The following is a 144,179-nucleotide window of genomic DNA, read 5'->3' as shown; positions in this document are numbered from 1 at the left end:
GTATACTTCCTCATTCTCTTTAGCCACACATTTTTTCATGTCCTTAATTAACACTATATAACTAAATTCATTAGGGTCTACATTCCTAATCTCACAGTCAATTCCAAATAATCGAAATTTAAAATTAAACATTTGTGGCTTTATCTTACAGAACACAAATATATCATGAATTAGATAACATCTCACTATTTAATACAATACAAAACTTTATCGTGAGTACAATACCAACAACCTTATAAATACTAAATTATCAATACAATACAAAACATCATCATCAATATAGTACATACTACCTAAAACATATACATCATCATCAATGAATACATTTTTCTTTTCAACAAAAACCTTAACATGACATAAACCAACTAAGTTAGAACCTTAATTTTCTTTCTATTTTCACTCCAATAGAACCTGGTTTGTCCTAAGTTACCCATTACACTTAGTCATAACCTAAGTTTCGACCAACCCCATGTCAATTTTTTTTTCCCAAATATTTAAAATATACCCACTAGTTCATACAAAAATAAAAGCAAAAAACATGAACACTAAATCCCATTTCATCAAAAACAATATAAATCGAATAATAGGAACTTAACGAATAATAGTTCAATTAAAAAAAAAAAAAAAAAAAAAAAGATAAAGAACATATTGAAGAGCATTTAGCCAGAAAGGACTTGAAAGACACTTTATAAACCAAGACACATATACATAACTCAAATTTTTTGCAAACCCTAATTAACATATAAGGCATCAAAGCAATTCATATACTATTCTACTATAATGACATACTTGCATGCAAGTTTGTAACCCAACATTAACCAAAAAATACCCTAGCTGTGCATAACCTGAGATCAATAAAACCCTAACAAAAATGGTGAGATGCTTCAAAACCAAATATTTTACATATCCCAATCCACCCCTTCGTGAACTTTCAAGATAGCCACATTATTCGTTGGTTTTTTTTTTTTTTTTTTTTTTTTTGTGTGTGTGTGTCTTTAAGTCAAATCTAGAGTTTCTTTTTTAAACTAGAGGGACCTTTGTGTGTGTGTGTCTTTAAGTCAAATCTAGAGTTTCTTTTTTAAACTAGAGGGACCTAAACAAGTTAATTGGATTTCGCATAATGTAACTGACAAGGTTTGAAAAACCACCGTGAAGTTTTCTGGTGGTGCACGTCTCATTTATAGAATATACAGAGCAATATTACAGCAAGATGATTTACGTACAAAGTCAACATTTCTATCTATAGTTATTGTCTATAATCAAGNTTTTTTTGTGTCTTTAAGTCAAATCTAGAGTTTCTTTTTTAAACTACGGGGACCTAAACAAGTTAATTGGATTTTGCATAACGTAACTGACAAGGTTTGAAAAACCATCGTGAAGTTGTTTGGTGGTGCACGTCTCATTTATAGAATATACAGAGCAATATTACAGCAAGATGATTTATGTACAAAGTCAACATTTCCATCTATACCTATTGTCTATAATCAAGGGATATCCTAGAATAATGAGATTAGGTTTTGATAAAAGATACAACATGATTTAAGGAGGATCTGCGGATCCTTCTATATCCGTAATACCCCCCCGCAAGCCTAGTGTCTCGAAATCAAAGATGCGAAGCTTGGAACGTAAAAAAATGAAGGTAGGTCGGCCGAGACTTTTGGTTAACATGTCGGCAATTTGTAAGTGAGTGGGGACATAACGAATCTTCAGTTCTCCGGAGGCCACTAGTTCTCTCACAAAATGATAATCCAAATCAATGTACTTAGAACACTTATGCAAGACTAGAGTGACAGCGAGAAAAATAGAGCTTTGATTATCACAAAGCATGATCGGAGGTGATGGAAAAGACACATGAAGATCCTGAAGAAGATGCCGCAACCACTAACCTCAACGGTAGTGAGGGACAATGCCCGATATTCAGATTCACAACTGGACCAGGAAACCGTTGGTTGCTTCTTGGAACTCCATGACACTAGATTACCACCAAAATAAACGGCATAACCAAAAATTGAGCGACGCGTATCGGGACACCCAGCCCAATCGGCATCTGTATAAGCAATGAGTTCTCTAGAAGAAGATGGAGTGAAGGATAAACCAAATCGAAGAGTCCCTTTAACGTAGCGTAGTATCCTTTTAACAGCCTGAAAATGAAAAATAGATGGCTTATGCATGAACTGACTAACAACACTTACAGTGTGAGCAATATCTGGACAAGTGATTGTGAGATATTGAAGGGCACCTGTGAGCGACCAGTAGAGGAATGGATCATCAAAATATGGGCTAGCCGTGGAAAGGTGCTGAGCGACCACCATGGAAGTACCCACTGGTTTGGAGTCAACTAACTATGCACGCTGTAAGATCTCATGGTTATACTTGGCTTGGCTAAGAAAAAGACTAGTAGACGTGCAATGAGCTTCCTAGCCCAAAAAATAGTTCAAAGATCCAAGGTCCTTGGTGGCAAATTCACGAGTTAGCTTGCCAATAAATCCATCGAGGAGTGTCGAATTGCTGCCAGTCACGACAATGTCGTCAACATAGAGTAATAAATAGATTAAGTCAGCACCCTTGGAGAGAACAAATAAAGATGAGTCAGCATGACTACAATTGAAGCCAACAGCCAAGAGAAAAGAGCTAAAGCGATAGAACCAAGCATGTGGAGCTTGCTTGAGACCATAGAGAGCCGGTGAAGCCGACAAACATGTGTGGGATATTTAGGATTAGCATATCCAGATGGTTGATATATATAAACCTCTTCTTGCAAAAGACCATTAAGAAATGCATTTTTGATGTCAAGTTGTTGAAGAGGCCAATTATTAGAGACGGCCAGGGATAAAACAACTCTGACTGTGGAAGTCTTGACAATAGGACTAAAAGTATCAGTGAAGTCAAGGCCCTATTATTGTGTGTAGCCCTTTGCAACAAGACAAGCCTTAAGACAATCCACAGTGCCATCAGATAGATATTTGATGCAAAAAACCCATTTAGAGCCCACTACATTTTTGTTGGGCGGTTTAGGTACCATATCCCATATATGATTCTTATGAAGGGCCTGAATTTCTTCATCCATGGCAGCAATCCAACTGGGATGTTTGGCAACGGACTTGAAGTCTTTAGGCTCATGCATGGTGAGAAGAGAGTGGAACAGGCTGGAGTGAGGAACTGGGCACACATGGGATCGATAGGCAGGCTTGAAAATTCCCGATTTAGCCCGAGTCTGCATCGGATGAGTGCCAATTAGAGGAGGACGACCCGAGGCTATAGGGGAGGATACGTTGGTGACATGATCTGGGTCAGTAGGCATGAGAGTTGAGGCATGCGAAGGCTCATGCACCGAAGGGATAGTGGGCTCAACATCGGGTGCCTACAAAACAAAAAGAGGCACAAAACTAGCAGATGTGTCAGTTAAGTAAGAACCACACAGACGTGGTATGGGATCGGGCTGAGTCGATAATTCGACCACTGTGATAGTAGCAGGCTCAAGAAATGCACTAACAAGAGAGTTAGGCAAAGGCCTAAAGCAAGGAGTTCCCTTAAAAGGGTAATTAAGTTAATAAAAAATAGCATGTCTGAAAATAAAGACATGATTAGTGGAACGATCAAGACAACGAAAGCCATTGTGAGGCATACTGTAGCCAAGAAAAACACATGGACGACTGTGAGGAGTTGATTTGTGAGAAGCATAATCGTGTAAGTATGAAAATACAAGGCAACCAAAAGGATGAAAATTGGAATAAATGGTAGACTTATTCCACTGGGATGGTAGGAGGCTCAAGAAATGCACTAATAGGAGAGTTAGGCAACCACCTAGAGCAAGGAGTTCCTTTAAAAGGGTAATTAAGTTCATTAAAAATAGCATGCCTGGAAATAAAGACATGATTAGTGGAACTATCAAGACAACAAAAGCTATTGTGAGACATACTGTAGCCAAGAAAAACACATGGACGGTTGTGAGGAGCTAATTTGTGAGAAGCATAATCGTGTAAGTATGGAAATACAAGGCAACCAAAAGGATGAAATTTGGAATAAATGGGAGACTTACCATACAGAAGCTCAAAAGGAGACAAGCCATCAAGAGTAGGCGTGGGCAACCGATTAATGGTGAAAGCAGTCGTGCTAAAGGCATCAACCCAAAATTTTAGAGGGACATGTGAGTGAAAGAGCATCGCTAAACTAGTTTAAGTTATATGACGATGTTTGTGCTCAGCACAGCCGTTTTGGGTCGGTGTATAAGGACATGACATTTGATGATGAATGCCACAATTTAGTAAATGATCTCGAAAATTATGATTAGTAAATTCAATGCTTCCATCACTTTGAAATACTTTGATTTTAACTGAAAACTGATTTTCCACAAATTTCTGAAATTGAAGAAAAATGCGGTAAAAATCGGATTTAAATTTCAAAGGATAGAGCCACGTAAATCAAGAATGATCATCAACAAAAATGACATAATATTTATAACCCATATTGGACGGAATGGGAGATGGGCCCCATAAATCACAATGAATAAGATCTAAAACATGAGATGCATGTTTGTCATTATGTTCAAATGGAAGTCTATGACTTTTTGCAAGTTGACAACTAGAACAAATAGTAGGAGTAGGAAGTAAAGAAGTCACACATAATTGATGATTTTTATTCAAAAGAGAAATAATAGAGTGAGACACATGACCCAAACGAGCATGCCAAACATCGAATGAAGCTCGAGGACTATTATTAGAGAAAACAGAAATTAAAGATTGATGTCCACGCTCAAGCACATAAAGACTGTCTTCAGGTCGTCCGGTTGCCACCACGTTTCTTATGACTTGATTATGTATAATAAAGCGATCATTAGTAAAGGTGATAGAAAAAGGGAAATTAGAGGTAAGTTTATTGATGGAAATTAGATTTTTGGATAAGCCAGACACAACTAAGACATCCTTTAAAGTAAGGGAAGAGGTTGGAGAGAGGGTACCGATGTGAGAAATGGGAAGAAAGGCACCATTACCGACAATAACATGATCCTTACCAGTGTACGTATCAGACTTGTCCAACTAAGTAGCATTATTAGTCATGTGCACAGTGGCTCCAGTGTTCGTATACCAATCAAAAGCCTAATTATCATTGAGTGTGCATGAGGTAAAAGCCTCCACAAGGTTGGCAACATTTGAGGAATGAGAGTGGCGGTCACGACAAGAAATGGCGTAATGCCCTTCCCCATGATAAATCTGACAACGAATAGGACGGTTGTGTTGATGACGACCACCACCATGACTACGACCCCCACGAGAAGCATGACCACCCCCACGAGAAGAGGCAAATTTGTTACTGTGAGAGGCAGTGAAGGTGGCTGAAGTGGATCTCGTGGAAGACAGCTCCAATGATTTAACAACATTTTCATAACTCTCCGCCATGGGAACAATCTTAGTAATAATTGTGTAGTAGAAAAGGTGGAGAAAGTATAGCCAAGTCCACGTAAATACCAGTGTATTTTGTCGAGGTCATCTACGGAGTGGCCTATGGCAGTAAGTTGGTCACAAACGGATTTGAACTCATGGGAATATTCAATAACAGACCGAGCATCTTTCTTCATTTGCTGCAATTCATCTTTTAAACGTAGCTCCTGGGATTTGGAACAATGACTGAAGGTGGTCTCTAGAGTGGACCAGATTGCATGCGAAGAGGTCAGGCCAACAACAATAGACAGGGCTTCTTTCGTCAATGAAGCAAGGAGGAGATTTAGTACAAGTTGATCGGTCTACTGCCATTGAGCAAATGCTGGATTGATAGTGGTAGAGGCACCAAAACCGATAGTTGTAGAAGGAGGTTCGATGGAGCCATCAACGTATCCAAGGAGATGTTGACACTGCAGCAATGGCAAAACTTGACTACGCCAGAGGAGAAAGTTGGAAGAAGATAACTTGATGGTCAAGAGGTGGACCATGGTGTTGAAAGACAGGGTAGGGGACGGAGTTTCAGAGGCCATTTGTATTGACGGAGGTGAATCCTTAGAGGACTACTGATACCATGACAAGGTTTGAAAAACCACCGTGAAGTTGTCTGGTGGTGCACGTCTCATTTATAGAATATACAGAGCAATATTACAGTAGAATGATTTACGTACAAAGTCAACATTTCCATTTATAGCTATTGTCTATAATCAAGAGATTGCCGAGAATTATGGGATTGGGTTTTGATAAAAAATACAACATGATTCGAGGAGGATCTTGCGGATCCTTCTATACCTATAATAGTGACCATAGTTAGCCTTTGTCCCTATGATTCGATGTTCGATGAGTCATCATTTTCAATTTCCAATCACTGTTTGTCCACTACGGTCACTTCCTACCAATTTTTTTTTTTTTTTTTTTTTTTACTTGTTAATGTTTAGTTTAGAGCAATGGAAAAATGTTCTCTGACTTGCGTCTTCTCTTTTTGTCTCATTAAGTCAATAGTAATAGGACACGTGTCAAGCAATGAGGTGAAACATCCTTGGGAAACTTTGCTACATAGACCAAGACGATTTTTTTTTTTAATTTATTGATTTTTTCAGTTTTTAGTTAATTTACCATCATGTTCTTATGCAATTAAAGTTAATAGACGAATCTTAATGGGGAATTTTTTTTCTCAAAGTTTATGGGTAGAAAAATGTAATTATGACAAACCTTGGGTGGAAAAATGTCATTCGCTCTATTAATGATTAATGAGATTATGGTTAGAATGGAAAATTCTGATCAAATTACTTTAGCAAAGGACCAAAACGTGTAAAATCTATAAATGATTTTCTTTCGATTCATTTTTATATCTTCGTTGAACTTGTGTCAACTGCCGTGTTCTAATACATTGAATGCCTCAAAAGTTAAACATAAGTGATGAGTCCAAAGTTTGATTTGACTCTCCCTTCCCCTAATTATGGACAACTTGACATATTTGTTTCAGCTGCCATTTACATTGGCAAGAAATCAATAATTAAAACCTTTTTCTCCCTCTCACTTAATTAAAGTCTTGACCAATACATGTTCATGGAAAAGTTTGAAAATAAATAAAAATCCAAGCAAATGATCTTCTGGTTTTACATTGTAAGTTGTCCAAGAAACTTCGTCCTACAATGTTGCTGGGTTTGGTTAGTAAAAACACAGGTTAATTCACTTGACGTTAAGTTGTGGAGCCGAATTCAAGTGCAATGAAATTAAGCATAATTTCAAGATTCGCTATAACGAATGTCTCGGTACAAGTTCGTTGAAGCAAAGATAGTTTGTTATTGAATTCCAGTAGCTAATTTATTGTAGCAAAGAAATCGTGATTTTTAGTCTACGATGAAATTTTTTAAACCTTGAAATCTTTGTATTATATTAAGAGAGTTTTGAGAAAGGGTGTTAAATCCTAGAGAGAAAGAGAGAGGTAATGAGCAAATTTGTGAGGCTTAAGGCAAAATGGACGTAATTCCCATCTAATCTAATCTGGTCGTTTCTTTTTTCTTTTCAGGGTGAGGTCCAGAATTTCATTTTCCCGATGAGTTGGTAAGACCAGAAAATTCAGACTCGTCCAAAAGTTGAAGAAACATGGCATGGGATTCCTGAATTTAACGCGTTCATTCTGACAACATCCGCGAAACTGCCAAAAGATTAAAAGGTAGTGTCACGATCAGGTTAAGAAAGTAGAGCCGAGGCAAAAGGGGTCCATGGATGGAAAGCCTGTTCGTTAAATTATTGAAGAAAAAGAATTAGCTGCGAAAATCTAGGGTCTTAACATGTCAATGAAAACTCTTTTTGTTTATCAACGACCAAATGCAGATTGTTCACATTACAGAAAACAAAGTAATATTTAACTCTTTATTCCCACTCAATATTTAATTAATATTCTTATTCTTTCGTCTTTCTCAAATTCATACATGAACTGTTAATTTAAGAGAGAAAGGTAACGCGTGCAACAGAGGAGAATTGTCACACCAATATTTTATTATTACAAGCTTTTCTCGTGATACATGTGGTTACTAAAGCAGCTATAGTTTTGTTGTGATTTATGCCAGACATATTTTAATCATTGTAAATCCGATCTTAATTGTGTCTATTTTCAATTCACTTTTAATTATCTTCTGATGCCTTACCTTGGATTGTTTTAACATTCTCATGATGGTTTCTTCAGACATCAAGCCATCTTGAAAACAACAAACGAGTTGATCTCTTGATGGACCTAATGAAGGGTTTGGTGAAGACAATGTCTTGTAGCTTCATGTAAGCATATAGCATTTTTTTTTTACATGCACTTTTATGGTTTTGTCTGCCTAGAGTTTTCAAATTATAAGTGGTAGTTGGAGATGCCGGTGGAGGGGTGACAAGAACAGACACTCATTGTTTTAATCCATAATTTGTCAAGGGCTTTGGCATTAAACACACATGCACCTGATCCTGAGACACCTGTATTCTTTTCATGTGTTCTAAAATCATTACAACATTCTTTGTTGTACTCTACAAACTGTTGTGTTTTTCTGTAAATCCATATAAAAAATGCATGATTTTTTATCGCTGCAAATCATGTATTGATCTTGACTTGTTTCCAGCAAATTTCATTAAGGTTCATGTCTTAATTCTTATTGAGTATTTCTGAGGCAGAGACTATACATTTTGCAGCTATGTCAAATCACAGCTAATAGATAATGGAAACCGGATGATGGACGAGACTGATGAAGTTATTGAGAGTCAAAAATTAGTTTATGTTCAAGGAGATATAATATTCACCACATGGTAGATTTGTCACATATTCACATGGTTTGGAGAAGTAACTGCTTTCCATGATTATCTTATATCTCTTTAAGAACCCGATGGGCTGTAGGCTCACGTTTTGAAATGCCTTACACAGTTCGGTTTGGTTTATTTTTCCTATACATATGTCAAATATACAATTATGACTTTAAACATGATGGACCCACAGTTTGAAATGTTACCTCATCTCTGGTAATCTCAATTCATTGAGAAAACTTTGGTTCTATTTAGGGGTGCAAAAAAAACATCGAAAACCGAACTGAACCGAACCAACCAAAATAGGTTTTTTGAAAACCGATTGGTTGCGGCTGTAAAATTGCTGAACCGTTTTTGGTTTTGTTATCGGTTAACCATTTGGAAACTGTTTTTAAAACCGGTTTTTTATAATTATTATTGATGTGTGGGCTATGATGCGGATGTACAATCCAACAACTTGCGTCACACCAAATCAAATCCTCCTTTTCCAAGATGTGAGCTGAGATCTTCCCTCAAAACTCCCCAGATTTATTTTAAAGCGCCGGTTTTCAAGTTCTCTTTAGCCTCCTCCTCTGTTTGTTACTTTCCTTCCATTCTCTGTGTCTCTGTGTTTAGTTATGGCTTTGAGTCTGTTTTGTGTTAGTTAAGATAATCTGCTTAGGGCCTCTAGCATTTACTTTAATTTATATATTCTTCTTTTTTTTTGGTTGTATTCTGTTGAGTTGGTGTTGTGTTTAAACTTTAATGAGAAGGGAGTATCGAAGGAAATGGCATAGGATTTTAGCCTTTTTAACAGATCCTTTTCTACATAAACTTCGTTTACGAACTGGGTCCCTTCCGGGCAAACTTGTTTGTTTCTCAGCAGGTGGCATCATCGGTGCCTACCTTTTTTGTTTTGGTTTTCAAGATTGTATCTTTGTTGTTTAGATTCAGATTGGTCTTTTTGTTTTTGATACCAGAATTGAATGACAAAGAACTCAAACCAACCATAACATTGGATGAAACTTGAAGAAAGGATTTTGATTACTTGTGATTGAGTTCAACTTGAAGAAGGGAAAAATTAGAAATTTTTTTTTTTTAAAATTGGTTAAACCGGTTAACCGTTTTCAACCATATTCGGTTCGGTTTAAACAGTAATTCTTCTGGTTTTGGTTTGGTTTGGATTCTTACTTGAACCGTTTTCCGTTCGGTTTGAAAAATACCCAAACCGTTCGTTACCGGTTTTTTCAGCCCCTACATATTGGGGATATAATTTATGTCTTTGTGTAAAGTATCTACCCCTCAGGGTTTTTTGTTCCCTATGTTTCTTGATCAACTTTTGTAGCTTTATTTCAATTTCTGTAGTTTCTTACTAAAAGGAAAAAATCATTCACTGATCAACCACTGGCACAATGCATTTATTTCTTTCTTATTTTCAAGTTTTATATAAAGTTAGGAGTGTTGAATCTAAAACTTTCTACACCAACAATTTGCTGAGGATTTGGCCCATGCCTATATCAGTTGATGGTCCATGATGTTTAAGATTATTATGTTATTGGATAGGCCTATTGAAGATTCATAGGGGGCATCTTCTTTAATCATTCCTGACAGTTGAATGACTTCACCATAAAGTTGTTGCTTTAGATACATGACGCGCAAATCTGAACTGATTGCTGACCTAGCAGTGTTCTAGTATTGTTTAATCCTCTTTATTTTTTCTTCTTTCCTTTTTAAATTTACTTTTTGGGGGTAAACCATAAGCTGTGATATTTTGCCCTTTGCTTACAATAAGTTTTCTCCATTGTTTTAATGCACATTATTAATTCCATTATATGTTTATCTCCTATAGCGCTGCTTTTTTTTGAACTTATTTGAAATGGGGATCAGCAGGCCCTTAACCAGTTTTTATTTTTAATTTTTGGGAAGAAGGGGATACGGTGGAAGGAGAGAAAGCATAAAATTGAGTTCTCTTATTTTATGTTTGGTTTTTAGCTTTTGTGGTTCACAAAAAAAAAAAAAGTAATTTTTTTTCCGTTTCTAATAGGTTGTTCATGACACGTCAATGTTGGAACAGAGACAGCTGCAGCTCTAAGGCTCGTATCAATTTGACAGCATAAATAGAGTTTGATACTAATTGACTTTGTTACATCTTGGGTTGGTATACCTATTCTCTGTTTTTCATTTTATAAGGATCTACAGTAGATTGGAACTGACATGTTATTAATTTTGTTTTCAGACGAACAAATGATAGGATTGTTAATGAACTAGACTCTATCCATTTCTCAATCAAGAAGGCTTCTCAACTCGTCAAGGAAATTGGTAGGCAGGTCAATCTCTAAATTTATCAGCTTCCTTTTCTTTTATATATGTATAGCTTTGTTTTCATTCATGTACTTACTGAAACTCATATCATTAGGTTGCTACTGACAAGTGCATAATGCATTGCTGTTCCTTATTGTCATTGGAGTCATCGCCATCATTATTGTCAAGGTATTTCAATTAATTGTTATTTTTTCACCTTGACATGGAGATTTTAGCACTCTTTGTGTTGTTTATATGCTTGGTAATTGCAATATTTTCCGTGATTTTCAGCTTGTAACCCAAACAACAAGACATCCGAGATATTTCCAGGATTACTCCACCTGCCTGGTCGAAGATTACTTTGGAATCCTAGTTAAGAGTTAGATATTGACCTCCCTGAGATTGCTGAGGTGATCTGAAACCTGATTGGAACCATTATTAGAGTAGCTTGTGCGGCTATTAGGGGTACCCAGCATTGCAGATTAACAGGAGTGGTGTCTTTGTTGGTAGGTTTTCTGTAGAGAACGCCAGGCTTTCCCATTTGCTTGATCCCTGAATGTATGGCGCTTATTGAGAGATTTAATCATATGAGGTGTGGATGGTAATTTATTTCTTTGTTGATGGATAACCTCCCCTTTTGAATTGAAGGAACCCTTGAAATTGTGATTTGAGATTCTATTGGTTCACATATTGTATATCATCTGTATCATTGATAATTTGTTTTTATTTGTGAAATTTTGTGTTCTTGTATAATCAGTTGTTGTATCTCTTCATAATCTGTTTTCCTTTCGGATATTGTCTTCCGTTTTACCAATTAATTACTCGTTTTGTTGCTTGTTTTGAGGGAATAACGATGCTTTGCCTCGGCAGTAGAGTAGAGATGGGCAGAAAATGTTATTTTTGTTTAAAACAATGAATAACCAACACGGGTTGAAACCGACAAAGTTGTTGGGTCCCGGTTGACTAGTTACCCAGTTTGATTGCCGGTCAACCGGTGTCAAAAAGTTTAAATTCAGCAAATTCCCCCATAAAAATTATAGTTAAGTTTTACTGGTTTGAAATTAGTAAACATACATCAAAATAAAATTGGTGGTTGATTGGTTGGTGTGGCGATACACTAAATGTAATCTTAATTATTCATGAGACCAATCTCTTAGAAAATCTACCTAAGATTCGATCGAAATTGATCGATTTCGGTCAGATTTTACCAATGTCGGCGTTGACAACTCAGATTAGATCTCACCACTACCGTCGACAACCCTCTCCATCACTAGAAAATACTCATTTTAGCCTTCTAACCAAATCCACTCTCACTCCACCCGTTCGCCTCGTCAATTGTTGACAAAAGCTGTCAGTTTTTTACATTTTCAGTCGATTCCACTCCTAGAATCACTCCATCACCATCATTGCACTCACTAGCCCTTCCACTTCAAAAGCTCCAATATCCCCACCTTCAATTGTTCGCCGATCATTATCTCAATTTCAAGGGTTTTGATAACATGAAATTGGTAACCGGTCCGGTGAAAGCCTCGGGCCCCGGATACTAGCTCAATCAATCGGGTGGGCCAGGCTGGGTTTTAAAAGACTGGTTTAACTTGCTTGTGCAGTAGCGTTGCAGCTTCCATATCAAGTAAATGACCTTAAGAAAGGTAGAAATTAACAGGCACATCCACATGGACCATCAATTTCTAGAAGAGCACTATTTGTTGTCAAATGATAGATGTCTTGACCAGGAGGACCATGGCCTTCATTGTCTCTGCTTTTGTTAACCATTTTAGAACTGTGGAATGTGTCCAAAAATTCATGGAAATATCATATTAATTTTTATAAATACTTAAAATTCTTCTTTCCCATTCCTCTTTTATTGAAATTGGTGAATACGACTTCAGTTGCCATTGCTTTTAATCAAAATCAAACACGGTTTATAAGTAAGACTTGAAAAGATATGATTTGATTGACTTGTTAGATAGGTGTAGTTGGGTCAAGAGTCTAATTACTATTGGTTGGCATTGGTAATAGACGTTAGATTTATGATTTATCATCATTTTGTTTTACAAATTTAACCTATTGACCCTAGATAACAATTGTTTGGTTGTTTGTGGGAAAATTATAAATAATTAGACCAAAGTTACATTATATGAACGGATGAAACTATATCCACGTTTCTAATCTAGTTGAAAATTCCAATTTAATTTGGAAAGAGAGTAGGGATTTGCATGTTGATGGAGTAAGTACAAAGTTTACTTTCTAGGTGGGATAATTATCACACGACGACCTTTTCATGATATTCAAAATGAAGGCAATCAGGAAAATTTCTTGGAAATTCAGATTCCGTCGCACGAAAATTAAAATCGATATTAATGATGAGTGAGTCACATTTTCCCACCGAAGGTTTGCCTAATTACATTTTCCCAACCGTGAATTTTGAAAAAAAAAAAAAAAAAAAGCAATTTCTCACCCTTTGTTGAGATACATTGATGAGATGTATTAATGGCATGGTCACTCGTGTAAAAAAGAAAATACTTTTTATTATTAACTTATAACTTTTTTAATGATTTATTGTTGTGTCAAGATATGTCAATTACCTATATATCTACTCTTTAAATATGCAATTTTGTATTGTCCTCAACCGTGTATAGGGACATAAATTACCAATTCATCCCTCAGTTTTTATTAAAGTAATGTTTTAAAATAATGAAGTTACCGTTGAGCTTTTAATGTGTAATAGTAACAAAACTTTTAAAATTTGAAACCTTTAAAAATTCACTCCCTTTTGCACACAATTTGAATATATGTGGATATTATCGATTTTGGGTGCCTTATCATGAAGAAATAGCTACATTTTTAGAACCAGACTTGTGAACAACAAGAGAAGATGAGCAACTAGCATTAATCTTGAAATTCTATCAAGGCAAGAGTATTCGCAAGACATAGAAGTTGCTAAACAAGAAATTGTAAAAACTGAACTATAACGTTGGAAGCATTTGAGTGTCTGGAAGGGAGGGTTAAGGACTGGAAAAAAAAAACCCTTGGGATTACTGGTTTGCTTGACCTATTAACATGATTAAGAATAATTTTAGGAAACCTTAAATGAATTTGACATGAACACTAGATTGTTATAAAATGAAGCTTGTGAAGCACGACCTCTGACTTGAAGAAGGCATTAAACCCTTACGGAACAGTCATTTGTGTTGTGAGGTTGTTGAACATTGTTTGGACTCGAAGAATTGCTTCCTGAAGAAGTTGCAAACCAAGCCCTTGAAGATGTTTGTAGTCATTATTGTACAATGTTCTCTACAAAATAAAAAAATTGGAACGAATTAGTTAGATAATAACAAAATTAAAATTGTAAAATGAAGAAATTAATAATACCTTATGTTTTTTTCTTTTTATTTGCATTAGCTGATTATCCTTACAAATCTCTTGTTATTATGCCCTATGACATTGCAAATACCACACCTAAGCGTAAAAACCTTTATTATTGGGTTCTTCAGTTGGATCTTTTTCATTTTTTTTTAACCTTTGCTGGTCTGCCAGACTTGCTATGCTTGTAATGTTGAGTGGGTCCGGTTACTGCCCTTTTGAAGGAATCAAATCGGCCGTTCCTTTATTTGGAACCGGAATCGGAAGACGGTTCCAATTCCTAAAAACTTGGAACCAGAACTTGTGTTACAAGTTCTGGTTTCGGTTCCGAGTATCGGGGCAAATATCAATTACCCCCTATTTAAAAAAAATGACAAATACCATTATAAAATTACAATTACACCCCTATCAGTTTTCTGAAATGTCAAATATATTATATCTTTAAATTAAATCATTCATGCAATCAATTTGCTTTACTACTAGCTAGCATACTATTATTCATAATAAATGATTTGTTGTAATCAAACATTCATATAACTTACACATATTTGTTCTCATCATTTCTTTAATGATATTTTCATTGTACCGTCGATATTTAAAAAAAAAAAAAAAGAGAAATACCCATGAAACTTTTTCCAAGTCTAGCAAATGAGGAAAAGAAAACACAGCATTTATGAAAACCCAACTACAAAACTTAGTCAAAAAGCAAATTCAAGTAGGTTAGCTGCTGCAAGCTTCAGCCGATTCTCACGCATGATCTGTAACTCAGTGAGCAATTTGCTTATAGCATAAGTTCTACTTTTACACTGCAAACAGTCAAGCAGATAATATATAAAAAATTGTCACATCATATTTCCTCTACTGTACATTAATATCAAATTGTTGTAAAAATGTTGTGATAACACTTCTAACAAACCAAAAAGTAACCCCAAATCAATTTTTCTTATATATTTATAGGACATGGAAAATATCAAAAAACCCCCATAATTTATTTTATCTTAATTTAGTCTTGGTTCTCGGTTTCAGTTCCTTTGATTTGGAACAAGAATCAGAACCACCAGTATTTGTTCCAATTTTTGGAACTGGAACCGACCTTGTTACGGTCGGTTTCTAGGTAGGACCAGAATCGAAACTTAGGTACCCATTGGTTCTGTTTCTACCCAAAAAATTTGCCACCCTTAGCTTGTATGGTGGCCTATTTATTAATCAGTCACCTTTTGCTAATTGACATTGTCTAGCATGATGATCATATGTCTATGTTTGCATGTACATTGGAAGTCTGATAATCCTATTTTTTCCCTATGATTTTGTATTGAATTTCGATAAGATTTAGATACTTCTCTATAATTTGGGCCATAATTGCTACCTATTCTATTATTTGTCTTTGTAGGCCTAAACTGATTTTTAGCATAAATGATAGTTTTGAGCGTAAATTATGTAACTTGAGCTTGGAAACTCGGAATGACCTGAATTAGAAGCTTGGAAAGCTAAGAAAAAGAGCTACAACTTTCATGTTTTGGGTTTTTCCTAATTGTCTGGACAAGGGTGAAAACTTAGCTTGAAGTCGTGAAAAGTACGCTGGGAACTAAAAAAATGTCTTGGACATGCTTCCGTATTTCTACCATAACTTGAGCTGTAGACCTCAGATTGTGCTGATTCTTAAATGACCAGAAAGATAATTGAAAGGGATACAATTCATATGTTTAACACTTTTCAGATTAAGACTCTATAATGCTCAATATGGCCCGAAAGTCCTCGCCGTGGTGAAACCTGTATCAGATGTAAAAATAAGACGACGTTTTGGCTTGCTAGGCTTCATCCTAAGTGAGAGAGGTATAAATTAGAGCGAAAAGGAAGAGAAAAGAGGCTTGGTTCATCATTTGGAAGGCAGCTCTTTGAAGGAGAATTATTGGAGATTTAGGCTTCAAATTAGAGAAGATTTCTCAATCTTTTGCTTGTTTTTCAATGATGAATCTTGATTCAGTTTGTTTTTTGTTATTTTATTTCGTTTTTGAGTATGAACTGGTTGTTTAGCTAGGGTTTGATTAACCTTGATACAATGATTCAAATTTATATGATTGATTTACTTTGAGTTTTAATTTCATGATTGAGTGTTTATCTCTTTGCTTAATGACTTTTGGATGCTTGATCATCATTCAAATTGTGTGTTGTTCACAATGGGACTGGAAAGTGATTTGTGATTATGCCTCTCGGGATAATGCCGTAGATTAAGCAAACGCTAGAGATAGGTTTAGCGATCTATGAAATCTAGATAGAATTCCATAAACTTAAAAGACTTCGAACTATTAATCTTCATTTGTTGGGTGCGGAAGCTTAATAGGGATAAGTAGGGAAATGTAGCCTGAGAAGGTAGTTTTACAACTTAGGAATTCGATTTTCAATCAAGGAATTAGAACTTGGGTAATATATTCTATGATTGGGTTAGCATCTAGGTGAAATCAACACCTTAGCATTTTTTAGCATCGTTTAATTAGTTAGTGTTGGGTTTTGCTTTAATTTCATTATCATTCTTCTATTTTGTTAATTGTATTTAAGTTGTTAATTTTCTATCAATCCATTTATTGTTTCTTCAATTAGGACTTAACTAGAAATCGGTACTTAGTAACACTATCCTCGTGGAAACGATACTCTACTTATCACTTTATTCTTTTTGCGACTAGTGCACTTGCTATTTTGCATGTTGTAGTAAACACGCATCAAGTCTCAACTTCTCATCCCATGTTCTTCAAAGTTGGTAATTTCTGTGTTAAAACAACTAACAACATATACACACGGAACACCAGAGATCTACCACATGTGACAATCACACACTTGGTTCCCCAAAAGCAGTGTATGTTTTCTTTGGCATTGTATTTTATCAATTACTTTAAACTCATCAGATCCAGGATAAATAAAAAATCATTTCTAGCTAACTCAATCAACTTGTTAGCCTTTCTATGCAACACTGGTGGAACAGTAGTTACTCTCGTACGAGCTTCAAACCTACACTGCACCTTTTCATTACCTTCCTTTGATAAAGCTCCAGAGACTCCAATGAGATTTTCTTGTCCTCACCCAACATGCATTGAAACACTCACTCATGTTGTTAGTAATATGGTCTGACTTAACTATAGGTAAAAGGCATGTCTGGACCATTGGTCAAGTTCATTATCAAGTATCCACTTGCTGCATCTTAATTAACATCCTTTCCTTACCTATGACCTCAACAAAATCTACTCTGTTTGAAGCTTTATTCATTGCCCAAAACAAGTTTTCTTAAGTGTATCCCTGAATTTTTTTTTTTTTTTTTTAAAATTAGCATACACATGCCTAGTGCGATACCTACTCCTTGCATTTGGCCAATGAACTTCTAACCCATTTAAAATACCTTTTTGTCTATCACTCATGAAAGTGATATGCTACATCCCTAAGAAAATCATGCAATAGCTAAGGAAAAACGCCTAAAGCCCATATTATCTACCTCAACAGTACACATGGTTAAAGGGGAAATCCCACTTTGTATCCATTAAGACAACAGAAAGAAAAACCGCACCATATTGACTTTGAGGTGACACCCATCAATCCTTATACATGTCTACACCTATCTAATTTTTTTTTTTCTGCGTTGCAAACTTAAAAATATCTTTTGAACTTAGGAGTTTATGGTACTTTTTCTCTAATCATCCTAACTTTTGTCATTGAGCTAGGATTGGTACCTAAATAATGTGGTTGTACAAGTACAACCATGCAAATGATTTAGTGTAGACGATAAAATTACAGTTCATTCAGAGAGTGGATCTTATGAGGAATGAGTCATTAACAATCGGTGGACTTGCAAAGAGGGAAAGAACGAACATGAAGGCTTGGGGGACATTGTGGGGCGTCTGCTATAGGCACTCCGACATTCAAGTCAACATGATTAAAGGTATTTTAGTGGGGTTAGAGCGGGAAAGGTTTTACCGTTAATGTGGCTAGGGCAAGACTAACATAAAGTGGTCGAGTATAACTTTACAGCGGCTAAGGGAGGTAAAGTTAGTCGGAACTAAACTTTTTGCGAGAGAGGCAACAGTTCTTGGGAGCAAGAACTTTTGAGAACTAAGCTATAAGCTATTTCTGATGAATAATGAGAGGCTTGACCCCATGTTTATATATGAACCGAGGAGCCTTGAATCCTATTAGACCTCTGAGTCATAGTTTAGGATTTTGAGTGAATAGGAAGTCATAATGCTTACCATTTGAATAGTATTCCTAGTTCATGTAAGATTAGGAATCTTGAAAGAACTGGGAAGTAGGACTCCTAGTCCTATTTTAGGACGCGTATGGGCTAATAGGTTGGAGCCGAATTTGGCTTAATCTTGTAGAAAGGCTCACCTCATGATGGCCAAAACATAAGTTGGCCTAGTTCGTAGGGTGGCACTGATTGGAAGAGGGCCCATCGTAAAGCAGCCCAACTTGTGGAGAGGGTTGACTCATGTTGTGGTGCAGCTTGTAGAATGGATCGACCCTAGAATGATTCTTCTTACAAAGTGGGCCCTCCCATTGGATGGTCAATCCATAAGATAATTTAAGCATAGGCCCAACTGAAATTAGGCTAAGGCACTAAGCGTGGATTGTTCATTTCATTATTGTGCTTGATAGATCCAATGCGATTTTTGGCCCATACAGTCAGTATGTTCTTTTAAGGTTACCAATGACAATTCTCTTAGCCTTATACAACTTATGATTAGACATCTCCAAATAATTTACCCTTCCTAGTTTAGCATCTAAGGGCTTTACACAACTTGCCTTATGACTTAATAAAGTCACCTATTTATTAGCAACCATGGGTATGACCAAATTATTATAGACTCTCAAGCGAGTGTGTGTGTGTGTTCATATTTTTAAGTTGATATGATTTCTTATCTATCATTAAAGCTGCATAAATAGGAATGGACAACTCTTTTTTTTCACAAACTTCTTTAATCCTCATTTTCTTATTAACACCTTCATATTAGCAAAACCTCTTTGAATTATATTATCCTTCAATACATTTCTAAAATGCTCAACACCCTTACACACCTACCCTACCTCAAAATAAATCTCCTTTTAGCTCTATTCTTAAACTCATTACCCTTCATATGCCTACTCTTCAACTTACTAAATCATCATCCTCACTAGACCTTGATCCTATGTTATCCTCACTATTATATTCATAATCAGACAATATGCCCCTACTTTCAACCTCTTCTCATCTTTATTATCACCAAACTCACCCTTAGTATCTACATTACCCTCAATACCTACTCCCCCTTACCATTTCCATCACTGATCCCATTGACATTCTGATTTTTATTCTCTTCATCACCATCATATGCATCACTCCAATGGAACTCATCCTCACAACACTCTTTTAGGGGAATTTTGATTGCTCATGAGTTGGTTCCTAGGATTAGGTTCTGGCAAAGCTTGTAAGGGTTTACTTTTCTACAGGTATTGCTTCACAAACAACTTAATGTCTACTAACACTTTTAACCTATATTCTAGAAAATAAAGCTAAATCTTGACCACTGTCTAATAAATATCTCTCCCAGACAAAGGTAACCTAGCTTCAACCTTAAACTTCTCATAAGGTAAATGTATACTTTCCCATTCTCTTTAGCCACACATTTTTTCATGTCCTTAATTAACACATATAACTAATCATTAGGGTCTACATTCCTATCTCACAGTCAATTCCACATAATCGAAATTTAAAATTAAACATTTGTGGCTTTATCTTACAGAACACAAATATATCATGAATTAGATAACATCTCACTATTAATACAATACAACTTATCGTGAGTACAATACCAACAACCTTATAATACTAATTATATCAATACAATACAAAACTCATCATCAATATAGTACATACTACCTAAAACATATACATCCATCATGAATACATTTTTCTTTTCAACAAAAACCTTAACATACATAAACCAACTAAGTTAGAACCTTAATTTTCTTTCTATTTTCACTCCATGAACCTGGTTTGTCCTAAGTTACCCATTACACTTAGTCATAACCTAAGTTTCGACCAACCCATGTCAATTTTTTTTTCCCAAATATTTAAAATTACCCACTAGTTCATACAAAAATAAAAAAAAAAACATGAACACTAAATCCCATTTCATCAAAAACAATAAATCGAATAATAGGAACTTAACGAATAATAGTTCAATAAAAAAAAAAAAAAAAAAGATCACTATTGAAGAGCATTTAGCCAGAAAGGACTTGAAAGCACTTTATAAACCAGACACATATACATAACTCAAATTTTTTGCAAACCCTAATTAACATATAGGCATCAAAGCAATTCATATCCTATTCTACTATAATGACTACTTGCATGCAAGTTTGTAACCCAACATTACCAAAAAATACCCTAGCTTGCATAACTGAGATCAATAAAACCCTAACAAAAATGGTGAGATGTTCAAAACCAAATATTTTACATATCCATCCACCCCTTCGTGAACTTTCAAGATAGCCACATTATTCGTTGTTTTTTTTTTTTTTTTTTTTTTTTGTGTCTTTAAGTCAAATCAGAGTTCTTTTTAAAACTACGGGGCCCTAACAAGTTAATTGGATTTGCATAACGAACTGACAAGGTTTGAAAAACCATCGTGAAGTTGTTTGGTGGTGCACTTCTCATTTATAGAATATACAGAGCAATATTACAGCAAGATGATTTATGTACAAAGTCAACATTTCCATCTATACCTATTGTCTATAATCAAGGGATATCCTAGAATATGGATTAGGTTTTGATAAAAGATACACATGATTTAGAGGATCTGCGGATCCTTCTATTACCGTAATCCCCCCCCCCGCAAGCCTAGTGTCTCGAAATCAAAGATGCGAAGCTTGGAACGTAAAAAATGAAGGTAGGTCGGCCGAGACTTTTGGTTAACTGTCGGCAATTTGTAAGTGAGTGGGACATAACGAACTTCAGTTCTCCGAGGCCACTAGTTCTCTCACAAAATGATAATCCAATCAATGTACTTAGAACACTTATGCAAGACTAGAGTGACCGGAAAATAGAGCTTTGATTATCACAAAGCATGATCGGAGGTGATGGAAAAGACACATGAAGATCCTGAAGAAGATGCCGCAACCACTAACCTCAACGGTAGTGAGGACAATGCCCGATATTCAGATTCACAACTGGACCGGAAACGTTGGTTGCTTCTTGAACTCCATGACACTAGATTACACCAAATAAACGGCATAACCAAATTAGCACGCGTATCGGGACACCCAGCCCAATCGGCATCTGTATAAGCATGAGTTCTCTAGAAGAAGATGGAGTGAAGGATAAACCAAATCGAAGAGTCCCTTTAACGTAGCGTAGTATCCTTTTAACAGCCTGAAATGAAAAATAGATGGCTTAGGCATGAACTGACTAACAACACTTACAGTTGTGAGCAATATCTGGACAAGTGATTGTGAGATATTGAAGGGCACCTGTGAGCGACCGAGAGAGATGGATCATCAAAATATGGGCTAGCCGTGGAAAGTGCTGAGCGACCCCATGAAGACACCACTGGTTTGGAGTCACTAACATGCACGCTGTAAGATCTCATGGTTATACTTGGCTTGGCTAAGAAAAAGACAGTAGACGTGCAATGAGCTTCCTAGCCCAAAAAATGTTCAAAGATCCAGGTCCTTGGTGGCAAATTCACGAGTTAGCTTGCCAATAAATCCATCGAGGAGTGTCTTGCTGCCAGTCACGACAATGTCGTCAACATAGAGTAATAATAGATTAAGTCAGCACCCTTGGAGAGAACAAATAAAGATGGTCAGCATGACTACAATTGAAGCCAACAGCCAAGAGAAAAGAGCTAAAGCGATGAACCAAGCATGTGGAGCTTGCTGAGACCATAGAGAGCCGGTGAAGCCGACAAACATGTTGGGATATTTAGGATTAGCATATCCAGATGGTTGATATATATAACCTCTTCTTGCAAAAGACCATTAAGAAATGCATTTTTGATGTCATTGTTGAAGAGGCCAATTATAGAGACGGCCAGGGATAAACAACTCTGACTGTGGAAGTCTTGCACATAGGACTAAAAGTATCAGTGAAGTCAAGCCCTATTATTGTGTGTAGCCCTTTGCAACAAGACAAGCCTTAAACACCACAGTGCCATCAGATAGATATTGATGCAAAAAACCCATTTAGAGCCCACACATTTTGTTGGCGGTTTAGGTACCATATCCCATATATGATTCTTATGAAGGGCCTGAATTTCTTCATCCATGGCAGCAATCCAACTGGATGTTTGGCAACGACTTGAAGTCTTTAGGCTCATGCATGGTGGAAGAGAGTGGAACAGGCTGGAGTGAGGAACTGGGCACACATGGGATCGATAGGCAGCTTGAAAATTCCCGATTTAGCCCGAGTCTGCATCGGATGAGTGCCAATTAGAGGAGGACGACCCGAGGCTATAGGGAGGATACGTTTGGTGACATATCTGGGTCAGTAGGCATGAGAGTTGAGCATGCGAGAGGCTCATGCACCGAAGGGATAGTGGGCTCAACATCGGGTGCCTACAAAACAAAAAGGAGCACAAAACTAGCAATGTGTCAGTTAAGTAAGAACCACACAGACGTGGTATGGGATCGGGCTGAGTCGATAATTCGACCACTGTGAAGTAGCAGGCTCAAGAAATGCACTAACAAGAGAGTTGGCAAAGGCCTAAAGCAAGGAGTTCCCTTAAAAGGGTATTAAGTTATAAAAAATAGCATGTCTGAAAATAAAGACATGTTAGTGAACGATCAAGACAACGAAAGCCATTGTGAGGCATACTGTAGCCAAGAAAACACATGGCGACCTGTGGAGAGTTGATTTGTGAAGCATAATCGTGTAAGTATGAAACAAGGCAACCAAAAGGATGAAAATTGGAATAAATGGTAGACTTATCCACTGGGATGGTAGGAGGCTCAAGAATGCACTAATAGGAGAGTTAGGCAACCACCTAGAGCAAGGAGTTCCTTTAAAAGGGTAATTAAGTTCATTAAAATAGCATGCCTGGAAATAAGACATGATTAGTGGAACTATCAAGACAACAAGCTATTTTGAGCATACTGTAGCCAAGAAAACACATGGACGGTTGTGAGGAGCTAATTGTGAGAAGCATAATCGTGTAAGTATGGAAATACAAGGCAACCAAAAGGATGAAATTTGGAATAAATGGGAGACTTACCATACAAAGCTCAAAAGGAGACAAGCCATCAAGAGTAGGCGTGGGCAACCGATTAATGGTGAAAGCATCTTGCTAAGGCATCAACCCAAAATTTTAGAGACATGTGAGTGAAAGAGCATCGCTAAACTAGTTTAAGTTATATGACGATGTTTGTGCTCAGCACAGCCGTTTTGGGTCGGTTATAGGACATGACATTTGATGATAATGCCACAATTTAGTATGATCTCGAAATTTGATTAGTAAATTCAATGCTTCCATCACTTTGAAATACTTTGATTTTAACTGAAAACTGATTTTCCACAAATTTCTGAAATTGAAGAAAATGCGGTAAAAATCGGATTTAAATTTCAAAGGATAGAGCCACGTAAATCAAGAATGATCATCAACAAAAAATGCATAATATTTATACCCATATTGGACAATGGGAGATGGGCCCCAAAATCACAATGAATAGATCTAAAACATGAGATGCATGTTTGTCTTATGTTCAAATGGAAGTCTATGACATTTTGCAAGTTGACAACTAGAACAATGTAGGAGTAGGTAAGAAGAAGTCACACATATTGAGATTTATTCAAAAGAGAAATAATAGAGTGAGACACATGACCCAAACGAGCATGCCAAACATCGAATGAAGCTCGAGGACTATTATTAGAGAAAACAGAAATTAAGATTGATGTCCACGCTCAAGCACATAAAGACTGTCTTCAGGTCGTCCGTGCCACCACGTTTCTTATGACTTGATTATGTGATAATAAAGCGATCATTAGTAAAGGTGATAGAAAAAGGGAAATTAGAGGTAAGTTTATTGATGGAAATTAGATTTTTGGATAAGCCAGCACACAACTAAGACATTTTAAGTAAGGGAAGGTTGGAGAGAGGGTACCGATGTGAGAAATGGGAAGAAAGGCCCATTAACCGACATAACATGATCCTTACCAGTTACGTATCAGACTTGTCCAACTAAGTCATTATTAGTCATGTGCCAGTGGCTCCATGTTCGTAACCAATCAAAGCCTAATTATCATTGAGTGTGCATGAGGTAAAGCCTCCACAAGGTTGGCAACATTTGAGGAATGAGAGTGGCGGTCCCGACAGAAATGCGTATGCCCTTCCCCTGTAAATCTGACACGAATAGGACGGTTGTGTTGATGACGACCACCACCATGACTACGACCCCCACGAGAAGCATGACCACCCCCACGAGAAGAGGCAAATTTGTTACTGTGAGAGGCAGTGAAGGTGGCTGAAGTGGATCTCGTGGAAGACAGCTCCAATGATTTAACAACATTTTCATAACTCTCCGCCATGGGAACAATCTTAGTATAATTGTGTAGAAAAGGTGGAGAAGAGTAGCCAAGTCCACGTCGTGCTTTGTGGGCCCTACTCGTATATGAAATTAGCCGATTAAATTGCCAAAATTGTCGCGCATCTTTTCAAACCTTGCACTCTCGGAGCCAAAACTTCCAAAACAGATTAATAAACTTAAAAAACTAAAATAGTAAAAATAAAAAAATAAAAAATAAACAATAAAATCACTCTGGGCTCTGGCAATCACGAGATCTGTTTGTTTTACATTGTTTAGAATAGATCGGCAGACATTGTAAACCCTCGTTTTCGGTTTCCTTCTTCCATTCAACAACCTGCATTGTTCGGATCCGATCCAAATTTGAATTTGAATTTTAAATCTTCTGGAGGTTGTCAATTTGCGAACGTTGTGATTCTGTGTTGGAAACTCCACGGATCTGATCCTGAACGTTCCTGTATTTGAGATCGGCATTTTTGAAATATAATTTTCTTTTCTCTGAGAAGAATCTTAAAGTTTTGTTGATAATTATTTCTGAGAATTTGATGTTTTGAACAACTGTTTTAAACTTTAGAGCCATTTCGAGGGTTGAATAATTTGTTTGAGATGGATCTATCTTCTATCAGCGAAGAATTAGCCGAGATCGACGGACAAGTCACCGACATTTTCCGTGCTTTATCGTAAGAAATCAAACAAGACAATTTATGTCGCCATTATTATTTTTGTATTACTGAATGTAGTGTTAATGTGTTTTATATTTATTTCAGGAATGGTTTCCAGAAATTGGAGAAGATCAAGGATGCCAATAGACAGAGTAGGCAGTTGGAGGAACTTACAGAGAAGATGCGTGAATGTAAAAGGTATTTCAAATCAATATTTAGTTTACTTAATAATCTACTTCATGTTGCATTGAATAGTTATAACTTGATTATAGGTTTTATTTAAAGACTTGGCAAGGAAATGAAGTAGAAATTAATACTAGATTAGAATGAAGATTGTGACTTCGTTCCCGCACTTTTTATCCTGATTTCAATAATGATACGGATCCAAAATACAATGAGATAGCTGTTTGAATTATGACTTTGGAACGGTTCAAGCTACCGAAGCATTCAGGATACTTTGTAGAAGTATGAGATGCCAGATTAGATCCTAGCCATCTTACAATTGCTTTTTTTCTGAATTATTTCTTCGTAAATTCTGTTTAGTGCATCCAGATAACCACTATCAATTGCTTAAAAAGTTAGCTAGACTTGGTCAGTGCATCGGCTCATGTTTGTTAAACATGCATGATCAAGTCATATCAGTTCGAGGAAGTGATAGGGCAGGGTCAGAGCCAATTTGGTGCTAAAAACTGATGGGCCTGAAACCCCTCACAAGCATTTTTTTTTTTTTTTAATAATTTTTTCAAGGGTTGTGATAATTAATTTAAATTTAAATTTTATTTTCCAGTTCTCTGTTATCTTAGGTGCTTTTCCTATCTTATTCAATTTCTTGAATTCTTGTTTTCTATTATGAGCACATGATAGACAGTAAACATTATAATTATTTTTCCAATATGTTGGTTCTTTTCTAAGTTTAAAGTTCCAAAGAATTTATAGACAAGGGGTACTTCCATGAAATGCCAGTAAATAATATGGTAAAGGGCTTATCTACTGCTGGAACTGAACAATGCCTTGCTGTCATTTCAGGCTTATCAAAGAGTTTGACAGGGAAGTTAAAGAGATGGAGAGTGGAAATGATCCAAACACCAACAAGATGTTGAGTGAGAAAAAACAGTCAATGGTGTGGCCTTTATTTTAAACTTTATTGAGAATTTGATACTTTAAAGTTTTTGTTGACTTACATGTCTAAAGTTTGCTTAATGTTGTTTGTATTTTCCATGTAGGTGAAAGAGTTAAATTCATACGTGGCTCTTAAAAAGCAGTAAGTTGACATATCTTTAATTACAGCAATTTGTTTCATGCACCAAGAGATGGTGTTATGCATGTACAGTCCATAGGTTTTGAATATCATTTAATGCTTTTTTCTCCTATTCTTGTTAATTAGTTTTACAGGTCTCTGTTTCCTATTTGTGATTGTGTGATGGATGGAGAGAGGAAGACTAATTAAAGTTTTAGTTGATTCTATTTTATATCTTTTGGGTGAAATGAACAGGGCTATATTATCTATTGATTGGGGATTATAGTTCTGTTTAAAACCCTATATTATTGCCTTGAGTGCTTTTTTTTTCTTTTCTGCTTTTCCTAAATTTCGTTATTTTCTTTCTGTTGCTGTAATTTTATGGAAGTTTATGGCATTTTTATAATGCTCAAATTTTTATCTAGGAGTTATTTTATTTCGTCAATTTTTTATATAGGTCTTTTTATAATGCTCAAATTTCATTTAGTTGTTTATGAATGGACTTGTTCCTTTTGTCTGCAATTTCTGGTTGGTTGTCATCTCTGCTTCTCTAAATTAGATGATAGAAATTGTCATTGGCTGAAAACTACTGTTATGTTATTAACAATTGTTTGATGAATTAAGAATCTTCTTTTCCTTAATATAAAGAATTTTTTTAATTGAGAAATGTTGATTACTAAAGCAGCTATAGTTTTGTTGTGATTTATGCCAGACATATTTTAATCATTTGTAAATCCGATCTTAATTGTGTCTATTTTCAATTCACTGTTTAATTATCTTCTGATGCCTTACCTTGGACTTGTTTTAACATTCTCATGATGGTTTCCTTCAGACATCAAGCCAATCTTGAAAACAACAAACGAGTTGATCTCTTTGATGGACCTAATGAAGGGTTTGGTGAAGACAATGTCTTGTTAGCTTCATGTAAGCATATAGCATTTTTTTTTTTACATGCACTTTTAATGGTTTTGTCTGCCTAGAGTTTTCAAAATTATTAATGTGAGTTGGAGATGCCGGTGGTAGGGGTGACAAGAACAGACACTCATTGTTTTAATCCATAATTTGTCAAGGGCTTTGGCATTAAACACACATGCACCTGATTGCTGAGACACCTGTATTCTTTTCATGTGTTCTAAAATCATTACAACATTCTGCATTGTTGTTACTCTACAAACTGTTGCGTTTTTCTGTAAATCCATATAAAAAAATGCATGATTTTGTAGTCGCTGCAAATCATGTAATTGATCTTTGACTTGTTTGCAGCAAATTTCATTATAGGTTTCATGTCTTAATTCTTATTGAAGTGTTTCTGAGGCAGAGACTATACATTTTGCAGCTATGTCAAATCAACAGCTAATAGATAATGGAAACCGGATGATGGACGAGACTGATGAAGTTATTGAGAGGTCAAAAAAGGTTAGTTTATGTTCAAGGAAGATAATATTCACCACATGGTAGAATTTGTCACATATTCAGCATGGTTTGGGAGAAGTGACTGCTTTCCATGATTATTCATTATTATCTCTTTTAAGAAACCGATGGGCTCTTTAGGCTCAGCGTTTTTGAAATGCCTTAACACAGTTCGGTTTGGTTTATTTTTCCTATAACATATGTCAAATATGAATCAATTATGACTATAAACATTGATGGACTCCACTAGTTTGAAATGTTACCTCATCTCTAAAGGTAATCTCAATTCATTGAGAAAACTTTGGTTCGTATTGGTAGGGGTGCCCAAAAAAAAACATCGAAAACCGAACTGAACCGAACCAAAAAATAGGTTTTTTTGAAAACCGATTCAGTTGCGGCTTGTAAAATTGACTGAACCGGTTTTCTGGTTCGTTTATCGGTTTAACCAATTGTGGAAACCGGTTTTTAATTAATATATTATATATGATGTGTGGCTATGATGCAGATGTACAATCCAAGACAAACTTGCGTCACACCAAATCAAATCCTCCTTTTCCAAGATGTGCAGCTGAGATCTTCCCTCTTCCCTCAAAACTCCCCTAGATTTATTTTTAAAGCCGCCAGGATTTTCAAGTTCTCTTTAGCCTCCTGCCTCTGTTTGGTTACTTTCCTTCCATTTCTCTGTGTTCTGTGTTTAGTTATGGCTTTGAGTCTGTTTTGTGTTATGTTAAGATAATCTGCTTAGGGCCTCTAGCATTTACCTTTAATTTATATATTCTTCCTTTTTTTTGGTTGTATGTCTGTTGAGTTTGTGTAGTGTTTAAACTTTAATGAGAAGGGGAGTATCGAAGGAAATGGCATAGGATTTTAGCCTTATTAACAGATCCTTTTCTTACATAAACTTCAGTTTACGAACTGGGTCACCTTCCGGGCTAACTTGTTTGGTCTCTCAGCAGGTGGCGTCAATCGGTGCCTACACTTTTTTGCTTTGGTTTTCAAGATTGTATCTTTGTTTAGATTCAGATTGGGTCTTTTTGTTTTTTGATACCAGAATATGAATGACAAAGAACTCAAACCAACCATAAACATTGGATGAAACTTGAAGAAAGGATTTTGATTACTTGTGATTGAGTTTCAACTTGAAGAAGGGAAAAATTAGAAATTTTTTGTTTTTTTAAAATTGGTTGAAACCGGTTAACCAGTTTTCTGAACCAGATATTCGGTTCGGTTTAAACAGTAATTCGGTCTGGTTTCGGTTTTGGTTTGGATTCTTACTTGAACCAGTTTTCCAGTTCGGTTTGAAAAATGCCCAAACCTGTTCAGTTAACCGGTTTTTCATGCCCCTACATATTGGGGATATAGACATTTATGTCTTTGTGTAAAGTAGCTACTACCCCCCTCAGGGTTTTTGTTCCCTATGGTTTCTTGATCGACTTTTGTAGCTTTATTTCAAATTCATTATTAATACAAATTCTGTAGTTTCTTACTAAAAGGAAAAAATCAATTCACTGATCAACTACTTGGCACAATGCATTTATTTCTTTCTTATTTTCAAGTTTTATGATAAAGTTAGGAGTGTTGAATCTAAAACTTTCTACACCAACAATTTGGCTGAGGATTTGGCCCATGCCTATATCAGTTGAATGGTCCATGATGTTTAAGATTATTATGTTATTGGATAGGCCTATTGAAAGATTCATTTAGGGGGCATCTTCTTTAATTCATTCCCTGACAGTTAGAATGACTTCACCATAAAGTTGTTTGCTTTAGAGACATGGACGGCAAATCTGAACTGATTGCTGACCTAGCAGTGTTCTAGTATTGTTTTAATCCTCTTTATTTTTTCTTCTTTCCTTTTTTAAATTTACTTTTTGGGGGTAAACCATAAGCTGTGATATTTTTGCCCTTTGCTTACACATAAGTTTTCTCCATTGTTTTAATGCACATTATTAATTCTCTATTATATGTTATTATCCTATAGCTGCTGGCTTTTTCTTTGAACTTATTTGAAATGGGGAATCAGTACAGGCCCTTTAACCAGTTTTTATTTTTAATTTTTTGGGAAGAAGGGGATGACGGTGGAAGGAGAGAAAGCATTAAAATTGAATTCTCATTATTTTATGTTTGATTGTTAGCTTTTGTGGTTCACAAAAAAAAAAAAAAAAAAGTAATTATTTTATTTTCCTGTTTCTAATAGGTTGTTCATGACACTGTCAATGTTGGAACAGAGACAGCTGCAGCTCTGAAGGCTCAGGTATCAATTTGACAGCATTAAATAGAGTTTGATACTAATTGACTTTGTTACATCTTGGGTTTGGTATACCTATTCTCTTGTTTTTCATTTTATAAGGATCTACAGTAGGATTGGGAACTGACATGTTATTAATTTTGTGTTCAGACTGAACAAATGAGTAGGATTGTTAATGAACTAGACTCTATCCATTTCTCAATCAAGAAGGCTTCTCAACTCGTCAAGGAAATTGGTAGGCAGGTCAATCTCTAAATTTATCAGCTTCCTTTTCTTTTATATATGTATAGCTTTGTTTTCATTCATGTGACTTACTGAAACTCATATCATTAGGTTGCTACTGACAAGTGCATAATGGCATTGCTGTTCCTTATTGTCATTGGAGTCATCGCCATCATTATTGTCAAGGTATTTCAATTAATTGTTATATTTTCACCTTGACATGGAGATTTTGTGATAGCCATTCTTTGTGTTGTTTATATGCTTGGTAATTGCAATATTTTCCCGTGATTTTCAGCTTGTTAACCCAAACAACAAGGACATCCGAGATATTCCAGGATTAGCTCCACCTGCCATGAGTCGAAGATTACTTTGGAATCCTAGTTAAAGAGTTAGATATTGACCTCTCATGAGATTGCTGAGGTGATCTGAAACCTGATTGGAACCATTATTAGAGTAGCTTGTGCTGCTATTAGGGGTACCCAGCATTGCAGATTAACAGGAGTGGTGTCTTTGTTGGTAGGTTTTCTGTAGAGAACGGCAGGCTTTCCCATTTGCTTGATCCCTGAATTGTATGGCGGCTTATTGAGAGATTTAATCATATGAGGTGTGGATGGTTAATTTATTTCTTTGTTGGATGGATAACCTCCCCTTTTGAATTGAGGGAACCCTTGAAATTGTGCATTTGAGATTCTATTGGTTCACATATTGTATAATCATCTGTATCATTTGATAATTTGTTTTTGTTTGTTGTAACTTGTATAATAGCAGTTGTTGCATCTCTTCACTCCATAATCTGTTTTGCTTTCGGATATTTGTCTTCCGTTTTACCAATTAATTACTCGTTTTTGTTGCTGTGTTGGAGGGAATAACGATGCTTTGCTTCGCAGTAGAGTAGAGATGGGCAGAAAATGTTATGTTTGTTTAAACCAATGAATAACCAACTCGGGGTGAAACCGGCAAAGTTGTTGGGTCCTGAGTTGACTGGTTTAACCGGTTTGATTGGCTGGTTAAATTGGGTGTTAAAAAGTTTAAAATTCAGCAAATACATCCTTAAAAATTACAGTTAAGTTTTGGTTTGAAATTTAGTAAACACACACTGTTTTAAAACCCGAATCGGAGGGTGACTTGTTCAGATGATCGGGTCACGAGTTAACCGGTTCAATCGGTTAAACCGGCGGTTGAACCAATGGTTTGATAGGTTTAAAATCTAACAAAAACACCCCTAATAAATACATCAGACTCTATAGGTTAGAAATCTAGTAAACACAACCTTGGCCAAATGCAAATCGGTGATCGACTGGGAGAGCAGCGACAACACACGAGGGAGGGTAGATCGGATGATGGGGAGGGCGAATCGGCAGCTAGCAAGTAGAGGCATCGCCAGAAATGACAGATCGGTGGTGGAAGTCAATGGTCGCGGTGGCTTTTTTTGGTGAGAGGACTAGATCTTCGTGAACGACGGCAAGAGAGCTTGGGAGAAGGTAGATCGGTGGCTAAGGAAGTCTATCGATGCCGGAGAAGGCCGATCGACACCTGAAAATGGAAGAAAAATCGCGCGGCGAAGGTGGACGACGAAACATCACGTGGCAGAGAGAGATGAAGCGTGACGACACTGGAGAAAGTCAGAAGGTGGTTTCCGACAGCAAGAGAAGAAGGAAGGTCGTCGAAAAAGTGGAGGTCATTGCCGATTTGCATTTGGTCAGAGGGTGTGTTTGCTAGATTTGAAACCTTTAGGGATTGATAGTATTAATCAGGGGTGTGTTTGTTATATTTTAAACTTAAAACAGTTAAAAAGAGTGACCTAACCCGGAGAAGGTCTCGGGTCTCGGTCCAACCGGTTAAACCGGCCGGGTCGGTCCGGGTTTTAAAACAGGGAACACATATCAAATACAAATTGGTGGTTGATTGGTTGGTGGTGGCGACACACTAAATGTAATCTTAATCATTCATTGAGCCAATTTCTTAGAAAATCTACCTAAGATTTGGTCGAAATCAATCGATTTCGGTCAGATTTCACCAATGTCGGCGTTGACAACTCAGATTAGATCTCACCACTACCGATCGACAACCCTCTCCATCACTACGAAAATACTCTCTTTAGCCTCCTAACCAAAATCCATCTCACTCCACCTCTTCGCCTCGTCAATTGTCGATAAAAGCTGCCAGTTTTTTCCAATTTTCAGTCGATTCACTCACTAGAAATCACTTTCATCGCCATTATTGCACTCACTAGCCTTCCACTTCAAAAGCTCCAACATCCCCACCTTCAATTGTTTGCCGATCATTATCCTAATTTCTAGGGTTTTGGATGAACAGGAAAATTGGTAACCCGGTCCAATGAAAGCCTCGGGTCCTAGTTGAACCAGCTCAATCGATCGGGTGAGCCAGGCTGGGTTTTAAAAGACTGGTTTAAACTTGCTTGTGCAGTAGCGTTGGCAGCTTCCATAGTCAAGTAAATGACCTTAAGAAAAGGGTAGAAATTAACAGGCACATCCACATGGACCATTAATTTCTAAAAGAGCACTATTTGTTGTCAAATGATAGATGTCTTCACCAGGAGGACCATGGCCTTCATTGTCTCTGCTTTTGTTAACCATTTTAGAACTGTGGAATGTGTCAAAAAATTCATGGAAATATCACAATTAATTTATTAATAAATACTTAAACAATTCTTCTTTCCCGTTCCTCTTTTATTTGAAATTGGTGAATACCACTTTCAGTTGCCAATTGCTTTTAATCAAAATCAAACACGGCTTTATAAGTAAGACTTGAAAAGATACGATTTGATTGACTTGTTAGATGATGTGTAGTTGGGTCAAAGAGTCTAATTACTATTGGTTTGGCATTGGTAACGAACGTTAGATTTATGATTTATCATCATTTTGTTTTACAAATTTAACCCATTGACCCTAGATAACAAGTGTTGATTGTTTGTGGGAAAATTATAAGAGTAATACTATGTTTACATTACTCTTTTACATTATATTCATTACATTCATATAAATTTTTAATTATTTTTAATTTTTAATATTATAATAGAATTTATGTGGTTGTGATATATGCCATATCATGATGTAATGAAAATGGTATAAAAAAGTGGTGTAAATATAACATTACTCAAACTATAAATAATTAGACCAAAATTACATTATGTGAACGGATGAAAATCTATTATTCACGTTTCTAAGTCTAGTTGAAAATTTCCAATTTAATTTTGAAAAAGTAGGGATTTGCACGTGATGGAGGTAAGTACAAAGTTTACTTTTCTAGGTGGGATAATTATCACAGACTTTTTATGATATTCATAATGAAGGCAATCGGGAAAATTTCTTGGAAATTCAGATTCCGTAGCATAGAAAATTAGAAATCGATATTAATGATGAGTGAGTGACGTTTTCCCACCAAAGGATTGCCGTAATTACATTTTCTCACCCATGAATTTTGAAAAAAAAAAAAAAACCAATTTCTCACCCTTTGTTGAGATACATTGATGAGATCTATTAATGACAATTTTTTTACTATTTGACTTATAAATTTTTTAATGATTTATTGTTATGTCAAGATAGTGGGTTACCTATATACCCACTCTTTAAATGTGAAATTACTGAAATGCCCTCAACTATGTATGGGGATGTAAAATACCAATTTGTCCCTCTAGTTATTTATTAAAGTAATGTTTAAAAATAATGAAGTTACCGTTGAGAAATACCCATGAAACTTTTATTCCAAGTTCTAGTAAATGAGGAAAAGAAAACACAACATTTATGAAAACCCAACTACAAAACTTAGTCAAAAAGCAAATTCAAGTAGGTTGAGCTGCTGCAAGCTTCAGCTGATTCTCACGCATGATCTGTAACTTAGTGAGCAATTTGCTTATAGCTAATAAGTTCTACTTTTACACTGCAAACAATCAAGCAGATAATATATAAAAATTTGTCATCATCATTATTTCCTCCACTGTACATTAATATCAAATTGTTGTAAAAAATGTTGTGAGATAACACTTCTAACAAACCAAAAAGTAACCCAAATCTAATTTTTCTTATATATTTATAGGACATGAAAAATATCAAAAACCCCCCATAATTTAATGTTATCTCAATTTAGTCTAGGTTCCCGGTTTCGGTTCCTTTGATTTGGAACCAGAATCGGAACCACACAGTGTTTGTTTCAATTTTTTGGAATCGGAATCGACCCTATTATGGCCGGTTCTGGGTAGGAACCAGAACACTTAGGTACCCATTGGTTCTGGTTCTACCCAAAAAATTTGCCCACCCCTAACTTGTATGGTGGCCATATTTATTAATCAGTCACCTTTGGCTAATTGACCTTGTCTAGAGCATGATGATCATATGTGCATATGTTTGCATGTACATTGGAAGTCTCAGCTTCTCATCCCCATGTTCTTCAAAGTTGGTAATATTCTTGTGTAATAAACAACTAACAACATATACACATGGGACACCAGAGATTTGCCACATGCGTCAATCACACACTTGGTTCCCCAAAACCAGTGTATGTTTTCTACTTGGCATTGCATTTTATCAATTACTTTAAAGTCATCAGATCTAGGATAAAATACAAAATCATTTCTAGCTAACTCAATCAACTTGTTAGCCTTTCTATGCACCACTGGTGGAACAGTAGTTATCTACTCAGTACGAGCTTTAAACCTACACTGCAACCTTTTCATTACTTTCCTTTGATAAAGCGCCAAGAGACTCAAAATGAGAAGTTCTTTGTCGTCACCCAACCATGCATTGAAACACTCACTCATGTTGTTAGTAATATGGTCTGACTTAACTATAGGTAAAAGGCATGTCTTGACCACTGGTCAAGTTCATTATCAAGTATCCACCTGCATGCATCATAATTAACATCCTTTACCTTACCTATGACCTCAACAAAATCTACTCTGTTTGAAGCTTTATTCATTGCCCAAAACAAGTTTCTTAAGTGTATCCCTGAATTTTTTTTTTTTTTTTTTTAAAATTAGCATACACATGCCTAGTGCGATACCTACTCCTTGCATTTGGCCAATGAACTTCTAACCCATTTAAAATACCTTTTTGTCTATCACTCATGAAAGTGATAGGATCTACATCCCTAAGAAAATCATGCAATAAGCTAAGGAAAAACGCCTAAAGAGCCCATATTATCTACCTCACAAGTACACATGGTTAAAGGGGAAATCCCACTATTAGTATCCATTAAGACAACAGAAAGAAAAACCGCACCATATTGACTTTGAGGTGACACCCATCAATCCTTATACATGTCTACACCTATCTAATTTTTTTTTTTTTTTTTTTTTTTTCTGAGCTACAAAACTTAGAAAATATCTTTTGAACGTAGGAGTTTCTAGTACTTGTTCTCTAATCACCCTAACTTTTGTCATTGAGCTAGGATTAATAACCTGAATAATGTGGTTGTACAAGTACAACCATGCAAATGATTCAGTGTAAACGATAAAATGTACGGTTCATTCAGGAGAGATGAATCTTATGAGGAATGAGTCATTAACAATCGCATGGACTTGCAAAGAGGGCAAGAACGAACATAAAGGCTTAGGGGATGTAATAACTACTTCCTACTCAAATACTCATAAAAATATACATAATAAAATACATGTATAATAACGTAAGTAGTTGGGCCCAAATTTTTCTTTTATTAAACATATACATTCTTTATACAAAATTAGTATCATAAACAAAACTATCAAAAACTATGTAGACAGTGTAGCCATTCCTCCTTGCGTGCCGACGTCCACCGACCGTGTCCTCACCTAAATCCTGCAAAAAACATAGAAAGACAACAGGGTGAGCACAAATAATGCTCAGTAAGTAAACCCTCTAGTCATCTGTCCCCGTAACTCTCTCTCTCTAAGTCTTTCCTTACAATTCTCATTTACTTTCTCTTTTATACTTCTCTTTGTTTTCTCTTTCTGTTTCTCTCTCTCTGTTTCTCTTTCTTAGAACTCTTTTCTACTAACTCTCTTTAGTAAGTCACGACCCCATCTTACCGGGGGCACGGCCGGGACTTGCTCCTGCTTTCCATGACTTTTACTCGTTCTTAGCCGATCGAACTCGGTTATGCATGGATTCGGAACCCTTGGCCATGTGAGTATATAATCTCTCTCTCGGGTATAACCCTCATCCGCATGCACTCTCACGGGCTACACCACTTCTCTCTCTCATACTCATGCCGCTCTCTCAATGCGGCGTACATGCGGGAATACTCTACCCATTACTCACGGGTTCCCCATCGCACAACCTACTCTATTATCTTTTTCTCTCTTTTCTCTTAATAAAGCTCACACTCAAAGTTCTGTACTCTTTTTTTACTCTTTCTCTAATGCATAATTAATGCATATGGATGATTCATGCTCATTAATACACTCATGAAAAGCACAAATGCAATGTTGCATCAAAGACAACCACTCTGCGCAGGTCACACTCAAGAGGGCATAACTTGAGTTATACACATCGGATTGCTACGATTTTTGTCTCGTTTTAAAGCTTAGAGACAGGGTTATAACTTTTATGTTTAAGTATTAACCCAATTCAATCTCTAAGATACCCAAAAATCACTCAGACGGTCACGGACGTGACAGGGCAGTTTTCACTTAGGCTCTTCACTTAGGCATTTCATCAAACATATTGCAGGCATACTCAATTCGAATTTGGCTACCATTCTATCTCTTTATCAAGTCACCAATATTTGGAGTAAAACTCCAACAAAACAACTACTAAACCTGCCAAAAATAATACACTCCCAAAAATTCTACTCAACTCTTTCTAACTTCAACCAAACTTCAATGAATCATCATACAACCAAAACCACTTCTCATGACTAAATTCTACTCATTAATAATCATCAAACTCCTCAATAATTCATCAATTTCATCAACAATTCTCAAAATCATAAACATATACACATATGTAAAATCTCTACACCCTTGATTTCTCAAATCATAACTTGGGTTGAATTTACTTACCTTGAATTTGAGCAACTCCAACACTATAATCTCTCTTTGATAGAATTCACTTTCCTCTTAAACCCTAAGCATATAAAACCATAAGAATTCAAAACTTTAAAATTTAATCTCACATCTTGATGCAAGAATCTTACCTTTGGATGCTTAGGATTGAAAATCCACTCAAAAAATACCCAAAATCTATGAATTTCCTTGGAAATCTAGTGAAAAAATTTGAGAGAATTTGAGTAGAGAATGGCATGAATGGAGGGATAGAGTGGCTAGGGTTTCTACTCTTGAACTCTTATTACATAATAATATATATATATTAGTTTCCCATTTTGCCCTTACACTTTCTATGAAATTCCATCTATATCCCTTAGTCAATTACAATAATGCCCTCATTTTTATTACATTCTCCATGAAATTCTATCTCTTTTCACTCCCCAATTTTTCAACTAATTTTGAGTGAAAAGACAATTTTACCCCTAATGAAAGTTTAAGGGATTTTCTTCACATTTTTCTCAAAATAACTTTAACAAAGGGCCAACCAACCAAAAATAAACATTCAAGCAATGCAACAATAATTTAACTACATACCTTAAGTGGGGTGTTACAGGGGACATCGGTGTGGTGTCTGCTATAAGCACTCCAACGCTCAAGTTAGTATGATTAAAGGTATTTTAGTGGGGGTTGAGGGTGGGAAAGCGTTTACCGTTAATGTGGCTAGGGCAAGACTAACATAAAGTGGTCAGAGTATAGCTTTACAACGGCTAAGAGAGGTAAAGTTAATCGGAACTAAACTTTATTGCAAGAGAGGCAGCAGTTCTTGGGAGCAAGAACTTTTGAGAACTAAAGCTATAAGCTATTTGTGAATGAATAATGAGAGGCTTGACCCCTGTTTATATAGTGAGCCAAGGAGGCTTGAATCCTACTAGAACTCTGAGTCATAGTTTAGGAGTTTGAGTGAATAGGAAAATCATAATGCTTATCCATGTGGAAATAGTATTACTAATTCATGTAAGATTAGGAATCTTGAAAGAACTAGGAAGTAAGTAGAACTCCGAGTCCTATTCTGGGACGCGTATGGGCTAATAAGTTGGAGCCCAAATTGGCTTAATCTTGTTGAAAGGCTCACCTCATGGAATTGCCAAAAACATAAGTTGGCCTAGTTCGTAGGGTGGCACTGATTGGAAAGAGACCCAACTCGTAAAGCAACCCAACTTGTGGAGAGGGTTGACTCATGGTGTGGTGCAGCTCGTAGAATGGACCGACCCATAGAATGATTCTTTTTACAAAGTGGGCCCTCCCATTGGATGGTCAATCCATAAGATAAATTTAAGCATTGGCCCAACTGAAATTAGGCTAAGGCACTAGGTCGTGGATTGTTCATTTCATTATTGGGCTTGATAAATCCAATGCGATTTTTGGCCCATACAATCAGTATCTTCTTTTAAGGTTATACCAATGACAATTCTCTTAGCCTTATACAACTTATGATTAGACATCTCCAAATAATTTACCCTTCCTAGTTCAACATCTAAAGGCTTTACACAACTTGCCTTATGTGACTTAATAAAGTCACCTATTTACTAGCAATCCATGGGTATGACATCAGAATTATTATAGACTCTCAGGCGAGTGTGTGTGTGTTCATATTTTCTAAGTTGATACGATTTCTTATTTATCATTAAAGCTGCATAAATATGGAATGGACAACCCTTTTTTTTTTTTTTTTTTAACAAACTTATTTAATCCTCATTTTCTTATTATACACCTTCATATTAGCAAAACCTCTTTGAATTATATAATCCTTCAATACATTTCTAAAATGCTCAACACCCTTAAACACCTACCCTACCTCAAAATAAATCTTCCCATTAGCTCTATTCTTAAACTCATTACTCTTCATATACCTACTCATTCAACTTACTAAATCATCATCCTCACTAGACCTTGATCCTATGATATCCTCATTATTAGACTCATAATCAGACAACATGCCCCTACTTTCAACCTCTCTCTTATCTTTATTACCACCAAAAACATCACCTTTAGTACCTACATTACCCTCAATACCTACATTCCCCTCACCATTTCCATCACTGATCCCATTGACATTCTGATTTTCATTCTCATCATCATCGTCATATGCATCACTCCAATGGAACTCATCCTCACAACACTCTTCTAGGGGAAATTTTGATTGCTCATGAGTTGGTTCCCTAGGATTAGGTTCTGGCAAAGCTTGTAAGGGTTTAATACTTTCTACAAGTATTGCTTCAACAAACAACTTAATGTCTACTAACGCTTTTAACATATATTATTGGAAAATAAAGGCTAAATCTTGATCACTGTCTAATAAATATCTCTGCCCAGACAAAGGTAACCTAGCTTCTACCTTAAACTTCTTATTAGGATAAAGGTATACTTCCTCATTCTCTTTAGCCACACATTTTTTCATGTCCTTAATGAACACTATATAACTAAATTCATCAGGGTCTACATTCCTAATCTCACAGTCAATACCAAATAATCGAAATTTAAAATTAAACATTTGTGGCTTCATCTTACAGAACACAAATATATCATATACATCTCACTATTTAATACAATACAAAACTTTATTGTGAGTACAATACCAACAACCCTATAGATACTAAATTATCAATATAGTACATACAACCTAAAACATATACATCATCATTAATGAATACATTTTTTTTTCAATGAAAACCTTAACATAACATAAACCAACTAAGTTAGAACCTTAATTTTCTTTCTATTTTCACTCCAATAGAACCTGGTTTGTCCTAAGTCACCTATTACACTTAGTCATAACCTAAGTTTTGACCAACCCCATGTCAATTTTTTCTTTTTCCAAATATTTAAAATATACCCACTAATTGATACAAAAATAAAAGCAAAAAACATGCACACAAAATCCCATTTCATCAAAAACAATATAAACCGAATAATAGGAACTTAACGAATAATAGTTCAATTAAAAAAAAAAAAAAAAAAAAAAAGATAAAGAACATATTGAAGAGCATTTAGCCAGAAAGGACTTGAAAGACACTTTATAAACCAAGACACATATACATAACTCAAATTTTTTGCAAACCCTAATTAACATATAAGGCATCAAAGCAATTCATATACTATTCTACTATAATGACATACTTGCATGCAAGTTTGTAACCCAACATTAACCAAAAAATACCCTAGCTGTGCATAACCTGAGATCAATAAAACCCTAACAAAAATGGTGAGATGCTTCAAAACCAAATATTTTACATATCCCAATCCACCCCTTCGTGAACTTTCAAGATAGCCACATTATTCGTTGGTTTTTTTTTTTTTTTTTTTTTTTTTGTGTGTGTGTGTCTTTAAGTCAAATCTAGAGTTTCTTTTTTAAACTAGAGGGACCTAAACAAGTTAATTGGATTTTGCATAACGTAACTGACAAGGTTTGAAAAACCACCGTGAAGTTTTCTGGTGGTGCACGTCTCATTTATAGAATATACAGAGCAATATTACAGCAAGATGATTTACGTACAAAGTCAACATTTCTATCTATAGTTATTGTCTATAATCAAGGGATTGCCTAGAATCATGGGATTGGGTTTTGATAAAAGATACAACATGATTTGAGGAGGATCTTGCAGATCCTTCTATATCCGTAATACCCCCCTGCAAGCCTAGTGTCTCGAAATCACAGATGCGAAGCTTGGAACATAAAAATATGAAGGTAGGTTGGCCGAGACTTTTGGTGAACATGTCAGCAATTTGTAAGTGAGTGGGGACATAACGAATCTTGAGTTCTCCGGAGGCCACCAGTTCTCTCACAAAATGATAATCCAAATCAATGTGCTTAGAACGCTTATGCGAGACTGGATTGCCAATGGGAAAAATGGAGCTTTGATTATCACAAAGCATGATCGGAGGAGATGGAGAAGACACATGAAGATCCTGAAAAAGATGTTGCAGCCACTTAACTTCAGCGACAGTGAGGGCCAATTCCCGATATTCAGATTCACAACTGGACGGGGAAACCATTGGTTGCTTTTTGGAACTCTAGGACACTGGATTACCACCAAAATAAATGGCATAACCAGAAATTAAGCGATGCGTATCGGGACACCCAGCCCAATCGGCATCTGAATAAGCAATGAGTTCTCTAGAAGAAGATGGAGTGAAGGATAAACCAAACCGAAAAATCTCCTTAACGTAGCGTAGTATTCTTTTAACAGTCTGAAAATGAAAAATAGACGGCTTATGCATGAACTGACTGACAACACGTACAACATGAGTAAAATCCGGACGAGTGATTGTGAGATATTGAAGGGCACCTATGAGCGATCGATAGAGGGATGGATCATCAAAATCTGGGCCAACTGTGGAAAGGTGCTGAGCGACCACCATGGGAGTACCCATTGGTTTGGAGTCAACTAACTGTGCACATTGTAAGATCTCATGGGCGTACTTGGCTTGGCTAAGAAAAAGACCAATAGACGTGCTATGAGCTTCCAAGCCCAAAAAATAGTTAAAAGATCTAAGGTCCTTGGTGGCAAATTCATGAGTCAGCTTGCTAATAAATCCATCGAGGAGTGTCGAATTGCTGCCAGTCATGACAATGTTGTCAACATAGAGTAATAAATAGATTAAGTCAGCACCCTTGGAAAGAACAAATAAAGATGAGTCAGCACAACTACAAATGAAGCCAATAGCCAAGAGAAAAGAGATAAAGTGATGGAACCAAGCACGTGGAGCTAGCTTGAGACCATAGAAGGCCCGACAAAGCTGACAAACATGTGTGGGATATTTAGGATAAACATATCCAAATGATTGATCCATATAAACCTCTTCTTGCAAAAGATCATTAAGAAATGCATTCTTTACGTCAATCTACCGAAGAGGCTAATTATTAGAGACGGCTAGGGATAAAACGACTTTGACTGTGGAAGCCTTGACAACAGGACTAAAAGTATCAGTGAAGTCAAGGCCCAGTTGTTGTGTGTGTCCCTTTGCAACAAGATGAGCCTTAAGACGATCCATAGTGTCATCAGATCCACAATGCCATCGGATAGATATCTGCCATGGAAAACCCATTTGGAGCCCACGACATTTTTGTTGGCCGGTTTAGGTACCAGATCCCATGTATGATTCTTATGAAGGGCCTGAATTTATTCATCCGTGGCAGCAATCCAACCAGGATGTTTGGCAGTGGACTTGAAGCCTTTGGGCTCGCACATGGTGAGAAGAGAGCGGAACAGGCCAGAGTGAGGAACTAGGCACACATGGGATCAATGGGCAGGCTTGAAAATTCCCGATTTAGCTCGAGTCTGCATGGAATGAGTGCCAATTAGAGGAGGACGGCCCGAGGCTGTAGGGGAGGATACGTTGGTGACATGATCTGGGTCAGCGGGCATGATAGTTGAGCCATGCGAAGGCTCATGCACCAAAGGGATAGTGGGCTCAACATTGGGTGCCTACAAAACAGAAAGAGGCACAAAACTAGCAAATGGGCCAGTTAAGCAAGAACCACATGGATGTGGTATGGGATCGGGCTGAGTCAGTAATTCAGCCACTGGGATGGTAGGAGGCTCAAGAAATGCACTAACAGGAGAGTTAGGCAAGGGCCTAGAGCAAGGAGTTCCCTTAAAAGGGTAATTAAGTTCATCAAAAATAGCATGCCTGGAAATAAAGACATGATTAGTGGAACGATCAAGACAACGAAAGCCATTGTGAGACATACTGTAGCCAAGAAAAACACATGGATGACTGTGAGGAGCTAATTTGTGAGAAGCATAATTGCGTAAGTATGGAAATACAAGGCAACCAAAAGGATGAAAATTGGAATAAATGGGAGACTTACCATACAGAAGCTCAAAAGAAGACAAAACATCAAGAGTAGGCGTGGGCAACCGATTAATGGTGAAAGCAGTCGTGATAAAGGCATCAACCCAAAATTTCAGAGGGACGTGTGAGTGAAAGAGCATCGCTAAACCAGTTTCTGTTATATGACGATGTTTGCGCTCGGCACGACCGTTTTGGGCCGGTGTATAAGGACAAGACATTTGATGATGAATGTCGCAATTTAGTAAATGATCCCGAAAATTATGATTGGTAAATTCAGTGCCTCCATCACTTTGAAATACTTTGATTTTAACCGAAAACTGATTTTCCACAAATTTTTGAAATTGAAGAAAAATGCGGTAAAAATCGAATTTAAATTTCAAAGGATAGAGCCACGTAAATCGGGAATGATCATCAACAAAAATGACATAATATTTATAACCCATATTGGATAGAACGGGAGATGGACCCCATAAATCACAATGAATAAGATCCAAAACATGAGATGCCCATTTGCCATTATGTTGAAATGGAAGTCTATGACTTTTTGCAAGTTGACAACTAGAACAAATAGTGGGAGTAGGAAGTAAAGAAGTCACACATAATTGACTATTTTTATTCAAAAGAGAAATAATAGAGTGAGACACATGACCCAAACGAGCATGCCAAACATCGAATGAAGCTCGAGGACAATTATTAGAGAAAATAGAAATTAAAGATTGATGTCCACGCTCAAGCACATAAAGACCGTCTTCACGTCGTCCGGCTGCCACCACCTTTCTTGTGGAAATCAGAGGTAAGTTTACTAATGGAAATCATATTTTTGGTTAAGCCAGACACAACTAAGACATCCTTTAAAGGAAGGGAAAAGGTTGGAGAGAGGGTACCAGTGTGAGAAATGGGAAGAGAGGCACCATTACCGACAATAACATGATCCTTATCAGTGTATGTATTAGACTTGTCCAACTGAGTAGCATCATTAGTCATGTGCGCAGTGGCTCTGGTGTCCGTATACCAATCAGAAGCTTGATTATCATTGAGTGTGCATGAGGTAAAAGCCTTCACAAGGTTGGCAGCATTTGAGGAATGGGAGTAGCAGTCACAGCAAGAAATGGCATAATGCCTTTCCCCATGACAAATCTGACAACGAATAGGATGGCTACGTTGATGACGACCACCACCACGACTACGACCCCCATGAGAAGCATGGCCACCCCCATGAGAAGCACGGCCACCCCCATGAGTAGAGGCAAATTTGTTACTGTGAGAGGTAGTGAAGGCGGTAGAAGTGGATCCCGTGGAAGGCAGCTCCAATGATTTAACAAAATTTTCATAACTCTTCGCCATGGGAACAGTCTCAATAAAAGAAGGGAGAGATGAAAGACATAACTGTGTAGTAGAAAAGGTGGAGAAAGCAGAGCCAAGTCCACGTAAATACCAGTGTATTTTGTCGAGGTCATATACGGAGCGACCCATAGCAGCAAGCTGGTCACAAACAAATTTGAACTCACGGGAATATTCAACAACAGACTGAGCATCTTTCTTCATGTGCTGCAATTCATCTTTTAAATGCAGCTCTCAGGATTTGGAACGATGATTGAAGGTGGTCTCCAAAGTGGACCAGACTGCATGCAAAGAGGTCAGGCCAACAACAATAGACAGGGCTTCTTCCATCAACGAAGCAAGGAGGAGGCTTAGTACAAGTTGATCGATCTGTTGCCATTGAGCAAATGCGCAGAGGCACCAGAACTGATAGTTGTAGAAGGAGGTTTGATGGAGCCATCAACGTATCCAAGGAGATGTTGACACTACAGTAATGGCAAAACTGGACTACGCCAGAGGAGAAAGTTGGAAGAAGATAACTTGATGGTCAAGAGGTGGACCATGGTGTTGAAAGACAGGGTAGGGGACGGAGTTTCAGAGGCCATTTAGATCGACGGAGGTGAATCCTTAGAGGACTACTAATACCATGACGAGGTTTGAAAAATCACCATGAAGTTGTCTGGTGGTGCACGTTTCATTTATAGAATATACAGAGCAATATTACAGCAGGATGATTTATGTGTAGAGTCAACATTTCCATCTATAGCTATTGTCTATAATCAAGGGATTGTCTAGAATTATGGGATTGGGTTTGATAAAAAATACAGCATGGTTTGAGGAGGATCTTGCGGATCCTTCTATATCCTTAATAGTAACCATAGTTAGCCTTCGTCCCTAAGATTCGATGTTTGATGAGTCGTCATCCAGTCACTGTTTGTCCACTACAGTCGCTTCCTACCATTTTTTTTTTTTTTTTTTTACTTGTTAATGTTTAGTTTAGAGCAATGGAAAAATGTTCTCTGACTTGCGTTTTCTCTTTTTGTCTCGTTAGGTCAATAGTAGTAGGACACGTGTCAAGCATTGAGGTGAAGCATCCTTGGGAAGCTTCGCTACATAGACCAAGACATAAATTTTTTTAAATTCATTGATTTTTTCAGCTTTTAGTTAATTTACCATCATGTCCTTATGTAATTAAAGTTAACAGACGCAATCTTAAATATGGATGGGGAATTTTTTTTTCTCAAAGTTCATGGGTAGAAAAATGTAATTATGACAAACCTTGGGTGGGAAAATGACATTCACTATATTAATGATTAATGAAATTATGGTTAGGGGCAAAACGTGTAAAATCTATAAATGATTTTCTTTCGATTCATTTTCATATCTTCGTTGAACTTGTGTCAACTGCTGTGTTCTAATACATTGAATGCCTCAAAATTTAAAGATAAGTGATAAGTCCAAAGTTTGATTTGACTCTCCTTGCCCCTAATTATGGACAACTTGACATATTTGTTTCATCTGCCATTTACAGTGGCAAGAAATCAATAATTAAAACCTTTTTCTCCCTCTCACTTAATTAAAGTCTTGACCAATACATGTTCATGGAAAAGTTTGAAAAAAAATAAAAATCCAAGCAAATGATCTTCTGGTTTTACATTGTAAGTTGTCCAAGAAACTTCGTCCTACAATGTTGCTGGGTTTGGTTAGTAAAAACACAGGTTAATTCACTTGACGTTAAGTTGTGGAGCCGAATTCAAGTGCAATGAAATTAAGCATAATTTCAAGATTCGCTATAACGAATGTCTCGGTACAAGTTCGTTGAAGCAAAGATAGTTTGTTATTGAATTCCAGTAGCTAATTTATTGTAGCAAAGAAATCGTGATTTTTAGTCTACGATGAAATTTTTTAAACCTTGAAATCTTTGTATTATATTAAGAGAGTTTTGAGAAAGGGTGTTAAATCCTAGAGAGAAAGAGAGAGGTAATGAGCAAATTTGTGAGGCTTAAGGCAAAATGGACGTAATTCCCATCTAATCTAATCTGGTCGTTTCTTTTTTCTTTTCAGGGTGAGGTCCAGAATTTCATTTTCCCGATGAGTTGGTAAGACCAGAAAATTCAGACTCGTCCAAAAGTTGAAGAAACATGGCATGGGATTCCTGAATTTAACGCGTTCATTCTGACAACATCCGCGAAACTGCCAAAAGATTAAAAGGTAGTGTCACGATCAGGTTAAGAAAGTAGAGCCGAGGCAAAAGGGGTCCATGGATGGAAAGCCTGTTCGTTAAATTATTGAAGAAAAAGAATTAGCTGCGAAAATCTAGGGTCTTAACATGTCAATGAAAACTCTTTTTGTTTATCAACGACCAAATGCAGATTGTTCACATTACAGAAAACAAAGTAATATTTAACTCTTTATTCCCACTCAATATTTAATTAATATTCTTATTCTTTCGTCTTTCTCAAATTCATACATGAACTGTTAATTTAAGAGAGAAAGGTAACGCGTGCAACAGAGGAGAATTGTCACACCAATATTTTATTATTACAAGCTTTTCTCCTTTAAAAGCAACTAAACATAAATTCATTCATTTGATGACACGTATATATATTTTTAATAATATTCGGTCATGCAGAAACTTAAATGAACTAGTCATAATTCATCCCCACATTTATAACAAGACAAAGAAGGAAGATGAAGTAAAATTCATATATTCAAATCAAGAGAAATTTTTAATTATTTCCTTACACGGTATATAATTGTCAGCATTGATGCAGAAAATTGAAAGCTAGCTGGAAATCGAGAATAGAAGTCTCATTCATGCTTTTGTTTTTGTTTTTGTTTTCCCTTTAGTCTCCGCTCGCCGTACCTCATGCACCAGTCATCAACCTTAAATAGACGCTGACGCATATAGATGAGAAGACTGAATATTTCTCTGCCTTATCTCTTTTGTTAAGTGCTTTTCTCCTTTCTCTCTCCTTTTACCATATATTTTAAGGTTCAGTCATCAGTGTCATCTTCTTTAACCGCCCACAGTTCCAGGTTCCTATACAAATGGTCAATAGTCTTCTTTATTGTAAATAAACATTCAGAAAAAAAAAAAAAAAAAATTTATATATAATTAAAGAAAGAGAACAGTATTCTTCGACTTTGATCAAGTAGTCAATCCAGTTCTGTCCTGTCTCTGTCAAACGCCTTAGTTTTGGTTTTCATACACGCAACTTTTATCTCTCTCTATGCCTATTCAATATTTGATTATTTTCCACATTTTACTGTGTTTCTCTTCTCTTTCCCATCTTGATCTTTCTTGTTCAGACTATGTGCATCTACTAAAAGTCTCTTAATATATTTAACTTCACGGTTTTTCCATTATTTTCTCTATTTCTTTTCTGAAATTCTCATTTGGTTTTGCTTGTTCTGGTCACGCGGTTTACTTCTCATCTGGGTTCATCTCTTTTGCTTCCTTTTGAATAAATATGTTATTTTGCCTTCGTTTCTTCAATTTCTTTACGGATTGAGTGGTCTTATTTGATTTTGATTGTTAAGGATCATTATAATACAAACATAAGAAGCTGCTGCAAACGCTTGAGATTGAAGAAATTTGATTTTGATAGCTTGCATAATGAAGTGCTTTTATATTTTCAAGGACAAATTCAAGACCAATCGAAAATCAAAATCTGCCCCAGAACCAAGAAGCCCAAGTAAATTAGAAAATTCAGAGCTTAATCGTACAACAAGATCATTACCATCTCCAAGAAGCATACCTGAATTGTACAAAGAGAAGGAGCACAATTTGACAGTCTTCTCTTTGCAAGAACTGAGAGAGGCAACAAATGGGTTTAACAGGATGTTAAAGATTGGAGAAGGTGGTTTTGGGAGTGTGTATAAGGGAAAGATCAGGCCCGCCGATGGTAAGGGTGACCCTATTGATGTTGCCATTAAAAAGCTCAACAGGCATGGTTTGCAGGTACAGGCTTCTAGTTTCAATAATCTTGTGCTTAAGATACTGTCTATTGCATAATTTATTTTTGAATTATTTCCTGCTGCAGTCAATTATTTTTCTTCCTTTTTCATAGTAGTTGATCTCTATGATGAGACCTTGTGGCTGACATGAATATGACTTGAATTTACAGTAACTGACTGGAGTAAGGTCATAACAGTCTTGTGTTGATCTTACTATGGTGCATTTGAGTTTTGAATTACCTTGTGTTGGATAGTGTAAAAAATTCAGGAATCAAGAGAGAATTACAGTCTAGTTTTAGGCAGGGGGAGAAATTTTATGATTTTCTTATGCTTGGTGACCTTCTATCGGAGCAGTGAAATATTTTCAATTGAAATACCTTTAATATTGAAAACATATAATTTCGAGGTAGATTATTATGAATGGGGAAGAAAATCTGCCATCAAGAACAGAGATGAAAGACTCAAAACCTAGGAAGTGTCTAATTCGACCTTTTGTTCATGTAATGTCTAGTGGTCTGCATACCACTTCTAAAATGTGGGGTATGCACTCGGAAATGTGCACCCTTGCACTTATTGTTGAGGTTTGATCTTGTGTCCTGTGTTGATATTTGTTCATTGTACTTGGTCTTCATTAGAAAGTAAAAAAGGTTATTTGAATACTGGAAAAAATCTGTAAAATTTTGTGAATTATCATAAGTAGGTATAAAAGTTTAATTACAGTACCAATTTAACAAGCATTAAGAGATGTTCTGCTTGGATAATGCAACCATTTGTGATAGTTGTAATTGTGGATTGACAGTTATGAGCTATAACTATGTCACCACTGTAAACTAAAACTTGCTATTGAATGCTGAGAACAGATTTATGCTAAAATAAAGAGTAGAAAGATCTTGATGAGTTTATTTTCAGGAATATCAAATTCTTGAATGCAATGTATTGAGTGTTGTTTTCTAATGATGCAGTCATGCAGAAAGTATCATGACAAGAAAAATAAGGCACTCATCCATCTTGTACAGTTGGAGCAACCATCGTAAAAGATGTAGCCGCTTTCTGTTCTTGGTTGGATATGAATCTTGGACATGTGGATGAAATAGATTCTCTTCACACGCAATGAAAAACAAATAGAATTTTGACCCAGGCATTTGCCTTGTTTTGTTCAGATATAACTTTGATCCCATCTCCCCCAGTTCATCTTTCCTTTGGTTTGAGTAATCAATTTTAGTTTTTTGCCTTAATGTATGCTATTCATAGATCATATTACAAAATTGTCAGTTTTAGCTAGTGAGTCATTTCTGTGTTCTTGAACCAGTTCTGATAACTGCTGAGTATGATATCTGGCTGCTGCTCTATATGCTTCATGACACACTTGGTATGCATAACTGCACAGAAAAGTGAGGCATGCACTGCCATATATCTTCTGAATAACTTCAAAAGCACAAATGATTTTTCTGTTGTATAGGGAGCTCTTGCTTAAAAATATTGGCTTGTGCCTGAATTTCTGGCTTTGATTGATATCTATTCCCATGATTGTTACTTGTTTCTTCATTACGTTCTGCCTTTTGGGTAATCAATGCATTACAGTCTTTGCACTTCGTTTCATGGATTCCCGACACTAATTTTATTTCTTATATAGGGTCATAAGCAATGGCTTGCGGAAGTTCTATTTCTTGGAGTTGTTAATCACCCGAACTTGGTAAAACTTTTAGGATATTGTTGTGTAGATGATGAAAGAGGGATTCAAAGGTTGCTCATATACGAATATATGCCTAATAGAAGCTTAGAAGATCATCTTTTTAGCAGGGCTCTGCCCACTCTGCCTTGGAAGAAAAGATTAGAGATTATCCTTGGTGCAGCTCAAGGGTTGGCATATTTACACGAGGGTTTGGAAATCCAGGTAGATTTCACTTTGATTTGGCTGACTTCAGCTGATCATACTATTGCTTATCAAAGTTTTTGGAGTTCAAAACTGAATTACGCATGAGTATGCAATGAAAATCTGAATGTGCTAGTCTTGTTCACTTTAATCTGAGTTCATGTCTTCTGTGATTAACTTGTAGGTTTTAACTATTGGGCACCAGAAACATATCACTGTTACAATATTCTTATCATTTGATTGCTATTTCCGGTCTATTTAATGAATGATTGTGTTTACTTTCTCTCAAGTGCTCATGTTAAATGGAATTATCTTCAAAAGATTGCAAGTTGGAATTCAGAGGTTTTGTAACTCGTTGTATTGATGCTGTAGAAAAGTGATATCACTATTACACTGAATTCTAATATCCTTTATCCACTATCTCCCATTTGCCTATCATTCTTATTGAATTGTTCTAATTTACTTTGATTCTGTTTTGAGTCTTTAACCACTGCTGCTTGTACTAATTCTTAGGTGATATATCGAGATTTCAAAGCCTCAAATGTGCTATTGGATGAAAACTTTAAGCCAAAGCTCTCAGACTTTGGGCTTGCCAGGGAAGGGCCAACAGGGGATCGTACTCATGTTTCAACAGCGGTAAGTACATGTTATAGATGATATATGCATGGCAATTCCTGTGGCTGTCTAAGTGGCTAATTCTATGTAGTGTTTTCAAAACCATCTCATATACTTTTCCATTGAGTGGCTTAGAAAGATTAATTTTGTCTGATTAATGCCGTTTTGTCTCTGAAAAGCCATCATTTAAGCCACAATATTCAAATAATGGTTGACGTCATACGAGTTTTGGGTTAAATATAAGTAAATGCAGGTGGTTTTGAATTTTTTTAGAAACCTCGGATTTTTCAGTTCATCCAAAACCTTCTTTACGGAAAGGCTTGTAAGGAATCTAGAAGTCGGGAAAGTTATATGGATGTTATCCCTTGCTTTTAATCAAAGTTAGGGCGAGCATTATCTTGACTGGTTTTGTGCCTATCCAGCTGATGCCAACAGTCTCATTAAGGTTTCAGCCATAGATTTCTTTAAATTCTATAGCGAGAAGCATGACTTGCCTAGTTGCTCAATTGCAATTTAAATTGTATTTAAATGGCTACTGTGCTAATGATTTTGTTGTCTATGTTTTCTATTTGTCATCAGGTTGTTGGGACATATGGATATGCTGCCCCAGAATATGTTGAAACAGGCCACCTAAAAGTTCAAAGTGATATTTGGAGTTTTGGCGTGGTGCTCTATGAGATCCTAACCGGCAGGCGATCACTGGAAAGAAACCGACCAACAATGGAACAGAAGCTTCTGGATTGGGTGAAGCAATTCCCAGCTGATGGTAAAAGGTTCAGCATGATAATAGACCCACGACTCAGAAACAACTATTCTTTCAGTGCAGCTCGAAAAGTTGCTAAATTGGCCGACAGCTGCCTGAAGAAGACTCCTGAAGAACGACCAACAATGAATCAGGTGGTAGAGAGCTTAAAGCAAGCAATACAAGAATCAGAAGAGGGAAACTCTTCCAACAATAATCATGTTACATCAAGATCTAAATTGACAGCACGAAGATCAAAATAAGGTTGGTATTAATGAATATTTGTGATTTTGAGCCAGGTGCCTTGTGAATATTAATGCTGATAATTTGTTTTGATGCACCTGACAGGTTTAAACTCTCGGATATTAGTATAAATGGGAAAGAGCTAATTTTCGTCGGTATGCACCGCAAATTCATCTGGAATAGGAACAACAGAATTTTGTTGGCCTCAAATACATGTTTGATTCTACTAGTGGAAATCAATGCGATGCCTTGGTCCTACTCCTACTTATTAGTTATTAATCAGCTTATTCTTTTTTTATACTATCTTATAAATTCAAAACATAGAGAGGATGTGAGACGGAAGGTGTATTGATGCATATGTAGAATGCTTGTAAATTGTGGATTATGATACCAAACTGTATTGAGGTGATTGTACCATTGTTCTTATGAGTTCAAATGCTAATATAAATCACCAATTCTTATTCCCCACCATTAAGCAAAAATACTTTTGGTCCTAATTAGCATTGCTTTGTTGCGGTACAGCTCAGTATCCAGATTTTGTGATTGAAGTGGTAAAAGACTGAACTTGAGCATAAAGAAAAATAATCAAACCATTGTGAGTAATATGCAGTTCATCAATATGGGTTCTTGGCCAGACATTTGAATAACAAATTTTAAACAGCTTTTTTGTTTTCTTTTACTTTCTTGGGCACAATAACTGTAGGTGCTGAAAGCAGGCTATCCAGTTCAGTTTTCAATGCTATATGCTAATGAGAATACGTTAAAAAAGAGAAGTGACGACACGTCGTTTTTTCTTCACTAACTCGAAATGAATCGCTGATCCGGTCCAAAACTAAACCCTGAACCAACCCATCATACCGGGCAGGACCGGGTTCTGTTTGAATTTGCCAAAGCCCTTCAAAAACCTAGAAGAAACCTTAAAAAGAATATCTCAGAAATCAAAATAAATTCTGAAAATGGAGAAAAAATTCAGTCTGATTCAAACAATTGCCTCTGCCGCTGCATTCTCTGCTGTTTCCGGATGGTATACCTAATTCTGATTCTTACTACAACCAAAATTTCCTTGTATTTGTTAACTTTTGTGATTTGAATATTTTCAGGTACGGATTCATGTTCGGAAGAGAATCTGCTCGCAAGGAGCTGGAAAAATTAATCGAAGATCTTCGCCGAGGAGATTCACCTTCTCCTCCTCCTCATTCTTAATCGGTATTTTATTACCTGCTTTATTTTCAAATACTTCATTTTAACTGAAAGAATAGCTGCATCGCAGTTCTGCTGAGAATTTCTTAAAAAGTTGTAATTTTTGCTTCGGGATTGTTTGTTTGGTTGTCTAAACCTTATACGGTGGAAAATACACTTAATTTTTCCATTAATTGCGAGCGCTTGATTTTGATGTTTCTGCACAAAAAAGAAAATTGTTGAGTCAGCATCATCATCTAGGTCCATTTCTGAACTGTGGAATTTTCATGGTGGTTGGGCATATTCAGATGCTTGGATCAAGTTGTCAGTAAGAAGTGGAGAGAAAGAATGGAACTGTCGCCAATCACTATTAAGTGTTGAACTGAATCAAACTCATTGCCGAGGTTTCTAAAAGCTGCTCCATTGCCGATTTCTTGCACCATATTTTTAATGGATTCTTACATTACGTTGTCCATTACTGAGGATGTGTTTTTTCTGTAAATGGTTGTCATCAAACCATAGCATTTTGATAATGGTGCAGATTTCTTCTCCTTTTCCTGGGAAGTTTGTATTTTGTTGATCTTAAGACCTGTTGGCAATTAGCTGTGAGTGCTAAAAATTTTAACTGTATTATGGGTCCAATGACTTCCAATTATAGTGTTTTTGACAACATATTTGGTATAATTGATTCCAGGAATTTATTAATTTTCGAATAAGAGGATTGCCAACCCTGAGTACTTTGAAGGTGATGCTCTCGAAGTTGCATCAGTTGATCACTTGAGTTTTAAGTAGTGTTTGAACATCATCACTATTGATTATATAGAATAAAGAATGAGTTGAAAGCCATAAATGCCTTTATTTCGAAAAATACAATATTTTGAGAAGAACAAAATTCTATTGGATATTGTTTGATACACAATGAATCTATTCAATCTCACACCTAAATCTCATCGATATATAGACTATTATCATGCCTATAAACCGGACTGAAAGTATATTAGCTTATAAAGATAATTCTCCATTCATGGTTTGGAGATGGTTGCAGTTCTTATGGTGTATAGCTACCGCAATGTTCTATTTTCTCCATATTATGATACACTATGTACTGTTATATTACAGCATGAAAATGCTTGTTACACAAGAGCAGCTTCCTTGATTTTCTTCTCCTTCTTTTCTTTAACAAAACCAACATAAAGGTTACTCCCAATTGAATCACATTCTGGAAGTCTGGTTCTCCTACTGCCGTCGGACATGCTTTTCACGAACTCCACCAGATTTCTCCAGTTGTCCCCCTCAAACAATTTCTTATTCATTCTTAGATATGTAAATGCACTCAATCCGTTGCCAGAATCTGATCTACTTGTTGTCATAACTTGTGCATATGCACTTGCATCATACCTTTCCAGGGCATTCTCTCCAGCAAGTTCTGTTCCAGCAGTCTTCGTTGCCATCTTTACTTGCCGAACTAACCCTTCTGGAGAGCAATTTGCATGATCAGGCTGTTCTCTGTCTCTCATTTCCATGCAGGTGAAGTTCAATATAAATCCATGTTTACTGAACATTCGTGCTATTGGTAGGTAACCATCTATATGCCTGGTATTGTAGTACCCAGCAGTTAATTCAGCCGCATGAGACCTTGTTTTGTGATGCCAGTGAATTCCAGCTACTTTTCCAGATAGATTTGCACCAGTTCCTTGAAATATTCCTTTTGCAGCTGCTAGAATTCTATCGCCGTGCTTTAGTAGCTTCTCAGAGTACCATTCTAAGAAGAATTGTCCATACTCGGAGTTCCAGGTACCATCTCTCCGAAAAAAGCCTGTATCTTCAGGAAATTGATTGTACTGCCCAGAATCGTGCGGCCCACTTCTTCCCCAGTCCTTTTTATCAGACGCCTCTGCTGATGCTGCCAATGAAGCTCGCATGTACTGTTTTAACATAGAAGCTTGTTAATTTTAAATTCAAATAGAATCTGTTATTAAATTCTCCAATTCGAGTATATGGTGTTTCATTATTGCAACACACCTTGTCATAGCATTGGAATTCTCCAATTCCGGGGAATCTCCATGTCCCATTGCTTTCTGGATAAGATGGGTATCTCAGCTCCCCACAAGGACCCATGCCCACTTGAATTTCCTGCAACAGGAATCGATAATGAGTTCAAGAAACTTCTGTTATTGGAAATACAATGGAAAGACCTATCACATAATTTTGAATGGTTGCTTTACATTTTAATTTTGCTTTCTCAATATTCTTCCTCTTTAGTATGATATATTTTGGAAAGACCTACCACATATTTTTTAATGGTTGCTTCACGTTTTTTTTTTGCATTTTCTCAATATTCTTCCTCTTTGGTATGATATATTTTTGTTCATCTCATCTCCTGTGGTACTCATGCTACAATATTCTCAACCTAGATGAAGTATAAAAGGGGGGTTGCCAAATGAATTTAATTGCTAGATTTCTGTTCCAAAAATGAGCTTGATTTATCAATTCAGTAGTTTGATCTGTGCAGAGAAATACTCTTAGATGGAATGAGACAGTGGATGGTTTACTCTTACATACCCTTATCCAAAATATTTATTTTATTGTGGTTGACCGTTCTCCTTTTTATTTTTCAAAAAAAAAAAAAAAAAAAAACTGAGATAGTTTTGATATTTAATTAATTGTTCCATTTAAGACATGTTACTTCAGGTTTTGTTGAGTTCCATAAAGAAGCATCACAAGACAAAAAAATTAGATAGGATATAGAGAAAATAGCTGCTTACCACAACAGCTCTTCCCAAGTAATCTCTGAATGTATCCCGGAAGCTCCTCATAAAGTCAGAATAAACCTGAATGGGCGTTCTTCCTTTGAGGACCGGAATCGTGTCACAGCCCAATGAAATATACTCAGGATTCCGTCGTCCCGATCTGTCTGTGTATACAAGGTCAGGGTCCTTGCTGATTTCTTCAAGCACCCATGGTGGTAGAGGAATGCTATTAATCAACGACAATTAAAAAAATCAGCAACCAAGAAAATTAAACATTAAAATCTTAATAAATTAAGAAAAAATAGATCTTGACATACCTGCAAGAGTCTCCAACATTCCCACCACACTGATGAAAAGACATAACCACTTGGAGCTTCAAGCCATGCTTTTGAACCATCTGTATTAACTCTGCATACCCTTTCCAGTTGTATTTTAAAGGTCCATCTTTCTCCACCAAACCCCACCAAGCATCAACCATTACACCTTCAACCCCTACACTTTTTAGCGCCATCAAACTAGCATTCATTGCTCTCGGTTTATTCAAATGCCCCCCCTGAGTTACCGTGTCCAGTGGAAGCATCACAAACACAGGCACGCTCGAGTCGTTTCCATTCTGATGAGCAACAGAAAGCTCATGGAGCTTCTCCTTTATCTCGCTTCTCCCCAACCCTTGTTTAGTTAATTGTTTATCACGCGAGAGTTGTGTTTCTTGCATTGAACTCTTAGCCCGGAGACGGCATGAAGGTTTGATTTTGGCAGAGCAAATTACGGTAGAGAATTCGTCAGGAGTTTTGAGGGTTTTGGTGTCTTTAAGATTGATAAAAGAAGTGGAAGAACGTAGAGTTAAAGTCATATTTTTTGAATATGGGTTTGAAGGGTGAGATGAAGAATGAATGAAGATTGTGTTCGTTTATTTATAGTGTTGATGATCTTTTTCTCCTGAAGGAGACAAGTTTAGTGCGCTCTTACCTTTAAAAATGAGCCACACTCGCTTGACGCGGTTGTTCCCAGTCTTATCCAACTGAAGAAATCGTCCACGATTGTTGGCGTTTGATCCAAGGGTATATACGCGATCATGCATGCAATGTACAAAATCCTTCCTGTAACTATTATCTGGGTTTAAGACTTGAATTATTGAAGGTAGAAATATCTTGGATTAGAGGACTATTGTATCAATCAAGATTAATTTTAAATTAGTGAATGTATGTCTCCTAGCTACAGTACTGAATTTATGTGGCTGACAAATTCCGAGAGGATAGGATATAATTAAAAATGCTCTTGGTTTAGGTCGGCTTAGGATAAGAAACACTCTTTTCTGTTGTGTGGTGGTAACAATAACGTGTCTCTATTAATTTCCAGGAATTTTCTTTCTTTATAGTATATCCAAACACCAATTATTGCTCCATGAGAAATTAAAGTCATTAAACCAGATGTTTTATCAAATTTTATATATCTTAGAAGTAGGAAGTCAGGTGTGTACATATGCCCCCAGAGAAATGAGGTGTAGAGAAGAAGTGGGTCCTTAAGAAAAGATAATTCCGAATCTATGAAAACTGGTTAGACAGAGATAGTTTGGTCGTTATTGATCTTAGCTTTTTGAATGGGTAAGTAGCTACCGTTACATGGTTTTGCGGAGGAAATTAAATCTTATCTCTTCAATACCAAAAAAGTGAAAATGATTAACGGTTTAACAAGGAAGATTGATGTTGTCATCTTCATAGATGGTTTCTTATATATGTTCTCAAAAAGGTGTTACTACATTATGGCATTGTCTTTAATTAAAAAATTGTATGATGCTTACTTAAAATTAAAAGAAGAATGGTTTAAAGAAAAGATAGATACTAGTCTCTTTCTGTAGCGGGTAACGTCTCGGGGAATCTACCAAGATCCATGCGGTGCATTTGAAGACTGACCAAAACTTTTGCTGGCTGTTTTACACTTGATTATTGTCAGCTAGCGATATTGGTCCCCAACCCCAATCACTAGAATTTAAATTTCCAAATGAAATGTTAAAAGAGTTTTTGGGTGTGGTTCTCCATTGCTGAAACCCCACACCCCCTTTTCTTTTACGTAGGCCATGAGCCATCATAACTTTTCTTTAACCTAAAGTCAGTTTAAGCTTCCAGGAAAGTGTATTTGTCATACACATACATTCTAAAATGGCACCATCTTCTCTATATGATTGGAAATGTTGTTCAATATTCTAAGGTTTCTGATTTGTTCCAATTCAAAATAGCGAAAATAATTATCCAATTCCAAGCAGATACTGCGAATGTCCATAGAAGTAAAAAATCTTTATGCGATAAGCACCAAGTATAGAATTTTACTTGTCCTGGTTTATATGAGAACACCAATGAGAATATCTTATCAACTTCAATTAGATATTTTCAAACAAAAATGGCAATGGCTGCTTATAGGACACTTGCCATTTAAAGTGATCGTCAAAATCCTCGTATGAAGCTTCTTTGTATCAACCCCGTCCTTTTCAGATGTCTGTTTCACCCTATATAAGTTTCCGTTTGCCAATTGTCTAACTCAATTTTGAAACTATAAACAATAATAAAATATCTTATATTTGAAGCAGAAAATGAAAAAAATATCTATCTTCACCTTAAATTTTGGGCTAAGTTTCTTGCTTTACGTTGATCATGTTACTGACAAAAAAGAATAAAGCATATCCTCTACAGATCATTGGTACCCTGAAGCCACAAGAAAATAGTTCTAAAAGATAAGAACATGTATGATCACCAATAAACCACACTGAACACAAAAATGGCGGCGAAAATTAACAAAACAATGTTTATTTTGAGGAACTAACAGCCCGATATTACACAAGCATGTACCGGAACCGCTAACTATCTAATTGAAATATTATGGAAATGCTGATTGCTGAGAAATACCCCTTAAATATAACAATAGGTCTCTTTATTATCCTAATCAATGATTGTTTCATAATATTTTTAGTTAATTCAGCGCTTTGGCAGAGTCTCATAATTTCTATGACTTGTGGACATAATAATTCATCAACACTCAAGCTTACAGGAGACCTGAATTCAACACTCTGCCACAGGAAACACAGAGCCTATTCTGTCTCTATGTCGGTAGCACTTGATATTAACAGGGTATGGACCCAGCTGTATGTGGTTATCCTCTCCACCCAGAAATAAGCATAGGGTGTACAAGGCAATTTCAAACTCGGGGCTCACTCCAATCAATGTGCTTGATACAGATTTAAGAACGCCATTCCATTCAAACTGAATTGTAAGCAACTGAGTTTCAGAATCTGGCTGCAAGAGATCACAGGGAGCAAAGGAAAATGAAAAAAATATGAAAACAGCAATGTTTGCAGATTTGATGACATGGTGCATTAGGCTATAGACAAAAATAACTGAAGTGAAAAAATAAGAAAAGTCGGGCATGTACTATTTGTGCACTTCAAGTTAACTTTATGATCCGTGTCTTCACATAAAAGCAAGCCAAGTGGAAGAGAAAGAAAAGAACTTACAATCTGTCCACGACGTCGGGGAAATATGTAACCTTGATAATCCACATTCCCTTTTGCTTCTTCCAGATAAAACTGTGGGGAAAACGACAAAGGTAAGTTTAATACACGACAGTTACAATTTACAACAGCATTTTGAATAATTTGTATATACGAGAGAATGGGATATTATTGTAATTACTGAACTATTAAATTTCATAATATTTCTTATTGCCTTCTAGAGTGAAAGTAGTTACAACTTACAAGACACTAACCTGAAGCCAGTTATGAAAGCCAGAAACTTCTTGTTCACCGCTCTGCTTGATTTCTCCCACAAAAACATGCTCAAAAGCAGAAGAGGAACCAGATGTACCACCTCGGCCATAAAGATCAAACCAGAGACTTGTCATTGTTCTTTTGAAATCTTGATAACTCCCAGATACAATGCCCTTGGAGGAGAGATACTTGTGAAGATATTTAATTGGTGCAGTTCTACAGATTTCTTCTATGAATGCAGCTTGCTCTTGCTTCTCTTCTGAAGTGACAACTTCTTTACACCCTTGATTTGGGTTGTAATTATCTAAAAGTGAACAAAAACGAGAAAAAGTAGGCTTCCTGAACACGTCTTCACTCAGCCAGTTAATTAAGTTTCCTTGTGCCATATCCTCTTTTTGGTAGACTTTCTTCCCTTCACCACACTCAATCTCATAGTCCTTACCAGGTTTCAAACGATTTAAGTCAAGTTCCCAAAGCTTGTCACAGGCTCGTGAAAAGTCAGCAAGCTCCTCATCTGAGGGTTCTAAGCTACTACTAATTTCAACCTCATCAGAGTACTGTTGCTCACTAGCAGGCTTTTTGTATCCATGCCACTGATCCTTCTCAACCTGTTCAGGCATAGCTTCCAATGTATCGATCAGATGATGATTATTAAAAGGCAAGAACATTCTTAATTACTATCAGATAAAGCTCATATTGAGATTCATCTAAGAGAGCTCATAGTTCACAATCTTCCAATATTACACATCAAACAATCTAAACAAGAAAGCACAAACTAATATATCTAACACAAACATAGAAATCAGATAAACTGAGTTTCAATAATATAAAATTCAGTTCACACCTGCAGAACACTTGTTAACAGTTTACAACCAATCCTAACACAATATCTAAAATTTGGTTGAATACACCAACGAGAAATAGTAACTATATAGCAGGCTAACTCAATTTGCAAAAGAAATGATAGTCTGATACTGTTCCATCTATATACCAAATATTAATCAAACACCACCACCACCAATCTGTTGCTTCAGAGAAATGGGACAATTTTGCAAAACATTAGTTCCAAGAATAAAAAAATCTTAAGACCAAAGATATTGTGTTGGACTATGGGAAATATTGCATCCAAGAGATTCGATCAAGGACCCATAACATATTTTCATGTGCATGTTTTGACATTTGATGACTTAGTAAGAATGGCTACCTTGTGTGGTCGCCTTGGAGGCTTTCTGCCAACAGTTTCCCAACCATCATTATTCTCCTCTTTCTTCTCCTGTATTAAAAGTTAAAATGCCATAGAAAATATTTAAAACCTTTGCAAATAAATTTCATAACATTAGAAATTCAAAACCAAGAAGTAAAATTCAGTAATAACCTCTCTGTTCCAGTTGTTCTGGGTAAAATCTTGTCGCTGACAACCTTCGTTCTCTTCATATCCTCCATGAACAGCCTGTATTTCAGATGATGAAGAAAACACAGTCATTAAGAGTTGAGTCTCTACTCCGGAACTTGTAGCGGAAACCAAGAACTACTATAACGTGAGATGGTAAGGATTGACCGTTGTAAATCCAGAGTTATTGTTTGAATTTAATCAATTAGTTGATTAGGCTCCACTTTTACATTACAAAAATTTCAGACATTTTCTTTGATACTTTGTTAGACGCTATAAAATTGAACACAATGAATTTCAAAGTTGGAGAGACAAAATCATTTATAAATTCTTTGATACTTTCTTAGACACTAAGAAATTGAAACTGAAAGAGACAAAATCATTCATAAACGAAACCAAAAAGATAGAAGATTTACCTTCTGGGTTCGACTCTGTTCCTGCATATATCACTTGCACATTTTAATTTCACTTTAATTTTAAAATTAAACAAAATCGAATGAACAAAAGTCAAAAACTAAAACCTGTCTGCTCCACTGATTATGGCGTCTTTCTTCATCATCATCATCATCATCATCCTGATCTCCAGAAACCACCTGCCCATTTTAGGCCCTATCAAGATCAATGATCCAACTGCAAATCAAGAGTTATAACAAGTGGTGCTAACCTCCGCCCAACTGGATCTGGACCGCACATCCCGGGATTGTTCTTCTTCCTCTCTGTCGCGATCATGACCACCACCAAGGGCCACGTCGACCAAGCCCTTAATCAGTCCGTCCATTTTGTTTATAGAATCGGATCGGAAGGAGAAAGATAGAAATGAAAAGAGTTAAGGGAGAGAGACTTATGGCAAGTGAGAGTGTGTATAAATGAAATAAATGAGCTTGAAAGGCAGTTGAATAAAGTTAATAATGGCGGGTAATGGCAACTTTGGTAAATAATATATAAAGTGCATTACGTGGCCTTTACTTTTTTCACTCATTTGCCGACAGATTTTGTGGTCATTCATTACCTGGCCTTTTACTAATATTGAATCTCTGATTATCAATTTATCATTCCTTATACAAATTTTTTTTTTTTTTTTTTTTTTGTTAATAATATTCACGATCATATTAACACTATGCTATGCGTTCTATGTTTCATAGTAATTAATAAAACATTTTAATATCATAATTAATCACAACCAAAGAGGAATAGATAACGTATCAAATAATGACACTTACAAGGTTTTTCCATTACATTTCTACAAAATGTTTTGTACACTCGGGTAGTCACTTATACGAGAATCAAATCAAGAATTTACCGGGGTTCCATTGGAAGAAAAGGATGTTCAACTCCAACTCATTCTCTGATAAACTATAACAGAAAAATATCATAGAAGAAAATTGAAGGGGGCTATTCAGAATTATTAGCTCCCGAAGTTTGCAGTAGAGACGACTGTGAGTCATCAAGAACTCGCATGGGCTTCCAGTCAGATTCTTCTTTGTTGTGTCTAAGAGCAGCGAAGTGAAGGGCGTCACTTCGAACTTGATAAATATGACAAGTCCACGGGTATGATTCTGGCTCAGACCACACCTTTTGATCTTCAAAAACTGCTTCCTCGGCATGTGATTCTGCCACACAGTATACTAAACTAGCTTCTGGCTCTTCAAAATTTGCTACGGCAACACATCCGAGAGAGACATATCCCTCCGGAGCACGAGGTTGCCAAATCGATACAGGACATGTGTAGTCTTCAGCACAGTTCCTCCACACCTGCACAAAGCATGAAACGATTAGTGGTTATGCTTTTCAAATAAATCAAACCAACTTGATGTCCATCGAGATCAAATCACAATGCATGGTAGTTGTTAACATATCAATTTGTAGCAAAACATGAAAGAAACGAAACAATTTCAATAATTGACTGCCATAACTGACGTTTGGATAGTGTAGATAGGGAAGTAAACTAGAAATAAAATGTGAAAGATATGTTGGCCATAGGGCCTTGGCAATGAGAGGAATACAGCTCCTTTTCTATTTTGTTTTTACTTTAATGGATATGATACAGGAGAATCATCCCCTCTCTGATTGCATCAAAAGTTAAGATGAATTGTTCATCATTCTACAATTTTAACAACACAAGCACACGGATAGTACAATGAAAAGCAAATTTACTAACTGCATTTATATTTCATACCAGGTCATAACCCACTGGAGGCGCGAACAGTCTGTCAGCATTACGGTAAACAGCAGCCACATTTGGGGGGTGGCTTCCAACACGAGCTATATCTCCAATAGAAACATACCTGAAGGAAATGAACTTTGTTTAAGTTTACAATCATGGAATATATATGTTGAAGCTTCCAATGAACCATAATATGAAACAACTGAAATAAAAGAGGGGGACAGGGAAGGGCTAGGAGGGGGTTGGAAGGCTACAAAAGAAAAAATCAGTAATTACCCGTCTGGACAAATGGGTCTCCAAATGCTACATATTCCACAATCTTCTGAAACCTAAAAGAAAGAAAAGGAAAAAGAAAAAAAGATAAAGACGTTTGCTTTAAGACCAACATAGACGAACCTAAACCTCAATGTGCACCATGAAATTAAAATGTCATTACTAAAAAAAGACAATAATAACAAAAGGAAGGAAAAAGTAAATCAAGGTAAGCAGTTACGCACCTGCTTTCTACACAACGTGCATCGACCTTTCAATTCTCTCTCACTGGTCCAGATCTTCTGGAAGTTGATGGCATGTTTAACAAATCTCCTTTCATCAGATGCAGAACGGGATGATGAGAATTCTCTAGATTTAATAAAAGCTTTATTTGATGTCCGTGATTCTCTCCCATCAGCTTCACTCCAGGCAAAATACACATGTCTTTGGCTTGAAGGTACCTGTGCATTGAGGAATCTTATCAGAACTTTATGTATGACATCTAAAAAGCTATACATATTATGCACAGCAACAACCTTCAGTTTTAGGCTTTTCATTTTAGACTGGTATGCTTTCCACATCTTATGCACCACTGAACAGATCTGAACAGCTTGGGGTTCTCTCTCCCCAGGTTCGTCAGCATTGCATTTTATAACCCTAACAAAATTTTCTGATCGCCTAAAAGTCTTGAGATGCAAGATCAAGTGAGAAGGTTGTTGGCAGCCAGCTTTTGCCAACTCAACTGCCAAGAGCTCTTCCCATGGGACATCCCACATGATCTTGCAAGGTTTTTTATCCATTTTCTCAGGAGCTGGACACTGGATACAGCAGAAAAGCAGAATTAAGAAAACAAAAACAAAAAAATGCATGTATCATGACAAGTATGAAATAAATTTACTAGCTAATCTTATTACTCACTAACCTGCAACAGCATGACTCGTTTATTAGTAACTAAAACAATTCGTTGGTAAGGCACAGCAAAATGCTCTTCATAATAATCAGACCAAGCAAACTTTGACGGCTCCTTAAATATTTCAGTACAGCCAAACTGCCGACTTGCTTCTGCAAGGTAAAGTATCATCTGGAAGCCAAAAGAGAGAAATGAACAACTTTAAGTGAAAAATCAGTCATACATTTCCCAGAACTGAAGAACTAGCAAATATTTACGAATACAAATTGAACACATTTATAAATTGGTTGTACCTGACCAAGAGCTTCCATCTCACAATATTCTCTAAGTACACCATCAGCACGGATAGCCCGGGGGTTTCTGATCCTCTGGGAGGTAGTTTTGTTATTAAGAACCTCTAAGCATTTAGAACAACTTGCACCTATGCCATCAACAGTCAATGAGAAAAAATCCAATGCCCCACTCATTGGCTGTACAAAAAAACCTAGGAACGCGCGACCAAGCCCATGAGCAAGTCCGAATAGACCATTCTGCCTGGCACTCTCCATTGGCTTTGTCACAACTCCAGATACCCCAAAAGCAACACCTTGGGCAAGAGCTTCTGTTCCTTGAATGATTCCATCACCTACTCCAGTGATTCTCCTTGACCACACCTGATCCCATGTTAAAAACTTATTCCCTAATTTAGAATATAGCATTATGGTTATTAACGTAGAAAAAGTGAAAGATTTATCACCTGTTTTGAACGTAATTGCAGAAACTGTCCATCAGTCGAAAGCTCCGCAAATCCTTTACTAAGAGAAGCCAATGTTGAACTTGCCATTCCCAGCACGTCTACTGAAAATATCAAATGCAAAGGATTATGAATCAGATCTCTCCAGATGCGATTTCCAATCGCAGGAATAATGGAACTCTTTCTCATGAATCTGTCTCTGTGCATCACCCTCCTTAAATGAACCTGAAAGAAAGATATCAAAAGCATCATATCAAAGACATTGGTATGATGCATTTGTTGACATTGTATTAAAATCAATGCTTAAGATGACAATTTGATTGGCAAGTGTTGCCATCACTAAGATGCTACGTATTCCTATTATTTGAATTGGGAATAATCAACAAGTAGTTAGAACTAACTCTGGAAAGCTTTTGTTAGACCGATGAGTTTACAATGGAGGCTATAACCAGATGATAATGACCAGTAAAAGTTTAAAAATTGAACTAAAAACAAGTAACAACCAATCCCCCAAAATCGGTTTCAGCTAACCTTATTTGACATATGTTAATTATGAGAAAACCATAAGCATCCAAGAAATGGACATTCACTTTTAACCAATTTAAGTGACTAAATTAAAATGTAGAACAGGTACTTCAAACTAATATCATCATTTTACATACATCCAACTTATTATTGATCCTAGCTTCTGCCACACTAAAAGTATTTTTATTTTCAATATTGCGGTATTCTCTCCTACTCAAGTTTCGAATTGGAATCTGAACTTCAAGCAACATGAATTCAAGGGAAATACAAGAGTGCATAAGGTTTTTGGAGGTGATTAACAGTGTGAAAATTTGATAAAAAGAAGAAAGATGAAAGAGTATGGAAGCTTGAGGCCTCGAGCATCAACTCGTCATTCTTTATCTTAATTGGTTGATTGATGATTCACCATTGATAGTTTCAACCATTTCAATGTGATTTGGAAGACTAAATCCCATCTAAGATCCAAAGCTTCGTGTTGGCTTAGGTTCAAGGCAAGACAAGTGAATCGATCCAAAAAAAAAAAGAAAAAAGAAAAAAGAAGAGTCCCATGTGAGAAGCTAGAACTCTATGGAGATGCATTGCTTCAGCTATTCTGACTTCTGAGGGTGATTTGGGTAAAACAAATAATCTCTTTCTGGAGAGAATTGAGAATAAAGAAATAGAAGGTTGTGGGATAGAGTTTCTTCTTTCTTCTTTATTCATCTCAATTGGGAGGGCTTCTAGGTTAATGATGCGTTTTTGGGATTCTGTCCAAGGGAGGGATGCTTACTTGCTACCATATCTGTAGATTTGTTTCCTTTTCTTGGTTTTTTCATTTTTTGGATACACTTGGTCCACGATTGTAGCTACTAATCTTTTTACTTCATACGAAAGTTATAGTTTCTTATCAAAAAATTATGTACCTTCCTTAGTCATTCTACAAATTACTTGTTGAGTCAGTCTTTTAAATTGATAACAAATTTATAATTACAAGATAGGACAAATAATTGAATATTAAACCCTCCAACCTTTATTTTTACAGAACGACAAAAATGTATAGCAGCAAGTTGTTCTACCAGACACCTAGCTAGTTAAATACTTAATGGCAAATTTATCTAGCCAAAATAGCACTATTCATCTTAAAACCTATAAAGACTCCTCATCTATAGTTGAATTTTTCAGAATTTTACAATAAAAATTGTACTCAGATATAGTGGCAGTTTCTCCACAATAAAATAGTTAATAAAAACAGATGCAGTCCTTGCGATGAGTTAGGAGCCTAACCTGAATTTTGAATGCACTTCCAACAGCAGAGAGTATGGGGCTCCACACTCCCAAAACCCCATGAGGCCTCAGGGCTGGTGCCGTCTCCAATGATACCTTCAACCTCACTTCTGAAACATCTATCAGGCTGAAAAGATAGGGAAAAATATATATCATCTCTGATTCAAACGCAAAAATACTGCTTGTACAAACTATACATTAACTTGATGGGGAAAATCAATCCTTTTCTCTAATGAAACAGACATCTAAAATAGAAAATCCAATTGTGATTGGAGCAGCATCCATCCACAATATTGCTGAAAATGTGGCATTTTGATTGGTGCAACTGAATGTTACTTCAGTCAGTCTTAATCGACTGAGCTTGTGCCAACTTAATGAAAATTTTGTTTGAGGTTGCTTTCTATACTGTAAATATTGATGCAAAAGCATGTGATTCAAGTCAGACAATGCAGTTTCCTAGACATCTCCTAGTCTTTTAACCACACTGGATACAGGAAATCATCTTCCTGTAAATATATATTCTTTCCACATTTTCAAGTTACAAAATGCAGAAGAAGAGAGTCTTACTCCACACGAATCTCTGGATCAACTTGAGTTACACTTGTATTTTGGGGAACTCGACTAAGCTGAAGATTGTTGTAAAAATCCACAAAAGCCCAGATAATCGGTTCATGAATATTAAGTCTCCACAACTTTTCAGTTACCTATAAGGTCAAAATAGATTTATGAACACATTACATCATTGCAAAACAGATAGACCAATATTCAGAAATCACAAGGAAACAAAATCATCAGAAGTGCATTTCAAGCTCTCATAAAACATTACCCGTATGTATACATATGGATAAACCTGGATGCCATCATCATTCTCATTGCGTATTGTAATTGTTGTCTTAAAAACTGGATGATGCATATCAGTAGCCTGCTCTGGTGCCAACAGCACTGGCAATAGAGTCAGAGGGAGCTGGTTATCAATCTGCAAATGACCAAGTATGAGCTTGAACCTGGCAAAATTAGCACAAAATTTCTCATCAGATTCAGTAAAGTGAGATTGAATTAGATAATGTGCTAAACGTTTCTGATGATGAAAATACTGATTAATCAAATATTCAGTCATGAGGACTATATAAACTCTACAGTGCAACTCAACCCCTAGACATTCCTCCCACAAGAAAAGCAGCTAGATGTGCTAGGATGCATACAATCAGAAAACAAAAAATTTAGAAGCCCCCTTATTCCCTTACTCCAAGCCTTGCATGGTAAGACATTCCACCATAGAACCTTTTTTGAAACCAACAGCATTTGTATGTCCATTATGGATTACCTGGTGTGATTCTGCCAGAAAAGGAAATATATGTACACACTTGGGTTTCTAGTTTTCACTAGCAATTGCTACTTGCTATGTTAAAAAAACAATGTAAGAGATGAGGAGAAACCAGAATAACATCTTCTATATAATCAAGGCAAAGCCAGGAAATTGCATTAGGGAGGAGGGTGTGTTTGGTTCAGGGAATGTTATATTAATGGAAAGATAGATTATCTTAAAAATTACTAGGAATGTTTAGGGAAATGAGTTTGGTTGGTTGGAATAAATTTGTAAGTATGTTATCTCAATATGTTTAGTTGAGAGGAATAAATTGATAAGTATGTTATATAAATTACTAAATTATCATTCATATTAAATGATAATATAATATAAATTTTATTATTATTTTTTGAATAATTTATATTAACCCCCACATTTCAAATTTAGCTAAAACACCCTAGCAACAAAAAAAGTTTAAAACTTTACAAAAACACCCCCACCTACCCCAAGCCATAGCTAGCAGCCTGCCACCACCGCCGACGGTGACAACAATGGAGATCTGGCCGTGAAACGATGGTCGTTTCACGACCAAAGATCAGGCCTTTCACGGTCAAATCTATGGTTTTTTCACAGCCAAAGATGTGGTTGTGAAATAGCCGTCGTTTCACAGCCAAACATTTGGCCTTTTCACTGCCAGATCTGGCTATTTCCGGTTATGGATCTGAAATGGCCTTAGTAACGCATGACCAGCCAAATCTGGTTGGTCATGCGCCATTCTGTCACCTCTAGTGGCCGCCGACAGTGGTGGCCAAATCCGACCACCACCCTTGGGTAATTTTTTTAAATTCCAAGGGTATTTATATCTTAAAATCTTTGTATATAAGGATAAAATAATCCATTAGTATTTTTGTAAATTGTTTTTAAAACAAGGGCATATTGTTCTAAAATTTTATTAATAAGGGTACATTTGGTTAGGAGTCATATAAGATTACGGAGGTAATGTTTGGTTTACAAGTAATAAAATATTACGGGCATCTTTTATTGCAAATAGTATTTATAGTTGGTAATATAAGGGGTAATTCCAAGAGATATTATTAAAAGATTACTGAGGTAATATGATTTTTATACCTATTTTGCCCTTAATTAAATACCATCTTGGACACAATTGTCCTTAAATGTCTACCAAATAACTATTTGCCTAGACCCCCTACATTTGAGAATTTAGCTAAAACACCCTAATAATAAAAAAGTTTAAAAGTTAACAAAATACCTTTAGCCACCCAAGATCATTACCGACCACAATCGTCGGCCGGCGGTGGCAATCGCCGTAATGACACATGACCGGAGGGATTTGGCCGTTTGTGTGCCGGTAAGGCCGTTTCCAGCCATGTATCTTTAATCCATGACCAGAAATAGTCAAATCTGGCCGTTTCCGACACACAACCAGCCAAATCCCGCCATACGTGCGCCATTACGACGGCTGCCAGCGGTAGTGGTTGGCTGTCGACAGTAGCTTGAGGTGGGTGGGGGTGATTTTACTACAAATTAAAGTTTTATATGGCTGAGGTGTTTTAGCAAAATTTCAAATGTAGGGGTTAAAAAAATGATTCAAAAAATAATAATAAAAATAATATTATATTAATATTTAAAAAGAAGGACAATTTAGTAATCTATATATAACATACTCACCTATTTATCCTCCTAACCAAACATATTAATATAACATATGCACCAATTAATTTCAACCAACCAAACATATTTTCCTAAACATTCACAATCATGTTCAAGTTAATCTATTTTTCCATTAATATAACATTCCTGATAATAAAACATTCTCTGAACCAAATGCACTCTAAGGGGTAAAATTATAACAAAAATAAGATTAACAAGTAATATTAAAATATCTAAGAAAATAAAGATAATCAGATTACCTTATATATTACCAACAATAATTACTATTGGTTTTGGAAAATTACCGGAATTTGATATTAATAACCAAACGTGGTAATCAAGTAATATAAGATGACATTACCTAAGTAATCTTCCATTATCCCAACCCAAACACACCCTAAGGGATGAATCTATATTCTTATATATATATATATATTTGGAAACCTTTTGTGGGACTTGGGGTGGCCACCAAGGCCTGTGGATAAACTTTGCCCCGATCGGCAGTGGATATTAGTTGTTATATAGTGGACATCAGAAAGAGCATTATCAATGGCCAGGAACAATTGTAGTCAGACTACTGACACAGAGCAGGTCATGCACAAATCTTAAATGCGACAAGGAACAAAAGCAAATGAATTAAGAAAATAAGGCCCTATGACCATGGGAAGGTGCTCTTACCTGCTGGTTGTTCCACCATCATATCCAGTCAAATATGATACAAAAACCCTCTCCATGTACAAGTATGAGAGCTCCTTGGGCCTATGGTCAATCACAGAAACCCCAACAACTCCCAATTCAATTATCAGCTCCATTGGTGTGGAAGTGGACTGTGTCTCTCTCTGCATTTGAGAATTTCTCCAATTTCCAGGTGCCAAAGACCTGATTTCATGTGAACTTGCTGTCCTATCCTCTGTGAACCTAGCAACTTTGATATCACCAATTTCTAGAACATGGAATTGCAATCCTAGTTCCCCCTCCACTGCAGAATATAACCCAGTCTTTTCCAAATCAAGCGTCCAAACTCCAGTGATACCATGATCATCAATCTTAGCATCCAATAATTTCTGGCCATAAGGATCTTCCCAAGCAAAAGTTGTGGTTGAAAGAGGTTCTGTGGGAATCCATGCATCTTCACCAAATCCAGACTGACGAATGCTAATTGTTTTGCTGATTGTTCTGTTTTCAATCCTGTTCACTTATACATTGCTCAGTCACCATTTATAAAGAACCTAATTGACATTAATAAATGTATTATATACATATTAAAGTACCTGATAGGACCATCCGTCGATCCAAGGCGAAATACAACAACAAAACGAGATCCTTCTTCATAGCCTCGTATTTCTGTCCTCAAAAATCTCCGTGTATCATCATGTCTCCTCAAAACTAGAGAGAAGGTGTCCTCTTTCATAACTTGAACAGGAAATGACCATTTTGTATCTTCCAATCGTACCTAGAATTTTGAATAGCATAAGTTGGTTGCCAATAGCTCCAAACGACATTTTAAGTATAACCATCAGATTGAAAAAGAAAAGAAAATTTAACATTTGAATGAAAATTTTCTTCATTAGGGAATATATTACTTATCAATCTGTTTGGTTATCCCCAAAAAAGATTCTTTTTATGCCGGCTCACTATACTCTTTGTAAAACTTTAGCCCCATGTTAGATGGGTTATTTCTGTAGTAGTAGATTTCTAATCCACTAAGTTATAAATATTAATATACTTATCTACATTTCCTATACAAACCAAGTCATCATCATATCAGGCAAGATGCAAAATCCACAATCCAATTTTCACGGTTTAAGCTGCTCCCATTTTGCTCACCAGTCACCACTACCACGACAATATTTTAAAATCATACTATACCCTTCTTTTGAATATCTGTCATGATGAGGCCTCCTTGAATGCCTCATTTGTAGTTACAATTTTTTGAGTTTGTTGTACAACTGGGATAATTCAGATTCAATTGGACAACCAAACAGATACTGATTGTATGCAGGAAATATAGAGCCAACAATTAATTTTACTTGTCAATCGAAGAGACTTAAGAAGTTGTGGAATAATTTACTCGAACCATAAAAAATTCCATTGAAAATATGGACTACAATTATTATTCTGAACTCATGGGCATGGCCAAGTTTTAAGAGGTAAGGCGCTTTACTGTATTTGACAAACTTTCTGGTAGCCACCCGTGAAAGAAAACCATGATACCAAATATAGAATTTCTTAAAGGAAAAGGAGGCAAGAGAAAAAGGAGCTTTCCAAGATTTTAAATTCAAAGAGGTTTGTAGACACCATTCAAGGATGGAGATAGTATATTGAGGTGGATAAAGTAAACAAGCAAAATCTGTAATAACTGAAAAAGTATGCACAGAATGATAACAATGCTGAAAAGTCATGAGGTTTAACAGACCTGTAGTTTATCTGTTCCAGTTGTCTCACGACAAACAAAGGAGACTCTTGAATCAGATGCACGAAGAACCTTGGGTTCATCTTCACCATTCAGCTTAATAAATATGTCTTGACCCAGCCTATTTGTGAAAGTCATGAATGGTCGAACAGATATTACCTAAAAAATGAGGTTAACACTTCATAACTAGTATGCATAGCTGTACATTACACAAATGCCTCTGCTGTTAACCAAAAAAGAAAAAAGAAAAAAAAAAAAACTCACCTTTGTAGGTACAGACGGATATGGGCAAGTCTTTGTAGAAATAAAAAGCCGCATGCATTTGTCAACATCATCGTAAGCACAAAGATCCAGTGATCCATCCTATGAAATAAAGAATACACACACACAGAGAAAAAATTCTTAACATAAAGATCCGCTTTATTTGAGTCATGGCTTCATAAACAGTTTACATTGATGTTTACCATGTCACCAAGGGGAGAAAGATCTTTAATAGGCCCAAAATGATCAGTGCCAGATTGAGCGATTGATACTGAGAGACCCAACAATTTAAAGTTCAAAGTTGAAGCAATTGTGCAACCTTCATATATTTCCTCTTCTGTTATTTCCTCGAGAATCACTTCATTGTCCTTTTTAGACTGAAATGGAAGCACTATTTTCCGTGTATGTTTTTTTCCTGTCATATCTAGAAGTCTATATGTAAGTGGGGGACATCTGGCAATTTCAAACCAAAAGGGAGCATAGACTCTGATCATCTTTTCCAATAGTGGTTGTTCCTTGTCATAATTCTGTTCCAGAATGAGTTGAACAATCCTGCTTATACCATGATTTTCCAGCATATCAGACTTCAATATAAATGACATTTTTTGATTTGGCAAAAACCAGAAAATTGAAAAACGCTAGTAAAGTAGGATAAAACCTTCCAGATATTGAACTTCTTAAATTCATTGTTTTAGATGGAACTCCATGAGGGTGTGATATACATACAGCTTCCTGTAAACCAATAATAACAAAATGTAGAAGGAAGAAAAAAGTGAATGTTATGGCTGATAAAAGTTAACATTACAAAAAGTAAGATGTATGAAGGAAAGATTCATTTTACGATCTTACATGTATTGGCAGCCATCCTCTTTGTGGAAGAAGTGTAAGGAATAAAGGGGTTGTTACATCAGCATTGTGAACCTTGACAGTTTTTCCAGGAAATAATATTCCTCTAGAGCAGGCAACACAATGACCACTTGCTTGCATCTCAAGAACAGAATATTCAGCTTTAAGAGGAAGATAATTGGTGATAGACAACGGAGGCTTTACTACAAGACTCCAATCCTCAATAGGGTCAGAATAAATGTCTCTTGCAATCTCTGTTGCTCGTATGCTTACACAAAACCACAGCTTATGACAAACATTGGCAGATGTTCCACTTATCTGGGTGCAGTACAACAGTTCATCAGACTCTGTGAGAGTTGATACACTTATTTCATCAGAACTATCTGGTCTACCAGAAAACTCTGATTGACCAGATCTATCCACCACTGAACTCCAAGAATATTCATCATGAATACCAAGATTTAAAGGTCTTAATTTCAACACAAACAATCCAGACTGCGTCAAGCCTGCTAGAGGAAGGGGAATAGAGTCTCCAGGTTTCAAGAGTCCTACAGATATCTCATGCTTTATATTGCCTGACATTTGTTTTCTCTTCCTGATCCATCTTCTCTGTCTTGCATAATTCACAAAATTTAGTGAATCAAAAGATTCAGGCCATTTTAAACTCTCAACATCTGGGGCATATACCCAACCATCAGCAGTATTAACCAATGATGTATCCAAGTGCCAATCACCGATCCATTCCCAGCCTGATGCTAACTCGATTCCAAAAGTTGCCTGTGTGGTCATCAGTAATAAGAAACAAGCGAAAGCTTCCAAAATCAGTCAATTTTGTATAACTTTGCACACAATACCATCACTGAAGGCTTGAATGTAAAATGATTGTAACAGCTAGTAAACTTCTAAATGGGATAGGTTTTATGTATCTGCATAAAAGGAATTAATTTATGCAAGCAACGTACCCCACTTTGATACTAGGTAGGTAATTCTTGTTAAGATATGTCATAGTAAATCACAGTAATAATGGCTTTGGCCCAAAATGAAGGAAAATAGGGCAATATCAAAGATAAAGATCCTAAACATGATGGATTGAGATACTGAAAATAGAATACATGTTGATGACCTAAAAGTATATTGCTTTAGAAAAACAGTTCAGGAACAGAACCTTGTACAGTTAAAAAATCATTCTTCTAAAACGATATCTAACAATTATTATCAATAAGGTACAACATCACTTATTCTTCCTATATAACATCATTTCTTTCTGGAAGTTGTTCATATTATTCATGAATTTTCTGGTGTCGCACAGAAATTTATCTTGAGTGAGCTTCTGAAAGCTTGTAGAGGTAGTGATGTTGAGAATCTTACCATGGCAAGTCTAGGTCAAAACTCTACTTTCACCTGCTACTTCAATTGGAAATACTCTTTTCAGCAATATATATAAATATTGAAGCACTAGTCAATTGGGTGAATCGCCAGGATTTTAATCAATACTAATCACCCACTCAGATGCATTAACAAGTACTTACCAGTAACAAGTAATCACAAAACCAAATTCTGAACAGCTCAACACCAAAATACAAACACACATCCAGTTCAAAAATATGTTAAAAGTTCATAAAAGTCCTACTTTACCCTAGCAAAATCGTAAGAAAGATCACCAACTGTCAACAAGATAAAAAATATATCTCTGCCACATTAATGGCTAATCTAATAATGAATAGATAAAAAATATATCTCTGCCACATTAATGGCTAATCTAATAATGAATAGAATATAGCAATATCTTTCTTTTTTTTAATAAAAGAATATGATCCCACAAAAAAACGATATTCATGGACCACCAGTCCAATTAATACATGATGAGGATCAAAAAACTCCTCTGTCACAGAAACCAACAGCAGTACCAAAATGCAATATATCAAAAACAACTATAACTTAAACATATTCTGTTATGATGAGAAGACGTTAATAACTCACCTGATGTGGGCTTCCACATTCTGCATGATCTTGAATAGGTTGAAGGCCAACCCAGCCAATTGTTGGGTTGTATTTCTCAGTTTCAAAGAACTCATCTATCTGAATTCTTTCACCATCTATTTGTGTATCTCCGGGCTTACTTGAATCATTTAGTGGCCTCGTGTTTTGATTGGAAGCTTTGGGCACAAGACACAAATCAAGTACAAAGTCTGTATTATTACATACAGACACCAGAGACCTAATATTCACATATCTATTGCCATCCTTCACAACTACTTCACTGGCAACAACATCATTGCCTAACCGCCAACAAGCAGCAGGTGCAGCATAGTTTAGCCTTACAGTTGTCCAGGGCCCCTCCATGCTAGGACTGATTTGAATAGATCCAGATTTTCTGCCACCAATAAGACTATCATTTCTGTCATCAACTTCAGGTTTGGGTGACAAGAGAACGGCACATCTTATTCTACCACACAGCTCCTCACGTTTATTTGCTTCAGTTGTATTCTGAAAGAAAAACACGTCATTATTGAAATTGCTAATAGATGCTTCAGTAAGAAAGGAGGAGAATACGAAAAACACAAAAGATAGGATTTACCATAGATTCTGCCGAGCATAAGTCTATCCACATTAAGTTATTTACGTAAGGATATAAATTGTCTTCGACATTCCCAACTATCTTATTCAATGGAGCTGAGAAGAACCCAATAGGATCACCTGTAATAACAGTTATAAGTTAATTGTTGTAGATAATCATGCAAAATCTTACAAATATTGCATGATTAAGTGTATAAATCTATAATAGGATATTAGGATTGTAATCAATATATATTAAGAACAAATCTGTAAAATAGGAAATTAGATTATTCATTTCTTAGATTAGATTATTTATTTCCTAGATTAGTTTTTTATTTTCCTATATATTGATGTATAATTTATTAATATATATATAATAAAATTACAATCAGTTTTCTGTTTTTCACATGGTATCAAAGCAATTCTAGGTTGTTTTTCAATTTCGTTTTCTTTTTCTTTGCCCAAGTAAGCATTATTTGTGAGTCACCCTGGAGAGTGACCTTTTTTTTCTCATCGCCTGCCTAGGAAGAAAGCCCTCCTGCCGATCGACCATTCCCTGAAGTCCGGTCACCGGAGGAGCAGCGCGTGAGTCTCACGCACCACCTTTTTCATCTGCAACAATCTTCACGCACCAGCGCGTGGGGGCACGTGTGACGGAGGACAGTGCTTCGATCACCCTTCTTGGCTTTGTCTTGATATTTTCGACAAGTCTGTGTGATCAGTTCCTCAGTCTCTCAGCCAGGTCAGATCAGTTTTGTTGATTTCTGTTGGTATCAGATTTCATTCTTTGAAGAGTTTTGTTGGCTATTTGTGCTGAGGTCAGTTTGTTGAACTTTGCCTGTAAGTTGTGTTGGCTTATTTGTGTTGAGATCAATTTTTCGTCTTCTTACCATGGCTGATAAGCCTATAACTGATATGGTTCCTGTAATGTCAAAAATTACAGAACATAAGCTTAACGGGTCTGATAACCACTTTGATTGGAGTAAGACAATTCATCTCTACCTGCGAAGCATTGGTAAAGATGATCAACTCACAAAAGATCCGTCTGAAGACGATTCAAAGCAAACATGTTTGAGAGAAGATGTCCGGTTGTTCTTGCAGATACGGAACTCCATCAACAGTGAGGTACTTGGTTTAATTAATCATTATGAATATATGAAAGAGTTGATGGACTATCTATATTTTTTGTACTCTGGGAAAGGGAATGTTTCTCGTATTTTTTATGTATGCAAAGCCTTTTATAGAGCTGAGAAACAAGATAGGTCTCTTACAACCTATTTTATGGACTTTAAAGGGATATATGAAGAACTTAACGTCCTTTTACCGGTGAGTGCTGATGTAAAAGTTCAACAAGCTCAACGAGAGAAAATGGCGGTTATGAGTTTCCTGGCTGGACTCCCTTCTGAGTTTGAATCTGCTAAATCTCAGGTTCTCGCCAGTTCTGAGATCACCTCCCTTCAAGAACTATTTACTAAGGTTCTTCGTACAGAAAACACTCTATCTGTTCAGTCGAGTAGTGCTCTTGTAAGTCAGAATAATGACACCGGACGTTCATATAATAGGAGCAATGATAGAGGAGGGGGTTCGAATAATCATGATAATCGGAGTAAGGAGTCAGGAGGGATTGTGTGCCACTATTGTCATGAACCCGGTCATACAAAGCGCACGTGTAGAAAGTTGCAAAATAAGGCCCAGAAACCTCAATCAGCTCATGTTGCCGCTACTGATACTTCTAAGAAGAAGGTTATGATTTCAGCTGATGAGTTTGTCAAGTTTTCTCAGTATCAAGAATCATTGAAGTCCTCATCTACTTCCATCACTGCTCTTGCCGAGTCAAGTAAACCAAATACATGTCTTATTTCCTCATCCTCCAAATGGGTCATTGATTCTGGTGCACAGATCATATGACAGGTAATCCTAGTCTCTTTTCATCATATCAGTCACATAATTTCTCGTCTAATGTTACTTTAACTGATAGGTCAACTTCTTGTGTTCTTGGGTTTGGGTCTATTAACCCTACTCCGTTAATTTCCCTATCCTTTGTATTGAGTCTACCACAGTTCGCTTTTAATTTAATTTCTGTGAGTAAACTCACTCGTGCTCTTAAATGTTGCATCTCATTTTTCCTTGATCATTGTCTATTTCAGGATCTTACGACGAGGCAAATTATTGGTAAAGGACATGAATCTAGAGGGCTTTACATCCTTGAGACACAGGTGCCCAGAACCATTGCATGTTCCAGAATTTCGACCCCTTTTAAGGCGCATTGTCGGTTAGGACATCATTCTCTACCATTGTTAAGGAAACTATGTCCTTAGTTTAATAAATTATCTTCGTTAGATTGTGAGTCATGTCAATTTGCCAAACACCACCGTCTTTCTTCAAGTCCAAGAGTCAATAAACGAGCTAGTGTCCCTTTTGAATTAGCTCATTCATATATTTGAGGTCCGTGCTCTATTATGTCTAAACCTGGATGTAAATATTTTGTTACTTTTGTTGATGACAACTCTCGTGTAACTTGGCTTTATTTAATGAAAAATCGTTCTGAGTTGGTTTCTCATTTTTGTGCCTTTTATGCTGAAGTTAAAACTCAATTTAATACTTTTGTCCAAACATTAAGAAGCGATAATGCCAAAGAATATTTTTCGAGTTCTTTTTAGTCTTATATGAGCCAACATGACATTCTTCATCAATCCTCTTGTGTTGACACACTGTCCCAAAATGGAGTAGCCGAAAGGAAAAACAGACACCTTCTTGAAACCACTCGAGCCCTATTATTTCAAATGCAAGTTCCTAAACAGTTTTGGGCCGATGCAGTTTCCACGGCCTGTTTTCTAACTAACCGCATGCCTTCCTCTATTCTGAATGGTTCTACTCCTTACAGTGTTCTCTTCTCGTCTAAGCCATTGTTTCCTATTGCCCCAAAGATATTTGGTAGTACTTGTTTTATTCATGATGTTCGACCCCAGGCAACCAAGTTAGATCCCAAATATCTTAAATGTGTTTTTCTAGGTTACTCTCGCCTTCAGAAGGGATATCGATATTATTGTCCTAGTCTTAATAGATATCTGGTGTCACATGATGTTACTTTCTTAGAAAACATCCCTTTTTTTCCTACTTTGTCTACCTATAAACGTCAGGGGAAGGACGATGACTTACTAATCTATACTACCACATCCCTACCGGCTACTCCCACACCTGAGGCTTCCCCACCTACTGTTCTCCCTCCGGCACCACCACATGTCCGTCCACTACCTCCAATTTGCATTGTCTATTCTCGTCGACAAGAATCTCCTGTCTCAGTCCCTTCGTCGTTAGACCTAGTCTCCAATGATCCCGATACCTGTGTTCCTCGTCAAGAAAACACTCAGACTTCATGTCGTACCCAAGACTCTTCGTCGTTGGATCCACCCTTGAGTGATCTTGATCTTCCTATTGCTCTTCGGAAAGGTAAACGATAGTGTACTTATCCTATCTCTTCATTTATTTCTTATGATCACCTATCATCTTCTTCTTGTTCTTTTGTGGCATCACTAGACTCTGTCTCCCTTCCTGCAACTGTTCATGAAGCCTATCTCATCCTGGTTGGCGTGATGCTATGACAGAAGAGATGAATGCTTTAGATGTTAATGGTACTTGGAACTTGGTTGACTTACCTACTGGAAAGAAGCCTATTGGATGCAAATGGGTGTTTGATGTTAAAGTAAATCCTGATGGGTCAGTGGCTAGGCTTAAAACTCGCCTTATAACTAAAGGTTATGCTCAAACTTATGGAGTGGATTATTCTGACACTTTTTCCCCTATGGCTAAATTGACTTCTGTTCCCTTATTTATCTCTATGACGGCTACTCATTCTTGGCCATTACTTCAGTTGGACATAAAAAATGTCTTTTTACATAGTGACCTTCAGGAAGAAGTCTATATGGAGCAACCACCTGGATTTGTTGCTCAGGGGGAGTATGGGAAAGTTTGTCATCTTCGCAAATCGTTGTATGGTTTGAAACAGAGTCCACGTGCTTGGTTTGGAAAGTTTAGTGAGGTAGTTGCAAAGTTCGGAATGACAAAGAGCAAGTCTGATCACTCAGTCTTTTACAAACAATCGGCAGTTGGCATTATTCTTCTTGTTGTATATGTTGATGACATTATCATCACTGGGAGTGACACTACAGGGATTTCATTACTTAAGTCATTTCTTCACACTCAGTTTCATACAAAAGATTTAGGAATGTTAAAGTATTTCTTAGGGGTTGAGGTAACAAGGAGCAAGAAATGCATTTTCCTTTCTCAAATGAAATATGTACTTGACTTATTAATTGAGACAGGAAAATTGAGTGCTAAGTCATGCAGTACGCCAATGTTTCCTAATTCGCAACTTACCAAAGATGGTGAACTATTTGAAAATCATGAGAGGTATAGAAGACTAGTTGGAAAGTTGAACTATCTAACAGTCACTCGTCCTGATATTACGTACTCTGTCAGTGTAGTAAATTAATTCATGTCTTCTCCTACTGTTGACCATTGGGCAGCCTTAAAACAGATTCTGTGTTATCTGAAAGGAGCTTCAGGACGTGGTATTTTGTACGAAAATCATGGACATAATAATATTGAGGGCTTCTCTGATGCAGATTGGGCGGGTTCCAAGATAGATAGGAGATCCACTATGGGGCTATTGTGTTGTTATAGGTGGAAATTTGGTCTCAAGGAAAAGTAAGAAGCAAACTCTAGTGTCCCGACCTAGTGCAGAATCAGAATATAAGGCTATACCCCAATCTCTGTGTGAAGTAATATGGATATATCAGTTTTTTACTGAAGTTGGTCTTATGGTCTCTTTGCCAGCAAAATTGTGGTGTGATAACCAAGCCACTCTTCATATTGCTTTTAATCCCGTATTTCATGAATGAACTAAGCACGTTGAAATTGACAGTGATTTCATTCGTGAGAAAATACAACAAGGTTTAATCTCTACAGCATATGTGAAGACTGGAGAGCAACTACGAGATGTTTTCACTAAAGCTTTGAAATGGATTCAAATTGATTATATTTGTAACAAGTTGGGCATGATTAACATCTATGCTCCATCTTGAGGGGGAGTATTGTAGATAATCATGCAAAATCTTACAGATATTGCATGATTAAGTGTATAAATCTATAATAGGATATTAGGATTGTAATCAATATATATTAAAAACAAATCTGTAAAATAGGAAGTTAGATTATTCATTTCCTACAGTAGATTATTTGTTTTCTAGATTAGTTTTTTATTTTCCTATATATTGATGTATAATTTATTAATACAGATATAACAAAATTACAATTAGTTCTCTGTTTTTCACTTTAATAAAAGAGGTATTAAATGAATGTTGACCAAAACAGGTATAAAAGCACTGTCTTTTCCCATGACCCATATCATTATCAACTTTTTTTTTTTTTTTTTTTTTTTTTTTTTTTTTTATAAAGAGGAAACTTAGATATGTATATAACTTAAAACTATTTAGTGGATCAGATCATAATATTCATTCAAAAAACACTATCCAATAAGTTCTTGAGTCAAAGATTCATGAAAACTATTGAACTACAACATGCCAAATTTTTGTAGTCCAAAGAAGGGAGCTTGTCTTACATATTGGGGCTAGAGATATTCAGATACATGTGATATATTTGAATGTTACACTGATATGATATCGATGTGTTTGGGATGTGTCCTTTTGATATATGAATATCTCTAGTCACCATATGTAGCTTGTCTTACATATTACTGATTGATTTCTAGTCAGGAAAATAAATATCGTTATATACTAATAAAGAGCCTCAACAGGTTCACGTTAATTTTTATCTAACAGTGGTGAGCTTTTTAGTAACCTTACATATCACACTTCCAACTTATGGCAAAAAAGATAAAAGATATCTAATGCATATGGATTGAACGGGAAAACTACAAACACTCTAATACCAGGGGTAAACAGATATTTAGCAGACTTTTGCGTAAAAGGTCAGAAAGTTCATAGGCAAAAATATTCAAACTTAAAGAATTTTATCAGTTACTTTAAAAGCAAATAAGCCATGTCAACAACTAACAAAGATAAGAGGTCCATCTATCAAACTCAATACCTTTTCCCATGTCAGTCACTATTACTTCCATCTTGTAGTAATCCTGCAATCAATTTAGACATCTCCTCAGATGGCTACACCAAATAGAGACAGAAACAAAAAGAGAGATCAATATGAACCATTGGTTTACACTCATGGCTCATATTGTCGATGAGAATTCATACGCAATATATCAATTTCAGACACGGAAGTGCCTATGAGCAGCCATAAAAAGTCAAACCGATTAGAGGGAAAAACTTTGCAATCTGCAGAGTCACCCAGACTGATTCCATGAAAAGCAAAACCAGTTTCTCTTTCATACCAAAATCAAATCATGCAGTAAAGAAATAAAGGGCGTGTTCTTTTATGAAATTTGTGTATCCATTTTTTTTTTTTTTTTTTTTTTGAAAATATAGATCGGGAAAGCGAAAAATAAAAACGCGTTCGACATGTTTGTCTAAAAACACATTTGAAAACATGAAAAATGAAAAAGCACTTGGCATGTTTGTCTGAAAACATAGAAAGAAAAAATGAGAAACACAAAATTTATCATCTCCACAACCGATAAAACCCCTTCAAAATACCACTTATTTTGTTTGTCTCAGAAAACTGTCTTAAATATATTCATTTTTTATTCTCGTTTGCAATTTTGTACCTAAAAATTTCATTTGAAATGAAGATTTTTGTTTTTAGTGAGAGAAAATAAAATATTAGGGAGAAAGAGAATAAATAATTCTATATTCAAAATTTCAAAATTTTAATACCAGACGCAGGACCCATATTTCTCACTCTAGCAACAATTTTCTCAATTTTCACAAATCGAATTAAGCAGAAAGGCTAACCAAACAAGTTTTACACCTTTTCCTAGGGATGAAAAATGAGAACAAAAGACAACATCAGTAAACGAACGGAGCCTAATACTGTTAAATATAACGACAGATTTGAGATGCAAAAGTATTAAACAATTATTATTACATAGCACATTCAGTCAAAAATATATGCCATTGTTAGGAAAACACAATCACAGACATACACACACATACTGCACAAGAAGAAACATTTTTGTACCAGGGAGTCAACTTTGAAGAAAAATATTTCACTCCAATTGACAACTTCAAGCTCAGAAGATGATGAGTAGCTTGAGGTACTTCCGCAGGTGCGTGAACTCTGTTGATGGAGAGGCGATTCACTTGAAAGGTGTTGATTTGGAGTAAGTCGGACAGCCACAGCATACTGGTGAGGGGTCAACCCTCCAATACTAGGGAACTATATCCAAGCACATACAAACAAAGAAGTAAAGTGAGCTTTCCCATTCTCACATCAGACAGTATCAATACTGATAAGATACGAGTTTATTTTAATTTTTTATAAGAAACGTCACGGATAAAATATAATCAAGTATCATGGCTAGAAAATTCAACAAATATTAAAGAGTAGCAACTCTACTGTGAAAGTACAGAACATAGAAAGCAATATCCTCCATTACATGATCAAAGGGATTATACCTGCGCATCCACTATAATGAGTGTCACCATGGTTCTAACTTTCCCACAATATTTTCCCTTCAAGTGGGAGTCCAACATATTTTTTGAAACAGGAACTTTTACAGGCTTCATATCCCCAGATGGCATTCTAATTATATTCGAAAATCCTCTGATTTCAGTATCTCGAATAAAAATATCCTGACCAAGTTTGTTTTGTGGGATTATGAAGTAATTTCTCTTGTGATGGACATCAATGATAGATCTTCCACCATAAGTTGGAGGAAAAGCTTCCTATTCAATATAAAGTAACAAAAGGAAGTGTTAGAAGATTTAGACAAAACAAGCAAATAAATGCAACACCAAATTTTTTTTTTTTTTTAAATCATACATAGAAGAAGAAATTTACAGTTGTTTCATAGTACACGTGGACATGATTAAGATTGTTCCAGCTTGCATAGGCTTGGAGTATCATATTAGCATTAGATATTGAGACATTCAAGTTCAGATCCCTAGTGGCGGTAAAGCGTAACTGAGAAGCTGCACCTGGTGCCTTGAGATCATACTGATACCTGGTAACAAATCAGATATTAACATAAAACTGGAATTTCTATGATAAATTGACAGGTCAGGAAGAGCCAGAGTGTAAAAAGAGAGGAAATTTGATCAGAAAGCATGGTCAAACAGGATACAGGCCTCCTGTTCAATTGAGATAAAAATTGCAAACCCGGTAGCAAGTGATATATAGTACTCACAAGAAAACACATTAATGAGTTCCTCCTCCCATCAACATAAGGAAATCACCATTTCCACGTGTCATAAAGAATTCAACTATTTCCATAATTTCTAAACTCGAGACATTCACAACCACAAGCTGTTTTATATATTCCAAACATGTTGCTTTCTTCTTAGAGGACCAAAATTGTACTTTTTTTTTTTTTTTAAGGAAATGTATAAATGTATATTGGCCCCCCAACAAAAAAAAAAAAAAAAAAAAAAAAAAAAAACCTTAGATAGTGGATCAGAATCACTACTACAAAAATAACTCATCTACACAGAGGCTATAGCTTCAGAAAGAGTATCTTGAGCCTGTGAAAAAAGAAACCCAGAAAAAAGATACATTATGGCATGAACAAATCCTAAAACACCACAATCATCTTTCTAATCTAACCAACTCAGATGGATAAAGAAAAAAGAGGTGTCCTCAATGTCTTTAGAGACACAAGCCCAAAGAGATGCCAAAAATTTCAGATTCTTCTTCCCAACTATCTTCAAAATCCTTTTATTTCTTTCACCCCAAATAACCCACAAAACAACAAAAACCACACAATTTCTGACAGTCTTGGCCTATTTTCTTTTACCAAAGAAAGTAAAGTTCTCCATAAGTAAATCAAAACAAGATCTAGGAGTAACCCATTGAAGATTGGTTTCACTACAAACTTTTGCCCATAATTTTGAAGCCGTTGGACAGTGAAGGAACAAATGGTCAGAGGATTCTAATTGTACTTAAAATCAAATATATGAACCTGAAGGTTATGCAGATATAACAATTTTCTACAAGCTAAAAAAGGTTTTTGAAAAACAAGCACATAAAACAACCAGAAAACTTGTCACTGATTTCTCTTATAAAAGAGAAGTTAAAATTCTTTGAATTACAGAATTAGAAGGCAAGGAAGAGGGAATTCGGTTATCCTGCACATCTTTCTCTTGTAAAATATAATTAGATTCATAGTACTATAAATTACCTTAAAAATCCATCGACTGGCTCAACAAGAGGCTCCCAAGCTTCATACTTATCATTGTATGATCTTGCAGTCAAACAGAAGCTGACTGTGGAATTCAAGTAGTCAGGTCTCCCATGCAAACTAAATCCAATTCCACTTAGAGATATGTTAAACAAGGGAACCATCTGCCGTGAGAGAAAAGAGAGAAAATTCAGGGAATTAAATCTAGGAAGAAAGAATTTCAAGCACATGTCACAAATGTAATACACAAGATTGTAAGATATGAATCATAGTTACCACCCTAAAGAAACTAATACAGCATTCAAACCGCGAGAAAAACAAGACTAAGTGTGAAAATAATATGCAGCTAACAATCAACAAGTTTATAGATCACAGCAGAAAAAGAAAAGCTTTAACTGCAGGAGAAAAACTATTATCCTGAAGCATACACTTACAATTTTAATTATGGTCAACAAACAAAACCTTGGAACTTGCATATGGGGTGAAAATTTTAATGGGAGAAATACAGTGAGAACTAGAATATAATAAAGAAAGAAAGAAAAGAGGCAAGAAGAACAGGTCAACAAAGGTCTGCAAGAATTTCCAGACAGCTTAAGCACTAAATCATACTTTACCATGTTAATCCTCAATTTATTCATACTAGTAAATCTCATTATCAAATTCCTGCTTAGACCAACATCAGTCTAATCAAGAATAGGTGGCTTAAGCATTCGGCCAATTGCTTTGTATAAAGCTACTCGTAATAAGAATTCTCACCAAGCCACCATAGTCATCAAAAAGTGCAGCAGAAAAAGTTCCAATTTCAGCATCAATGACAGTATCATCTGAACAACTTGCAAAATTCTGATCTGCTAGCTTTAAGGCAAACCTTCTAGGAGGTCTTTTGGAACCACCACGGACAATAAAGGTTCCCAACTCATTAGCAACAGTCCATATGCTGAACTGCTCTCCTCTAAGCTTTGCATCAAAAGTATCCCACACACTCTCTTCCAAAAATTGATCTCCAGTGACCATATCACTACGTATGCATCTTAAGGAGCTGAAATCATTATGTTTTGGTGTGCCCTTACATGCAATGCAACCTAAAGAAACAAAACTTGGGGGAGCTTGAGGAAGCCAGAAAGAAATGTTCTCCATTCCCCTTCGCTTCTTGACCTGTCCAACAAGTTGGAAATCCAGAGGAGCTTTGAAGAGGTCTTCATCTCCAGTATCATGAAGAATGACGCACGTATTAGGTGGTTCATACCTAAATTATACATAATTCATCAGAGGATAATTCTTATATCAATGAAACAGAAAAAGAATCATAAGGGATATACTATTGAATGTTACTTACCCTTTAACAGCAATATCACCAAAATACACCATACCCTCAGGGACTATTGGACGCCATATGGATAATTTCTTCTTTGAGTTTGAACCCCTATTCCACCATATCAAGTGAAAACTAGCAACTGCTTCAAAACGCCTACCAGAGTTTACAACTGCTGACTTTTCCAATGGCCTATCTTGAACATTACTAGAAGCCTGAGCATGTGAATGCTCAAATGGTTTTGGAGATACTTCTGGAAACCCAAAAATTGCATGACGCAGTTCATATGCCCTACCTGATAAGCTATAATTCAACGGATCTGCTGGCAAGAAAGTTCCAACAGAATTATCCACTCGCCAAAACCCGAAACTTGATTGAGATCTGCACATTGACACAAAAATATAACTCAAACACACAACATCCCTATTAAACTGACAGAGACAATATTCCACCAAAGGACTATAATCTCATACTCGTGCACACAAACATTACAGACATCACACTTTCCAAAAGTACAGTATAAAACAAAAATAACCTTAACCATCATCAGAAACCTACTTAAATTGCTCACCTTGTAAGTCGAATATTACCAAAGAAGTCTTATTACAAGGATACTAACAATCAGCAATAGATTCCCGAAAACAAACAGTTAACTAATCAAGCTGTTGCATGCACATAACTTGCAGGCATTCGTAGTTGAGCAGAATTGTTTACTAAAAAAAAGTACAAACACATATCTACAGATGCATATATTTGTGTCTGTATATTGTGATTAAACTGAACTTATTAGCTGAGAATTGTTTGAACATACAGACTGGTAGAGCTGATGGTGATACAATCTCTCAGAGAACAAGGGGATACTAAAGAAGCCAAGATGCAGAAAGCAGAAGTTAGCGGTGGCGGTGTTGTTCCAGGAGAAACAATGCAGCCCAACGCAACATAGCCTTTGGGAGCTACAGGGAACCAAACAGAACAGTGACTATCTCCTTCAGCAGGTACCACATTTTGTAGTGAATCATAATTCGATACACCTTCATCAGAAATTGCCCCAGAAGCTAAAGGTGGCCAAATTAGTTTAAACGATACTGGTCTTTTGACTCTTGCAAAGTTGGTATTTACAGCAAGAACTCCTTTTGTAGGAGGCTTGTCCCTGTAACATGTAGACAATTATTATTGACACGTTCAAAGGAAAGAGTATAAGAGCTGACCTCAAAAGAAGAGATTGTTAGAAGTTTTTCACTGACATTGGAGTCAGATAGTCACCAAGAACAGCAAACCCAGGGGGTGCACGCGGTTTCCAAAAGGCATATACTTGGTCACTGGAAGAATCTGCAAAGTGCAACAGAATATTAAGTGAACAATAGAAATTTCTATTAGGTTCATATATTCCAGGATCGACACAAAAAGAGATAAGAAACCAAGTAAATAGCGTACTTCTAATAGTCCCAACTTTGTCAAACTCCGAACAGACAACTGTCATTTTCTTGGATGTCATCCTTAGAAAGGCCAAAATATCCTCCTCAACTGCCAAAAACAGTCTCAAAATGCTGAATGAAAAATTCATGAATATATCTGAAACAGATATGTGTATATTGGTCTTCCCAGATGCATTTGAATACTTTATGGAGGTGTCAAAAGGCTCCAAAATTCTGATTCCATTACTCTCCATCAATAAACCAAGCACATTTGCAGTCATTTCAAGGGTATCACCTCTCATAACAAGTCTGGTAGCAGCATAAGCACATCAAATGTCATTTTCCAGTTACTTCATTTCATATATCAAACTCCACAAGTAAAAAAACAAAGATAGAAAATCAACTCGCATATACTTCAAAACACAAAACTATAAGTGTGAACCAGTATTCCACCCAATAGAACACATACTATACCAACAGAAGGATAAAATCAAGCTAATCAAACTAACAAATATTTAAAAATCCAACACGTCATAAAGCTCTTAATTCAGCACCACCATTCCTTTTCCCCAAAAAAAGCAAAGCTGCATTCTACATCAGAGAAAATTTGTATATCTTTTTGCTCAGAAACTTAAAAGATGTATACAAATGATAAAGAAGAAAGAGGAACAAGAGACAACCAGATGTATACTGAAATGAAAAAATCTGCCATGAAGAGGGGGATCAAAAACATACAATAGTAAAAGAATAGCAGCATATCTAGCACCCATGAAACTGCATTGAAACTTGAGTAATACAGATCATCATCCAACAGTTCACATCAAGATGATGGAATCAATTGCAATTAAAGAAAAATTAACCTGCTAAAAGCATCCAACTGTGCATGTAAAAGTTTGTTGGAGAGTGCCGGTGATTCCTTAACATCTTTGGATGTATTATAAAAGGTCAACTCTGGAGCAATAGCCTGCAAAGAGACATCCCAGTTAGAAAGGAACAGCAATAAAATACATCACAATGTTATACAATAAGCCATAAAGTACTCAAAATATTGTCAACATTAAAAAATTGTGCTTACAAGTGAAAAGTCTTTAGGACTGGATAAAAACACTAGTATTAATGTAACGTAGATAACACAGTTGTAAACATTGAACTGAAGACACAATACATTAAGACATCTATAACATCTTTTACCATGTCATGTCCAAAGACACACATGAACTGTACAAGAAAACTCAAGAATGTTATTAAATATTGGGCAAGTGCATCTGGACTAGGCCAACCCTGCCCACTAATGACCAAAAACGCTTTTTATGTTCTTTCATACCGATGGTTGGGCTTGTGTCATTTCTTTGAGAAACAAAATGCCTTCTGATCAACCACAGGCCAAGGACACAACTAAATGAACTACACCCCCGAATGGACAAGCCATAACCAATCATTACTTCAAGTCCACGAATCCTAAAATTAAATCTTTTGAAACACTTACAAAAGTCAGGTTTCATTTGGTTGTCCTATATAGAATATGAATGAACACATTATTGGTAATGCAAATCATAGAGCGAGGCAACCAGAATAGTCTCATGCCATCACTAAAATGCATAGACTATCATCATTTCCAACAATTCAAGACAACGGAATAACCAAACACTCAGTCAAAGTATTCATTAAACAGCGTCCTTTTGAAGCGCTCATTTCATGAAATATTTTCACTGTTTCTCTTCACAGAAACCATTTAAAAAAGCATTAAACATGTTGAAAGAATTAAAATCTTTCCACAATGTAAGAAATACATAAATTTCTGTAGTTGCATATTTCAGGTTATTTAACATCAGCATTTATAATTTCTATGAGGTAACCACTTGACCTAGAAGACCAATCAAACGCAGGGATAACAAAGATTACGAAAAGTGATGGAGGTAGTAATATGTAAATAAATAAAAGTTTGGGGCATTTAGTAATAATAGTTGTTTTGTGAGGTAGTAGTTCTATATTCAATAATATTTTGCTTATAATTAAGTCATACAATCAGCCAAAAATTGCACAAAATTCATATAAAATGACTACTCTATCTTTTTTTTTTTTTTGTCTAATTATATGATTCGGTTGTAAGTATAGCATTGTTCTTCTATATTTCTCTCTTAAAAAGGGTTTTAAATAAATATTTTTAGTGGCTTCCTTGAGAAGCCATGGTCTTACTATAAAAGAGGCTGTTGGACTAGAAGATAAGAAGTTTTTTGGAGAATAAGATTAGAGAGCTTTGCTCCACCCCCTTTTGGCTAGGGTTACTTAGTATTGGAAGATTGGGTTTTGAGGAGTCGACCCTGTGGCAGCTTCAGATCCCTCTCCTGCTGCTGTAAGCACAAGAGGTCAGCCTACTGCCGCCTTATCTCCCTTCACTGCTCATTTCAATTCCTATAGTTGTCAGGGATTTGAGTACTCTACTGTGTTAGCCATAATCTAAATTTTATCACTATTGTACTACTGGTTGTGGAGTATTTGATTAAAACTTACTAGTGAAAGTACTACTTATGCTATCGGGTTTACATTAAAAAGAATAAAAAAGAGAGGAACTGTGACAAAGTACTAAAAAATTAGGGGGAAAGGCAAAAGCCAACACTTGACCTGTAACTCAATGATGAACTCCATAGACCTGTCACCTGCAGGGTTTTCAGATGGTATATTATTTGCACTTTCTCTTGAATCGTCCAGGTGAGGATCTTCATCCCCAACCTCCAGCAAGACCCCATCATCTTTCAAAGCAGAATAGCTACTGTTGGCTCCTAGAAGAATACAAGAGTCCAAGTATAGCCCATTCTGTTCACAAGAAAAGAAATTAAAAAAAAAAAAGCCTCTGAAATAAGTAATGTTCCAGGAGAAGATGTTATTTTCCATATCCATACTGATGAAGAACAAAAGTTCTTCGGCGATAAAACTGATACCTTGATGACAACATTTTTAAATTGCAACCTTTTTCCACTTCCAACATGTATTATAGCCTCCATACTAGGTTGTGAGAGATTGAATCCCTGCCTATCTTTTAAGTATAATATTCCACCTTTTCCATCATAAATGAAATGATTGAATCTTTCATCATCAACAATTAGAGGTCTCTGAGGAGATAGTGAGAGTTCAGCAGAGGGTTGGCTGTAAATTGACTGATCCAGAATGAGCGCATCAACTTTATGCACATAACTCTTATCCTCATCATTTGACAGCAAACCACCGATAGTTGGGACAAAAAACTCAACAACTGCAAGCAGGAAATCAAGTGCCACCAGTAGTTGTGGCCTCTGGAGACTTATAGAAACATAAGATGTGCTCTGTCCAAATTTAGCATCAAGAATAAGCATTGTAGGAACTGGTTTAACATCATTCCCTTTTATAACATTTGCATCAAGCATGTTCTGGTTCTCATCATCAGTCACTAAGTGTGGACCACCATAACTAATGTTCTCAGGCTTTCCAATTGCCAACCTAAATTCTTCTGCAGTTCCTTCACGATTGTCTATAACACTGAAACCCTTAAGTGTCGCTGACAGAAAACCTTCACCCAACGTATTAGACTTGTAGAGAAGCCATGCACCACTAACCTGCACGACAATTATTAGACTAGATTATTAGACTAGAATGACTACAGGTATCACTTTTCAAGGTAAATATGAGAGAGAAAAGAAGAGCATATAAATCAATGTTCTTTGAAGTTTCATCCAGAACTTCCTAGTTTTATAAATTACAAGTTCCATCATTTTTTTCTCAAATTGATAACAAAACTTTTTTCCTAACAATATGAATATATGTTTTGACATTTGTATTTTCATTGATATCAATATCAAACTTAGGAGACAGAATGCCAAAAGTAATAATGTTCCAGATTTTTTATATGCCTCTGAATTGAAGTCGTGCACTATCCCAAGATACAAATGCATAGAACTTCTAGTGACAAAGTAACAAACCATACATCGAACTTCATAATACTTCTCAAACAAATTCACTGAGTTTAAAGCTCAAGACAACTATTAGACCCTACAATCTCAGTAATCAAGAAACTTGTGGAATTTACTGTCCCAAGTAGCATCTAAGGGGGCCCTTGGCTGTATTACCAAAAGTCTTAACCACTCCACCCAACCATTAAGAATTACCGCACCTGCATTCCTCAAAGAAAGACTGGATAAACCAAGTGCATACACAGGTAAATAAATTACCTGCACAGAGGCCAAAGATGCATCTCCTGCTACCCCAGAATGTAAGCACAATTCAACCATATTAATGACAACAGAGACTCTTATGGCAATCCAGATATCTCTCTCTGGGGTTTCAGGTTCAACAGATGGAACTTGAGGTACAACAGATTCTATAACATCTTCTGAAGATACCAGAGAATTATTTTTCAACAGGGGCACATTATGAGGAATCTCAGAAATATTGGACAGAGCACATTCAGTAATTATCTGGTATTCCTGGTTCGACAGAGCTGCTTTCAGTTCCTCTACCTGAAAATTCCCAGTGAGAAATAAACACACCTAAATGCCTTTCACTTGAGACATAAGCTCTAAACAAAATGCAACGCCATACCTTGATTACAGCTTCAGTACTTGGTAATTGATGCAACAAATCTCTAAGTGACCTCTGAATAACAATAGAGACCCCTTTCACATCTTGAATTATGCTTTCACCTAATTCCGATCCAGTACCAACATTTAGATTGATGTCCTCAACCTATATCCATAAGAGGAAGTTAAGAAGCAAATTGTAAAGGAAGTAAAGCAGAAATGGTAATCAAGAAATGAATTATTGGGGAAAAAAAATTGTTTTCAGAAATGATGTTGAAAGCTCACGGGCATAAGAAAGCCCACCAATTCTACCCAAGACTTAGACTTCAAGTAGATAATGTTTTCACTATCTTAATAACAACATAAGAAAAACATCGGGTCAAACCATTTTTTTGATAGTAAACATTGTCAAGCTCAGCATCCTAAATCAGTACACTATCAGTACAGAAAAGCTTCCACCAGTTCTCCCAAATGAAAAACAAAGATGAGTCTAGGGGTCAAGCCAATTATAACCAAATTCTGAATCCGCCTAGTAATTAATCATACGGCAGGCAGCCGAGCAATGATTCTCACCAGAATTGTCAATATTTCCAAATGAACAGCATTCAGGTCACTTTTACTGCCAGACAACCACTGAAAGGTGTTTTGAACTGTTATATGAACCACATCAAGCTTCAAGTAACTGTCAAAGCAAAAGTCAAACAAGTAGATTAAATATCTCAGGTGATTAAGGGACTAATTATGAAATGAAATTATGTGCAATAAGCATACTCAAGGCTGTCTGTTCTCCGAGGCATTAAAATTATTGGCTTTCTAAGTGATAGATCCAACTTCATAGCAGGTGATCCTTCAATTTCACTAGTTGTAAACCATTTCTCTGAATTTGTGAACTGATCCTTTAATTTGACAACACCCTTTGAACTGTTGGGAACAAGACCCATAAAGTAACTAACAACCTGCATATCAGAGTTCAGACATATGAGAAACAAAACAAATTCTGATTGATGATTAAGTATTTAAGGTTTGGTTACCTCCTGGACAAAGCGATTCAAATAAACAACGCGTACTTCTGAAAGCTGCCCAAAAAGGCAATACTCGTAACCTTTATAGTCTTCATCATCAATACTAAATGAAGTAAAAACCAACTGCAAAAATAATCATAAGAAATGTTCATAAAAACAAACATGATTGCACAAAAAATAAATAAATAGATAAATAAAAATAACAAAAAATTTATTATGAATACAAAGCCTCACAAGATTCAAGGCTGCTTAAACACTACTCATTATAAAAAAGTGACCAGCAGATAGTGGTAGCACATTCAAAATTGGAAACAAAAAACTGCAGCCACATGAAGTACCTCAACAAATGAACTGCCTCCTGGATTTCTCATATCACATATCCAGAAATACATATGGCTGTCAGGAAGACTGTCATCACTTATTTTCAGATTTCCCAGGGAAGCCTTTATACTGAAAGAGGATGGGAACACCTTACAAATAAAAGGAAGTTGATAAGCACGAAGAAAATAGACATCATGTTTTTGAAACAGGAAAACTGACTTTAATGAGAACAAGTATAGAAGAGATAAAGGGGAAAAAGACCTTAATATCAGTAAGCAGATTATCCTGTGACAAAGTAGCAAGCTTAGTTTCATTTTCATTCATCAGAACAATTTGAGCACGGGCCATATTTAATGTTAAATTAAAAATAACCCTGGATTTCCCCCTTCCAAGCAGACTTTTAACAACAGGCTCCTCAATAGCCATCAACTGTTGATCCACAACAACATCTTCTTTAGAAGAATTATCAACAGCTGTCAAAGAATTATCACTGAAAGATTCGCAGCTTTCATCTTTAATATTGATAGCATTAACAAATTCCATAATTGCAAGAATTGTAGGTCTACGACAGAAGAATGATAAGGTAGCTAGACTCACTGTCACCTGAAACAATTTATGAAATCACTTGTCATATAAGAAGATAAATGAAAGCGGAATTCCAAAAACAGGATAATACCCACCCTTTTATCAATATTATCGTATAGAGGAGAATTATGGTCATAGATAACAATTTGAGCTTTCACAAAAGTATCCAATGTTTCTGTTTGTTCAGTGTCTTCCATCCTATTTTGAAGGGCATCATCGGGGAGTAAACCAGCAATACGTCTAAAACTAGGTGTCTTAAATGATAAGCTTTCAGATGGTGGCAAATTTTGGAAACTTGGGTATTTGGATAAGTTTTGTGGTGATGGCAATGTGAGATCTGCAGAATCAAGCAAATTTTCAGGTGCCTCATAGAATTTATCATCTCCTTCACTTGGAGTAGGATTACTATTGTCAAAATTCTGAAACTTTGTGTCATCAAAGGATACATGTGCATCTGAGCTCCCAATGAATGATCTTGCCAGGTAAAAGGGCTGAGATGCTCCACTAAAGCAAACTAAATCTTCAATCTCCAAAGATTTCAAAACAGTACCAACAAACATGTCATTTCCTCTTATTGAAAGTTGAACCTGTTTTCATGGAAGTAAATATGTTAAAGAGAGAAACATAAAAATATCCATTCACATAAACATAATCGATTACCAATCTTTACCTGACCACCTATCGCTCGAAATTCAAATAGTCGAGTCTCTTCAGCAAGAAGAACCTTCACGAAACTATGATCATGCTAGTGAAAAGTAACACACTCTTCAGATTTCTAAGCAAGTTTTACTGAGAGGTAACTCTAGGACATAAAAATATATACCAGGCTACCTGATGGCTATAATTGAAGCAGATCTTTAGTTCATCAAGAGCACCAGTAATAAACACCTTCTCTATCTTTGAGATCCCAATTGCATCATGGTTGTCACTCAGTTCTGTCTCTGAGTTCTCAGAATCTGATGAAGTTTCAGACAGACTAGTGATAGGAGCAGCACCCTGCACAGAAAATAAGTATGAGAATTTATGCTCTAATTCTATACTATTAGAACAATTAATTGATAGAAGTAAAGATCTTCAATTAGATAAACGGTAACCTTCACATCAATATTCCTTGTATTACACTATCTCAGTTCAAAACACAGAGTCATAGAGCCATTTGTCAGCCAAGAAGTAAAATATTTAATGCAGGTTGCAGAAACTATAGGTAAAAGCACATAATGCAGAACTTCTGGTCACCATTCTTACACAAAGCAAAGCAGTCTATTCATATATCCATTATCTTTACACCTTCAAAAGATTTAATATATTAGCAGAGTCTTTAAAGTGAACCCAAGGTTTGGGCTTGCTGGTTAAGGCCTTTGGTTTCAACCAAGAAGTCAAGGGTTCAACCACCCTCAGACCACTTCGGATAATGTATCATACAGGTTCCCTAAATACCAAGGTTGTAGGGTTCGAAAGCAACCTCCAGTTTATAACTCTCTGAATAGATAGGAAAGGTACAGAGATTTCTCACTATAAGGTGAAAAAGAAAAAGCAAATTCTAAAGATGAACTGCTCTGGACCTGTTTCTTTATATTTTTCTTCTCTTGTTTTCCAATATGCTGCAGCATATTTTTGCCAGCTTTTGTAGCAACTTGGTTACTTGTATATTCTTCTATCTTGAATATGAGTTTATCAAAAATTGGGGAACAACAAGATAGGAGACTATCTTGTAAAAGCATTCAATTAATTTTAAAAATTAACTGTCTATCATCAAACGTGAACCACTTCTAAAGTGCTTCACCCTTCAAAATTACTTATCAAATCCTTACAGAAGGCACTAGACAAGAAGTTCGTAGGCTCACTTGGAAATCAGCAACCAAAAAAGTAACGGTTCAAAGCTCTACATTACGTTAGACATATTTCTGCAAATCTGGCTTTTATCGATCCTTTTTTACATAGATGCTGATTAAAGGTACAGATATTGAGAACCAAACAATATTTATCAGTTCCAGTTTGCAATTAAAAGCAAACCACATGACCAGGTCACATATGCAGAGAATGCTTCTTCACCTTAAGAGGAATATTATAAAAGAACATTATATGATTTAATAATCCCAAATTGGAATAAAAAACCTCCATCAGAAAACATAGTCTAACTGCAATATATTCCATAAAGAAAAAAATGAAAATATAGGAAACCTCCTAAAGACTTCCCACATTTAAAAGATAAAAAATAAAAAACACAACAAAGAGGAGCCAAAACTAAGAATGAAGGGAGAAGAAGAAAAATAAAAAGCAATCACTTAACATTAAACAAAAAGTAATATTAACCCTTTTAAACCTAGAACAGAGCAAGTCCATATGAGAAGACACATCTCATGTTTTACCCATCAAATAGCCTTGAGTTGAGAATATTGACATACTACAGAAAACTACAGCAATGGGAATTGTTCAAAATCAAAATAAATGTAAAGACAAATTAAGCTCCAAGAAGAATGTACCGAAGCACTATATATAGCCCCTTGCAGTCGATTTTTCCAAGTTTTTCTTGAATCATTAGAATCGCACCGCAGTATTAGAGCATTTACATCTTCCACAACCTAATGACAAACAATAACCATAACATGTTATTCAGCATAGCTCCTCAAATTTAAATGGCATCTAACTTGATCCTCGAATCTTCATATCAGAGAAACACTGGATAACTAAACCTTGTTATTGGATCGTGCAGGATCACAAACAGCTAATACATAATCCACATCACCAACCAACCCTGCGGGAACCTGATATATGTGTTTCCCTCGTAAGCTACAGAGAAAGCAAGTACATATAATTAATGACATCAAATATGAATAAAAACATTATGCAGCAGGTTAACAAGTAATACTGTTTATTCAGACGGAGGAATTCCAATTTTATAATACACACACACACACATATACACATATATAAGACTTTTTTTTAGACAACATCAAAATCTAACATTTAAGCACATAAATATCCTTGAACTCCTATTCTCACTTCATAAACTTACTTGTTTTCATCCAACCAAAGTTTTTTATTTCATTTCAGTGCCAGTATTACCAGTTTACAATTAGCATTCTTTGTTTCAAAGATAAGTTTCTAAACACAATAAGAAATTCTACAAACAACCAAACACTTATTACTGGAGAAGATAGTCGAGACAATAAAAAAATGAGCATGGGGAACTAATACAGTTTTTTTTTTCTTAGGAATATCAATGTCTAACAATTTAGCACGTTAAATCCTTAACATCCTATTCTCACCACATAAACTTTCTTGCTTTCATCTCCTTGCAAGTTTTTTTTTTTTTAAATTATTATTATTTTCAGAGCCAGTATTGTCTGTTTAAATTTCGTGCTCTTTGTTTAAAAGATGAGTTTTTTAACACAAAAATAAATTATATAAACAACCAAACACATATTACTCAAGAAGCTACTCAAGACAATCAACAAGTGAGCATGGAAAATAAAATATAATATCTAAAACCAGAAATAGAAAAAATTAAAAATTAAAAAAAAAAACTTTACCAACAATATTAAAAATAATACATGTTGTAGATAATCATGCAAAATCTTACAGATATTGCATGATTAAGTGTATAAATCTATAATAGAATATTAGGATTGTAATCAATACATATTAGGAACAAATCTGTAAAATAAGAAGTTAGATTATTTATTTCCTAGATTAGATTATTTATTTCCTAGATTAGTTCTTTATTTTCCTATATATTGATGTATAATTTGTCAATACAATATGAAAATTATTACAATCAGTTCTCTGTTTGTAACATGGTATCAGAGCAATTCTAGGTTGTTTTTTTTTTTTTTTTCTTTTCTGCCCAAGTAAGCATTATTTGTGAGTCACCCTGGAGAATGGCCATTTTTTCTCACCACCTGCCTAGGAAGAAGCCTCTTCTGCTAATCGACCATTCCCTGAATTCCGGTCACCGGAGGAGTAGCGCATGAGTCTCACGCGCTAATTTTTTCATCTACGTCAGTATCTACGCGTCGGCGCGTGTGACGGAGGAAAGCGCTCCGATCACCCTTCTCAACTTCGTCTTGTTATTTCTGGTAATTCTGTGTGATTAGTTCTTTAGTATCTCAGCCAGGTCAAACAATTTTGTTGGTTTCTGTTGGTATCAGTTTTGTTGGTTTCTATTGGTATAGAGTTCGATCTTTGAAGAGTTTTTGTTGGCTATTTTCGTCTTCTTACCATGACTGATAAATCTATAATTGATATAGTTCTTATAATGTCAAAAATTACGGAACATAAGCTTAATGGGTCTAATAACTATTTTGATTGGAGTAAGACAATTCGTCTTTATCTGCGAAACATTGGTAAAGATGATCATCTCACTAAAGATTCGTCTGAAGACGATTCAAAGCAAACATGGTTGAGAGAGAATGCCCGGTTGTTCTTGCAGATACGGAACTCCATCAACAATGAGGTACTTAGTTTAATTAATCATTGTGAATATGTGAAGGAATTAATGGACTATCTAGATTTTTTGTATTCTAGGAAAGGGAATGTTTCTCGTATTTTTTATGTATGCAAAGCTTTTTATCGAGCTGAGAAACAAGATAGGTCTCTTACTTCTTATTTTATGGATTTTAAAAGGATATATGAAGAACTTAACATTCTTCTACCGGTGAGTGCTGATGTGAAAGTTCAACAAGCTCAACGAGAGAAAATGGCGACTATGAGTTTCCTAGCTGGACTCCCTTCTGAGTTTGAATCTGCTAAATCTCAGGTTCTTGCTAGTTCTAAAATCACCTCCCTCCAAGACATATTTACTAAGGTTCTTCGTACAGAAAGCACTCCATCTGTTCAATCAAGTAGTGCTCTTGTAAGTCAGAATCATGACACCGGACGTTCATTTAACAGGAGCAATAATAGAGGAGAGGGTTCGAATTATCGTGAGAATCGAAGTCAAGAGTCAGGAGGGATTGTGTGCTACTATTGTCATGAACCCGGTCATACAAAGCGCACATGTAGAAAGTTGCAAAATAAGGCCTAGAAACCTCAGTCAGCTCATGTTGCCGCTACTGACACTTCTGAGAAGAAGGTTATGATTTCAGCTGATCAGTTTGCCAAGTTTTCTCAGTATCAAGAATCATTGAAGTCCTCATCTACTTCCATCACTACTCTCGCCGAGTCAGGTAAACCAAATACATGTCTTATTTCCTCATCCTCCAAATGGGTCATTGATTTTGGTGCCACAGATCATATGACAGGTAATCCTAGTCTCTTTTCATCATATCAGTCACATAATTCCCCGTCTAATGTTACTTTAACTGATAGGTCAACTTCTTGTGTTCTTGGGTTTGGGTCTATTAACCCTACTCCGTTAATTTCCCTATCCTTCGTATTGAGTCTACCACAGTTCGCTTTTAATTTAATTTCTGTGAGTAAAGTCACTCGTGCTCTTAAATGTTGCATCTCATTTTTCCTTGATCATTGCCTATTTCAGGATCTTACGACGAAGCAGATTATTGGTAAAGGACATGAATCTGGAAGGCTTTACATCCTTGACACACAGGTGCCCAGAACCATTACATGTTCCAGTATTTCAACCCCTTTTGAGGTGCATTATCGGTTAGGACATCCTTCTTTACCATTGTTAAAGAAACTATGTCCTCAGTTTAATAAATTATCTTCGTTAGATTGTGAATCATGTCAATTTGCCAAACACCACCGTCTTTCTTCGAGTCCAGGAGTCAATAAACAGGCTAGTGTCCCTTTTGAATTAGTTCATTCATATGTTTGAGGTCCGTGTTCTATTATGTCTAAACCTGGATGTAAATATTTTGTTACCTTTGTTAATGACAACCCTCGTGTAACTTGATTTTATTTAATGAAAAATCGTTCTGAGTTGTTTTCTCATTTTTGTGCCTTTTGTGCTGAAGTTAAAACACAATTTAATACTTCTGTCCAGACATTAAGAAGCGATAACGCCAAAGAATATTTTTCAAGTTCTTTTCAGTCTTATATGAGTCAGTAGGGGTGTTCAAAAGAACCAGTTGGAACCGGAACCGACGGCAACCCTGGGTTTGGTTCCAGTTCCTACCCAGAACCAGTAGTCAATGGGTAGGTTCCGGTTCCAAAAATTGTTCCTACCCAAAACCAGTAGTCAATGGGTAGGTTCCAGTTCCAAATTTTTGGAACCATTACTATCCGATTCCGATTCCGATTCCGGTTCTGGTTCCTATAGTTAGGAACCGGAACCAGAAACCAAGAACCAAGACTAATATAAAATAAAATTAAAGATTAGGGGGGTTAATAAAAACCTTTGTAGAAAAAGTAATGTGAATACATTTATATTTATATTTCATAACATTTAAAGTAAGTTGGTTTGACTTTTGAGAATCTACCTTTACAAAGTAATGGAGTTTGTAATTTTGAATTTATAATTTGTAATTTTATCTTTGTTAACAAGTGCCAGGTGGGGGGGTATTTGCAAGTTTTTAAGGGTTTTTTTTGCCATTTTAAGAACTTTTGGGGGGTCATTGTAATTTTACAGGGTACCCAAAACCAGAACCGGAACCGAAACCGTTGTTACAGGTTCTAGTTCTGGGTACCTAGGAACCGGAACCGACGGTTCCGATTCCGGTTCCGGTTCCAAATTTCAAGGAACCATCGGTTCCGGTTCCTGCAAAAAGTGCAGGGTACCCGAAACCGAACACCCCTATGAGTCAGCATAGCATTCTTCATCAATCCTCTTGTGTTGTAACACCGTCCCAAAATGAAGTAGCTGAGAGGAAAAATAGGCACCTTCTTGAAGCCGCTCGAACCCTATTATTTCAAATGCAAGTTCCTAAACAGTTTTGGGTCGATGCAATTTCCACGGCCTGTTTTCTAATTAACCGCATGCCTTCCTCTATTCTGAATGGTTCTACTCCTTACAGTGTTCTCTTCTCGTCTAAGCCATTGTTTTCTATTGCCCCAAAGATATTTGATAGTACTTGTTTTGTTCATGATGTTCGACCCCAGGCAACCAAGTTAGATCCCAAATCTCTTAAATGTGTTTTTCTAGGTTACTCTCGCCTTCAGAAGGGATATCGATGTTATTGTCCTAGTCTTAATAGATATCTGGTGTCACCTGATGTTACTTTCTTAGAAAACACCCCTTTTTTTTCCTACTTTGTCTACCTATACACGTCAGGGGGAGGACGATGACTTGCTAATCTATACTGCCACATCCCTACCGGCTACTCCCACAACTAAGGCTTCCCCACCTACTGTTCCTCCTCTGGCACCACCACATGTCCGTCCACTACCTCCAATTCGCATTATCTATTCTCGTCGACAGGAACCTCCTGTCCCAGTCCCTTTGTCATTAGACCCAGTCTCCAGTGATCCCGATACCTGTGTTCCTTGTCAAGAAGACACTCAGACTTCATGTCGTACCCAAGACTCTTCGTCGTTGGATCCACCCTTGAGTGATCTTGATCTTCTTATTGCTCTTCGGAAAGGTAAACGATAGTGTACTTATCCTATCTCTTCATTTGTTTCTTATGATCACCTATCATCTTCTTCTTATTCTTTTGTGGCATCACTAGACTCTGTCTCCCTTCCTACAACTGTTCATGAAGCCTTATCTCATCCTAGTTGGCGTGATGCTATGATAAAAGAGATGAATGCTTTAGATGTTAATGGTACTTGGAACTTGGTTGACTTACCTATTGGAAAGAAGCCTATTGGATGTAAATGGGTGTTTGCTGTTAAAGTAAATCCTGATGGGTCAGTGGCTAGGCTTAAAGCTCGTCTTGTATCTAAAGGCTATGCTCAAACTTATGGAGTGGATTATTCTGACACTTTTTCCCCTGTGGCTAAATTGACTTCTGTTCCCTTATTTATCTCTATGGCGGCTACTCATTCTTGACCATTACATCAGTTGAACATAAAAAATGCCTTTTTACATAGTGACCTTCAGGAAGAAGTCTATATGGAGCAACCACCTGGATTTGTTGCTCAGGGGGAGTATGGGAAAGTTTGTCATCTTCGCAAATCGTTGTATGGTTTGAAACAGAGTCCACGTGCTTGGTTTGGAAAGTTTAGTGAGGTAGTTGCAAAGTTCGGAATGACAAAGAGCAAGTCTGATCACTCAGTCTTTTACAAACAATCGGCAGTTGGCATTATTCTTCTTGTTGTATATGTTGATGACATTATCATCACTGGGAGTGACACTACAGGGATTTCATTACTTAAGTCATTTCTTCACACTCAGTTTCATACAAAAGATTTAGGAGTGTTGAAGTATTTCTTAGGGGTTGAGGTAACAAGGAGCAAGAAAGGCATCTTCCTCTCTCAAAGAAAATATGTACTTGACTTATTAACTGAGACAGGAAAATTGAGTGCTAAGCCATGTAGTACGCCAATGTTTCCTAATTCGCAACTTACCAAAGATGGTGAACTATTTGAAGATCCTGAGAGGTACAGAAGATTGGTTGGAAAGTTGAACTATCTAACGGTCACTCGTCCTGATATTGCGTACTCTGTCAGTGTAGTAAGTCAATTCATGTCTTCTCCTACTGTTGACCATTGGACAGCGTTAGAACAGATTCTGTGTTATCTGAAAGGAGCTCCAGGACGTGGTATTTTGTACGAAAATCATGGACATAATAATATTGAGTGCTTCTCTGATGCAGATTGGGCAGGTTCCAAGATAGATAGGAGATCCACTACGAGCTATTGTGTTTTTATTGGTGGAAATTTGGTCTCATGGAAAAGTAAGAAGCAAACTGTAGTGTCCCGATCTAGTGCAAAATCAGAATATAGAGCTATGGCCCAATCTCTGTGTGAAGTAATATGGATATATCAATTTTTTACTGAAGTTGGTCTTATGGCCTCTTTGCCAGCAAAATTGTGGTGTGATAACCAAGCCGCTCTTCATATTGCTTCTAATCGCGTATTTCATGAACGAACTAAGCACATTGAAATTGACTGTCATTTCATTCGTGAGAAAATACAGCAAGGCTTAATCTTTACAGCATATGTGAAGACTGAAGAGCAACTAAGAGATGTTTTCACTAAAGCTTTGAATGGGGTTCTATGCTCCATCTTGAGGGGGAGTGCTGTAAATAATCATGCAAAATCTTACAGATATTGCATGATTAAGTGTATAAATCTATAATAGGATATTAGGATTGTAATCAATATTTATTAAGAACAAATCTGTAAAATAGGAGTGTATAAATCTATAATAGGATATTAGGATTGTAATCAATATTTATTAAGAACAAATCTGTAAAATAGGAACTTAGATTATTCATTTTCCACAGTAGATTATTTGTTTCTTAGATTAATTCTTTATTTTCCTATATATTAATGTATAATTTATCAATACAATATGAAAATTATTACGATCAGTTCTCTGTTTGTAACAATACAATTTAATGTTCTAAAAACAACATTTATATTCCACTAAGAGCATCTCCAAATGACTCTTTATATGACCTGGACTTTTTATTATAAAGAGTTTATCCATAAAAACAAGAATCCAACAGACTCTTTATTTTTAAAATATAAATTAGAGAGTAGGCTTGGCTCTCCATATTTAGAGAGTCAAATTTCACTCTCTATCATAATTTTAAATAATAAACTACAAGTTCTTATGCATTTTATTTATTAATTCTCTCTCCCATTAAGTCTCTTTCTTAAAAATAAAGAGCACCTTCATTAAATTTAAAGAGTCTATTGGATTTGAATAAGAATTGTGTTCTTTATATTTTAAAATTAATGAAGATGCTCTTTATTTTTGTGAAAGATACTCTTCAAAATAAAGAGCACCATTAGAGATGCTCTAACAATGCATTTTCATTCGTTCAATTTACTGAATTACTTTGTATTGAGACACAACAAATAATAACTCAATTAGGAAAGGTTGATGTATGAACCTGAGATATTGCTTATAAGATTTAGCACCAGGGCTCTCTAGTACATAAAGAAAAGGTCCAACTAAGCAAAAGTATCGCCGCTGCCAAACAGCTTCCCTATTTCCCACACCCTATCATATTAAAATTAAAAATTAAAAAAAAAAAAAAAAAGAGGAAAAATTGATGAGTTAGAATATTAGAAAATTGCCACAATGTTGAATAACACACAAACACAAAGAAAAAGTGAGATAGAAGGGTGAGAGAAAGCAACCTTCCAAGTAAGTAGAGACAACCACCCTTCAAAATCAGCATGCTCCCAAGGGCGAACAAGATCCAACTTCTCACTATCCTCTTCCTGGAATATTTTCACTATTTGCATCAATCGATGATACCTAGCTGGGGAAAAGTGAATCTGTAATGATGGCAGCCGTAAAGCAAGTCGTGTGGAAGGGTAGGATGGGTTCTCCAACCTAATCTGCATATTTTATGAATAAGATTAACTAGTCATGTAACGAGAGAGACTTACCCACATATACCTACATGACAAATAAATGGTTAAATGACCAAGGTTCTACCTGTTGAAGCTTTAAGATGACCCCACACTTATCAATAACAGGTAAAAAACTAGCACCACTCCTCAGGTTAGAAGCAGAAGGTTGGCTACAATCCCAGTGACAGTCACCGTCAACCAGAAAAGCAGATACATCACTCAGAACCAAATCAAATTGCAAATACGTATCCAGCTCCTTAGAAGATTTGCGTTCACAGTCATCCTAGAAACATCAGACATTCCCTACATGAAATTCAGATACGTATTTTGAAGAAAGTCAAGATCAAGTTTGTGCACTAACCTGTGAACAGATTACCAAGTTTCCCAAGTCAAGCATAAGTTTTGATGAGTGAGAGTCATCTGGACGAAATTCAGTTGGAATTGTAATCTTGGGAGCAGCAATGTCCAAGTTCAGCATAAACCTACAACCAGGTATATTTTGATCAAAGGTACCACCTAATGGTAATAACAGATTTACCAGCCTTGCTCATTCACATGATATCTTCTTCATCATTTGCATACAATCAGCATGGACAAGCACTTTATATTGGACACGTGGCGAAGGAGAAAGACACATTTTAATTATACAATGTCCACTTGTTACCCTATTGAATCAACAGAAAACTTGTATTCTATATGGTCTTCACCATTTCAAATTATAAACATTATGAAAGAATCTATATAAAGCTATTCGCAAATGGAAATTAAGCTCAGAATTTGAGAAAACCATTTGTCATAATATTTGATAAGTTACCACTTGACTTAAAAGCTTAAGTTGATAGATTAGGACCCACTAGTAGTATTTAAGTTTCAACACCCCCTCACATGCAATTTACTCATGGACCAAACACAATGACAACCATTAAATACAATCAAAAGCACAAAAACAACCTATTATTCAATTAACACAATCAAAGGTTTCAAATATAAGACCACTTTGTTAAACTGGTTTTGATACCATGTTAAGTAACCACTTGACCACAAACTTAAGCTTATACATTAAAGCCCAAATAGTATTTGTAGAAAAGCTGGACCAGTTAGCACGATTTATTTCTTTGTTTGAAGTTGAATTTGCCCCACATTGCGAAGTTGTTCGAGGGTTGTTATGGTTGGGCACCTTCTTCCTTTGAGCTAGCTATTGAGAGTTAGTTTTAGGCCTCTAGCTAGGCCCAATTATCATAGGTAACAAAAAATTATCGGGGAGAGGTTTGTTTTGACAACATCCTATTTAATCAATAGGATGCCAACTTGGGTTATAAATTTTGAAACACCTATAAATTGCCTAAAAGAATGGTATCCCACATCTAAATCTCTATTTGTTTCTCTTCCACCAAAAGTTTTTAGATACATTGCCTTTGTCCATGACTATAACCAAAATAAAAGCAAATTAAATCTAAAATGTATCAAATCACCTTTCCTAGGGTACTCTCCCATACAGAAAGGGTAGAAGCATTTCCATATAGCTACACATAAATTGTTTGTAACAATGGATATCACCCACTTTGAAAATAAACTAGCTTCTATACGCGCGCGCGCGCGGGGGGGGATTAAGGTTAGAGATCAACTTAGATCATTGTTACTGATTCCAGTGCCTATATTTTCTATACCTATGTCTACTCAAAACCGATTAGAAAATAAGGTCCAAAACTATATGGGGGAGAGTACACCAACATTATCTTTACCAATGTCTACACAAAACCAAACTTGTGAGGATGAGCCAGCTAAAGAAAATATAAGAAAAGAAAGTTGTGAGGACAAGAATCATAAAGAAAAGAGATAGCTATTATTACATTCCGGAAGAAATAGAATGGTCAAACATCTCCCTCAAGACCAATCGTTTTGTCCGAATGTACTAAAACTAACAAATTCAAGTTAATTAATTCTCCTATCCAAAAACCTACATCTGATCTTTATGTGCCAATTTATGTGCCAATAGCCTTTCGACAAGTTTGGTTTAGGTGGTACTTCTTGTAGTCAACAACTTATCTCTAATTTGTTTCCTATCAATTTAATTCATCCTCCAAAGTCCTTTACTGCTAATCTTTCTAGTGTGGGTACTCCTAAACCTATACGTCTTCCATTAATCTCCACTGGAATTGGTGTTTCAACTTTGACAAAAAATTTAGAAGACTACCTGAAATGAAGCAAATTCTTGGTCAAGTTGTCATTGATGAAACAAAAGAAACAAGAATATAGAAGCTTGAGAGTTTTAGGAATTCCTCACCTAAATCTTATGCTAGAATTTTAAGTGGAGAAAGTAATCATGAAACTTTCAAGCAATTCATTTCGATTTGGAAGGCTAAAACTCCACCTAAAATTCAAGTTTTTGCTTGGACTCTGGCTCATGGTAGAATAGATATAGCCAATATTGTGTAAAGAAAGTTGTCTAACTTGCACTCATCTCCATCTTGGTGTGTTTTGTGTAAAAAAAAAGCTCCCAAAAAATCTTACCATTTATCTTTGCATAGTCAAGTATCAACAAGTTTATGAACTAATTAATGCAGGGAAACCAAAATTAGCTGGTCATCCCTAAAAACTAAAGTGATTTGCTCATGGGGAAGGTTTTGGCCTTTCCGAAAGGAAAGAATGCCACATCCCTATAGAGTTGTGTTGTTTTTCAAATCCTCTAGGTAATTTTGAAAGGATGAATGCTCACGTATTTGAAGAAAAATTAGGTGAAGTAGTTGGCTATATATGGGAAAGGATAAAATTTTTAGCATCTCTTTAGGCCATGGTCTCTAAGGAGTTTCAATATTCTTCACTTTTCTTCATTTAACTCAATTGAGATGAGGTTACCAATTAAATAATTTGAATTCTCCCTAAGGCTTTTGTATAGATTGATTCACAACTATATTGTACAGTTTTTGTCTTCTTTAGAGTCTTATTGTGGACATCTAGTCCATTGCTATAACTATTTTTTATCATCAATACATGTCTTTTTGTTTCCTATAATATAAAAAAAATTAAAAAAAATAAATAAAGCAATCAGGTGTAAATGGGTATTTATGAGAAAATTTAAAGTTGAAATAATCTTAAGGTACTTAAGAAGGACTCTTGGAGAAGGTTTGTTATGAACAACCACTTAGGAGCACCAATGTGAACCAGGCGGTTTCAATAATTGTTATAAGATGTACCCTAAGGTATTGTATGTTTGTTGGTGTCAATCTCATAACATGGAGAAGTAAAAAGCTACATGCGGTTGCTAGATCAAGTGTAAAGACAAATTTCAGATCTACAGCAAAAAGAATTTCTGGATTGATATCACTAAGATCACAACTTAAGGAGCTTAAAGTAAGAGATTATAGCCCTATAAAACTCTATTTTGTCAATAAAGCTACCATTAATATTGCTCACAACCCAATCTCATACAACACGATTGGGCAAAACATGTATAAATTGACAAACCTTTCATTCNCTTCATTTAACTCAATTGAGATGAGGTTACCAATTAAATAATTTAAATTCTCCCTAAGGCTTTTGTATAGATTGATTCACAACTATATTGTACAGTTTGTGTCTTCTTTAGAGTCTTATTGTGGACATCTAGTCCATTTCTATAACTATTTTTTATCATCAATACATGTCTTTTTGTTTCCTATCATATAAAAAAAATAAAAATAAATAAATAAAGCAATCAGGTGTAAATGGGTATTTATGAGAAAATTTAAAGTTGAAATAATCTTAAGGTACTTTGAAAGGACTCTTGGAGAAGGTTTGTTATGAACAACCACTTAGAAGCACCAATGTGAACCAGGCGGTTTCAATAATTGTTATAAGATGTACCCTAAGGTATTGTATGTTTGTTGGTGTCAATCTCATAACATGGAGAAGTAAAAAGCTACATGCGGTTGCTAGATCAAGTGTAAAGACAAATTTCAGATCTACAGCAAAAAGAATTTCTGGATTGATATCACTAAGATCACAACTTAAGGAGCTTAAAGTAAGAGATTATAGCCCTATAAAACTCTATTTTGTCAATAAAGCTACCATTAATATTGCTCACAACCCAATCTCATACAACACGATTGGGCAAAACATGTATAAATTGACAAACCTTTCATTCGGGAGAAGTTAGAAAGTGGTCTTATTTGCACATTGCTTGTCTCGTCAAAGAATCAATTAGCTAATCTACTTACTGAATGACTTTAAAGACAACAATTTCAATCAAAATTGGCAAGTTGAGAATTGTAGACATCTTTGAACCAACTTGAGAGGGATTATAGAGAAGTTGGAGTAGCTAGCATGATTTATTTCCTTCTTAGATTTTTCATTTCTCCTATATTTACTTTAGCTAATTTCTAGGGAAGTAATTTTGTAAATAGACAAGTATTGACTTTCTGTTTTTATACCCAATTAGCTTGATAGAATCTAATTGTAGATTCTAGAAAGGCTCTATAAACCTAAAAAATTGTACTATAAATCTGAATTAATAATGCAAAAGGAAACCAACTTTTCTCAATTGTATTCAACCACTAACAATACCAAACAAAATTATCCAAAACCACAACGAAGTAGGACATCATATTCCACTGCTAAACCTGTAAGTACCTCGCATATCCAGAACACCAACTGAATTTCATAACTCAAATTGATAAGTTTCGCCAGTAGAAAATCAAAATTAAAATAAGAAACCTGGCATGATCCTTCAAAGCCCGGTTCACCTGTTGTTGAGCTGTGCGCTTGACTCCATCAATTGTCATCTAAAATACAAATAAAGAGAACATCAGCAAACCATTCAATAAATAGACCAATGATACCCATGCTTGCTAAATAGAGAACCCAAGATCTTTAAGTGAGACATGATGAACAAAAGTAAGAGATGACCTCAAAAACTTTTTTTTTTTTTCTATGATTCAACAAAATTGCACTAATTGTTACATATCCTGCAACTGCAAACTAGTTGTTTTTATTTGTTCCAGTGCAGGGGAATAGGCTACAAATGCAGTATACATATCTCACAACTTGAATTAAGAAATTCTTTTTACAGAATGAAAATTATGGTAAAGAGAATAGAAGTTGTATATGATTATATAACTCTAGAATGATTCAAGTTTCTTAAAATAATTGGAACTCCAATTATACATTGTAAATTTTCGCAATAAGAAAAGATACGTTTCTTTTTTTTTTTTCTAAAGATTTAATCATTTGATTGAAGGTTCAAACTCTTTGTTAAACATTTTTCCAACATTTACTACCCAACTTTGCAATTACAATTATATTCATGTGTATTCCCAAATGAATCTAGAATCCAAGCTATCATCTCAAATGAAAGGATTACAAGTACATGTATGCTCAATTTTGGTAATATGGATAGCACCTGATGCCAATATTCAAACATAACTCAAAGAATAGGCACAAGTAGAATAAAACCTGCACAGCAGCTGCAGTTTCCAATGCTATGGTTTGACTAACTGCAGTATTGCTCTCAAAAAATTTGATCATTTCATCAATGGAATCCTTCAAATACTGACCAAAGGACATATTATCAGTTAATAACCATAGGTATAAAATCATGATTCTCTAATACTAGCTCCAACACAAGAGTATCAGAGGGTAGAAGCATACAGTCACATAACATGGAGAAGCTTTAACAGCCAAGCTCCAATCCACTTTTGAATCAAAAGGCTTGTAGCAGAAGAGTCCAACTAAAGAATCAGCAGTTGTCGCACTCTACATGGATTACAGAAAAATTTTAGGATGCCACTGGAGTTGTATACAAATGTATTGAGAATGAAAATCTTTAAAGTAAATATTGAATCAGACCTCAGCAAGAAGACCATTTGGCGATGACAGCTGATATGACCCCAATTTCATGTCAAAAACTTGTGTCTCAGGATAAAGTTTAACGGAGCAGTCCAGGTCTTTACATGATAACTCAGCTAGACAGTCCAAAACACCATCCAAAAGCTTTGAAGCATTATGTTTCATATGAATCTCTAGGGAAGTATGCAGAGTATCCAACTTCTCATTAATTATCAATGAATGTCCATCATCAACCTCCTTATATCCTATGATTTTGTTTAACTGGGCCCAGTCTTCCTCGCTGAAATGAAATGGTTCACTTTCATCTTCAGGGGATTGGTTATTCCTGGAAATAAATCAAAATCATGTAAAACTCCATAGCATTAGCAAATACATATAATTGAGAGATGAATCAAGAGAATTATTCTCAAGGTAAAATTGTTCACCATCCAAATGACCACCAAGATTTTTTAGTTTTTTGTTTCTTCAAGTGATTGTCTGATCCCATTGACTGCTCAACAAACTTGTGAGCCAACATCCTGCACAACAAAAGTTAAACGAAATTTATACTTAAGAAGAAAGAGGATGTAGGACAACTTTCCTAATAAACCTAAGATTCCTATTTCAATTTGTTTTCTTACTTAGTGTCCCTCATTTTATGAGCAATGCTAGATGTCTCTTCCATTCATTTTATGTCACATCAATTTGTACACAAATCTTTGTAAGATTTGTTTGTACATCTAGCATTATTGCTTATTTTATTAGGTTTTCTTAGTTTTCCTATTTTACTTTCCTTATATAAAAGGAATCTAATAATTAGTAGGAAAGTCTTTCCTAATAAAATTAGTTTTCCTAGTGTTATTGAGTCATAGGAATTAGGATAAAAAAGGGTTTTTACTAGCCTAAGAGTCATTCAATTGTTTTTTCTCAAAATTATTAATAAACTTGATGTTTATTTTCAAGAAAGCTACATGACAGCTTTTCTTTTATCCTAATGGCGTTTCCATCCTGCCAAGCCGATTTCATATAACGATCGGAATAGCAACCATCCTCTTGACGATTAGTAGAGGATGGGGGCCATAACAAAACAAGTTGTTAAGGATGTCGTTCAGGATCTACTACAACTAATACTTCACAGGTTGGATGCACTAGAGACTAGCGGCAACAAGAATTTAGATCGAAAATGTAGAAGGGCAGATCAGACCCTAACTCATTGTCCAACATCAACAAGATATGTTCTTGATTTCAATCAAAGGGCTCCTACAAATACCTTTTATAAACAAGGTTTCAAACGAAGTTCAAACAGTTATAAGGTAAATATAGATCTTCTTTATTTCAATGATAACTTGCATGCGAAAGATTTTCTTAATTGGTTAGAAGAAGTGGAAGAATATTTGGTGAATATTCCATAAGAAAAGCAAGTTAAACATGTTGTCTTTTTATTAGAAGGCTATGCGTATGATTGGTGAAATCATGTAAATTATAATACAAGTAGATGGGGAAAAGAGCCGATAAGAACATGGTCTAAACTAAAGAAATTATTAATAGAAAAATTCTTACCAATAGAATATCAGATGTTCTATCAGCCATCCTATCTCCCATATAACCCTAACTACAAGCCAGTCATAAAAGAATCACAACCACAACCACCTTGTTATATTTCTAAACCAACCTCAAATCAAGAATACTTAAAGAATCTCAGACCTATGACTTATAAATTAGAATCTAATCAAGAAGTGCATGATACACCAATAGAAGGAGAAAAGTTTTTTGAATCGTCCTTTAAGCAAATCTTGAAATGGTTCATGATTTGAGCATTGAAGAACAAGTGGTTAAAATAGTTCCACAAAATCATAATAAAGTGGAAATGATTCTTGAAGAAGAACAAATTGAAGGCAAACAACATGTTGAACTTGAATATTTGAACGAGAAGATACAATTAGGAGTTGAAGCAAAGCAAATTCTTCAAGAAGAAATTTTTGTTGAAGAGGTTGAATATGTTGAAATTGGAATGGAGCAAGAACCAACTACCCAAAGCAAAGATGTTGGAGTATTTACAATCTTGGCTCATCTTTACAAGGCAATGTTTTTAGCCAATGGTGGAAGAAAGAAAAGGAAGAATGGATATCTTCAAGTTTCAAGGAAGATTGATGATAAGGGTTATGTGTTCGCTACTTTGGAGGAGGATATAATGGTTTATCGCAAGTATTATCCACCGAAAACCCAAACTCGAGGACAAGTTCTTTTCAAGTGGACGGGTCTAATGTAGGACAACTTCCTTAATAAACCTAGGATTCCTATTTTAATTTGTTTTCTTATTTAATGTCCCTTATTTTACTAGGTTTTCTAAATTTTCCTATTTTACTTTCCTTGTATAAAAGGAATCTAATCATTAGTAGGAAAGTCTTTCCTATTAAAATTAGTTTTCCACTGTTATTGAGTCATAAGTGTTTGTATAAATAAGGGTTTTTGCTAGCCTAAGGGTCATTCAATTGTTTTTCTCTCAAAATTATTAATAAACTTGATGTTCATTTTCAAGAAAGCTACGTGGTAACTTTTCTTTTATCCTTTTCGCGTTTTTGCTTAGTCAAAAGATCTAGTAACTTGGAAGCCAAAGATTATCAGTATTTAAGTGTGTCAAAACATAATAGGTAAGCTGCAAGTATATATGCATTGCAAATGTGCACATGTGCACAACGGAATGCAAGTATGCACAAAAGCCAGAAAAAAGGTAACCGTCCTGAAAATGTTTGTATATGCATACTTAGATCACACAATGCTCTCTATATACTTCTTGTTCTTCCAACATGGAAATGAGGTCTTGAAAGATAAAATTCAGACAAAAAATCAGGACATCTAGCCTTCCCAGAGCAATTAAAAGGGAAATCTTAAAATCTAGTTCCTTTAGAAGCAACAATCAAATTATTAAAATAAAATGTAAATTTATAACAAAAAATAATACCTCCATTGCAATATGAGTTCAATATCAAGTCCACGATCAAGTTCCTCAATTTCTTCATTGTCATCCACTACTGCCCGACTGCTGTCAGATTTAAGCAGAGTGGCATACAGCGAAATATATCTCTTGCGTAAGCTTGTATACCTAAGAACCTGCTCCCATGACAATTTCCCACTGCCACAAGGATATCATTCTTAAAAAAAAAATGAAGACTCAATAACAAATTGCTAAATAAATGCTCCACTCCAATGCCCCCACACCCACCCTTAAGCCCAAACAAAAAAGTAAACTATTTTTACTTATGAAACAGGAAGCATAGAACACAGAGCATACTTTCTTCTAACATTAGAAAGAAAGAAAGAAAGATACACACCCAAAGAGAGAGTCCAATGCACATTTTTCACAAAAACCATTTAACAAAAAATCCAGAGCCCGGCAACTGATGTTAGGAGACTCAAGCACCCACTGATTCTTATGCCTTTGTTTCAAATTCAAATTCATCAAAAAAGTCAAGGGACAGACACCCAACATGCAAGATTAAAATCTCTAAAGACTAGCCAAACCATGAGATAAACTAGATAACTTGCAATAAAACCTACTGAAGAAAGAGGAAGATGATGAGGATCACAATCAGACATTTTGGAGGCACACAAAACTTAATCATCAGTCATATGTAAAGGCCAGGCTTTTAATTGCAATACATTAGATTCAGGCAAGAACATTAGGTATATCCATTTCTTACACCCCATTAAAAAAAAAAAAAAAAAAAAAAAACAAATACAGAGAAAATAGAATAAAAGTAAAGAGAGAGAAATCATCACACCAACTTTTTTAAAGATCTTATCCAAAATAAAGGACTAATAAATTTTTTCAGCTTCAAGGTCAAGAAGTTCTGATTTTTGTATTCGAAGTTTGTATAAGAGTATTACTTAAGTAATGTCCTGTATGCTATAATAATAGTAATTTCTTCTTAAACACTCGAAAGAAATTACATAGGTTTCTGAAGTATCAAAGAGGGTAATTCTATTTACATCTCTGCTGAACATTTTTTAGAAGTAATCATGAAAACTCTTTCTATAAGTGATTAAAACGGATAAGCGGATTTTTGAAATCGAAACTATTCTAGCAAATATGAGAATTCAAAATGATAAAAGTTCACAAGGGTTTGTCATCCTAGTTTATTTTCTAGCATAAGATGCAAGAATAAATCGCATATGAAAAAAAATAAAGGAGATTTACTAATTTAACTACCTTGCCTTCTTTATCTGGTCAGAAACAGCTTTGAATGCATATTTCCACCAAGACCTTGGATCAGATTTCACAGACACTAGCGGACGATAATGGGCATATTTCAAGCGTTGATTAAAGGCAGCAAAATTATCTGCTAATTTCAGAATATCTCTGTACCCATTCTGTAAACATGATATTTTAAGTGAGTCAAAACCATTTGAAACCTATAACACTCAGAGTTGAAGCATGGAGTGGAAACATTAGAAAATACCCTGGACAAACAAAGTGTCACATCATCCAAGTTGACCAATGCTTTTTGTAGACGCTGACCACCATTAGCCGATTCATTTGCATGCAGCTTCAAGTACTTTGCATTCCCAGTCACAGGTTGTAGAATGTACATGTGGGATTTCATAAGACTATCCGATGGTTTACCATTCTTCGTGCCAAATCTAAAAACCTGAAGCTCAGGGAAGCTGGCATGAGTACAACTAGGAGAAAAGAAAAATAAACAACATGTGCAAAAAAGTGAGATTATCATTAAAAAACAGACAAGAAAATACCTGAACCCACTCGGAAGGAAGCAAGTCCTCCCATGGCTTGTCCAAATTCCATGGGGTTATATCAGAATCTAGATAAATGGCAAGTCGATCAAGTTCCACCGACTGAAACAACGAGGAATAGAAACATTATAACCCAAGCAGAGAATGAGAAAACATATATCCAAGCACAACACATCAAGGTAAAAGAAATGGTTTGTTTTCTCCATTTCTTCAATTAAACAATGATTTTCCCACAGCTCATTACAGCAAGAGATCCATCCCCATGTACACAAGCTGATATACACACATCATTTGAATCAACTCTATGGATTTTCAAAGAAGGACAAAATGGCATTGCCAGTGAAACAAATTATCAGAAAACTTACTTTCCAAATAATCTTAAACGATTTAAAAGATGCAGCAAAGTCATTTTGTGGAAACTTCCACAAATTAAAAAGTGTTAGAATTGAAGAAAAATATGCCATATTTCTCAACAAATTAAAGTTACATATATATGAAAATATTAACCTTCTGTATACGGTCTAGTGCACCGCCAGTTACAAAAGTTTCCTTCCCACTATCATCAACCGTCACAGCTGAGAGTTTCTCCAAGGTTACACCAGCAGCAAATGGATGATTGGGGTTGCTACAAAAAGAAGTCAAAAAGCCTTCAATACAAGTTGATGGATGATTATGCAATCAAAATTCAGTTTCTTCCTTACCTCTCAACATCCTCATATCGGATATGGATATTTGACACTGACAGTTTCAAGTTCCCAATTATTGTGTTGATAAGGGATCCCAACCATGACTTATTCTTCAAAAAAGTAAAAAACGGCAGGTTTAAACTAGGTGCACAAATCATGCAGCATAACAAGAATGAAAATAGTAGGAAGTGGATAGACCACAAAAAATAATAGTCCAAATGCAGAGGAGTTAGCCTATCAGATCTTCCAGTCTTATAAGTATTCAGTTTTAAGTACTAATATCTGAAAAATTCCAAAAAGAAAGATATTTCTGATTTATAGAGTCTGCCAAGTCACAGTAGCTTGCTTAGGACATATGTAGACAACAATTAAAGTATTTGTTTTTAGGCTAACATTGAATGTTTGAAGTGTTTCATGAAAGTGAAGCAATGACTCTTAAATCTAACCAATCATAAAAGAACCTAGGATATGACTCATGGGATTCTAAAGCCAGGACTATAAATCATGGAACACAAAGTGAAGGATTTTGCTATCTAAATAGAAAATTTTGCATTCTATTTCAATAAATCTAAAGATGTGCAGTGACATGATCAGAAAATTAACATTGCTATTGTAAATACAGCTCAAAAAGAATCATGTTGACCATACCATTTCTGATTTCATTTGCTGTGCTCTCTCCAACATTTTCATTTCCATTTCCTTTCACCCAAAAGAAAATACAAGTACAAAATTAATTCTTCATCCAAGCATATACTAATTGCCATTACTAACATCAAGATACACAAGGCACACCCTCTTACCCGTACTCGGCTTTTCTTAGCTTCTTGGACAGCTTCCTCACTGCATCTTTCAACTTGAGTTTCAGGTTCAGCTAGTAAAAAAATTCGATCCAAATAAACTAAAACAGGATCTTGGCCTAGCCTGCTCCATGGGACCTGAAACCAAAATAGATCACAGATCTTTGAAGAAATATTCACAGTAGTAAGAAGATAGATGAAATTCACCAATCAACAAAAAATCTGTCCCATAAGTAAGGAAATAGAAGCAGTTGAGCAATGGAAAAACTATACAGCCAGTCTCTACAAACTTGGAAATCTCATCCATAAACTTTTTGGTATTGCTCCTTACTTCAGAATTAAGTAATCCGAAGCGAATGACCAGTCTGCCAGCAACGTCTAGCACAATTATATAACACTCAAAGAATTTTCTTTAAAAGATAGAAAAATGTCCACTTAGGTCTACTTAGACACCTCAGAAGGTCAGACTCCAAAATGTGAAATAATATGGACCCATTTTCTCCTAGAACATTTACCATATTATGCACCAAACCAACTTCACTCTCCCACCTCATCACAACATGCATATTCAACTCTTCCGTCTGTAGTTCAACAAATTCGGAAATGCAGCTCCATACTGATGGATTTGATATAGCAGCAACAAGGCTAAAAAGTAAAAATTTAAAAAAAAAAAAAAAAAAAAAAAAAGATGCACTCCCACATATCAAATCCTGACAAAATGCCAGTCTGTTTTATTCTGATCAATACTTTAAGTCAACTTAATGAACGTTCATCATGTCAAACCGGGAAAAAAAAAGAGTAGATTGTTCCTATAAAACATTGAGTGAATATTCAAAGTACATCTGTGTCACGATTTCATTTGCGCCTAATAGACAAAAAATTTAAGACTCCACAAACCTTAAGTTTAACTGATCCAAGAAATCCAGCCTTAACTTTAACAGGCAACTTTAATGCATTAAGAGCCTCTGGCTTCAGCTGCATATTTTTTAGCTCTACATCACCTGTTTTACATTTAGAAAATATAAAACTAATAAACAACCGTAAATAAAAAGAGAAAGATACTTATCCAAAAAAAAAAAAAATAGAGAAAGATAACATGATGGAATTTCGAAATTCTGGAATAAATTGGTCATTTAAATTTTCTACAGTGATATCAATCAGTAATATAATATAAAATCTAAGCTCACCTAATATGGCTGACGTTCTCAGCTCATCATATTACAGCTACTAAAGTAAAACTTACCCACACAGATGATAGAACTATGATTCTCACGTCAAAATATTCCCCAAATTAGAATTATGACTCTCATGTCAAAATGTAATTGAATCCATAAACAAAACATGACAGATTTTCTCTCTATATAGTTCCATGTTTGAAATCATATGCATCAATTTAATTTTTTTTTTTTTTTTTCCCTGGAAGGTCTCTACACTATGCTAGGTAAGAGAGAAGGCACAGTTTAATAGAGATAAGGTTGAACATACAAATTAGAACCCCTAATAATCTTAAGAAAAGTTTATAAGACCATAACCATTATTTATTTGCAAATGAAACTGAAACAAACACCCTCCATAAAACATTTCAAATGTCATTATATTAACCCTATTTCCAATATTTATACGTATCTTCCTTTAAGCTTGCGGGTTATCAGCATTGAATTCACTGAGAATCAATTGCGGGAATCAAATTCAGTACTAAAACGTCGTCACTTTTGCACAATCACAAAACCTAGTCACAGTCACTTGGCAAACTAGTTAGAACTTACTTTCCGCAAGTAAATCTTCAAACAAGTAGCATACTGGAAACTTAACTAGAAACAGTTGAATTTAATCAAAGTTGAAAATGAAAATAAAAAGAAAAAGAAAAAGTCAGACGGACCCTGCCAGACACTGATTTTGAGAGCTTCTTTATTGAGACCTTTCACGTAATTCCCCAAATATTTCTGTAACAAATTCGCCACCTGATCCTCCAACATCTTAGAAATCCTATGTTGATGGTTGAAGAATCAACAGTTAAAAATATAATCTACTTGAGCAAAAGAGTAATCGACGAAATCAAGAACCGACAGAGGGCGGGAGAAAATAAGAGAGAAAGAGTGTGTGTTGTGTTGTGTGTGCGCATTTCGACTCTGGACAGAATGAGGGAGAAAGATTCGTGGGTTAAAGAACACGTAACTTTTGCCTTCGAACACGCTAGGCTTATTGAACTAGAAGCTATAGCCGATCTAGCTATCAGGTGTGCGCGGTTTTATGGTAGCTGCTTACACCCTTGTTTGATGTTTCCCCCAAAATGTTAATAAAAATTCTACAATGCCATAGGAATTGAAGTGATTTTACTATAAATTATTGAAAGATTATTAGAAATTTATAATATTTATTATATAGCGATGATTTAAAGACAATGATCTAAGAGCATCTCCAATTGTACTCTTTCTTTTTTAGAATATCTTTTATATAAATAAAGAGCGTATCTTTTATATAAATAAAGAATATCTTCATTAATTTTAAAATATAAATAACACAATTTTTATGCAAATCTAATAAAGTCTTTAAATTTAACGAAAATGCTATTTATTTTTAAGAAAGAGATTTAATGGGAGAGAGTATTAATAAATAAAATGCATAGAAACTTGTAGTTTATTAATTAAAATTAAGATAGAGAGTAAAATTTGACTCTTTAAATGTGGAGAGTCAAACTCACTCTCTAATTTATATTTTAAAAATAAAGAGTCTGTTAGACTCTTGTTTTTATGGATAAACTTTTTATAATCAAGAGTTTTGGTTATATAAAGAGTCATTTAGAGATGCTTTAAGATATTATGTAATAAGAATTTTTTTATGAGAAACTTAGATTATTTTGTAAATAATTATTTTTTTATACTTTAAACTTAACGACATAGAATATATGTATTTATAAATTTTAGGGATTAAAATCATTAACCCTAAAACAATTAGAAATATTTATATATGTCCATTGATAACTAATTATTTTGATTTATGCATCTTTTGGTATCTTGAAGGAATGTACGAAAAAATAAACCCTAATTTTCCATATTTAAAGTGATAGAAATCATGTGAGGTTCATACCTACTCTCTGCTGAGCACGTACTATGTGCCTGATATTTTTAGTCGTTATGACTTATGAGAAGGACATTGTGGTAGCGACCACAGGAGATTTTTGCTCGCTATCCTATTCATGCTGACAAGGCTAATAAATTAAATTAAATTACTTAAATACCACTATACTGAGGCGGTGTAGGTTGCCGACGTGCCCGCTGCAAAGATCCGTTAAGGGCTGNTGCTTTAAGATATTATGTAATAAGAATTTTTTTATGAGAAACTTAGATTATTTTGTAAATAATTATTTTTTTATACTTTAAACTTAACGACATAGAATATATGTATTTATAAATTTTAGGGATTAAAATCATTAACCCTAAAACAATTAGAAATATTTATATATGTCCATTGATAACTAATTATTTTGATTTATGCATCTTTTGGTATCTTAAAGGAATGTACGAAAAAATAAACCCTAATTTTCCATATTTAAAGTGATAGAAATTATGTGAGGTTCATACCTACTCTCTGCTGAGCACGTACTATGTGCCTGATATTTTTAGCCGTTATGACTTATGAGAAGGACATTGTGGTAGCGACCACAGGAGATTTTTGCTCGTTATCCTATTCATGCTGACAAGGCTAATAAATTAAATTAAATTACTTAAATACCACTATACTGAGGCGGTGTAGGTTGCCGACGTGCCCGCTGCAAAGATCCGTTAAGGGCTGGACGCTAGCACACGAGCAGTTAACCATTTATGGAAGAAAATAACATTTTCATCCCTATAACTTCTAAAAGTAACATCTTGACAGATTTAACACCCAATTAAGTGCCAAGCCTGTTCCAACGACCACGGACGTATAAAAACTCTTGGGAAATGCACAAGCAAAGGAAGATTCAACGCACAAAAGTTGAGCTCACTTTCTATCTAATTTACTTTTCTTTCTCTCTAAATTGGATGGCATTTTACCTAAATTTTTGTTTATCTATTGCTTCTAAGTTTTCAACACAAAGACTATTTAACAACATCTTCCACTAACACTTGTATGGGCCAAAAATCGTCTTAGGTCTTATCAAGCCTAAACACGAAACATCTATTGCGTGGCCTAATGCCACGACCCAGTTTCGGTAGGATCTACTCTAAGATCCATGTCATGGGCCAGCCCATTACACCAGTCAGGTTACTCATGGACTGAATCATCCAATCACTAAAGCTTCGTCCCGAATTGGGCCTAGCCGTCAGTCCATTTGGGCTTAGGCCCATCAGCTTAAGATCACTCCAAGGAACCCAGTGTTAAATTCATATCCTAATCCATATACTTCTTATTTCATCTACATTCTAATTCCTCTAAGATACTGAATCTTATACGAATTATGACTCTTATTCCTACAAAGGCAAGTAACTCAAGATTTTCCTATTTACTGAAACTTTGTCATTATGAACCCAGAGTTCTACTAGGTTTCAAGGATCCTAGNCTATTGCGTGGCCTAATGCCACGACCCAGTTTCGGTAGGATCTACTCTAAGATCCATGTCATGGGCCAGCCCATTACACCGGTCAGGTTACTCATGGACTGAATCATCCAATCACTAAAGCTTCGTCCCGAATTGGGCCTAGCCGTCAGTCCTTTTGGGCTTAGGCCCATCAGCTTAAGATCACTCCAAGGAACCCAGTGTTAAATTCATATCCTAATCCATATACTTCTTATTTCATCTACATTCTAATTCCTCTAAGATACTGAATCTTATACGAATTATGACTCTTATTCCTACAAAGGCAAGTAACTCAAGATTTTCCTATTTACTGAAACTTTGTCATTATGAACCCAGAGTTCTACTAGGTTTCAAGGATCCTAGTTTCACTATATAAACAAAGGTTTGACGTCTCATTAAGTATCAATTATTCAATACCACCTACTAACTCTTAAAGTTCTTGCTCCTAAGAACTAGCACATTCGTTGTAGTTCTTGCTCCTAAGAACTAGCACATTCGGCAGTCTGGTTTACAAAGAATCACGTCATGGCTAAAACCACAGACAATGCCTCTGCAGACCTGTGGCTAAGGTCAAGGCTCTCACTACATCAATGTAGTAGCACATAGACAAAGTGACAACACTAAAAGTCGAGAACGCCAACATTCGGGCTAAGAACCAAACCCTACGAGAAAAGGTAACTCATTTCTACTCTCTATACTTCCCATTCAACCAGATACCAAAGAACCGCTTTCGCATCCCAGTGAATTTCATACAACCTCTCCTGACCCTAGAGACCTACATTAGGCATGATGCCCTCACTCGGCCTAACACCTTCACTCGAATTAATATCCTCACTCAGCCTGATGCCTTCACTCGACCTAGTACGCCTTCACTCGGCCTAGTACGCCTTCACTCAGCCTAGTACACCTTCACTCAGCCTAATTCATTCGGCCTGACACCCTCACTCGGCCTAACACCCTCATTCAGCCTGATGCCTTCGCTCGTCCCAACATCTCCACTCGGACTGGACTAGTCTCCAAGCTAAGTGCTTCTTAACTTAAAGAGTGGTAGACAAAATGTATGAGCCAAAAATCGTCTTAGGCCTTATCAGATTCAAACATGAAACATCTATTGCATGGCCTAGTTCCATGACCCAATTCTGGTAGGATCTACTCTAAGATCCATGTCATGGGCCAACCCATTACACCAGCCAAGCTACTCATGGACTAGATCATCCAATCACTAAAGCTTTATCCCGAATTAGGCCTCGCCGTCAGTCCATTTGGCACTCCAAGGAATCCCGTGTTCAATTAATATCCTAATCCATCTACTTGATATTTCATCTACATCCTAATTCATCTAAGATCTTGAATCTTATACGAATTAGGACTTTTATTCATGCAAAGACAAGTAAATCAAGACTTTCCTATTTACTGAAACTTTGCCATTATGAATCCATGGTTCTACTAGGTTTCAAGGATCCTAGGTTCACTATATAAACAGAGGTCTGACCTCTCATTAAGTATCGATTATTCAATACCACCTACTAGCTCCTAAAGTTCTTGCTCCTAAGAACTAGCACCTTCGTCATAGCTCTAATCTCCAGTTAGACTTTGGTAACCCTTCCTCCCCTTATCCCTTACTAAATTACTTTTTTCAGGCTCACTGACTTGAGCGTCAGAGTGCCTACAACAGACATCACACCAATGTTCTACGTAAGCTTCGCACTTGTTTCTTTGTGTGTGCAAGTTTAGCAGTTCGTCAGTGGCCTTAACCTCATAGGATCAATCCATTTCGTAACCGTAGATTTTTACCATCTACAACACTCTAACAAGTGTCATTGATTCCTAGAATTTGGAGATTCGACAACACAAAAGATTCTCTATTAAAGACTTAAAGAAAACAAAACAATAAGAATGATGAAATTTAATTTATTTATGTTTATGTTTGATTTGCAATTATAGAATTTTTGTTATTTTGATGTTGTGTTCGATTTTTTGTGATTGATATTATATTTTTTTCCTTATTAATTTTATGTGTTTCTAGAAAAATAAAAGTCTTCATCAAATTAACAAAAATACTTTCAAAAAAGGGGGTAATATAGTCTTCTTTAGAAAAAAAAAAAAAAAAAAGAGTCAGCATGCCAATTTGGTTGATCTCTCTAAGGCCCAACGATATGCACCCACCCATAATTTGCTATGAAGAAATGTGGTACCCAAAAAGTTTGAAAACGTCAATTACCTACCTTCCGTCCAAATCTGTTAGTAAAGTTCATTTAAAAAAGGATAATATAGTAATTTTATATCCAACAAAAAAATATAACATTCTACATTGTCCATTTTCTCTCTTTAATATTAATTTTATAAAATCTTTCTTCTCAATTTTAATTATTTTATTTTTATAATTAATTTTAATTAAAATTTTGTTTTCATCTTCTTCATCTCTCGCCAAAACACCACAGGACAACAACCAACAAAAACGTCCAAAGCCCCAAAAAAACCTCACTCAAATCACCAAAAGACTCAATGCAAAAAATCCCAAAGAACCACTCTCAAGCACTCAAAAGAACCAAAACACGCAAGGCACAGAAGGTTTGGGGCAAAACCTCAAACAAGTGGTGTGCCAAAACTTGGAAAATCAATCATCAATGCCAAAACCGATCAGAAATTGCCAAAAATCAAACAAAAACACACACAAAAAAAAAAAAAAAAAAACACTCCCAATTAATCTCCAACCATCAATTTCCCATCCGAAACTCTGAAAAACATCAATCAATCACAATTCAACAAACAACAAAAACCCTAGGAATTAAATGGGCGGTGAAATGCGAGTAAACGAAGATGGGAAAAATGGGGGTTTTGGAGAGGGCACACAGAAAAGACGATTGGCGGGGAGAGGAAATGTTTTCAGTGACGGGGCTTCCGGAAAATGGGTAGAGAAGTGCGACAGCTTTGCAAAAGACCCCTTTTTTTTTGCTATTTTATGAGAGAGATGAAGAAGATGAAGACGGGAAGAGAGAGAGGAGGGAGGCTTTCGATCTAGCCATATTCCGGTGTCAGGTTCTTGCCTACTGACTGGAGGAAAAAGAGGGAGAAGAAAGGGAAGAAAGAGAATGGAGATAATAAGAGAAAGAGAAGGGAGAGAAAGAAGAAGGATAAGAGATTTGGGTGGATTTTTTTAATATTTTATTAATGCAATTTTTTTATAACTTTTTTTATTTTTTTATGCACAAACCCTGAAACAGAAAAAGTCAAAATTACCCCCACAAAAATAATAGAATGTTGATAATATCATTTTAGTTAGCAGATTTACTAACAGATTTGGAAGGAAAGTGGGTATTCATCATTTCAAAACTTTTTGGGTACTAATTCTATCTTTAAAGCAAATTCTTGGTAGGTGTAAGTCGTTTCCCATCTCTCTAAACTGATACTCTGATACTGATAGGGATGATAGTGTCACTTTCAAAATCACCCAAGACAAATAACTTTCATGAAATATCAGGGATGAAATGGTTATTGTCCGACGATATACAGATATTTTTGCGGAAAAGCTTACCAACTTTAGTCGTGTTAATCCAAGTAAGAAGCAAGCGACACGTGCCATTTATTAAGCGTCATGCACCTATACAGTTTATTAGAAATGCACAGGTGTGATCTCGTGCCACTAATGTTGTTTTGTTCCCTCTTAGGCATGTGCATGGATCTCCATTTGGACCGGTTATTTCTGGAATTCACCCATTGGGCCTGGATAATCTTTATTGAAATTTCGCTGAACTTTATACTTTATGAGAGGCCTAATCTTCGAGCTCACATAATGGTGCTCTTCTACCTCCACTCCAGTAATAGTACTACTCATTGGGTCAGCCCAATAAGGAAATCCAACATCTCTCTCTCTAGTTTTTGTCGGTAAAAGAATTTAGTTAGATTTAGAAAAATACTGAATTACCAAATGGAACCAAGAAATTCTATTTACAAGGAAAAAAATAAACACAGCACCAGTAAGTAATACCATTTTTCCCATTACCAGCTCAAAAGTTTTAAGAAAGAAAAGTTAGAAATGAAGGAAAATCTGATGAACAATGAAGTGATATTTGCGGAAAAAAAAACATGATAGGAGAGGCCTATCATTTCACAATTTAAAACAAATCACCAGTTCCTGATAATTTCTTGAAGATTATTATTCAAATACTTTAACTGGAAAACTAAGGTAGGATAATTAAAATGGCAGACACCATATTTCAATATTTTTCTGAGTTGCTTCAATAGTTCAATCAATTAACCTAGAAAAAGGAGGTATGGCTTTGGTGTTAGTGGTTGTATCTTTCAAAACTGTACACAAAGTCACAAACATGTTTCAAGTTTTTCAAGACTTTAACGGGAAGCATAAGCTTTTTACCGAAAAGCACTTGAACAAATTCCACAAACCCCACTTTCTTCCAGTTTACCAGGAAGCTCCATCTCTCACATAAAAAGATGCAATAATTTATTCCCAGAAAAGCAATTAACAGTAAACGGAACACGGTGGACACCCAGAAATTTCCTGATGAGTAAAATATCATTCTTCAGAAATATTCGTCTGCTACACTTCAACAAAGCAAGAAGCCCAAAAATAAACAAAGCAGCCACAGCTTGCAATCAAAGATTTCTATGGTATATTTCACGATTTTTTTTTTTCTTAATTTCTTTTGGACAAAGCATTGCTCCAGGGAGAAACAAAAAGATTAATTCTTAGGACAAAAAAAACAAGAGCCATCCTCCTCTCCTCGCTGAGTACATATAAGCAAAACACACTCCTTATATATGTATTCACAATTAAACTATAAAAAGGTTGATAAAGTTTTGAACATGGGTTGAGTTGGACTGCGTCTCTCCTTTCTTCTTCATTCTCTTTGGCCCTTCTTTTTGTGGTTCCAATCCTCCATGTTTGCACTCTTGATTTTTTTCCTTTTTCGCTTTTTCTTTCTTTATGGTTTATGAAATATGGTAATTTATTTTATAGCATGTTCATTAAGCCGCTGCAACAGTGCTAGTACGGAACGAGTACTCCTGATTTTTGGTTGCTGATTTCCTCTGCTCTTTCTTCCTTAAAGCCTTCATGGATGAGGAGAGGTTCCGGTTCTTCTCTTTCGCTTCATCCATATCTATTTGCTCTTGTCTGCACTCCTCACTGCAAAATGGAGTGTCTCCTCTGCAAAACACCAAAATCTGATCAGAAATCAAGACCAAACACCCAAAGCTATTCAACTTTTATGAAAAGACTCCTAAACAACCGGCTTTTAATTTCATTTGGACTTCCCAGATCCCATCTGTAGAACAAAATATCATCCTGTTTGGGTTTGCCAACTAGTCAAGTTTAGGCCTTTCGGTATAAAATTACTTTGTTTTCATTTCCATTTCTTTAAAGTCTCGTCAATCACAATGGAAATTCCAGAAATTTAAAAGTTAACAGTAAGTTTGAGATCTGGGAGCCAAACACATAACTCAAAAACATATAAAAAGGTAGTTCTTTTCTTCCAAAATTAAAATATAAAGTTCATCTGAAAGACCTAAGAACAATGGCTGACCTGTACATGTAGATGTCTCTATTTCCAAGAAGTTTCTTGCAAAGAGAACAGGCTTCCAAGAAGTAAGGTTGATGCTCTTCATATCTCGCATCATAAAACCTGGGTCCAGATCTCGGAGAAAAACAAGCCGTGGAAGACGATGAAGAAATATTCAAGAAACTACTCTTCCTCGCATAAGAAAGAGGTCTAGAAAAGAAAGTATATTTATTCTGGTGATGGTTCCCAGAGAACCCAGCTTCCATATCAGCTAAAGAAGCCAACCCATCATCCTCTTCAATGAAACAAGGCCTTCTTGAAACTACAGTATCCATTTCTGTAAATTTTACAAAGTTCCACAAATGCAAGACGGTTCAGGAGAGAGAGAGAGAGAAGACTAGAAGAGTGCCCTGGAGTGTGAAAAAAAGAGGAGAGTTGATGTTTATAAAGATGGGTTGGTAACGGAATGACATGTTTTTATAGCAAAACCCATAGCTCTAAACAACGGCAGGTATGCGAGAGAAAATCTATTGGCTTTCATTACCTGCATCTCCCAGTTCTAAGAATTTTAGTTAGAAACTATAAACTTATTTGACATCCATTTTCTCTGAATCTACAAAAATGCCATCACGTGAGATGCTGGAGAATGTGTGTAACTAAGTGGGATGGTATTTTTGTGGTTTGTAGGGAATGTTGATGGTAAAATGGGAATATTACGAGCTCATACTGGAGACTTAAAATTTTATAAAGAGCCCCACTCGCGACCTAACGGCACATGGTGTGTAGTCTCGGTTATGCAACGTTAAAATTATTGAACCGACCCCACGCTCATTTGTTGCGCGTTAACGTAACGACTACACCGGCCTGGCTACTCCCGGTCACATTCACTCCTCTCAATATTGAGTGGTAAGGACTCTGGAGACTTGAGAGATATTTTTCTTCGTTTGGGTGGGTCAAACCAAAGACTTTCACCTTGTGCTGTAACCAGAAGGTATGGAGATTATTGAAAAGCAATTAATGAAATGAAGAATATTATTTGTTAGAAGTGCCATTTCATTTTTCTAAGAGATCGTTTCAAATTAAATGCATTCCCCTTTTTTTTAAATCGATTTTATTGGGGGAAAATGAAATAAATCTGAAATTAAAAACCTTAACGAGACAAATCCCTTTTTATTAATGGTGAAATATGAGTGGGGGCATGAGGAGCCTAAGAGGTGAGAAATTAAAATATCATAACTCATAAAAATCTTTTGAGCGCCACGCGCCATGAATGAGAGTGAGAGTGAAATGAAGAAAGGCGCTCAACTAAATAATACGTTGTTGTACTACCGAAAACCTCTCGAAAAACCATGGTTTCACACGCCCCCTCCACCTTTCCCTTTACTCAAACTCTTTGACGTCACCGTTTACACTTTTTCTCTCTTTCTTTTGTCCTTTCCTCCCCACTTCCCACTTTCGCGGGTCCCACTCTTCCCAAAAGCCCATCACTCGTGGGCCCCATTCCTCCCCCATTCTTTTTCATCATGATGTATGATGTGCCCCTCTTTTTACCAGTCTCATGGACGCTTCTCTAATTTTTTTTATTTATTTATTACAACTAACAATTAATTTTATTATTTTATTTTAGATTTTTTTTTTTTGAAAGATGGTGGAGTGTTTTTATGAGCTCATGTTACGAGGTTTTTGTTTCCCCAACCACAACCTCTGCCGTGGCTCACGGGCCACTCTTACGCTTATTCTCTGTACACGTGTGTTGTTGTGCTTGGTGCCAACGCATCCAGTAGGCCTACATTTTGGTGACACGTGAAAGGTTTCTGACAAAAGTTTATTGGTATTTAAGTCCTCATCGGTAATTATAATCACAGTGACCGATGATCCCGTACAATGCCGGTGTAGTTTGTCTCCAGTGTTGTCTTTAAGTTTTTGATGGCTGAGATTGCAAGAAAGAATTTATTACCCGATACTTCTAGAACCAACCAAGTCACTTGCTTTGATTAACTTAATACACATTTGTTGCACCGCGAGAATAAAATATTGATGTTACCAAAATATGTTTTTGTATAACAATTTTGGTTGTGTTAAATAAATAATATTAACTATTATTGATAGATTCATGATAAATGAGTATACAAGTATTTAACATAATCTTTTAAATTTTGAGTCTCTTTGATAATAAAAAAGAAAAAGGATGATCTAATATAGTCTCCTAAGTTATAATTTCTTTGAGGGTAAAAAAATAAGAGGAAGATGTAACATAGTCTCTCAAATTCGAGTCCTTACGATCTAACATAATCTCCTAAATTATAGTTCCCTTAAGGATAAAAGAGCAAGAGGAGGATCTAACATAGTCTCTCGAGTTCAAATCCTCACTATTGCTAATAAAGGTGATCATTGAAGCTCGTATCTGACCGATAATTCTAGGATGGGTCTGGGGAATAATATATCTATATAAAATATTATTTTTAAATGTGAAAATGAAATGTAATTGAAAATACAAACATAAAAATATGAAATTTATCACCAACATAATTAATAAAAATCTTTCAAATTATAATTTGTTTTGATCATTTTCAAGAGCTTGCCTTAAATAGAAAAAAAAAAAATTATTCCAAATTTTTAATAAAATCATTGGTTTAAAACTGGAATTTTTGTTTTATAATAAAGAGAAGTAGAGAAAGTTTGAATTTTTTTTCTTTTCCTGGTCCTAAATTCTTTATTTTGCGGCAATAAAAACAAAAGATTATATAAAAGTACTTATTTTAAATATTAATTAAAAAAAATGAAAAACAAGAAATAGGTTTTAAAATATATATATATATATATGACATATATGTAGTAATTAATACATGATATTTGAATGAAGCATATTTTGTCCCATCATGGTGGACCTGAATTATATTTGGGTAATTAAAGATGTGAGTAATAATAGAGTTTATCTTTGTCAGAATCTAGCTGTTTCCAATTCCAAGTGAAGTATTGATTGTTATGCACAATGCCCACGTGGAAAAGAATTATGTGCTAAGTTTTGATTTGTAGCAATTGATGGATTATTTTATTTTAACCGCAAAATTTAAGTAGAAATGTCCTAAAGTGGGATTTGATTCTCATGAAAATAATTATGGTTTAAGAGACCATCTTCTTATTTTAATCTAAAACTTTAATAAGTCATTTTCTTGGACAACTTGAACAACATGCATGCATTCAAAGTGCTAATCTTTTGTAATATTATTTATTTGTTGAATCGGAAAGTACATTCAAATCTCAATTATTAATTCAACAAACCTTTCACAAGATTGGTTCATCTAACACATGAATTCATACAATTAATATTATTGAGTATGCTTTTTAATGCTTACATTAAAAAAAAATAAAAATTAACACAAATATCAAAATTTGCATTCTCTCCCATATATAGAGACAGTAGAATCTTTCAATAATCATCATGTTGGACCAACTAAATTTATTATTATAAAGAAGTTATAACTTAAGAGATGTGTAATTACAATAATTATTTTTTTATTAAAAAATTATAGTTTTTATTTTTTATTTTATAATTCATGTTTTAGTAGTATTAAGATTTCAATTCATTATTTTAGTAGTATTAGAATAGTAAGGAAATATATATCAAATAATTATTGCAGAATTAAGTTATCAAATTCGACAACTTCACTACACTAATCAAATAGATATTAATGTCTTCTTCAATTATCCAAATGAGTAACATGTCGTATATACTTTAATTGAAGAAAAAAAAATTATTGGAAGTAGACAAGAGGAAGGAGATAATCCTAAGGATGATAGTACGGAAATACCAAAAGTTTCGTGTCAAGAAACTCTAAACATGTTTGAAAAGCTATAAATATTTTGGTAACTGATTATGAACCGGTAAGATAAAAGATGTGGTAACAACTCTGAAACATAAATCATTGTCAAATAACTTTAGATAAATATTTTATTTCATCTTAAACATTTAATGTAACATAACATATATTTTTTGCAATATACATATAATTATTACTATGTAGAGGCAAATTCCTTAAGATGTGATCTAGAAAAATTATAACTTATTACAATGTAAAATTTATTCTTATCTATAACTAGCCTAAGTTGAGACCATAATTTTTTATGACTATATGGAGGTTAATCTTATATAGAGTATCACTATAAAGATGTTCTAATGTGTGTGTGTATAAGTGAATGACTTTTTATCACCCAAGGTTTGCCTTAATAACACTTTCCCACCTAAAGTTTATATTCCGTTAATACCCAAAATACGCTTCACTTTCTCAGTCGGTGTTCGACGAGTTACCAGGAGCTAGGGCAAGAGGAGTTTTACAGAGTGGAGGTTGATGGATTGAATGGTGGTAACTGATTAAATATTCACCGCTAGAATCAATCATACATCAGTTAAGAACAGGAAACCCTAGCTTTGCAATGACTGACAATCGACAAGAAATTAGGTGCTGGACTGAGAAGGGTTTCATAGAAAAGAGATTGGAGGTTCGAATAGTGGTGACGGAGAGAATTTTTGCCGCTGGAATCAGCTTTGGACATTAACAGAATATAAACTTTGAGTGGAAAAATGATATTTTGAAACCTTTTTGGTGGAAAAGTGTCACTAAGGCAAACATTGGGTGAGAAAAAGTCGTTTACTTATATATTAAATATATATAATTCAAAATACTTTAATATATTTTGGGAAATTATATTTAGTAATCATTTTTAATTTAAAAATATCTTGGAACATCATAATTTATATTAGATTAACTTTACTGGGTGGGTGGTTTGAGTTTTCCAGGCAAAATTAATTTAAGAGTAAATAATTGTGTAGTGCCAAATTTTTCGTCACCTATCAAGTTTGATGGAGACATTACACATTATAAAAATTGCAAAAACTTTTTTATCATAGTCTTCGGCTCCGCCAATGGAATTGGAATGGACCACAGGATTTTTATTATGGGCTGTCACGCAACGGGGTATAGATATACGACAAACAGTCTATTATGGTCAATAGATTTTTATATTAATATTTTAAACATTTTGCCATCCACTTTTTAGGTTTCTTTTTGGACAATTACAAAACACCCTGTCCCGTCCTCACAAGAGAGATTTGAATCTATGATTTTATCATGGCTGAATGAGCTTCCTACCACAGGATAAAATTTTTGAAGGTTAATTCAACGGTATTTTAAAAAAATTAAAATATCAATAAAAATACACTTATAATTTGTTAATACAATTCTAAGATCATAGTTCGAATTAATCAGTTTATATTTGGACAGACAGAACCCACTACGAGCTATAGCATTAAACCAATTAAAATGTTGGATTATAGAGTTATGGTTTAATTTAATAATTTATTATAAAGAATATCATTTTGTTAATTTGTTAATCGCATATGATAAGGGTTTATTTTATTTACATTTTGATGCGATCGATTAGTATTAAATTCATCTGTTCCATTCAGAAAGTATTATAAGCAACCCCTGTTGTTAGCGATATGTTAGGTTTCTATCAAATTTCAAATTCAAAAGTCCACTTTACCCCTCTCATCTCTTATCAAGTACCAACTCAAAATGATTTCTCAAATCCTTCATGCAAATATCTAAATTCACAAAATCAACCTTGAATGTACAATGATAATTTTCAAGGTTACACATTTACATAAGAAATCTAAACAAACATTTAATCAAATATATTTCAAATTAAAAAATTAATTTGGTTGGGATAAATAAATTGAAGTAAATATGTAAAGGTATGTGTTTATTTGAAACAAGTCTTTTTAAGTTTTGAAATCTATATTATGAGGTAAACAAAGCCTGAAAAATTATAATCAACCTTAAAATAATTATAAATAATAATAAAATCAAAATAACAATATTTGTGTATGGGCCAAAAATTGCATTGGGCTTGGCTAGACCAAATAAAAAAATAAATATATTACGGCCTAGTGCCTTAGCCTAATTCCGATTGAGCTTACGCTTAAATTCATTTTGTGAATTACTTACTCTATGAGTTGTGTTATCCTACAAGTTAAGCTAAATAAGGCTCCAGTCCATTAGCCCACAACAGTCCATAAATGGGAACAAAAATCCTATGACCTTCCTAATTCATTCAAGATTCAATATCTTACATGAATTAACACCTTTAAAATAATAAAGGCACGAAGTAAGAGTTCCTTCCTAATTGAAACTCATCTACCAAGTAGGACTTAGAGTCCTACTAGGATTCCAACCCTTTGGTTCACTATATAAACAAGGGCAGACCTTCTCAATGTTCATTAAAAAACAAACCATAGCACTAGCTCTCAAAGTTCTTGCTCTCAAGAACCAATGCATTATTCTGGTAATCTTTCCCGTCCTCAGCCCTCACTTAATATTCTCAACCTCGTTGACTTGAGCATCGGAGTGTTTACGACAGACACCACATCGGTGCTTATATAACCTTCACGTTCTCTTCTCTTCTTTGTGCAGATCCATTAGGTTGTTAGTGGCTCTATTCTCACAGAATCCGTCTCTTCCGAATTGACAGTAGATTTTACCATCTACAGTTTGGCATTATAAATTATTAAAATAAAATTTCTAAATGAAAAAAAAAATTATGTGAAAAGTATTCTAGTATTTTAATGTTTTTTATATGCTTTTTAAAAATAATGAAGAAAACCACCCCTTGTGGCCTAATTATGGGTGATTGGGTCTGGGTACCTTGGATTTTTTAGAGGAACCGAAATTGGTCGGTTCTTGAAATTGGAAGTGGGAATCAGAACCAACCGGTTCTAATTCCTAAATAACTGGAACCGAAACTTGTGAAACAAGTTTCGATTCTGGTTCTGAGTACCCTGGATGATTATAATTGGTCCCTATTAGTTTACAAAATGATAAAAACACCTTTAAAATTTACAAATACACCCCCATTAATTTACATACTCTTTAACTGTTCTCTTATTAATTAATTTAAATATTTCAAATAATTTTAATTAGTTACTGCAAAATTACTTTAAACCCCCCAATGTTGTATACTATTTTCTTAAACCCCGATTCTTTTCCCGGTTCCTAGCAGGGTACTCTATTCCCAGTTCCTAGTAGGGTTCCCTATTCTAGGTCCCAGTTTTGGTTTTCGATTCTAGGAATGAAGGAACCGAAACCGAGGAGTCCCAGTTCCTATTTTTTAAAATCAGAACCTACCTTGTGAGGGTTGGTTCCGATTCCTACCCGGAATCGGGATCCTAGGCACCAGTCGGTTCTAGGAAAAACCTATTTTCTTGCTCATCCCTAGGCTTGATAGAATGAAGGATGGATTGAGGAGTTAAAAGACCAAAAGATCTTGGGTTCAAGTTGTGGCAAGGGTAAGGGGTGACTACCAACTATCATACAAAAAAATAAATAAATAAAAGAAAACTATTTTAAGTTGGTAACTAATGAAATGGGTAAAACAGACATTTAAAGTTTAAAGTTGATAAACATGGATATTTTTAGTACTTTTCAATCGAAAGAGATGAATTTAATACAAAAATCAAATCGCTCAATGGAAAAAAGGAAATTTTGGAATCAAAAGAAGAAAGACATCCGTAAGAATATCATCTCACTCTAAAAACAATAATAATAATAAAATAATAAACAAAACGACAAGTAACTTGTCATCTCCTTTACATATAAAAAATAATATTGATAAATTAGATATAAACGAACATATATTATTTAACGAAGACAAAAAAAAAAAATTATGATGGAGTTTTAATCTACTTATAGATTCCTATTTATGTAAAAAGGATAATGCCAAATTTCGTCAATTCAATTCATTTTAGAGACGAGGTTAATTCAATACTATCATTTTAATTATTAATAAATTTAATATTATTTATCTAAATAACTTCAATTTAGGAATTCTTCAATACCAATATTCTTTGGTTTTTGTTGTAAGTTTAACGTTATTAATTAACGGGATTTGTTACTATATGATTATAATAAAGTGAAAAGAATCGTACAAGTATTATATTTAAAAAATTATTATCTTCATATGTAAGTTATGCTAAAAGTAATGAGCGCCTAATACTGATATAAATGTATTTATATTATATACCAATTTTTTTTTTTTTATAATTATTAATATGAATATTTGTTAGACAGTTTAAGTCACGTGAGTCCCGTTTAAACATGGAATTCTAGCAAATAAAAGGCCAAAAAAATTGACACGTGTCTGTAGGATTCTCCCCCACGTATGTCTCCTAGCTTCCGGCATGTTCTGAGACGTCAAACCTATCTAGATTCTCGTGTTGGATTCTTTCTTTTTTTTATAAAATAATTAAAGTTTCTTAATTTCTGTTTCTTTTTACGATATTCCCTTGCTTTGTTTTGCATGTCGTGTACTGTGTAGCGCCTTAAGGCTGCAATCCCAACCTATAACATATTATTTATTTTGTATTATTTTATCAATGGATTCTCCGCAGACCGAAGAAGGAAGATTCGCAGCACCAGCCAATTAAGCAAGACATGTGTTGGTAATAGACTTATAGCTAAGCCTTTATTAAAGAAATATAAAGTTAGAATAGGTAGGGTTCTAGGCAAGTACATCATTTCTTTAAATTTGAGTCACGAGACGACTCAATTATTAAAATTAACTAGTATTATGATATTATCAAACACTTAAATTAATTAAAGTCATTTGATTTGATAGGTGGTAACGACGCGTAAGCTATGGGTGAGGTAGATCTCCTGGAGATATTACAAACGTTTGACTGTCGTCTACTTGAGCATTATTTGCATTTCACTTTTCTCAATTTATTATTCCTCAAATCAGATATTTGTAATAATTATTGTTGTTACAAAAAAAAAATAGCAACAACTAAAGATACTCGGTTGATCTTTTCTTCCAAAAGGAGTAGAGTGTAAGCGTCATTAATATAATCAGTAAAAAATAAGAAAGGATGAATAATAAACAATTTTTAAATGAATTAGCACCTTTAAAATGATAAAGGCAGAAGTGAGAGTTCCTTCCTAATGGAACTTATCTACCAAATAGAATTTAGAGTCCTACTAGGATTCCAAACCTTTGGTTCACTATAAAACAGGGGCAGACTTTCTCAATATTCATAAAAATAAATCATAGCACCTAACTCTCAAAGTTCTTGCTCTCAAGAACCAATGCATTATTCTTGTAATCTTTCCCGTCCTCAGCCCTCACTAAATATCTCAACCTCGTTGACTTAAGCGTCGAAGTGTCTACGGCAGACACCACACCCATGTTTATCTAACTTTCACGTTCTCTTCTCTTCTTCGTGCAGATCCATTAGGTTGTTAGTGGCTAATATATCTTTCAATAGTCATCATGTTCGAACCAACTAAATTTATTATTACGAACAGGTTATAACTTAATAGATGCGTAATTAATTATTTTTTTATTAAAAAATTATGGTTTTCATTTTTTATTTTATAATTCATGTTTTAGTAGTATTAGGATTTCAATTCATTATTTTAGTAGTTTCGTGTCAAGAAACTCTAAATATGTTTGAAAAGCTAGAAATATTTTGGTAACTTATTATGAACCGGTAAGATAAAAGATGTGGTAACAACTCTGAAACATAAATTATTGTCAAACAATTTTAGATAAATATTTTATTTCATCTTAAATCTTTAATGTAACATAGCATATATTTTTTGCAATATACATATAATTATTACTATGTAGAGGCAAGTTCCTTAAAATGTGATCTAGAAAAATTATAACTTATTACAATGTAAAATTAATTATTATTTATAACTAGTCTAAGTTGGGACCAGAATTTTTTATGACTATATGGAGGTTATTCTTATATAGAGTATTACTATAGAGATGTTCTAATGTGTGTGTGTGTATAAGTGAATGACTTTTTCTCGCCCAAGGTTTGCCTTAATAACACTTTCCCACCTAAAGTTTACATTTCGTTAATACCTAAAATACGCTTCACTTTCTCAATCGGCGTTCGACGAGTTACTAGGAGCTAGGGCAAGAGGAGTTTTGCATAGTTGAGGTTGATGAATCGAATGGTCGTAACCGATTAAATATTCACCGCTAGAATAAGTCATACATCAGTTAAGAACATGAAACTCTAGCTTTGTAATAACCGACAATCGACGAGAAATTAGGTGCTAGAGAGAGAAGAGTTTTGTAGAAAAGAGATTGGAAGTTCAAATAGTGGTGACGGAGAGAATTTTTGCCGCTTGAATCAGCTTTGGATATTAATGGAATATAAACTTTGAGTGGGAAAATGATATTTTGAAACCTTTTTGGTGGAAAAGTGTCATTAAGGCAAACATTGGGTGAGAAAAAGTTGTTTACTTGTACATATATAATTCAAAATACTTTAATATATTTTGGGAAATTATATTTAGTAATCATTTTTAATTTAAAAATACCTTGGAACATCATAATTTATATTAGATTAACTTTACTGGGTGGGTGGTTTGAGTTTTCCAGGCAAAATTAATTTAAGAGTAAATAATTGTGTAGTGCCAAATTTTTCGTCACCTATCAAGTTTGATGGAGACATTACACATTATAAAAATTGCGAAAACTTTCTTATCATAGTCTTCGGCTCCGCCAATGGAATTGGAATGGACCACAGGATTTTTATTATGGGCTGTCACGCAACGGGGTATAAATACACGACAAACAGTCTATTATGGTCAATAGATTTTTATATTAATATTTTAAACATTTTGCCATCCACTTTTTAGGTTTCTTTTTGGACGATTACGAAACACCCTGCCCCGTCCTCACAAGAGAGACTTGAACCTAGGATTTTATCATGGCTGAATGAGCTTCCTACCACAGGATAAAATTTTTGAAGGTTAATTCGACGGTATTTTATAAAAATTAAAATATCAATAAAATTACATTTATAATTTTTTTATACAATTCTAAAATGATAGTTCATGATTAATTATTTTATATTTGGACAGATAAAACCCATTACAAGCTATCGCATTAAACCAATTAAAATGTTGGATTATAGAGTTATGGTTTAATTTAATAATTTATTATAAAGAATATCATTTTGTTAATTTGCTAATCGCATATGATAAGGGTTTATTTTATTTACATTTTGATGCGATCGATTAGTATTAAATTCATCTGTTCCATTCAGAAAGTATTATAAGCAACCCCTATTGTTAACGATATGTTAGGTTTCTATCAAATTTCAAAGTCAAAAGTCCACTTTACCCCTCTCATCTCTTATCAAGTACCAACTCAAAATGATTTCTCAAATCCTTCATGCAAATATCTAAATTCACAAAATCAACCTTGAATGTACAATGATAATTTTCAAGGTTACACATTTACATAAGAAATCTAAACAAACATTTAATCAAAGATATTTCAAATTAAAAAATTAATTTGGTTGGGATAAATAAATTGAAGTAAATATGTAAAGGTATGTGTTTATTTGAAACAAGTCTTTTTAAGTTTTGAAATCTATATTACGAGGTAAACAAAGCCTGAAAAATTATAATCAACCTTAAAATAATAATAAAATCAAAATAACTATATTTGTGTATGGGCCAAAAATTGCATTGGGCTTGGTGAGACCAAATAACAAAATAAATACATTACGGCCCAGTGCCTTAGCCTAATTCCGATTGGGCTTACGCTTAAATTCACTTTGTGAACTACCTACTCTATGGGTTGTATTATCCTATAAGTTAAGCTAAATAAGGCTTCAGTCCATTAACTCATAACAGTCCATAAATAGAAAAAAAAATCATATCACCTTCCTAATTCATTCAAGATCCAATATCTTACATGAATTAGCACCTTTAAAATGATAAAGGCAAGAAGTGAGAGTTCCTTCCTAAATGGAACTTATCTACCAAATAGAATTTAGAGTCCTACTAGGATTCCAAACCTTTGGTTCACTATATAAACAGGGGCAGACTTTCTCAATATTCATTAAAAAATAAATCATAGCACCTAACTCTCAAAGTTCTTGCTCTCAAGAACCAATGCATTATTCTTGTAATCTTTCCCGTCCTCAGCCCTCACTAAATATTCTCAACCTCGTTGACTTAAGCGTCGAAGTGTCTACGGCAGACACCACACCCATGTTTATCTAACTTTCACGTTCTCTTCTCTTCTTCGTGCAGATCCATTAGGTTGTTAGTGGCTCTATTCTCATAGAATTCGTCCCTTCCGAATTGACAGTAGATTTATCATCTACAGTTTGGTATTATAAATTATTAAAATAAAATTTCTAAATGAAAAAAAAATTATGTGAAAAGTATTCTAGTATTTTAATGTTTTTTATATGCTTTTTAAAAATAATGAAGAAAACCACCCCTTGTGGCCTAATTAGGGGCGATTGGGTCTAGGTACCTTGGATTTTTTGGAGGAACCGAAATCGGTCGGTTCTTGAAATTGGAAACGGGAATCGGAAAAAATCGGTTCTAATTCCTAAATAACTGGAACCAGAACTTGTGAAATAAGTTTCGATTCCGGTTCTGAGTACCCTGGATGATTATAATTGGTCCCTATTAATTTACAAAATGATAAAAACACCTTTGAAATTTACAAATACACCCCCATTAATTTACATATTCTTTAATTTTTCTCTTATTAATTAATTTAAATATTTCAAATAATTTTAATTAGTTACTGCAAAATTACTTTAAACCCCCCAATGTTGTATACTATTTTCTTAAACCCCGATTCTTTTCCCGGTTCCTAGCAGGGTACTCTATTCCCAGTTCCTAGTAGGGTTCCCTATTCTAGGTCCCAGTTTTGGTTTTCGATTCTAGGAATGAAGGAACCGAAACCGAGGAGTCCCAGTTCCTATTTTTTAAAATCAGAACCTACCTTGTGAGGGTTGGTTCCGATTCCTACCCGGAATCGGGATCCTAGGCACCAGTCGGTTCTAGGAAAAACCTATTTTCTTGCTCATCCCTAGGCTTGATAGAATGAAGGATGGATTGAGGAGTTAAAAGACCAAAAGATCTTGGGTTCAAGTTGTGGCAAGGGTAAGGGGTGACTACCAACTATCATACAAAAAAATAAATAAATAAAAGAAAACTATTTTAAGTTGGTAACTAATGAAATGGGTAAAACAGACATTTAAAGTTTAAAGTTGATAAACATGGATATTTTTAGTACTTTTCAATCGAAAGAGATGAATTTAATACAAAAATCAAATCGCTCAATGGAAAAAAGGAAATTTTGGAATCAAAAGAAGAAAGACATCCGTAAGAATATCATCTCACTCTAAAAACAATAATAATAATAAAATAATAAACAAAACGACAAGTAACTTGTCATCTCCTTTACATATAAAAAATAATATTGATAAATTAGATATAAACGAACATATATTATTTAACGAAGACAAAAAAAAAAAATTATGATGGAGTTTTAATCTACTTATAGATTCCTATTTATGTAAAAAGGATAATGCCAAATTTCGTCAATTCAATTCATTTTAGAGACGAGGTTAATTCAATACTATCATTTTAATTATTAATAAATTTAATATTATTTATCTAAATAACTTCAATTTAGGAATTCTTCAATACCAATATTCTTTGGTTTTTGTTGTAAGTTTAACGTTATTAATTAACGGGATTTGTTACTATATGATTATAATAAAGTGAAAAGAATCGTACAAGTATTATATTTAAAAAATTATTATCTTCATATGTAAGTTATGCTAAAAGTAATGAGCGCCTAATACTGATATAAATGTATTTATATTATATACTAATTTTTTTTTTTTTATAATTATTAATATGAATATTTGTTAGACAGTTTAAGTCACGTGAGTCCCGTTTAAACATGGAATTCTAGCAAATAAAAGGCCAAAAAAATTGACACGTGTCTGTAGGATTCTCCCCCACGTATGTCTCCTAGCTTCCCGCATGTTCTGAGACGTCAAACCTATCTAGATTCTCGTGTTGGATTCTTTCTTTTTTTTATAAAATAATTAAAGTTTCTTAATTTCTGTTTCTTTTTACGATATTCCCTTGCTTTGTTTTGCATGTCGTATACTGTGTAGCGCCTTAAGGCGGCAATCCCAACCTATAACATATTATTTATTTGGTATTATTTTATCAATGGATTCTCCGCAGACCCAAGAAGGAAGATTCGCAGCACCAGGCAAGACACGTGTTGGTTGTAGACTTATAGCTAAGCCTTTATTAAAGAAATATAAAGTTAGAATAGGTAGGGTTGTAGGCAAGTACATCATTTCTTTAAATTTGAGTCACGAGACGACTCAATTATTAAAATTAACTAGTATTATGATATTATCAAACACTTAAATTAATTAAAGTCATTTGATTTGATAGGTGGTAACGACGCGTAAGCTATGGGTGAGGTAGATCTCCTGGAGATATTACAAACGTTTGACTGTCGTCTACTTGAGCATTATTTGCATTTCACTTTTCTCAATTTATTATTCCTCAAATCAGATATTTGTAATAATTATTGTTGTTACAAAAAAAAAATAGCAACAACTAAAGATACTCGGTTGATCTTTTCTTCCAAAAGGAGTAGAGTGTAAACGTGATTAATATAATCAGTAAAAAATAAGAAAGGATGAATAATAAACAATTTTTAAAGTAGTTCGACAAGTTAAGTTCAGACTATATCCATTATTATTATATTAATATGTTTGTGATTTCAATGATACTTTCATGATAATCTATGTTCTGAAACTGGGTCCGGCCTGATCAATTTTAATTGATCAGATTGGGACCCAGGGTCTTCCCTAGGTCGGATTACCACTTTTAATTATTCTCGAAATCCCTAATCTATTTGTCAACGAATGAGGGGTTACCAAGTACCGGGCTTAGAAGGGTTTTGTAAAGTGAAGACTGGTGGTTCATGAGATGGTGTTAGATTGAATTTTGGATGCCAGAATCAACCGGAACTTGGATGGAAAAATCAAGTCAAATGCAAGTCATGGCCAGAGAACGAGGGGCTACCAAGTGCCGAAATTAGAGTGGTTTTGTAGAATGGAGGCCGACGATTCGGGTTGTGGTGTCAAATTTAATTTTGGCCGTCGGAATAACCAGGAATTTTGTCGAAAAAATCAAGGTATATGCGAGTCACGACCGGCAAACGGGTGGCGATTAGAGGGGAAAAGTGGCTTGACCTGCAGCGGGTTAGTGCAAATTGTGGGTTGGGCCTATCTCGATCGGCTAACACTCTTTGTTCAAAAGGGTTGGCCCGATCTGGCCCACCAACCCTAACCCAATGGGTTTTTGTGTGGGCCACAACTAATTTTTTTTATTTTAATTTTTTAATGATTTTGTCATTTGTGTAATTTTTTTTAGTTAACATTTCAAATATCAATTCAATTTAATTAATTTTTTCAAAGTTAACATTTCAAATATTAATTCAATTTTAATACAATTAAATTGTAATATAAGAAATATTAGATTTATTCATTTATCAAAAAATAAAATAAGAAATTACAACAATTATTGCCTCGTTAAAAACCTTATCAAAAAAAAATTAGGACAAAAACTTGGTAAGGAAAAAAAAGTGCAATAATTGATAGTTAATTTACAAATTACAAAGTTACAATTTACAAAACAACTAATTTGAGGGTTGACTATAACCTCTCTCATCTGTATCATCTAAATTATAAAATTGAAACGATTCTATTAAAATATCATCGACAATCTCGTATTGATCAAGATGGTACGACCGCTCCTAGTCTCGAAGACATATGAGGACTTCAATCAATTTTGGTGAAAGTTTAGTCCTCATTTCATTTAAAATTCTTCCACTTGTACTAAATATTTGTTCAGATGAGACGGTTGAGACAAGATCAGAGAAAACATTTAGGGCAAGTCTTGATAGTATCGAAAAAAATATATTTTCTGGTTTTCCAATATTTTAATATATCAAAGTTAGCTCTTTGTTGTGGATTTGCTGGTAGCAAGTCAAGAGTTCCCAAATATTGATGAAGCTCATTACTCTGCAACTGCATGGAGGACATTATATTTGTTGTTGATGCTTTTGACGAGGAGGCTGTGCTTCGAATTCGGGTCTTCTTCCACCTATTAATTGTACTCCAGGAGTAGAAGTCTTCATTTGTATCTTTTGTTGGTTCTTCCTTGGGTATTGTACCTCTTTGTTGATTCTCATACCTGCTTTTATATTGCAAATATACCTGTCCATGATACTCTCTTATCTGTCCTAGTTGATTGGCATATACTTCTTCTTGTAAATTTTCACTTAACATGTCTAAAACATTGTCTAAATCCGCTAATTTAAGCGTAGCATCAAATACGACAGCTAAACAATAAATAAAAGGAATGAGTTTCCAATATTTTTTAAATTTAAATTTCATTGCTTCTATTAGTCCCGCTAAAATTTCATCGTTTCTGTTTCAAGCAAATAAGTTTGAAATTTTTAAAGTTATATGTATTACCAATGAACTAGTATGATAATACACACCAGAAAGTTTTACAATGACAAGATAAAAAGTTTTAAGAAAAAAATGAAATTATTGAGCTATATGCCAATCACCCTGTACCAAATAATGAGGACCCCTTTTATTTGCTACAAAATAACTAATTAAATTTGCATAAGGTAAACATGAATCAAGCATTAAATAAGTACTATTTCACCTAATAGGCATGTCTATTGTAAAAGTTATTGGAGACAAATTTAATTTTTTACAAGCATCTTGAAATTCAAAATTTCTTCTATTACTACTAGTAATCTAAGCTAAACAATCCCTAATTATGTCAATATTATTTCTAATTTTTTTTCATATCATTTTTTACAATTAAATTAATAATGTGGCATGCACAATATTGGTGAAAAAACTTCAAATTATCATAAAAAAGAAAATTTATTTTAAAAAAATCCACAGTTCCACTGTTAGCACTTGCATTATCTAAAGTTAGACTTATTACTTTGTGAACAATATATTCTTCCAAAACTTC

At 35.3% G+C, this 144,179-nt stretch overlaps 8 protein-coding genes across 9 annotated transcripts; 3 read left to right on the top strand and 5 right to left on the bottom strand.

Moving 5' to 3' along the window:
• The first annotated feature begins 25,226 nt into the window (after nt 1-25,226).
• On the top strand, nt 25,227-31,328 carry LOC116117632 (novel plant SNARE 11-like). The gene is made up of 10 exons (XM_031403654.1): nt 25,227-25,582; nt 25,670-25,762; nt 26,591-26,684; nt 26,788-26,825; nt 27,634-27,725; nt 28,138-28,217; nt 30,409-30,465; nt 30,610-30,702; nt 30,793-30,867; nt 30,977-31,328. The coding sequence occupies exons 1-10, from the start codon at nt 25,509-25,511 to the stop codon at nt 31,064-31,066; spliced, it is 786 nt and encodes a 261-aa protein (XP_031259514.1). The 5' UTR covers nt 25,227-25,508; the 3' UTR covers nt 31,067-31,328.
• Nucleotides 31,329-41,734: 10,406 nt separating this feature from the next.
• Nucleotides 41,735-42,769, bottom strand: LOC116117641 (uncharacterized mitochondrial protein AtMg00810-like). The gene is made up of 2 exons (XM_031403668.1): nt 42,617-42,769; nt 41,735-42,460 (listed from the first exon to the last, which is right to left on the bottom strand). The coding sequence occupies exons 1-2, from the start codon at nt 42,767-42,769 to the stop codon at nt 41,735-41,737; spliced, it is 879 nt and encodes a 292-aa protein (XP_031259528.1).
• Nucleotides 42,770-47,967: 5,198 nt separating this feature from the next.
• Nucleotides 47,968-52,543, top strand: LOC116117626 (probable serine/threonine-protein kinase PBL19). The gene is made up of 5 exons (XM_031403647.1): nt 47,968-48,803; nt 50,433-50,693; nt 51,186-51,308; nt 51,867-52,293; nt 52,378-52,543. Exons 1-4 carry the CDS (start codon nt 48,459-48,461, stop codon nt 52,290-52,292), a joined length of 1,155 nt encoding a protein of 384 aa, XP_031259507.1. The 5' UTR covers nt 47,968-48,458; the 3' UTR covers nt 52,293; nt 52,378-52,543.
• A 19-nt stretch (nt 52,544-52,562) lies between these two features.
• On the top strand, nt 52,563-54,300 carry LOC116117625. Of its 2 annotated transcripts, none has more exons than XM_031403645.1 (5): nt 52,563-52,677; nt 52,795-52,867; nt 52,976-53,296; nt 53,373-53,478; nt 53,760-54,300. In XM_031403645.1, the coding sequence occupies exons 3-4, from the start codon at nt 53,229-53,231 to the stop codon at nt 53,473-53,475; spliced, it is 171 nt and encodes a 56-aa protein (XP_031259505.1). In that variant the 5' UTR covers nt 52,563-52,677; nt 52,795-52,867; nt 52,976-53,228; the 3' UTR covers nt 53,476-53,478; nt 53,760-54,300. The 2 variants fall into 2 exon arrangements, with proteins under 2 accessions (XP_031259505.1, XP_031259506.1); XM_031403646.1 differs by having other exon boundaries at nt 53,713-54,300.
• On the bottom strand, nt 54,284-57,108 carry LOC116117624 (beta-amylase 3, chloroplastic). The gene is made up of 4 exons (XM_031403644.1): nt 56,519-57,108; nt 56,217-56,427; nt 55,474-55,584; nt 54,284-55,376 (listed from the first exon to the last, which is right to left on the bottom strand). The coding sequence occupies exons 1-4, from the start codon at nt 57,052-57,054 to the stop codon at nt 54,585-54,587; spliced, it is 1,650 nt and encodes a 549-aa protein (XP_031259504.1). The 5' UTR covers nt 57,055-57,108; the 3' UTR covers nt 54,284-54,584.
• Nucleotides 57,109-58,974: 1,866 nt separating this feature from the next.
• LOC116117639 (poly(U)-specific endoribonuclease-B) lies at nt 58,975-62,236 on the bottom strand. Its single transcript, XM_031403667.1, has 8 exons — nt 62,013-62,236; nt 61,870-61,941; nt 61,765-61,785; nt 61,334-61,408; nt 61,163-61,231; nt 59,958-60,566; nt 59,707-59,778; nt 58,975-59,488 (listed from the first exon to the last, which is right to left on the bottom strand). Exons 1-8 carry the CDS (start codon nt 62,124-62,126, stop codon nt 59,255-59,257), a joined length of 1,266 nt encoding a protein of 421 aa, XP_031259527.1. The 5' UTR covers nt 62,127-62,236; the 3' UTR covers nt 58,975-59,254.
• Nucleotides 62,237-62,659: 423 nt separating this feature from the next.
• LOC116117610 lies at nt 62,660-119,317 on the bottom strand. Its single transcript, XM_031403630.1, has 64 exons — nt 119,057-119,317; nt 118,075-118,178; nt 117,181-117,315; nt 117,029-117,079; nt 116,396-116,490; nt 116,202-116,319; nt 115,695-115,796; nt 115,403-115,591; nt 115,153-115,313; nt 113,905-114,075; nt 111,389-111,481; nt 110,964-111,288; nt 110,766-110,870; nt 110,571-110,666; nt 109,833-109,900; nt 105,502-105,622; nt 105,226-105,423; nt 104,922-105,125; nt 104,672-104,781; nt 97,460-97,556; nt 97,250-97,348; nt 95,598-95,762; nt 95,437-95,511; nt 94,862-95,353; nt 94,443-94,784; nt 94,199-94,330; nt 93,870-93,983; nt 93,610-93,794; nt 93,412-93,520; nt 92,861-93,004; nt 92,491-92,778; nt 91,228-91,878; nt 90,911-91,102; nt 89,149-89,252; nt 88,308-88,597; nt 88,118-88,202; nt 87,685-88,023; nt 86,898-87,254; nt 86,318-86,807; nt 85,562-85,725; nt 84,226-84,388; nt 83,841-84,110; nt 83,404-83,601; nt 82,357-82,399; nt 76,271-76,389; nt 75,673-76,179; nt 73,696-74,469; nt 73,505-73,578; nt 73,050-73,398; nt 72,850-72,948; nt 72,589-72,744; nt 71,444-71,625; nt 70,851-71,360; nt 68,022-68,199; nt 67,763-67,899; nt 67,196-67,322; nt 65,411-65,632; nt 64,968-65,327; nt 64,687-64,845; nt 64,301-64,582; nt 64,010-64,225; nt 63,789-63,841; nt 63,525-63,633; nt 62,660-63,100 (listed from the first exon to the last, which is right to left on the bottom strand). Exons 1-64 carry the CDS (start codon nt 119,151-119,153, stop codon nt 62,741-62,743), a joined length of 13,104 nt encoding a protein of 4,367 aa, XP_031259490.1. The 5' UTR covers nt 119,154-119,317; the 3' UTR covers nt 62,660-62,740.
• Nucleotides 119,318-126,250: 6,933 nt separating this feature from the next.
• Nucleotides 126,251-127,777, bottom strand: LOC116117612 (FCS-Like Zinc finger 1). The gene is made up of 2 exons (XM_031403633.1): nt 127,279-127,777; nt 126,251-126,902 (listed from the first exon to the last, which is right to left on the bottom strand). The coding sequence occupies exons 1-2, from the start codon at nt 127,587-127,589 to the stop codon at nt 126,722-126,724; spliced, it is 492 nt and encodes a 163-aa protein (XP_031259493.1). The 5' UTR covers nt 127,590-127,777; the 3' UTR covers nt 126,251-126,721.
• Nucleotides 127,778-144,179: the final 16,402 nt, after the last annotated feature.

Source organism: Pistacia vera, unplaced genomic scaffold, assembly GCF_008641045.1.
Source record: "Pistacia vera cultivar Batoury unplaced genomic scaffold, PisVer_v2 Contig82, whole genome shotgun sequence".
NCBI lineage: Eukaryota > Viridiplantae > Streptophyta > Magnoliopsida > Sapindales > Anacardiaceae > Pistacia > Pistacia vera.
This window is presented reverse-complemented; position numbering and strand designations above follow the sequence as displayed.

What these genes read in the sequence shown, in the direction of transcription:
- LOC116117632 (XM_031403654.1), top strand. Translation starts at nt 25,509, where the DNA reads ATGGATCTATCTTCTATCAGCGAAGAATTAGCCGAGATCGACGGACAA. An exon ending in CAATGTCTTGTTAGCTTCAT is followed by an intron (nt 27,726 to 28,137) that starts GTAAGCATATAG and finishes TACATTTTGCAG; the next exon opens with CTATGTCAAATCAACAGCTA. An exon ending in TTATTGAGAGGTCAAAAAAG is followed by an intron (nt 28,218 to 30,408) that starts GTTAGTTTATGT and finishes TGTTTCTAATAG; the next exon opens with GTTGTTCATGACACTGTCAA.
- LOC116117641 (XM_031403668.1), bottom strand. Translation starts at nt 42,769, where the DNA reads ATGGGTTTTCCATGGCAGATATCTATCCGATGGCATTGTGGATCTGAT. An exon ending in CTGTTGTCAAGGCTTCCACA is followed by an intron (nt 42,461 to 42,616) that starts GTCAAAGTCGTT and finishes CATGTTTGTCAG; the next exon opens with CTTTGTCGGGCCTTCTATGG.
- LOC116117626 (XM_031403647.1), top strand. Translation starts at nt 48,459, where the DNA reads ATGAAGTGCTTTTATATTTTCAAGGACAAATTCAAGACCAATCGAAAA. An exon ending in ACGAGGGTTTGGAAATCCAG is followed by an intron (nt 50,694 to 51,185) that starts GTAGATTTCACT and finishes ACTAATTCTTAG; the next exon opens with GTGATATATCGAGATTTCAA. An exon ending in GTACTCATGTTTCAACAGCG is followed by an intron (nt 51,309 to 51,866) that starts GTAAGTACATGT and finishes ATTTGTCATCAG; the next exon opens with GTTGTTGGGACATATGGATA.
- LOC116117625 (XM_031403645.1), top strand. Translation starts at nt 53,229, where the DNA reads ATGGAGAAAAAATTCAGTCTGATTCAAACAATTGCCTCTGCCGCTGCA. An exon ending in TTCTCTGCTGTTTCCGGATG is followed by an intron (nt 53,297 to 53,372) that starts GTATACCTAATT and finishes GAATATTTTCAG; the next exon opens with GTACGGATTCATGTTCGGAA.
- LOC116117624 (XM_031403644.1), bottom strand. Translation starts at nt 57,054, where the DNA reads ATGACTTTAACTCTACGTTCTTCCACTTCTTTTATCAATCTTAAAGAC. An exon ending in AATGTTGGAGACTCTTGCAG is followed by an intron (nt 56,428 to 56,518) that starts GTATGTCAAGAT and finishes GTTGATTAATAG; the next exon opens with CATTCCTCTACCACCATGGG. An exon ending in AATTCCAATGCTATGACAAG is followed by an intron (nt 55,377 to 55,473) that starts GTGTGTTGCAAT and finishes ATGTTAAAACAG; the next exon opens with TACATGCGAGCTTCATTGGC.
- LOC116117639 (XM_031403667.1), bottom strand. Translation starts at nt 62,126, where the DNA reads ATGGACGGACTGATTAAGGGCTTGGTCGACGTGGCCCTTGGTGGTGGT. An exon ending in CCAGATCCAGTTGGGCGGAG is followed by an intron (nt 61,942 to 62,012) that starts GTTAGCACCACT and finishes TAAAATGGGCAG; the next exon opens with GTGGTTTCTGGAGATCAGGA. An exon ending in AACAGAGTCGAACCCAGAAG is followed by an intron (nt 61,409 to 61,764) that starts GTAAATCTTCTA and finishes TCTGAAATACAG; the next exon opens with GCTGTTCATGGAGGATATGA.
- LOC116117610 (XM_031403630.1), bottom strand. Translation starts at nt 119,153, where the DNA reads ATGTTGGAGGATCAGGTGGCGAATTTGTTACAGAAATATTTGGGGAAT. An exon ending in TTGGATCAGTTAAACTTAAG is followed by an intron (nt 117,316 to 118,074) that starts GTTTGTGGAGTC and finishes TTTTGGTTTCAG; the next exon opens with GTCCCATGGAGCAGGCTAGG. An exon ending in GAACTCATATTGCAATGGAG is followed by an intron (nt 111,482 to 113,904) that starts GTATTATTTTTT and finishes TTTGTTGTGCAG; the next exon opens with GATGTTGGCTCACAAGTTTG.
- LOC116117612 (XM_031403633.1), bottom strand. Translation starts at nt 127,589, where the DNA reads ATGGATACTGTAGTTTCAAGAAGGCCTTGTTTCATTGAAGAGGATGAT. An exon ending in AGAGACATCTACATGTACAG is followed by an intron (nt 126,903 to 127,278) that starts GTCAGCCATTGT and finishes GGTGTTTTGCAG; the next exon opens with AGGAGACACTCCATTTTGCA.